The sequence below is a fragment of the Sphaerodactylus townsendi genome, linkage group LG05 (assembly GCF_021028975.2).
Source record: "Sphaerodactylus townsendi isolate TG3544 linkage group LG05, MPM_Stown_v2.3, whole genome shotgun sequence".
Taxonomy (NCBI): Eukaryota; Metazoa; Chordata; class Lepidosauria; order Squamata; family Sphaerodactylidae; genus Sphaerodactylus; species Sphaerodactylus townsendi.
The window spans coordinates 47,422,258-47,556,022 of record NC_059429.1 but is presented as its reverse complement, the minus strand read 5'-3'; the positions used below and the strand labels follow the sequence as shown (position 1 = coordinate 47,556,022).

Sequence of the window (133,765 nt, the reverse complement as noted above, 5' to 3'; positions counted from 1 at the left end):
GTACTAGAGTTGCCAGAATCCCCCTGGGGGAGGGAATAAGATTGCCAGATCCAGGCTGGGAAACACCTGGAGATGTGGGGATGTATAGAGACCTCAGTGGGGTATAATGCCATAAAGTCCACAGTGCTATACAGTATGCCATACAATACCATACAGTCCATATGGCATCCAGTTTCTCCAGGGGAAGTGAATTCTGTAGTCTGAAAATGAAGTGTAATTCTAGAGGATTCCCAGGTCCCCACCTGGGGGCTGGCATCTCTATTTGGTACAGTTTGAAACTGAGGGGAGTTGGCACTGGCCAAGCTTTATCTGCAGCTCTTTCTAGGAACTAAATGTGGATTGGGCTGTGACTATGACTGGGGCAGAGCTGCCAAAAGTCAGAGGGGAAAGAACTGTAGATATTGTGAATGCACAGAATGTGTGCTATTCACAGTAGGGTAGCGGGTTCCAACTATAATAGTGGTGGAAAACTCTGCTCTGGGATCTGGCAAAAAAAAAGTTTGTGAATTTCAGACCTTTAAAAAGTGCACAACATACACTGCTGGCCTGTCAGCTTTCATTCTCTTTTGAGGTTCATACCTTTAAACATTCTAATCATATTCCAATTTTATTTCCTGGTTATTGAGCACCACCAGCTAAACTTTGAGATAAGAGACCATTACTACATAGCACTCTCTTTGCCTTGATGCTGTTGCATACTTGTGTAACAGATGGGTCCCTGTTTGGGCACCTATTTACAGGCCAAAGCCTGCAGGCCTTAAAAGAAAAAATCTTGGAGACAGACTGATATACACAGACATGTGTGTGCGTGCACACACATACATACTGTACAGGCAGCTGTAACCCACAGAGCCTGTTTGGTAGGTTGTCTCTAACTAAGCAGGCAAGTAACTCCAAGGAAGAAAGCTACGTGAATAAAAGCTAAAATAGTAAATGTAACTTTTGAAAACTTAGTTGAGTAATAAAAACACACAACATATTTTAGACAAATTCCTGAAGTGTTTTGAGAGGAAATATTTTGGCTAAATGATCCGAAAAAAGATGATTTGTTAGAAGATGGGAAAAATTCAACTAGGCAATCATGTTTATAATTCATACATTGTATTTGCCAAGAACAGATTGCTCTTGTAAATGATCCCTGTGAAAATACAACATTCTGTGCAAGTTAATAGCTCCCCAACACAAAGCACACATTCTGGAATCAACTGAGCATATGATAGCAAAAACAATATTAGTGTGTATCCAAATATTTACATATAGAGATACAGTGATGGATCATTCACAGGAATGACTCCACACCTGCAAAATGCAATGTATGAGTTGGTGCTTACTGTCAAAAACTCTAAGGCAGGACCCTGTTCACAATAACTCATAGCTGCATCAGATAATGAACTACTTATAGAATCATAGAGTAGAAAGAGACCACAAGGGTTGTCAAGTCCAACCCCCTGCCATGCAGGAATACACAATTAAAGCATTCCTGATAGATGGCCATCCAACCTTTGTTTGAAAACCTCCAAAGGAGGAGACTCCACCACACTCCGAGACAGTGTATTCTGTTGAACAGCCCTTACTGTCAGGAAGTTCTTCCTACTGTTTAGGTTGAATATCATTTCCTGTACTTCTCTTGTTCTTCAGGAGTCCCCAAATATTATTCCAAGTGGTTTTGAGATTACTTCTGCCAGTTTTTTTTAATACCCTGGGATGTAGTTCATCAGCCCCTGGAGATTTGAATTTCATTTAAAGTAGCCAGAATTCCTGTACTACTTCTTTATTTATTCTGTGCTGAATTTCCCCTGAATTATCTTCTGTTCCATTTCCCCCTGGTTGAGCACTGTTTTCCTTTTGGGAAAAGACCAAGGCAAAGAAGATGTTGAGCAGTTTTGTCTTTTCTCTGTCCCGCTAGCATTTTGCCGTCATCTCCATGCAGTGACCCTATCAAATCCTTTTTCTTCCTTTTGCTATGGACATACCAAAAAAGAGCCTTTAAAATAGTTTTTAAATTCTCTGGCAAGCCTGAACTCATTCTGAGCTTTTGCTTTTCTGACTTTCTCTTTACATGTCCTATTTGTTTGAATTCCTTTTTGATTTTCCCCTTTTTCCATTTCTTGTATATGCCCCTTTTAAATCACAGCTCAGTTAAAAGTTCTTTAGACATCCATCCTGGTTTCCTTAGACATCTCCCATTTTTCCTCCTCAGTGGAACTGTTTAAAATTGTATATTCAAGATTTCAATTTTAAGAAATTCCTATCCATCATGCACTCCCTTCTCTTTTAGTATTCTTAAACACGGGATCACACCTAGTAGTTTCCTATGTTTATGAAATCAGCTTTCTTAAAGTCTAGAATGCATACCTAACTACACTTGGCATCCCCGTCCTGCTATATACCAAACTCCAGGAGAACATGGTCACTCCCACCTATGGATCCTACTTCTTCCACTCCATTAATCAGGTCATCATTGTTGGTTAGGAGCAGATCTAAAATAGGCAACCCCCTTGTTGCTTCTTCAACCTTCTGGACTACGAAACTGTCTGTAAGGCAAGCGAGGAATTTGTTTTGATCCTTATAGCCTTGGCAGAATTTGACTCCCAACAAATATAGGGATAATTGAAATCTCCCATTACAACTACTTATCTCCTTTCTGGAAGTTTGGTCATATGTTCCAGGAAGCCATCATCCAATTCTTCAGTCTGGCTTGGAGGTATGTAATAGACTCCTACAATGAGATCACTGTTGTTTCTCTCCCCCTTAATTTTTACCCAAATGCTCTCAACCTGGATTCCAGGAATTAAGTAATGGACCTGCTCACAGGTGTGGTCATCCCTGATATATAATGCTACTCCTCTTTTCCTTGTTGGTCTATTTCTCTAGGTTATCAATTATTACTTTTCAATCCTGAGACTCATTCGGTGATGCATGTTCTATCATATTTGCTTTGCCCTTTTAAGGGTTCAATCTTATTTCCTATGCTGTGTGCATTAGTGTAGAGACATCTAAGGGCATGGTTCATTCCCCCCCCCCCCTTCCTGGCTGCTTATTTGAGTTTTTTCCCTCCCACTATTAGGTTCTTGAACTATTCGCTCAGTTCTCTGTATAATCTTCAGACTATTATCTCTAGCAGTTGATGAACTGCTGCCAGCATGAATACTATATCCCCACCACCACAGAATTCAGTTTAAAACCTTCCTGATCAGGTTTGTGAACATCCTAGTAAAAATGCTCCAACCTACAGCTGTGAGGTGCAACCCATTCATTGCCAGTAGTTCATGTTCTCATGAAATGGCAGACCATATTCCAAGAAGCCAGAACATTCCTGGTAGCACCACCTGCAAAACCAGTTGTTCACCTCCACTATTCTTCTTTCCCTCACTAGGTTGTGTTGTTCAACCAGGAGTAGAGATGAAATAACAACTTATACATTCAGATCCTTCAGCTTCCTTCCCAGAGCTTCAAAATCCCTTGTGATGTTCCAACAGCTATATCTTGCAGTGCCATTTGTTCTCAGGTGGATCAAAGGGAGGGGATAATGATCAGTGGGCTTGACAAGTCTTGCCAGCCTCTCTGTGACATCATGGATTTTAGCCCCAGGAAGACAACACCTCTCAAGATGTCTTGTCAGGCCTGCAAATCACTGTTTATGTTCCCTTCAGCAGGGAGTCCCCTACCACTACCTCTGGGGTTTTGCAGGGGGCATTCTGTTACTTGCACATTCTCCAAGGGCTGATTCTGTTGCTCTTATCCTCACTGACAAGGAAAAGAACTTCAAATCTATTCTGTAACTTCAAACTCACAGAATGCTCCCTGGTCCCTCTATTTCTATGTATCACAATCCTCCCATTGTCCACCTCCTGTGTTTGAGAGCTCCCATTCTCCTCAGAGAGATCCCAGTGTGTTTCCCACCCAGTACTGTCTGCTCCACTCTGTCCAGGGAATCTTTATTCTTCTTAACAGACTAGAGAGTAGATACTTGCCCCTCCAGCTGCTGGACCTTCTCTTCCAAGGGAGCAATCAACGTATACTTTCTGCAAGTATAGCTACCCACATCCTCCAGCAAAAAAACAAACAGACCATAGCTGTTGCAGGTGACAGCAGCAACTCCCTGACCATCTATATTTAGTAGTCTTAAATAAAACAGAAACAGATCTATGGGCCTCCCTTTCAAAAAGTCCCCTACTAAACTCCCCCTGTAAAGTCAAGCCCCTGTCCACTGAGCTTCAGGGATTGAGACTTAGTAGCTGAAGCCTCTGCCTCCAGTAAAGTCTATACTCACCTTCTACACTTTTCCAAATAATTGGTTCTTAGGGATAAAAACTGTGCACCCGCTAGGCGGTGCAGCTGCCTCTAAGGGATTTCTCAAAAGAGCTGGATGGCAATCAAAATAGAGTTGGGAACTCACCAGAAGCCCCACCTCTTAGAAGCCTGAGGCCAAAAACAGAGAAAACACACAAAAACAAGAGCCTTCCCAGTCTCTCAAAAAACAAAGACACAGGCCCTCAAAAAACACACAGTTGACAAGTCTTGCAAATATGGTTTTAAGGCAACCCCTCCCCCCCCAAACAGAGCTCACCTTTTGCTCTCTGTTCAGCTGCCTTCTTCTGCTTCTCAGAGATTATGGCACATGCTACTGCCCATCGGAGATTTCTCAAAAGAAATCTCTATGTGCATAGGCACATAGAGATTTAATTCACCAGGATAAATAGAAAGCAATGTGCCTTAGGGTAAAGAAGCGTGTGCATCATTAAAATAACAATTTTGAGTAGAAAAATAAACCAGATGGCTTAAATCAATGGCACTGTCATATGCTGTAGGGGAAGACTAACGTCATTCAGGGTTGCTACACAATCTAACCAATGGAAAATTCCTTTTTGACCTTCAGTCACGACAACGAATTTAACCAGAATGTGAAGCACTGGGAATGGTGATGAATACAAGTTCAGCTATTTACTCTGTCATGAAGGTAATTGGGTAACTGTGAACCAGATACCCTCACCCAGCCTAATCAACATCATGGGGTATTAAGGGGGGGAAACTATGCACTCTGCCATATATTCATTGTACAAATTTACAACAAATAAACACTGTTTCTTTTTTTAAAATGGCTTGCCATTTAACACTCATCCAAGCCTGTATTTTGATGTTATTTCATACATTCATTTTCATGTCATACATTACAACTGTCATAGTAGGAAATGAGCCTGTGACATTTAACTATCTGACTCAGAAATCCACGATTTTGGAAAAGCATTGATTTCACACAAACCATCCGTCCGGTCACCCACCGCTGGGCCCTGTCCTCCCCGGCCTCCATGAGGAAGGCAGGAGCTGGCATGCAGGGAGGGGCCCCCCACATCGAAGGCTGCACCTGCCTCGCGGGTACGTGGCAAAATCTTTGCCTGCAAAGGTAAGTGGTGGGCGGGGGGGGGGGGCGGAGCAGGTGTTGCCCCGGGCACCATTTCTTCCCAGTACGCCTCTGATTATTCCTATAAGCAATCATATTAACAAAACATAAAAATGTGTTCTATGAATGGTTCCATAGATTAACTCCCTAATTATTTTGTAAACACATTCCCTTCAAACCACAATTCAGGTCAAATGAAAGTAGATTATAAAATTCTTCCACAGCTTTAAGAGTTTAGATGCTTCTGCATGAAACACGGGGTGGGGAAAAAGAATTTACCACTTTCAGCCTTCTGTGTTTTCATTGATCTAAACTCTCTCTTGTTAATCTTTTGGAGACAAATGATAAGAACCCATATCCAGAGGCGCAGCTGGGCCAAACTGCGCCCGGTGTGCAGAGTGTTTCTTCTGCCCCCCTGCCCCCCCACGGTGCCCGCCGTGGCGCACACACACACACACCACCACCCCTTCCCACACTTACCTACGTTCCTTTTCTTTTTATAGTACTTTTTGAGGCTGAAAAACGCAGCCTATTTACAGTTAAAGGAAAAAGCTGCCTGACGAACTATACTTCCCAGGAGACCTTGTGAGCCCCAAGGTCTCCTGGGAACTGTAGTTCCTCAGGCAGTTTTCCCCCTGAACTGTAACTAGGCCGCTTTTTTCAGCCTCAAAAAGTACTACAAATAGAAAAGGAACGTAGGTAAGTGTGGGAAGGAGGTTGGGGTGTGTGTGTGTGCCCCAAGGTCTCCTGGGAACTGTAGTTCCTCAGGCAGTTTTCCCCCTGAACTGTAACTAGGCCGCTTTTTTCAGCCTCAAAAAGTACTACAAATAGAAAAGGAACGTAGGTAAGTGTGGGAAGGAGGTTGGGGTGTGTGTGTGTGCCACGGGGGGCACCGCGGGGGAAAGGGGGAGGGGCCAGGGGGCGATTTTGCGCCCCCCAGTGCACGACGCACCCCCCTGCCCCTCCACCACTGCCCATATCTCTTTCTTTTCAGTATTATTCTGAGAAGAATTACACTTGTTCTGCCCCCCACCCCAAGTGATTCTGTTGGAGGTGCCCTGTTCTCGGCTGGGACAGAAAGGTCGAGACACAAGCCAATCTTAACAGTTCTTAATAATGGCTTTATTTATAAAGAAAGACAAGCCTGTAACTCCTCCCTGGCTCTGACTAAGGGGGTGACTTGCTTGTCTGCTGATGATAGGAGCTGTAGACTGTGTCCTTTTCTGGCTTCTTTTCAGTTGGAACGCTGTCTCTTGCTTCCTCGTGGCTCTGTTGGTCTTGGTCTTTGCTCTGGATGCTGATAGACTTGGCTTGCTCTCTTTAGACCATCACAGGGACACAGGGACTCCTCTTTGGATCACCATATGGACATCGTGAATATTAAGGGAACCCCAGCTTCCCTTAGCACCTCTTTGAGACTGACTGACTAACTGATAACAGGGAAGGCTGGGTAAGGAAAGGGAATTGCCTGCTGGGAAAAGTCTTAAAGGGACAGGGGCTAACTAAAACACCCTCCCAAGGAAGACTTAACAATAAGGCAAGACCATACTGACTGTGGGGAAACTAAATCTTAAAGGGGAAATAACGAAAGGCTATGTGGGGGCATGACAACACTCTTCTAAGCCCAATGGGTGTAAAACAGTATAGCTCTGCTTAGGACTGCACTGAATGTCACCTTTTTTAAGCCTTAAAAATAAGGCATCTTCAGTCAGATGGTCAGTTAAAAATCCCCAAATCTTAAAACTACCCTGTTTCCCAGAATATAAGACATCCCCTGAAAATAAGACATAGTAGAGGTTTTGCTGAAGTGTGAACTATAAGGCCTCCCCCAAAAGTAAGACGTAGCAAAGTTTTTGTTTGGAAGCATGCCCGACGAACAGAACACAGAAAAATAAGACATCCCCTGAAAATAAGACATAGCTCATCTTTGGGAGCAAAAATTAATATAAGACACTGTCTTATTTTCGGGGAAACACGGTATCTAGGATGATGCTATTGAGAACAGTGCACTGAAAAGGGGGTGGCTGTTATGATTAGCAGAATTGTGGGAGGAGCAGTAGAGCGTATCTACAGAAAATGGCACCCAGGGCAAGCTCTCACACTGAACCCCCTCCCCCCCCCTCCACAACTTGTGCAATCTGGATGTTTTGCCTTTATTGAATGGGAGACAGATACACAAAAAAGGACACAAAAAGGAAAGACAGGGGGAAGATACAACCAAGACTATTCAAGTGGTTGCAACAGCTCAATCTAATGCACACTTTGGAGTAAGCCCCATTAAAATAAATGTTAGCTACTTCCCAGTAAGTACACACAGGATCAACCTGCAAGGCTGAAATCCAAGCAGTTACTAAAATGCAGGCTCCATCTTCTATCCCTCTATTGTCCATCATTCCCTGGAGTGGAACACGTAGCCACTCCCTTTCAAACATTTGCATATGAAACGCACAAACCATATGATAAATAAATCAATGTTCCATGAGTGTGGACAAGTATCTGGGGGATAGCTACACTGTCTGTAACAAGGTAGTGCTCTGTGCTCTCCTGTGCTCTGAGTATAGAATAGATAGTGCTAACTACACAAACAATAGTCTGAAGCATTAATGAGATGAGGGGAAAACTCACAAAACTCCCACATAACTGTGATACAGAGGTTATTGAGCTTTTCCTCAGTTAAGTCACTGATTTCACTTATGCTCTCTGAACTAGAACAATAGTTAAACCGAGGGAGTAGGAGTTCTTTCCCATCATGAGCTCCATTTTTGGTTCTTCTCCCAAATTCCTTTCCCTCAGGCCTCCCACTCCAGAAGATGGCTGAACTGCTTCCTGCAAAGTTTATCTTGTTCCAAGATTTCTGAAACAGCAAAACAGTGAATTATTTGGAAGTACTGCAGAAAAGGAAGACAAAAGGGAGCTGGCAATTTGTTTACAAAGATCACCCTCATGAACAGACACAAAGGATCCTCCTTTAACAACAGTTACAGTGAAGTTTAAATGATCTATTCAGGAATGTGAAAATTATGTCTTAATCCAATAGCACATTGCTCTCATATAACTTTATACTGAATTATAAAGTGTCACTACCATCTTCCATTGGTTTTCATTATCATATTGATTCTGTATTTTAGCCCTGACACATTTGTCATTTGTTGGTAGAACTTGTATATTTACGAGCATGTCACTACTCATGAATCAGAAGACTCAAAATGTTTCCAGGCTGACTCTTGTGAGAGAAGGAAATGTCCTTAATTTGGCTATGATTCCAAGCTTACTTTGAAATTGCTTGTGCTTGCTTTGGCAGGGCATATATTAAAATTGGAAGGGTGCATAGACTTTGCTTTGTGAGGTAGGCTGGGAAGTAGGGATGCTAAAATATAGGAAAGTGAATGAAAGATGCTGAGTAGGGAATGGACTGAAGAACAGAAACTGAGAGAAGAGCAGAAGAGACCAGGAATGGAGGCAAGAAGGAAATTAAGACAGGAGCTGCTGAAGAAATTTCACAGTAGTAAGGAATGGTTTGTTAAGAACCTGGGAAGAAATAGAGGGTTAGTGTTTCCAAAAAAGATGGGGAAAAGTTGGCAGTGGCTTGAAAAGCAAGGGGGAAAGGTGGTAGAGATATGGACCTAAAGAAACAAAGGGAAAGCAGGACAGAGGCAAAACCCACAGACAGGCACATCTGTGCACTATAGGTAGGAAAGAAATAGACAGTCAAAGAAGATTGGGAGACCTGTTGCTCTGATAGAAAATGCTCTTCATTCTGGCTTTGGTCGTCGTTGCATTTTTGAAATGTAGCAATACTAACAAAATGAGGGCCAAGAAGAAGGGGAGCAGGTAACATTTCAAGATGAATTTTGAGTTAACCAGCCAAATGCAATATCAACTTTAAATGCAGATTAATTAAATTAGGCTCATGCTAGTCTATTAGCGTACAAATGCTTGCCAATTGGCTTGCAAAGGGAAGTGTGAGGGACAGAACCACTATTTTAATGTCTGAAGAGGAAGAACATCTGACTGGCTACGGTTATATCCTCATTGACACTTTAGGTATGCTTCTGTGTTAAAGGTTTGACTAGCTTCTTGTGACTCTGGTTTTGTCTGTGTCAGGCTCTACACAATGTGTTCCTGAACAATCATAAAGGAATACTGAAACATCTGTGATATCAGGTGTATCAGTATTTACAGCCTAAGGTTGTGGACTTTTCAGGATTAGATTTTTCAGCACTATGCAGGATTCAAGCTTCACAAAACAGATGTCATCAAATGTCTACCAGGATCACTAGAAACTGTTCGCAGCCACACAACATCAGTTCGACATCAATTAAAATTTTATTGCATAAAGAGATCCAATAACATCAACATTTTTAGGAATGGAAAACATTAAATTGTTCACATAAACTGTATAGAAAATTAAGTTAATGTACATAAAATCATGTATATTCAATGTGTGGGTGAAGCCTTACATGTAAAAGCCCATCGGATGGTATTGATATTGGGTCAGTCATATTCTATAAGCCTAATGTACCCTGCCATAGGTACAGCACATAAAAAATAATAGATCAAAAGCTGAAGTAGCTCTTGCCCTACTGTAGTTATTTAATACATTTATACCGTGCCCTTCTCTCTGATGGGGATACAAAGTGGCTTACATCATTCTCCTCTCTTCCATTTGATCTTTACGATAATCCTGTAGAGGTTAGGCTGAGAGAGCGTGACTGGCCCAAGGTCACCTGGCAAACTTCAATGACACAAGTGGGGATTTGAACCCAGGTCTCCCAGATACTAGTCCAACACTCTTAATCACTACCCCATTCTGGTTCTCACACACCGCTGCCCAGGGTTGCTCCAGAGGGTCAGCCATGCTATTATAGCAAAAATAAACACACATTTTGCTGCACCTTAAAGCAAAACAAAATTTTCCTGAACTTCAGCCCACTTCTTCAGAAGCACTGATTCTTTCATGGGAAACCTATCCATGAAAACTTATGCTAGAATAAAATATTTTGATCTTCAACATTCTGAACATCTCCTGTTTGTGGGCGTGGCTTTTATTATTTTTGTGTAGAAGTAGGCTAGAACAAACGAAATGGAACTTAGTAAAGACCATTAAGCAGAAACAAAAGCTCTAGGTCAGATGAAGCAAGTACCCAGGTCAGCGAGTGTCCCTTTGCATAGAAATTCACTGAGGAAAAGGTTATATCCCCCACCCCCCAGACACACACAGTTAGCCAAAACTTGTTCCTTTACTATTGGAAGTTCAACTGAAATTGAGAAACATTAACTTAGCACCATCTATTGGAATATCTACACAAACAAAATTTAAAAAGCATTATAAAATAATTATTTTCCAACCCTAGAACAACCTATTTTAAATAAAGCTCAGCCTTTTCATTTATCCTATTAATTTAGTGACTTGGGTTGCAGTTTACATCATGAGCACTCAAAAGAAGTGATGTGTCAGTATGCATGAAAGGCTGCAGTGCTGTGACTATGGAATGGGCAATTTCCAAGCTCAACAATTATACCATAAAGGTATGTCTTGAGTTGTTTTTCATGCCTGGATGGGTAGAAGTCTGTTTTCCAAGCAGACCATAAACTTGTCACTGCTGACTGAAAGAACACAAAGATCCAGGTTATTTACAGCACCTATTGTTCTCTGGGAATACAGACTGCTCCAGAAGAACATCTGTCACCAGCAAACATGCTGTCCAGAAGCGGTTAGTATTTTTGCATAAACTGACTCTCCCAAGTCAGCTGTTGAAGCAGACCATTTTACATGTTCCATCTTCTACACAAAGCACCTCTTTTACAGACACCAAATTAGCATTTTATACTCAGTCGTGTTTACCAGCCGCAGGTGTGAGAATGACTTGAGTATTCATCCTGACAAACCCATTTGCTACAGCTGACAGGGAACTGCTACTTGAAAGCAGGCTTACATCTGCTGAAGTGTCCAAAAAAACCAATTTCATTTGCTGTTAGAACAAGGTCAAAACTATTTTTGGCAGAGTTCATGAAGACTAACTGCAGTAACTTCCTCCCTCATGAAACCATTGCCACAATAAGTGAAATGGCAGAATCTGATTTCTGTTTAAATCTAATCCTTTCTGCAAGGTAGTTAAGAACTATACAGATATTCACTCCATCTATAGGTGACACATAGTCAACTCTAGAATTTCATCTGTGCTATCAACTGCTTTCAAAAACTTGAATGAACCATATCTCAGTATTGATACAAAAAAGCCACATATTTTCGATTTCCAACATTGGTTTAGTCATGTGGGGGTACCAAGTCGCTTTTCTAACCTAAAGGAGCTATAATTTACTTTACATAATCTGCTCAACCTCCCATTCTGAGAAAAGAATACCAACCTTCACCATGGATACATTATAAAAAACTATTTTATTTTAACCTCGTGTAGCTCTTGTAAGACTCAGACAAGTAGCACAGCGAAATCAGAGCCCAGAGGAACTTTAAGGACTCTATTTTTAGAAGTATATTACATACTGTACAAACATATTCCAATGAAATCCCAATCAAACATATCTGATTTATATTTGCTATGTATTTCAATTGATAATGTTAGCAGATACCCTTTTAAATAGTTTTATTTTAGGAATCTGCATACATACTTTACATACATTTCCAACTAGCATCATTACAACTATAACACAACGTTTAAAACTTTTTCCTCCCTTCTAAAAATGTCATTTGTTCATTAAAAAAAACTTTAACCACAATAGAGGTTCAGTAAATAATTACCACATTTACCTGTTCTGTGGCTGAACAAAATACTGTGAATTTCTACAACCTGCATGAGTATAAATACATATCACAATATTCTAAGAAGTTTTGTTTTAATTAAAATATCCATAGCTGATATATTTTGGGTTTGTAAGTACAAAATCCGTAACAATGCCAACTGATAAACTCTAGATGATAAACATTTCACATAAATTACACAACCCCTAAATACGCTGTGTGCCATATGGTGATGCCATTTTATTTTATTGTGTCAGTAGTGATCTTAATGCCCAACAGATGTCCTCCTAAGTATTCAATAAAAAGTTTTCAGAGTCAAACTTTGTTCAGTTCATCGTTTTTTCTTTTTTGTCTGCTCTTCAGGGTCCAGCTTGCGTTTCTTAGCTGACGCAGGTTCATCTTTTTCATCATCTTCAAATAAAAGACATTGTTTGTCAATGAAAAGGAATGGATATCTGCCAAAGGTTTCAAAAGCAACAGATGCAAGTACAACAGCTTCAACTGTTCTTAGACTGATTGATTAATGTAGTGGAAAAGTAAAGTTTCAAAGTGAAATGAGTCCATTAGTGAAGAATAAGAACTATGACTGTCAATTAAATTTTGTATGAAATTCATTTCCCAGGGTTGCAAGCTTAAATACACTTACTACAAAGTAAGTCCCATTGTCATGGGACATACATACATAGGATTTAATTACAATGAATTACTGAATGCTGAATCAGCTTAAGTATATATCAATGATGACAAACCTATGGCACGGGTTCCTGAGGTGGCACTCGGAGCCCTCTCTGTGGGCACGCGCACACAGAGTTCATCATGTGGGGGGCGGAAAATCACCACCACCACCCCAGACACACATCTAGGCTGGCCTGGGCCACTGAGCATGACGTGTGAGCACCGCAGTGAGCAGGGAGGACTTGGCTGGCAGGCCTGGTGCTTGTGCTCCGGGTGGCTGCTGCCCTAGGGGTGGTGGTGAAGAGGAGGCAGAGATGCTAGAGAGGCACAGAGTGGTGCGCGTGGGACTTGCTGGAGGTTAGAGCAGGCTGGCCCCTGCTCGAACAGGTGGGGCGGAGGAAGAGGGAGCCAACCGTTTTTTTCCAAACTAAAACCTCAGCATTCAGGTTAAATTGCCGGGTTGGCACTTTGCGATAAATAAGTGGGGTTTGGGTTGCAATTTGGGCACTCAGTCTCGAAAAGGTTCGCCATCACTGGTATATATCCTCCATACATATCTAAGACAGGGGTACCCAGTAAGAGTTTTTACAAAATGGGTGGGGCCTGATGGAGCTTTTGTCCAACAGGGCTTCTGACTGGATGTGTAAATTTTGAAAACACTGCATTGGTAGCAGCTGCCCCCACAGCACAAGGATCTTCATTGCATGACTGAAGATAAACTGTGTGTATACAAGGAAATATTTTAAACAATATGCTCATTTTAAAAAGCATCCTGTTAAACAGAGCTTCTGCCTGAAATGTTGGAAAGTTTAATATTTGAATTATAACTTTATTCTCTGACATTTTGTAGTTGGCTCTGCCTCGTTTGGTAGTTGTTCTGTGGTTGAGCCTATCATCCTGTCTCAGAATTCCTAAGGTGCCCACAAGTTCAAAAAAGTTGGGGATACTGATTCAAAATAAAGAAGAGAGGTTTTCTTAAGCATGGCTGTTTCTCTTTATGATCTTTACCTGAAGGTAGGTGAAAGCTTCAGGTCATCATTTAAGGTTCTTTTGCATGAAGACAGGCATAGGGATGCTTTGTGGCCAGGAAGGACCCCAGACCTTGTGCTTCATGTAAACTTTACATATTAATCAGGGGCAGGGATTTGGGGGTGGGGGGGAGATCTTAATTTGTGAATCTTGTCCATGATAATCTCTACTGTGCAAAAGAGGTAGGAAAATGCAAAAGCTGCCTTGCAAATGATACGGAGAACACGAAACAGAAGCACCTTAAGTTTCTCTTTCTTCATACTCTATAACATTTAAAAGTGTTCCAGGGTGTAAAATTAGATTAGACAAAAATAAAGACAGACTACTTTTTCCATATTTGCTATATGGTTTAAGGAGTTATGGGATGTATTGTTAGCTCTTAGCATAACTGAATCCCAAAATCTACCACAATAAATAAAATACCAAAGGGAAGGAATGTTAAAGTTATCAAAGGAAAGAATAACTTCCTTTACATGAATTCACAAACAAATAAAATTCAAAAAGTTTTAATCTTTCTTATCTATAAAATTAAATAGCATTACCTGATTGGAAGGACTCTTGTTCTTTGTCTGGTAAGAAGTTGACATTATTTGAATGTCTTGGAGCATCATCACCATTATCTTCATATATATTAGACCACTTTATTGCCATATCTAATTCAGGTGGTGGTGGGGGCTTTGTTTCTTTAACACTGTAAATCTCAGGAGGTGGTACAGCATTTGTACTCCATGCCTTGAATTCCTTGGGAGGCTGTAGAAGGGAATTCAACAATTAAAACACTGCACTGCTAGAAAACCAAATGGGAGAGATGAGTTTTAGGCCATATTTTAAAGGCAGAGATGCACTCACAGATGGGAGTTGCTCTCATATCTGAAAATATAATCCACATGTAGGGCAAAGTTTATGAAGTGGTGTGTTATCAGCACCAGGTTTGTTTAAAGTACAATCCTAAAGCCTACCTCCACATTAATTAGGATGGCGTAAGTCCCTCTACTCTAGTAATATGGTGGTGATACTGAAATAATGCCCCCCCCCCCCATGGGTCTGAAGAAGCAAGCTCTTACTTTCAAAAGCCCATGGTGGAATAAGCTTTGCTAATCTTTTAAGGAGCCACTACATTCCTATTTAATTCTAGCAAAAACAGATATTTGGCCCAACAAAGGCTACAAGATAAATATTGTAGAGTTAAATCAATCCTGGTAAAAGGCTCAAGCCCCTTTGCTAGTCCTAGCAAATCTTGGTATCTACAAGACAAACAAAAAAGGAGTGAAAGATACCCACAAGCAAGGAATGCTAAAAGCCAGGTGCACTGTATTGGCCATCACACCACACTAATGTTTTCCATTACCCAGTCTCTTTCTGCCAGGGTAGACTGGCAATCTACTTTACCAAGAAAGATCCCAGTGGCAGTAGGACCGAAGGTCGCTCCCTCCCAATGTGAGATGGGGGTGGCGGCGCTCCGCGGGCAAAGGCTGGTTGAGGCCAGAAACTGGCAGCAGCAGGAGACGCGCTCTCCTCTCTGTCTAATATCTAGCGACCCCCATTAGATAATGGGGTGTGGGGTGCTAGTAGGGGGAGGGAGCCCCTTCCAGAGGCCCTTCCACCCCCTCTTTGCCAGTAAAGGAGCAGATTTTCTCTGGAGACTCCCCGGTTTGCCACACACCACGTCCTTGCTAAACACCAACCTCCTCGGGCGCGCGCACGACCCTGCTCTCCCAGTCGATCTCCTTATGCAGCGGGTTATAGAGAAAGGCGGGCCGGTTGACGCTGCTGAAGAGCTCGTCGGGCCCGGGCAGGCGCGCCTTCTCTTCTCTCTTCCCCTGCTGCGAAGCGGCCTGTCGCTGCGAGCCCGAGACCTCCTCGCCGTCGGAGTCGGAGCTGCCGCTCGAACTGTTGTCGCTGCAGTAAGCGGCGAAGAAACCCAGCGGGTCCTTGTCTTCCGCCCCTGCCATGGTGGGGCTGGTGTAACAGGGACACCCGTCCGCGGAAGGCAAGCGACGCGAAGCGGAAGGTTCCGACGCTGAGGAAAGCCTTGGTCCTGCAGCGCCGGACCCATTGGTACCCATCGGGCCCCGCGCATCTGAGAACATAGCCTTCAAAAACTGGCCTCATGTCTTGGACCCATCTCGCTTACTTTGACAGGGATTTCTAAAGGTTCCGGCAAAGTCTTCCCCTAGAGCAGGGGACAGCAAACTTTGGGAGACAGTGGGCACCTTGGAAGTCTGACACATGGCGGTAGACACAGCTGCAACATGGGTGTGGCAAGAGAAACAATCAACCATAAAATGTCAGGAAGCGGGGTTATGTTTAACTCTGATTGTAACTCATTTGCATTTCAGGCTGAAACTAATAGGATACTTTTGAAAAATAGACATTGTTTAAAATGCTTTCTTGCAAACATACAAGCATACATATAAGCTGGGTAAGAAACGTTTTATTTTTATTTATTTATTTATAATCAGATTTATATACCGCCCTTCCCCCGAGGGGCTCTGGGCAGTGCACAACATAATACACACATCTGGCAGTACTTCAGATCTCCAGTGACCAATCAGTCTCTGCTGGCCCCACTCTCTTTCTGAAAATACTTGGCAGGCACCAGAAAAAGTGTCCACAAGCACTAAGTTGGGGGTCCCATGCCCTAGAATCTTTTAAAAGAACCACAAAGGGGATATAGTACCAGCAAGTCCCAGAAGCAGTTGGACAAGCAACAGTTGGTAAGTTCCTATGCTCTCTCCAGAGCGAGCCTAGAAAGGTTAGGGCTAAAAAATTTAATCATTATGAGCCATTCCAGCCCCATGGAACAGTCACCCAGCAGAATTAAGGCATTTAGTCACGTTATCAGAAAAACATTGATCCAATACTGGCCAAAGACACCACTTGACAGGAGTCACAGCATAAGCTGCTTTCAAAAAGTAAGACTCTAGAGCTGTCACCAACTTAAAGTGTTTCTCACTATCCCCTTCTGTCAATGTTTTGACTTTTTTTTTTGGTGGGGGAGGGCAAGGGTTGCATATTATGTACCACCAGCAAGTTGTTCTAAGATACACCATAACTTTTCTTGTTTTGGGGGGGAAAGTACTGTTTTCTTATTTAATGCCAATTATATACCCCTTTAATTGCATTGTCTTGTTTTCAAAGTGTCACTTTGTTCTCCGTTGAATCTAAGGAAAAAGTCATGTTTAAAGAGGATCTGGAAAACATGGGGATTCTCAGATCTGAGTGAGGTGAGTGCCAAAGAGGGGGAAACATTTGTGTAAATGAAAATCAAACCCGAAGGGAATGTATACTTAAAACAATTTTTGGTAATTTCCAACAGAGCTGGCCTACCTGCCCCTTTCCTTTTACCTTGTCTGTTCCCTTGTTCCGTCCCTTCCTCTTCCTAGTTTAGTTATGGTCTGTGCCTAGATTGCATGCCTACTTGGATATTTTAAACTTGTACCTTGTAAGCCGTCCTGAGTCCACACGAGGAAGGGCAGCCTAAAACCCCCAATAAATAAATACTCAAATAGTAAGCCAGACCTTTAATGGCCCCTCTATTAGTCATATACACACAGCAAACACCCCAACTTTGCTGTAACCTTTTCTAAAGGACTATAGTAAAGACAGTTTATGAGATATTGCAGAAAGAGCAGGAGGATGCTGCACAGAAGTTGCAACTCCACCTTGGTGCTTCCATCAGGAGCAAAGCTGGGCCATACATCTGGTATAATGTGTCATTTTCAGATATTCCATTCTTGAGCAATGTGGTTGAAAGGGGGTGGCTGGACCATTCCAAGATTTCCTGGATGAGGCAAATTGTGTAGATCCCTTTAAATCTGGGGTTTAGGCCTGGTTATGGGATTGAAACAGCCTTGATCATCCTGGGGGATTACTTCTACTGGGAGATGAACAGAGCGAATACTAACTGATCAATTCTCCGTTCAGCAGCTTTCAATATTATCAATCATAGTGTCTTTCTGGACCACCTATGTGGACTGGAAGACACATTTCTGAAGTGGTTCCAGCCCTCCTTGGAGGGTAGGGCTTAGGAGGTGGTGCTAAGAGAGACTGCTGCTCAGCCCCTTGGTCTTCAGCATCCCACAAGGTTTCACCTTGTTCCTCATGCTCATTAGTATCTAAATGAAACTGCTGGGGGAAGTCATTCAGAAATGTGAGCTGAGCTCTAACAGTTGTGCAGGTAACACTCAGCTCTATCTCACACTTCCAGCTGATTCCACAGATGCTGTAGAATGCCTGAACCAATGCCTGGAGGCAATTTTGGAGAGGATGTGGGATAATAAACTGAAGCTGCCCTGAGCCTGTAAGGGGGAAGGTGGCCTATAAATCTAAAAATAAATTGTAAAATAAAACTTAATCCCAGTCTTGGCCCACATACCCAGGCTTCCAATTTGTTTCTGGCCAAATTCAAGGTGTTGGCCTTGACCTTCCAAGTCATATATGGTTCTGGAACCAACATACAGAAAGGACTACTAATCCCTTATGAGACCCTGTTCTGGGTGCTCAGAATTTTCTGAGACCGTGTTCTGGGTGCTCCTGCCTTCTGATATCAGGCAGGTGGCAATCCTGGCCCCAAAACTCTGGAACTGTTCTCCCACAGGAAGATTTGCTGCCCCTTTCTGATGCTGTCTTTCAGCAATGAGTGAAGACTTTTTTGTTTTGTTTGGCATTTGCTCAATGATCCCTCCTTCCTAATAAATATTTTTATGTTTTGCTTGTATTTAAATTTTCTAAACATTTAATGAGGCATGTTTGTGAGCAGAGGGTTATTTTAATGGTTTTATAATCATTGATATTTTAAATTGTTAGCAGCCTTGGAAGTTCTTGTAAGGGCAGAAATATGGAACATACATTAGGCATGAGTGCCTTTAATACCGCAGTTTACAGAATTTGAAGAGATGTATGGAAGTAATTGAAAAGAGTTGAACCTGTTAACATAAAAATACCAAACACATTTTCAATTTTTACAATTTAGTTGCATTTTTATAAAAGTATTTGTTTTGTTTTTAAAAAAATGTAAGTTTCAAACATTTAAAAAATATCTACAATAATTCCAAAAATCTACACCAGGGTTCCCAAACTTTTTGAGCCTGCCAGTACCAGTGGAATGTTGAGAGGGAAGAGAGAGCCACCCCACAATGGCTGCCACAGGAGATGCAGCCTAATATCATACCTCCCTCCTCATGCTGCAGCTTTGGGAAACCCATTAATTTGACCAAAGCCAATAACAAGTTTTGCCTCACAATGGCTCCACCTACTTTCTGAAAAGCTAGATAGGTGTGAAGGGAAGTACTGGCATGTGCCATGGCACTCACAGGCAACATGTTGAGGAACCTCTAGTTTACACTGAATATGACAGAGTAGTGCTATGATTGTACAGTATGATTGTATTACATATCAAACTTCAGAAAAGAGCAAAGCAATCATAGAAATATTTAATATTCAGACATATACTTACATCTGCAATGGGAATCACTAGTCCACTCTGATGTGAATGCATGACTTATATAAGCAAATATATCAGACAAAAAATGCCCTGCAAAATGCCACTGTAGAAGCTGGAGTTGCGTAAAACTGTGAGGTCAAGACATCAGATCAAAGGACTCTGGTTTCTGGGCAAGAAGCCTAGAAGTACCTCTCACTGACCAACACAGACAACCAGCTCGCTCTTACTGTAGAAATTATAAGCTGTCTTTTAGACAAGGTATCTCAAAGAAGAGAAAAATTCTTTTTACCAGATAGCTAATTATGCAGTAGCATGTCAGTCACTATCATGGACCAAAGTGGGAGTTACATTCTAATTTATCTTCTGGTATGGATATCCCCCAGTGGCCACTGATTAAACCAGAATTACATCAACTAATTAAACAACTTAAAAGAAACAAATCCCCTGGTCTGGATGGGATGTCTGCAGAATTATCAATTGAACACAGTGACTGGTGGGCCTCCCCAGTGGTTTCACAATTTACAAAAACTGACCATTCTGGTGCATTACCTGACTCCTGGCTGACATCTATTATTACTCCAATTTATAAAAGAGCTCCAAAATCACCTGGAAATGATCTGTAATCGGGACACTCTATGCAAAGCAGTCTGAGAAACTGATTGAGTGGATAACAGAGAAAAAAATATATTGGGATGTGAACAGAACGGATTTCGAACAGAAAGAGCAACAATTGATCACTGCACCATTTTAGCCTTTTTGGCTTAGAAATACACCAATATGGGTTTGAAAAAAGCTATATGTGGGCTACTTAGATCTGAAAAGCATCTTTCATACAATACTGAATGAGATCCTATGGTCTAAGCTAAACAGTTTGAAAACAGACACACGTCTTTTATTTTTAATTTGAAAACTACACACCTCTACAACCTGTCAAATCTATTATTACTCCAATTTATAAAAGACGCCGACCCGACGACGCTGTCGACGCCGACCCGACGACGCTGGGACCGTTTGCATGAACGGTCCCAGAAAGAGCCGGGACGATGGCGCCACAGAGCACCGTCGCCCGACCGACCCGGCATGTCCCCGGGCCTCTGGCACGTCGCCGAGGCCTGAGGACACGCCCCCCCGGCCCTGCGCGCCATCGGGGGGCGTGTTCCCAGGCCTCTGCAATTGGCCGGAGGCCTGGGGACAAGGTAAGTGCAGGGAGGGAGTTGGGAAACGCAGAAGCCGCTGCCGTTAGCATGACGGCAATGCTTCCAAGCCAGCGTTCGGAAAACTGCGCTTCCCACTGCACTCTCGAAACGCCGGCTTCACGCCGATGCGAGGCGACGCAGTAGAGCGGCGTGGCTGCGAAGGCAGCTGGGCGCTCCCTGTCTTGAGGAGAATGGCGGCCTGGGGATGGCGTATTTTGCCATCCCCAGGTCAGCCAAGCATGTCACGGCATCGTGCGGAAACGGCCAAGGTTATTTCACAAGTGTTGCATGGGATCCCCTTGTGGATCCAGTCCTTGAATCCTGAGGTGGAAGGAGTCTAAGTGATGCTTCCTTCGTCAAATCCTGGAGGTGCCTAACTGCATCATGAATAACACCTTCTATAGTACTGAAACCAGCCAACATCTTATTGAATATAAGGCTTGGACACTGATGATAAAATACTGGCTAAGAATAGCCTTTAGGAAACATTCAGGAAACCTCCTAGTTCACATGCTGGAAGATACCTATCTTTCTCGCTGGTGTGAAATGATACTTCAAATAATTAAGAACATATGGACTCCTTGGCAATGGAAAATGAGTCATTTATCTTACAACAGATAAGATCACGAGCATAAACATTTATTGTCCACATATCTGAATATTTGCTCACCCCAAAATTTTGGTATTCAACTATCATATAGATCTGGAGCAAAATACCCACTTAAACTGAAGTCCAAAATCAGAGAGCATTTATGTTGGCACACTAACATCTTTCCCTCTGCAGTCACCGAGGAGAGATATCACCATGTTCCATTTCATAAAAGATTATGCAGTTGCAAGACTGACTTCCCAGAAACATTGCTTCATATTCTTTTAGACGGTCTACTGCATAGCTCACTGTGCTCAGATTCTTCACTCAGTCCCCCAGCAAAATCTCAGTCAGAATAAGTGACCTTATTTTCATAACCCTAAAATTACATCTACAGCTGCATGTTACCTAGCTTAAATTCTTAAAAAGAAAACCCAAACAAACCAAATTGAATTATTAATTTAACTGTATTGTTTTGCTGTTACAACTGATTGCACTGCTTATCACTTATTTTTCTTACCCCATTAAAAGTTTTTATTATTTTATTTGATATCACAGCTGCCAGTTCTTTAGTTGGTTGTTGGCCTTTCATTATAATTCAAGCCTCACCCAGAGGCCTATTATGATTATTATTATTGCTATGAGGTAGAGAAGTTTGTAATGGAAGAAATGATCACCTTTAGGGGAAAAACAGAACAGTTCAAGCTTATGAATGAACTTAAGTATTCCAACTAGCAGTGATCAGCACATTATAAATAACTAAACTTTTGTGATCATTAGGAATTTTATTAGGTTTTATTCCTACTTAACCTGTGAGAAAGTTGCACTGACTTTAGTGAGACTTACTTTTGCATAAACATGCATAGGATCAGGCTTTCAGTGCAATTAAATGTGATTTTTCAAAAGCAATTAAGAACAAAACAACGCAATGATAAATTTACAATCTATTGTATCGCAGAGGCCTATAGGAAGACCGCTTCCTTTGGTAAGTATTCATCCTGAGCAAAAAAGAGGCAATATCTACTTGCGATCCAGATAGGGGGCATACAACTACTATAAGAGAATATCTGAAAAGAAATAGCTGAAATATTACAGTGTTACCCCAATATATGAATGTTTTCTTTAAATAGTACAAATATGACCTCTAAAATAATATATTTTTTCATTGTTATGCATGTTTACATGTAAGACAAGCCTCAAGCATATTGTCACAATAGTTGAAAGATAATTAGGAAAGTTTTCATAAAATAAAGGGGGGCAAATCCTGTGAACTGTTTCACAGCAGTACAACAGAAGTTTTCTCCCCATGCCCTCCATTCCCGTGACCTGGTCACACGGAACTCCTCCAGGTGACTGAGGGAGATCTTTTGCTCCTTGTGATTGTGTGGTGTAGATTATGATCCACTGAACCCCTGTTGCCAAATTCTGATGTAAAGACTCCTTTCCTCTGGAGGAAAATGCAGCAGAAGGGATTCACTGGATCCAACCCACTGTCTGTAGAGCACTTGTCCCACCTTAAAGAAGAATGAAATCTTTTAACTTTGGCAATATATTCCGTTCTATGAAGAAGCAACTCTATCATATTTACGCTATGAAAATGTCAACATTAAATGCCTGGAAAATTTGTTGTTATTCAAATACTTTAACAGGTCTTGTGAAGTACCTCTTGAAGTCTCATGGGAATAAACAACAGAGATCAGTTAATGCTACAAGTAAGAAATTGTGGATCCATACAGATATCACAATATCTACCCCCAAAAACTCACTTCAAGATGTACAGAAATATTTATGCAAACAAAACAATGCATCTCTTGCTTTGTCAAGGATTTCTTTTCTTTACCTATAACCATTTCTAATCAAGAAATATCACTCTCTTGCCTTTTCTGTAATAAAGTCATGTGTGTTTAACAGACTGAATTTAATTTTCATATATGAATAAGGCACAAGTGAAAGCTTACTTCCAATTTAAGCTGGTAGCAGTGAGGTAAGAAATCTAGAGTTCCTTCTGTGCTAGACGTTCCTCCTCATGGCACTTGAATAGTATAAAGAAACACCCAGGAAGTGGTCCGGAGTTAATATGTTTGAACAAGTACTAGAATTATCAGATTAAACAGCTACTGTGGCAGATAAGAGATGTTCTCTTTGTAAGAAACCTGAAAAAACCTGTAAATGTAAATTCTTTTTAAATCATCTGAGCATTATTCTTCCTATCTAAATACAAAAGAAGCCCTTTGTGGCAATAATCAAAGCAGAATAAACAATGACAATATGATGTTACGACAAAATACACAGCTTTACTTCACAACCTCCTAAACTATTCATCAGGTCCAATGAACTATTTTCAAAGAAGATTAAACTCAACATTCTTAAACTATAGTTATTTTACAGTTTAAAAATATCTCTTTTTTTAAAAAACTATATTTTACAAAGAATATAAAACATTCTGTGCATTATTATTACCATTTAAGATACATGAAGGAACCCAGAGTTCACTGTGGAAGAAGTGAGCGGGATCTCAAAGGCAGGAAGTGACTATCAGTGGAGGTGGAACATATTTCCTCTTGTTCATTCTGCAACTGTGGTGGAAGAGGTGGTGCTCCAGGATCTCCAGGTCCAGGAAGGACAGCTGAAAAAATTGAGTTTTCTGCATTTCCAACCTCAGTAATGGGTAAATTCATTGAACAAAGGGAAGCAGCTGAGACAAAAGCAGATGTACTAAACATTTCTGGATGAGGAAGATGGGTACATTCTTTGTCTTTTTGTTTTTCAAAGAAATTAGATTCATTTGACTGTGACCTAGAGAGGTTGTTTGCTTGTTCAAGTAATGAAGGCTTGCAGTTGCTACAGCTCAATTCTGTAAAAGAAACAAATCAGATTAGCATGCAATTAATATAGTATTTAAAGTCATACAAATTGTTAAATGATATGGATCATCTAGCAAGCAATATTCTTCTAAAATTGACTTTTATTTGCAAAACTGCAAGATTAAATGGAAAAATTAAGTTATAGACACATTCTGATCAATTTCATGGTAATTCTTATGCATGCATGTAGACATTCACTTTTTTTGCCCATCATATCTTTTTAAAATTCACTAGCATTCTTCTTGAAGGAACGACTTGTTAAGTGCTTTAAAGAAGAATCTTGAGAAATCTGAAAAACGGTTGGATTTTTAGCTGACCACCCAGCTTAAGACACATGATTTCTGAGGCTCACACAAGCAACTTCAGTGAAATCTTAAGCAGAGTTAAACCATTCTATGTCCTCTGAAGTTAATGGGCTTACACACAATTTATGAGTATATTGAAGGAGAATAGTTTTTCTTGGGCATGAGTTAACAAACTAACAAAGAATTTTATCAGTTCCATCATTGTGGGAATATGATGTATGCAACGTTACCAATTTCACTAGCACACAAAATAGGTTCCAAAACTTAAAATTCAAATTCCATCAGTATTGTGGAAAATCCAACTTTTAATTCAAGTGTGTGACTTAAATTGCTTATTGCTAGGACAGCAACAGTAGTTTCATTTTTGAAATGCAAAATGTGTACTAGCTTTGGATAGAAACTGGAATTTAAGTTGCTATTAAAACTTGAACCTATCAAATCTAATTGTAAGTGTTGGCTGTATGTGTGCAATGGTAAGAAAGAAATTTAGGGTCAGCTTGTTGGGGTGAAAGATGGGGCTAGATCAGGGGTAGGGAACCTGCGGTTCTCCAGATGTTCAGGAACTACAATTCCCATCAGCCCCTTTCAGCATGGCCAATTAGCCCGGCCCAGAGGAGAACTGATGGGAACCAGTTCCTGAATCTCGGGAGAAAACACTGGGATTCCCTGAGGAGCCTAGATGGAAGCCAGTACTGATGCTTACTTTGCACACAGGAAGAAGAAACAAATACATACAGCAGGGGAACTATGACAGCTCCCCATAAGTATTTATTTAGATATTTATACTCTGCTTTTCTCTTCAATAGGGATTCAAAGCAGCATCATTATCACTTTCTCCATTTCATCCACACAATAACCCTGTACAGTAGGTTAGAGTGACTTGCCCAAAACCACCCAGTGAGTTTTGTGGCAGAGTGGGGATTTGAACTCCGGACTCCCATGTTCTAGTTAAACACTAATTTCTACACCACACTTTTGGGGGGAGGAGTACAGAGAATAAATGTAGGTGAAATTACAGAGCAGATACATTTGTCACTAAAATAATTAAATGGAAATCATGGAAGCTTTGAGCATTTATGACCAAGTATAAAATTGATGTGGTGGCTCTTTTAAGTAGTGAATCGTGAATAACACTTTATTTAGGCTTAGCCACTTCAAGAAGAAAGTTCTCTATCTTAATTGTATTAACTAGAAAATGTATTTCTCAAGTGCACGCTCTATTGATTCAAAGAGCTTGAGAACAATCACTTTTTTATAAGTGATAAAAGCATGCAAGGTCACAATCTTATGCAGATTGACCTGGGAGTAAGCAGGCATGAGACCAAGCTATGCACATTAACTTTTGATATGAAAAATGTGGTCTGCATTTCAGAATTCAATCTCATGCTCAACTTATTTTTGTATTTGAGATCTACCGTATATACTCGTGTATAAGTCGAGGCACCTAATTTTACCACCAAAAACTGGGAAAACTTATTGACTTGTGTATAAGTCTAGGGTGGTAACTCCAAAGCAGGCGGGGGCAGGGAAGAGCCAGGGCGCACGCTCCCTACCAGATCCCCCCCCCCCCCCGCCTCCTGGATCCCCACAGCACCCCCAGCCCTTGGCTGCTCTGGTGTTTCCTTGCTTGCAAGCAAAGAAATGCCAGACAGAGCATTTGCATGCTTTTGGGGTTTCCTTGCTTGCAAACAAGGAAACCCAAAAAGAAGATGACTGCTCTGTCTGGCATTCCCTTGCTTGCAAGCAAGGAAATGCCAGAGCAGGCGGGGGCAGGGAAGAGCCAGGGCCACCCATGATGCTGGGCACACGCCTATGGGGTGCCCAGCAGGCTGCTGCCCACCGCCACCCCTCACTTACTCAGTCATCTTTTTTTCTTTCCCCACAGGCTCTGAAGGCTCAGAGCCTGCAGAACCTGCAGGGAAAGAAAAAGATGGCTGTGAGTGAAGGGGATGACGGGCGGCGGCTGCGGGTGGCTCGTGTATACATCGAGGAGGACTTTTTCAGCACAAACAACGTGCTGAAAAAGTCGACTTATATGCGAGTATATATGGTAGTTGTTCTTTAAAAGAATGGAAAAAACTAATGTGAACAAGCTTTTGGCTCAATGGCAATTTAACTGTCTAGTTTCCTGTGTTTTAAACTCAGAAACTTTTGTCTGATCTTCATATATCAGAAAGAAGTATGTACATATTTTTTAAAGTTTATGCACCCTTTCAAGTGCTGACATTGGAAACAAAGACTTTAACTTGCAGATGAAGTACACACATTCATGGGCATAAAGAAATATACATTTTTTTTAAAGTACCTTATTATTGCACCTATGATTTGGAGAATAAATGCATACGGTAAATTTTCTATGTTTTTCCTAAATTGAGATCTTAGGATATACATGCAATGCAAACTACAATGCTATTCCATTGTCAATGCCAAAATTTGTTAAACTGGTAGAATGTAACTTGTGTCAAGATTTCTGTCTTCGCAGACAACTAAATTAAGGTGATTCCAAAAGGTTGTCCAGACATTTGAACAAACATATTTCTTTTCCTAGGAACATACATGCATATCTTCGAAATGGTTTTCAAAGTATCTAGACTTCCAGCTCGGTCACTAGCTAGCATTATCAGGTTTTTAGCCCTATTCATTAAGAATTCTAAAATCATTGGAACAGAAGGCAAATATGGCTGTAATTCTATTCATTTACCTAAATCTAACTCGAGCTTATTTTTGCAAGGAATTCAGCTGCAAGTTTACTAAAGGCTTTTGGAATAAATAAAAAATTCTGATTTATTACCTTTAAGACCTTCAAGTTTTTCATTTTTTGCTTTCAAAACGGCATCAGTTATCTTTTGTAACAGAAAGTTCTGTGTTCTTTCTAATCTAATAGATTCTATCAAAGCATCTAGTCCTTTTGGATGTTCTGCTAAGTAATCCAGCAGCTTCCCAGCCTTTTTCCTGCTTGAGGTTCGGCAAGATATTTCTTCAGTGTCCTCTCGACTGAGGATTTTCTTTGAACGTAGATAATCAAAGTGTCTTTCTGCGATTATTTTATCACACAGATAGCGACGCAACTGTTCTAAGACCTGGAATAAAGATAACAATGTTTACAAAACTTGTATAATATTGCTTTTATGTAAAACTAATATGAATGGAAATACAGTATTCAAAAATATGCAAAACTTGATCAACTGTTCCATTTAGGAATTGCCACCAACAACACTTAGTTCACAAAGCAAATCTACAGTTCAAAATTTAGTTCAACTAGGAATTCACTGCGTGGTCCACCTCATAATTCCATTTAAGAAATGAGAAAATGTAAGTTAAGTATTTTGAGCAGTGAAGAAAAGTACAGTCAATATATAAAGTATTACAATAATGCCACACACTGAAATATTTTATATCCAGGGATGTGGCTTTTCTATAAAAAAATCTCTGGTGCCCTAAATAGAATATAATTCATTTTAACATACTTATTTTGGCATGCTTAATAAACACAATTAATCTACCCTGGGTTATTTTTATATCCCAAGAGCAACAAATACTTGAACTGAAATATTTTAATAGAAAAGAAATAAATCAAGTACAGTTTAAATTTAGTACAATTTAGCAATTTATGTCTAAATGATGTTCGCTGGAATAAAGTTTGTAAAATTTTTAAAAATAATATAGCATATAATTTTCTTTTCACTATTTAAATTAGACAAAAAAGTTTAAGCACTAAGAACTGTTAACACTAATTTCAGCACATTCAAAGCACTGCACTTGATTCACCACGATGTGGCTGTCCACTCATCTCTTTCAATAGAATTTAATTATCTTCCATGGAGGTCACTGGGATATATCAGTTTCACTGTTCTTTTGGATAGCATCACTTACACTATTCATCTCTATTCTACCATGTCAGCAGGGACATATAAATAAAAAATTACATATTGGGCTTTGATTTAACCTGTACACTCAATCAGTTGAATTTATAAATTGATTTTTTAATTGGGATTACTATGAGTATTTGTGGCTTTATCCTGCCCCAAACTATAAATCAACATAAATGTACTCAATTACACAATTAATGGGAATAATTGACTGAAAGACACAATTTTGAAACTGTCAAGATTGCCCAATTTTTTTTTTGCAATGACATCTATTCATTGTTACTAGTTTTTCAAACCGTGGCAAAATTTTCCACAGAAAAATAAAGCGCTGGAAATTTTTCCTACTACACATCTATTTTCTACTACATATCTATATCATTGCTACTTATAGTAAACATATAGTAAACCGTATCACCACCAATTAACTTGCCATTGCTTAATGCCATAAAAGTATTCCACATCAGTTAGACCTTAATTTGCTAAGATGACACCAGGTCTGACAGATAGGTAGAATGGAGTGAGTCAATAGACAGGGGAATATGGAATGTTGTCCCTAAGAGTTAACTGTAAACCAAAGAAACTGCATTTTCTCTAGCATCTATTCTATTTTTAAAATATCCCTCCAAAGCATGTTTTAGTTCTGTGGTGACTGAGATAAATAAAGTTAAAGGTGCCAATAAACCAGTATTTATAATACAAGTTGACATTAACATCCTATTCTCCACTCCCTTGCGTGCCCCCACTGCAATAATCAGCCAGACCTGGGGAGGGGGAGGCTGCTTTGAGGCTGCTCTTTCAAGTCCAAGCTCCCTCCCACAGGCACCCCATTGCAAGCCAAGCGGTTAAAAGGGAAGACCTGGAAAGGAAAGTGTGCAGGATGTACTTTCTGCTCCAAGCCCAGACCCACTTACTCCCCATCACTTCACCAATGCTGAAAGCACACAGGACAGGTTTTCTGCTCTGAGCCATTTTTATCCAGGTAGACTCTAAGCCCATGGTGGCGAACCTATGGCACTCCAGATGTCCATGAACTACAATTCCCATCAGCCCCTGCCAGCTTGGCCAATTGGTTTGCCACCACTGCTCTAAGCTCCTGTGAGGCCCTGTTCCATTTTTCTGATGAAGTTGTAATGTTCGTGCTTCTGCACACACCACTTCTCTATTTCAATTTAACTCCTCCCCCCCTTTAAAATAACATTTTGGAATTTCTCTAAAACCTCAGAAGTTCCAAGACTTTTCAAACCCGCAATATGGGGCAAAATTCAAAATTAGATATATAAATCTAAGTTATGAGACAACTAATTTGATGGAAAAGAAGATGTGGCTTGCCTTCTTTTACACTTTTCACTGCACAGCCTCATTTTATCCAGTTGTCCTTAGAACTAAAATGCTTCTGAAGATGTCTTTCGGTGATCATGATATAATCAGGAAATACTAACAACAGACAGGAACTTAATGCCTCTTGCCATCTACTCCATTCCTGTCAACACACATGCAGCCTGATTCATCTGATGTGTCTTTTGTTTATCAGAGAATTTCCCTTTTCATCGTAACCCTGAAAATTTCCCTTTTCATCGTAGCCCTGAAACAACTATTAATTTGTTGATTACCAAATGATCAAATTTTCAAACTTTCTGATTTACTACAGTAACTTGTTCATTTAAAAGAAAAATCCTAAGTAAATGCCACACAACTTCCAAGAGTCACTGAACATAGTATGGGACAATGGTCAGAATTGATTAGCCTCAACTTCGCCCTGCATAAATAAATATATACCCTAGAACTCTCTCCTATAGACACATTTCAAAGAAAGATCCACAATCATGGATAAGTTCCCTTTCAAAGATTTCAGGGCACCATTAGTGATATTCCAACTGAGGAATTCTGATAAGATTCAGTAACCCTGGAGACATAGCCTGAATTCTATTGAACTAGATCAACAGTATTTCCACTGATAGAATGTATTGTTAATACTGTTGAGCTAAAAGTTGTCATCTTGTTCATGCTGTTCTCTTTTTCTCATTTATTCTTGTCATTTGTTCAATGTGTAACAGTAGTGGATATATCAAGAACTAGAAATTGAAATCCACTAGTGCCATCCCTTCTATCTCTTCTTGAGCGGTCTTGGGCCCATCCTTGCCCCTGGTGGTTGGGGAATGGCTTGAGCCATTGGTGAACCAACGAAACCACAGGGCTGGTCCTTGTGATTTGGTGGGGAGCGTCGCCCACTAGCCAGCAGTCAACATGGAAAAAGGGTGGGGAGAACATGTGTTGTGCTCCCTCCTCCTCTTCTCTCTCTCTGAACTCCTTTCCCCATCTGTTTGTTTCTCACAACTCTTCTTTCCTCCTAGTCTTGCTTTTTCCTTCATTCTCCTCTCCCCATCTGTCCCACTTCTGTTTTTTAAACTGGTAACTAATTCAGTTATGGCAAAAGAAATATTATTCAATATTCAAACTGTGCAATATTCAAATTCTGACACAAAGAGCATACCATTAGATGTTTGTAAAACCTTGCCAACAAAAGAACTAAGCTGAATTGTAACTTCATCCATCATGTGCTAGACCGTTCTTGTTTTAGAATGGTCTGCTTGGTCCAGCATGTGGCGCATGAAGTTACAATTCTACATAGTTCTTTTTGTTGAAAAGAACATAGTCTAAGCTTGTTTGTTTTTTCAACAAATATATATATATATATATATATATACACACACACACACACACACACACACATACACACATATATATATATATATATATGAAATATTGCTGGTCTGCCTTTCCACCCAATTCAACATTTTCAAGGTGGCAAATATCAAAATATTAAAACATTTCAAGCATTTTACTCATTTCAAGCACCATACTCTGAAACCTACCTTTTAGGTAAGACTCAAACCATTGCAAAATGGTGCCTCCCAGTGTCCACCCAGAAATGTGTTCCAAACAACCACCATGAAAAATAGCACTGAAAGTGGCTGAAGACCAAGAGAATTAACAGGGTTGCATTCCATTGTCCATTTTAAATTATTTCTCCTTTAATTAGAACTCCAAGAGAATTACAGCCATTATAAAATTCCATAGAAGTTATACAACTTCCTCCACAGAACAAAAAATGTATTTGGCCATTTTCCTAGAACTTCCCAAAGATGACCTTTGGAGGAAGTTCAATAAGAATAACACCACAGTAGAAAAGGCACTTTCATTATTACCATTAGCCTAATCTGAAAAAGTAGTATACAGAGCAAAGCCTCACTGGACGATCTTGTAAGTAGGCATTCTAGTCTCAGATGCTAGGGTTCAAGAACAACTTTAAGAAGAACTCACCAATTTACAGGTTTGAAGAAAAGATATACATTTAGTCTAAAAATTACAGCTTTGAATACTCCTCCTGGTTTTCAAGTCATACCAAGTTCTATCTATCTTACAGACTTGTGTTATGAACAGAAGTTTGTAAAAACTAAATACATTTACAATTGGAACTCAAACATTTTCAAGTAATGTGAAGAACAAGAGTGCTTAAAATTGGGGAAGTGGAGGAGGAATACAATTTTTCCAGCGGTTGTAACATCAACTCAGTCATTCTCAGAGCAAGATCACAATACAGCCAATGATAACAAACATATAACAACAAATTACTACAGATTCTGATTTATCATTTAATGCCTACGTACAATGTCTGTTCAGTAGCAGGAAGAGGAAGAGGTGACTACTAAAAGCCCAAAACTATTTTCAGTGACTCATGGCTGACAAAAACTCAACTACAAATAGGGGATTTCCTAACAGTGCTCCAGAAGAAACTCCTACATAGACAAGTGTAAGCTGGAGCAGAAATCATGCAATTTGATGGACTTGGAGCAGCGATGCTTGTTGGTAAGCATTAGGAGGTTAAGAGCTTCGATGTATCTAATCTGGAGGAACCCGAGGGTTTGATTTCCCCACGGCTCTTGCCGCCCTGAGCTGAAAATGAGAGGGGCTTATCTGCAGGTTATTCAGATTAGCCTGTACCCCACTCCACACCTGCACGCATCAGCTGGGTGACCCTTGAGCTGAGTCCACCCAGCTTCTCGAGGAGTTCTCTCAGCCCCCCACCACTACCTCACAGGGTGGTGGTTGTGGGGGGGGAAGAGGAAGGAGATTGTAAGCCCCTTTGAGTCTCCTGCAGGAGAGAAAGGGGGGATATAAATCCAAACTCTTCTTCTTCTTCTTCTTCTTCTTCTTCTTCTTCTTCTTCTTCTTCTTCTTCTTCTTCTTCTTCTTCTTCTTCTTCTTCTTCTTCTTCTTCTTCTTCTTCTTCTTCTTCTTCTTCTTCTTCTTCTTCTCCCTCTGATGCTTTCCCAAGCCTAACATGCCTTCAACCCCCACTCTAAGCCTTGCCTGTGCTGTGGGAAAAGGAATTTTCCTAAAATAAATTCCATTCTTTCTCTGCTCTTGACAATATTGTTGGGTACACTGCGGGGTTTGTGTGTGTGTGTATGAGTGTATCTAACTCTCAGTGATCCTAAAACAGCAAGCAGGCAACTCTCCTAATCTCCTTATATGATCCTTTCTTTATTCACCTATTATCTAGAAGAAAAGGTTGAAGGAGAAGAGAAAAAAGGAGCACAGACCATGACAAAGTCCTCCACCAGTAGTACATGCAAGTTGTTTCTTCCCCCACTGCTAAACCAAACATGACCTTATGAGACTATCTGCCCTACGGCAAAACAGGCCACTAGTCATTCTAGCCCAGGACTGTTGCAACTACATCTTTCAACCATAGATGCCAGGGTCAGAGTTCCCAAAACAAACTGAAGTCCAGGGGCCTTTAAGGACCAACAGTATTTGTTCAGGCCTTCGGCCCTTAATGACTTGTGTTTTGCTTTACTACAGCAGGTTGCTACGGAGGTGCCAACCTCTCTCATGATACAAATAAGTAAAACAATGAAGCCGGGTAAACACAACGGGCCAAAAAGCAGCTTCGAATGGCCCTTCCACCAGGCCCCTTCCATAAAAGGTAGAACTTCACCAGATGCAGCTTTCCTCCCCTCCGTCTCCCATTGCAGAGCTGCAACGGCAGGAAAAGCCACATCTGGAGGGATTTCCCCTTTCTACTCTTCAAGGGGCAGAAACTCTCGCGGGGTCTTGACAGTTTTTGCCGTGGCAAAAGCAGAGTTGCACTTTCCTTCCTTCCTTCCTCCTCGTCAGAACACGCTTATTAAAATTCCTTGCTTCTTTCGGTTTATCCTTTCCTCAGTCGGGACCCCGCTCCCCGCGTGCATCGATACGTCGCCATATAGCCCCCCGGGCCGCTCCCCTCTCCCCATCAAGCTTCCTCTCCCCGCCAGCCCGTTGAAGCCTCTCGCTTACTTCCTTTTTCACCTCCGCCATCTCATCATCGGTGAGCGACCTTTCGGCAGTTGCTGCCGCCGCCGCCGCCGCCCCCGCTGACACCCCACAGCCCGCCATGACGGAAGCACCGAGCGCAGCCACCTGCAGCCGCCCCCCGCGGCAAAGTGTCCAGCGCTTCCGGTTCCGGAGCGATCCTGGCCACGCCCCGTTCGGGAAGGGCAAAGGCGCTCCCGGGGGTGAACTGCGCGTGCGCGGTGCTGTAGGTACGATTTGGAGGTTTCACTGATTTGTAAACGGAAAACGAATTCATATAACAATTGCAGCTCGATATAAATATGATGTGCGGAATCCACAAGTTCAGTTCAGAGACAGCACTTGTAAAAGGGCGGGTTTACTAGAGAATGCAAGTTTAGACTGTCCTAATATGGGTTTGAGAAATCCTATATGAAGTTCTTGCAGGAATAGCGGCGCTACAGTTACTCTGTGTAGGATTGCACAGTAGGAAAACTGCCTTGCGGTCTCCCACTGTGTCTGAACCCCACTTCAGCATTGGCCGGGAATAGCAAATACTGGCTGTTGTGGGTTTTCCAGGCTGCAAAGCCGTGGTAGATTTTCTCCGGACGTTTTGCATGAGTCTAGCTGGCGTTAGGAGCAAAAACTACCAGACCACGGCCGCACTGTCTGGGAAACCCATGGCACTGGAAGCTTTCGTCAAGACAACAGTGAATATGTTTGAGTACTTCCGTCTCTGCCTCCTCTTTTATCTCCCTTAGCGTGTGATTTTTCCTAGTGTCTGCTTCAGATTGTAAGCTCATTGAGGGGAGAGGTTTGTTTCCCTTTGGCTTATGAAGCTATAAAGTGCCATATAGGCTGTAGCAATAACAAGTGTAAATGCAAGGGCAGGCTGGGGTGAAAATGTACTAGCTGTTAGTATAATATACACTGATGAATCTTGTACTGGGTGTGGAAGGCAAGAAAAGAGATCTTGGGAGTCATGGTGAACACAGCTCAATGAATGCTGACTCAGCAGTGGACAGAGCAAGTAATTCTATGCTAGGGATCATTAGGAGGTTACTATAATATTGCTCTTATATGGTTCTTTGGTGTAGCTGCATTTGAAATACTATATACAGTTCTGTCTCCATATCTCAGTAACAGCCATCACAAAAGAACTGGTACACTGCTGGAAAAACAGGTGCAGGAAAGGGCAGCCCAAATAAATGATCAAAAAGTGCAGGAAAGGGCAACCCAAATAAATGATCAAGGGTTTTAGGGAAGGCCAATCAACTTGGCACTTTAGTGACAAGGTGACCAAATGGGGATATGATAGGCTTATAACATTATGCATGCCATGGGATGGAGAAAGTGGGAAGAGAAAACTCCCTCCACAACTCACAGCCAGCCAGTGATGGATGGTACGTTCAGAACAGAGAACAAGGAAGTACAGAGAGTACTGGGCAGAGATGGCCAGATTTACTGGGCAGAGATGGCCAGTAAATTCATTGGCTTTCTAAGAGTATCAGATAAATTCATGGAGTTGGGCCCATTTATCAGAAGCTTTTACCTGTCATGGTGGGAAATGCCATTAAGTCACAGGCAATTTATGGCAATCCCACAGAGTTTTCAAGGCAAGAGATGTTCACAGGTGTTTTACCATTGCCTGTTTCTGCATGGGCTGAGAGAGTTCTTGAGAGAGCTGTGACTGGCCCAAGGTCACCCAACAGGCTTCATGTGGACTAGTGGGAAATTAAACCTGGTTCTCCAGATTAGTGTTCACGGCTGGATTCTATTACAAAGTCCGTGGTCCAGGCTGGATTCTGACTACACTGACTAAATGGAATCTCCATGTTCAGTGGCAATAATTATCTGAATACCAGTACTGGTGAGCAAGAATATGTGGAAACTGCCTCCACTTGGTTTGGAGACCTTCCTATGCATCTGGTTGACTACTGTGTAAGACAAGGACTCTGAAATTGATAGGCCATTAATTTGATGCACCACATCTGCACATATTCTTAATAGTAAGGCTACATCAGTGAACAATGGTCTTCTGAAGCTCCTGTTTTAACTCTGGATAATTCTTAGCCTTCTCCAAGGCTGATGGTTGCATACATATTTTGAATGTGGCAGCTGTTTTTGGGAATACCGACAGTTGCACCTGATTAATGGAAAGTGTGTTATGCAGATTTGGTTCATTGCTAATTCTTCAGTATCCGCTAGAGGTCTCTTCTGTTTCATGATTCTGTGCAAGCAATCTTTTCTCATTTAATTTCCCAGCATTGCCTTTAAGTATAATAGCAATGTCTGCTATAAGACTTTGAGAGACAGATACCTAAATGTGGGCTACCAAAGAAAAACTATTTTAATTGTTACACATTGATTCATAATATTTATTAGGAGTCTAGTGGGGTGTTTGCTGAATGTGTAGGAAGAAATTGTTAAAAGCTGCTTGTTTTAATCGCAGTGTGTAGAAATGCTATAATTACATTTCGTTTTATTTCTTGAATTTTCATTAAATGATGCCAAAAAATGCTTGAATTTTTGGTATAATATAATATGGAAATATACCTCTCTGTGCAGATAAAAAGTATGCAAGTGGTCTCCAAAGATAGTTACTTGGTCTTATGTCAGTTCCTCGGGATCTGTTAAATTGAGTGGCTCCTCCTTTTTTCTTTTTTATCAGAAAAAGCTGTACATATATACAAATAAAAGTATAACACCGTTAAGGATATACAGCATTAGGCCTTTAGCCAGGGTGATGAGAAAAGGTGCTGGGGCCCTCAATCATTAGTCATGCCCCTCCAGTCAGCTCTAGGAAACCCATTAAGTCTTTCAAGTGAAAATTCTGTATGTAAAAAAAGGAAGGAGTTGAAGTAAAAAGGTGTGAATCCTAACATAAATCCTCCATGTGAATCCTCTATGCAATAGGCTAGAACTGACTTAGCAGTTAGCAGGGCTGAAAAATCTTAACTTAAAAAGCCTGTTGCATATTTCTGAACCAAGTTCAAACACTAAAAGGAGAGAGGGAGACCCTTTTTATGTCTGTCCTTGGAGTGTCTGGAGTGTCTGTCCTTGGAAGACTTAACAGTCAAATCTGAGGATCTTTTGGAAGCTTCAAAACCCATGTTTTATTGTGGTTAGCCAAATTAGTTGGCATTCAAATAATTGGACCTCAAAAGAAAAGGTGTAACTAGGGTTACCAACCTCCTGGTAGTAGGTGGAGATATCATGAAATTACAACTGATTTCCAGCCAATAGAGATCCATTCACCTGTAGAAAATAGCTGCTTCAGAAGGTGGATTCTATGGCATTTTAACCCATTGAAGTCCCTCCCCAAACCCCACTCTCCTCAGGCTTTGTTCTGAAACTGTCCAGGTATTTTCTAACCCTGAGCTGGCAACCCTTGGTGTAATATTTTTCAATAAATTATTTCTTCTGTTTTTCTATTTTAATCCAAAGTAGCCAGGCCAGAGGAGGGAAGGGAGACACCGGCTACTTAGCTGTTCCCCTCTAGTAATTTTTTTTGTTCCAAATTGCTGTAATCTCACAGCTTTTTTTGCCAAGAGATGTCAGTTCTTGTAGGCGCAACCAACTTGTGAGCCTGTCCTACATCTGTTCCTGTGTGGAAGTGCTGGTTCGGAGAATTCTGAGAGTCTTAAAAGGACCATAAAATGCACAATGTCTGACAAATATTCATTAGTATTCTGTGAGTGGAGCTTGCTGTTCATTATCTTTTAAAAGGCTGATGCTGCTCCCAATCAGCCCTGATTGTTGAAAGCATGAGTACTGAGTTACGATCTTTTACAGTTCTGTGTATATTTCCCATCTGTACCAGTAGTTCTTTTAAAATGATGATTGAATTTTGAGTTCAAGGAACCATTGTCATAGCCTATTCCCAGTGCATGAAGTGTAACTTATGACAGGTCTTTAAGTAAAATGATCAGGTTTTGCACCAGAAAGTAAGGATCAGCTAGAGCTTTATTTTCAACAAAATTTACCTGGAGATAAGACGACTGATTCTGTGTGAATCTCATTTACGTTTGCTGTTTGTCACAGCCTGTTTCATTTGCCTAGCTTTCTGTTTTTAAGCATCTGGCACTGAGTTCAATTGTTTCTCATGAAGCTTTCTGTTCTCTTGGGATCTGACAAAATCCTTTCCAGTGTCTTTTTCTTCCCAGAATGAAGTGCAAAACAAAGCATCAGTCTGCATGATTAATACACAGACTTCCTTGTTGAGTTTTCACCCCATATGAACTGTGAATTCATCCACATCAGAAGTAGTCATATATTTCAAGAAGTTCAAAAGCTTGTCACTGTAGTGTAAAACCTATTAACACTATGCTATAAGAGACACCCAGAGGCGTATCTGTCCGGTGACATGGCACACACCATCTGGTCACGTGGGGGGAGGCAATTTTGCACCCACGTGACCAGTGAGTCAGCCACCCCAGAACTCATGAGGCAGCGAGTCGTGAAGGCTCAGTGTGCACATGGCCATTGACAAGGCAGGAGCTGTGCATCTCACAAGACCGGGGGCAGGGGCTGGCTGGACCAGCACCTCCAACAGTGCTCTCCCTTCCGCTCACGCCACTGCCACCAGCCATGACCCTCCCCTCCACGGGCACCTGGTCCCCCCCCCCCCCGCCTGCCTCCCTTCCCACTCGCCTCCCTTTTGCACTGTATTGGAGATGCAGAAAGTGATGGAGTAATTGTTTCCTCATGAGTACTACCTTCCCCTCAGCCAACAACAGAAAGTAGATGAGATTTTCTCTCTTGCTGAGGTTTAATTAATCTCCCCCCCTTGGAAGATACCCCTCCCCAAACTTTGTGATCCATTTTGTCCTGGTGACTTTTGACTAATAGAGCTAACTACATAGCTGCCATGTCAGTGAAATTCATAATATTGGCAGCCTTTGAATTCCCATCCTGCACACCAGATTGTAGGGAAACTTGCCTTAAAGTGTCACCACCAACATTGGAATAGTGTGATTCCACATACTCTAGTTTACATAGCTTGTATCTTAGGCTGTGGGCATCCTTATAAACGCAGGTGTAGCTGCTAAATCAAAAAACACTCCATCCTGCTCCCTTCCCTTCTTTATTCTCATGTACCATGTAATGGAAATAAAATATAGCTTGACCCCCGGACTTCCCATTTATAATAACACTAATAGTTTTCTCTTTGATGCTTTGATCAACAATCTGTATGACAAGGGCACCATTTTCCATTTCTTCCTCAGCAGTGTTTATGTACTTGCTCCCCACCTCACACCTGGCCCAATATCCTATCCTCCCCAGCCAATATCTCTGCCTGTTCTTACATCTTATGTTATTTTTCACCAAAATGAGTTTATTTCTGTCGCAAAAATTCTGTCAACTTTCTGTTGACTGGACCTGAGAAATTAGAACAATATCACAATAGCCCAATCACTGGCTACAGGAGTGGGGATGGCCTGGACTGAAAAATATTCTAGCAAGGAGTTGGTAATCGTAGGAAGAAGTCATTTTAATATTCAGAACTTTTCCAAGAGAAGAACTGTCAAGTTTTGGCAAATCAAATATTTTCTTGCAAATTCTGAATCTACTCCAGAGCTATCAGCTATCTGGAAGCAAATAAATAGCTGTTTCCTTTTTTCATATCATAATAGAAACAGTGTATATTTGTGTCCATTTCTATTACCATATGATGCAAGGAGATAAGGTTTCCAGGTGGAGCCTGCTGTAATTACAATAGATCTCTTGGCTACAGAGATCAATTCCCCCAGTAGAGTGTCTAAAGGGGCCAGAGTGAGTAGATGACCCGGGTGCCATTTGCCTGGGTAACATGGGGGCACAATTTGGCCTCGCCTCCTCCGGCCCCCAGCCCCTTGCTGAACTCCCCTTGCACTCCATTGTACCTGCCCTCCTCCTATTGGCTTCCAAGAGCCTCCTCCTTGCAGAGGCAGGGCACCTGCAGAACCGGCAGGCCAAAAGGCCAGATGACCACAAGGCTATGCTCCACCGAGAGTTCCACTGGCCCAGGGCAGGCGGCATCATAAGGGAGGCAGAGCGCTGTAGGCCTGCTCAGCATCCTTTGCCCAGCTATGTTGCTAGGGCTCCCAAAAGTGCCCACAGCATCATCTCCAGAGCGTCTGCCTCCCCTCTCTCCCAGTCTCCCTACAGAGCTTATGGTGGCCTCTCCTCTCTCTGAGCAGCTGCAGAAATCGCACAGTTGATGCTGTTGGCATGGGAAGGCATCTGGTGCTCTTGATTGCCAAGGGGAAACCCTGGTGAGGGAGTGCAGTAGGGGGTGGATGGGTGAGCACAGCTCCTGGAGCTTGTCCCAGGTGCCATTTTATAACAGTAGGCCACTGAATTCCCCTGGAGAAAATGGCTGCTTCGGTGGATGGACTCTATGTTGTTTATACCCAGCTGAGGTCCCTGTCTTCCCAAGACTCCATCTCCAAATCTCCAGGCATTTCCCAATCTGCGGCTGAAAACTGTAACTGAGAGCCAGTGTTCTGTAGTAGAGTGCTGGACGAAGATCTAGGAGATTTGGGTTTAAATATCCCCTCTGACATGGAAACAGGCTGGGTGACCTCTGGTCAGTCACACATTCTCAGCCTAACCTACCTCACAGGGTTTTTGTGATGATGAAATGGAGAATTGGAAAGCCATGTAAGCTGCTATGGGTCCCCACCCCACTACACTGAAAGACTGAGTATAAATAGAGTAAATAAATAGATTGCTTAACTCAAAGCTTTCAGTCCCGCCCAACCATAACATTGGAACACACTGCAAATATTTTTTTCAGAATTTTGGGAAAACATACTAATTATTCTCGTTTTGCTATGTAGAAGGGTTGTGCCCAAGTGAGAACAGTACGGCCTGCAAATGCCTGCTGTGTTATGCCCTATTAAAGGAACTGTATAAAAAGCTCTTTCTTCAATGACCCTGCCTATTTCTCTTCTGCTCCTCAGTAAATCAGATAAGTTTAATAAAGAGAATCTTGAGTGAACAGATCCTGTTTCTTTAGAATGTTGCAGGAAATGGGAGACAGAGCGACTCTTGTAACAACTGATCTGAAGAAAAGACTGAAATTTCTTGAACAACCAATTTTCTGTATCTATTGACAATAGCAATGCGCTCTGCTTTGAAAGAAGAAGAGTTTGGATTTATATCCCCCCTTTCTCTCCTGTAGGAGACTCAAAGGGGTTTACAATCTCCTTGCCCCCCTCACAACAAACACCCTGTGAGGTGGGTGGGGCTGAGAGAGCTCAGAAGAGCTGTGACTAGCCTAAAGTCACCCAGCTGGCATGTGTGGGAGTACACAGGCTAATCTGAATTCCCCAGATAAGCCTCCACAACTCAAGCAGCAGACCTGGGAATCAAACCCGGTTCCTCCATATCAGAGTGCACCTGCTCTTATGAAGGATGAAAGAAAGCAAGGATGAAAGAAAGCAATTGAGAAGTGTGACCATGTCATTCTGGTTTCCTGTATGATGTCCAGGCAGCAGACTAAGGAGAGAAAAAGTCATGGCAGATTACAAAAACAAGGCTGAGCAGGCTGAGCAGTTGGCTGGGTATGAAAGTTTTCTCAGTGAGGTCCAGATGCTTGTCCTAAGCATGTTCAATATTGTTAATTTTTGTAGGGCTTGCTAGAAGTGAACAAAGGGAAAATTAAGGAGTATCAGTTCCAGCTGAATCTTCCCCCCTAATGCTAGAGGGATAGATCTGAGAAGTAAATCTCATTAATTCAGTTTCCAGAGCTTTATGATATCCCCCTTTTATGTAGCCCTAGCAGATCTGTCCGTAGAATGCTGTGCTTGACATGACCTCTAATCAAGGACATTCATAAATATGTCTAATTCTCAGTGTAGCCTCATCTGTGGATACTTAAATTTGAAAAACAAAGCTATGAACAAACAAGACAGAACTTTTGACAAATCTGTGAAAAGCCCTAGGTTGGAAGAAAAATCAGAAATTTAAAAAAGAAATTTAAAAAAAGAAAAAAAAGAAAAAATTCATTACAGCCCCCCCCCCCCCAAAGGAGCATTTGTACCTTTAAGAAAGAGATGACCACTCAGTGGCCATGATGGGGATTGCTAGGCAAACAATATTGCCAGTCTTCAACAATATTGCCAGTCTTCAAAAAAGGAAAGGTAGCAAAAGCCCCTCTCCAGGGCTATTTTGGCCTCCAGATCTATCCCTGTTGCCCTGCCCTTGAGGAAAGGCTCATCAAGACATGTCACCAGCAACTTGCTACTGTGCAAATTTGCATGACTCGCTCAAATGTGTTAGCAGCTACCAGACAACCTAATGCAACACAACTCATCTGGGCCCAGGGACAGCTTCAACATATCTTGAGCAGTTTGGCTGCGTGTATCAGTGGCTACCACATAACTCATCTGAATGACTTGTTACCACATTACTACAACTTGGCCAGGTGTTTTCTAGGGAGAGGCTGCCAGAGGGGTGGGAGGAGGGAACACAATGTTTCAGTGTTGTGTAGTGGTTAGAGTGTCAGACTAGGATCTGGGAGACCCACTTTCAAATCCCTATTGTGCCATGGAAGCTTGCTAACTGACCTCGGGCCAGTCATTCTCTCATAGCCTAATATACTTTACAGGGTTGTTATGAGTTTAAAATAGAGGAGAGAGTGATGTTAGTTGCTTTAAGGTCCTCATTGGGGATAAAGGTGGGATATAATCAAAGTTAATAAATAATTTTATATTTCCAGAACCACATTTCATATGGCAACAGGGCCATATGAATAAATTAAGCTGAAGGGGTGCGGGGTGGTAGATGAAAGAAAGGTTGATTGCTGAATGGGAAGGAAAGAAGAAAGTAAAGGATATGGAGTTTGACAGAACAGAGAAAGAAGAAATAGGGGACGGGGATACAAGGAAAAACAATGTGACCCCCACAACTTCTTGCAAGTTCCCTGCTTGTACATTTATAAAATACTTCTGCTTCTTAGTGTTTAAGAGTTGGCTTTTCTTGGCCCTCAGAAACATTAGCAGCTTTTTCATGCAAAATTACCACACTTTCACAGTTACTAAGATCTTTCCAGTAGATGTTAATATGTTGATTACTTCAGGACTAACATTAAGGTAAATTGCTTTGAAACCAGAAAGCAATAATGCTGTTGCAAAGTTTTCTACATGTTGTGAGAATACAAGGAAATAGCAAGAGCGTTTTTTCATAGCCTGTGAAGTACTGGAAGAGCCACAGGCATTTTGATAGCATGATGAAAACTAAAAGGGCTCAGCTTTTATTTTCCCATTTCAGATTTACTTCCATTTCAAAAGGATGTCTAATGCCTTATAGCCCCTCCCCTTTGTGTTTACAAGCCCATGAGCAAGCTCTCAGCTGGCAGTAATTCCGGAATATCAACCCTCTCTGTCAGTTAGGAGCCTTCAGTTTTGGAAACTGCAAAGTAGTCAGTGTATGGAAATACTTTTTACAGGCTCCCAGGGGCCCAAAGTTTAAGTGGTTGTGATAAAATCCCCGGACAATATGGACTGAACTCACTGGAAGAAGAAAGGCAATTCAGTTTATTGTCCTTGTTTTGTTGATAACAATGAACACAGAGACCAGGCTGCTCAGAGTTTGTATGCAGCTCTTCCTTATTTTCTAATGATTTTATGAGTCTTTTCTAGCTCTTTCCCGTTTTCTATCTATGCAAATTATTTCCTTTTCAACACTTTTACAAGACCATTATGCATTTCTATTAAATTTGTTAAAAGTGGCATTTAAACAATGATGTGGCTTTTTAAGATGACATCATTGGCGTTGATATCTTTCAAAATGTAAGCAAAATATGTAACCTTGGGCTGTGCTGCCAAAGATGATTCCTTGGAAATGAGGTTCCAGGTTCCAGCTCTGCTGATGCCACTGCTAATGTCTGTTCTCTTCCACATTAAACATAACTGTAACTCTTCATTACCATTCTGTTTTTGATTTCCTCTCTGATTCACAAGTCATCTTGTCTCCCACCTACATTAATCTGTTTTTGGCATGGGTACTCTAAAAAACAACTATTGTACAAATCTCAAGCACTGGGAAATAGAAATGCAACAGTCTTTTCCTAAACTACTGCAAATTTACTGGGAAGGCAGACTATATGTTGTGCTTCAGAAGAAATAGTCTAGGTAGCATGCAGGATTTTAATAGCAATTATTAAGAATTTGATCTGTCTCACTCCATGGGCCCACTTGTAACTCCTACTTAACAAAGATTATCCATTTATGACCTTTTGGCAAACTAATAGTAACCTTGGATGCTCTGTATGTTTTCTAATCCCTGGTTCCTCCTACCCACCTGCAAGTGTCTGATGTACCGTTGCCTCCAATCCTGCTGGCCAGGAATGAACCTTTGTACTTCTGCAATTTTTCTCTTTACAACTTTTTGTCTACGGTCAGAATAATAACAGATTTATAACAATATACATGTCTTTCCTGGAAAGGGGAGGGGGGCTTTTCTTTCTTTCTGTTATGGTGGGATAAAAATTCTTCAATACAATTAGTGGGACATGATACAGAAGGTGAGAACCACTGACCTAGACCATAGTATACGCCAGAAGCAGAAGGCATCGAACAACTTGCTCCAGATAATTAACATATGAAAGCAAAGCAGGCTAGGAAAGGCAGCCAACCCAGCATTTCTGGTGAAAGACCTGGGGGAGGGAAACACTGCAATGGGTAAATTCCTGGACTCTCACAACAGATAAATAAGTGCATAAGAAATGTGTGTGCGGGTGCTTTGTACCAAACATTTCCCTTCATGGCCTCCTTAGCTCCCTAGGAGGGAAAGTGGACAGAAGATCACATGATGTTAAGAGTGTCTCATTCTTGTCACTCAGGCTGTTTGATAGCATAGCACAGGGGTAGGGAACCTTTAACACTCAAAGAGCCATTTGGACCCATTTTCCACAGGAAAAGAAAACACTTGGAGCCGCAAATAATTTTTGACATTTAAAATAAAGATAACACTGTATATATTGGGTTTTTTTACCTTTTGCTCCACTCATTCTGAGAAGCGCATGGATGCGCCCGTCCTGCTGCCTGCAGGGCGGGCAAGGATGGGGCCAGCGGCTTGGCCTTGCCGGCCGCCGGCGAAAGGCTTACCCGCCTGCCGTTCGAACGGGGTGGGCGAGAGGGGAAGTCTCCGCTGCACTGCCCAGCCGCCAACGGGCAATTGGTGCGCCTGCCCTGCCATGCCTGCAGGGCTGGAGGCAAGGATGAAAAGTCGGCGGTTAGGCCTTGCGCGGGCCACCAGGAAAGTGCCCACCCGGCTCCAATGGGGTGGGCGAGAGAAGAAGCTCAGCGGCGCAGCCCAGATGACCGTGGGCAATTGGTGCGCTTTCTGCCAAAGATGAAGCCGGCAGCTTGGATGAAGTCGGGCGGATGAAGCCGGCAGCTTCCGGCCTCACCATCTGCCGGAAAGCGCCCGCCCCGGGCGAATGGGGTGGGTGAGAGGGGAAGCTCCACGGCACTGCCCAGCCGCCAATGGGCAATTGGTGCGTCTGCCCTGCTGCCTGCAGGGCGGGCAAGGATGAAGTGGGCGGCTCGGCCTTGCCGGCCACCAGGAAAGTGCCCCACCCCGCTCCAATGGGGTGGGCGAGAGGGGAAGCCCGCGGCGCAGCCCAGACGACCGTGGGCAATTGGTGCACCCGCCAAGGATGAAGCCGGCAGCTTGGATGAAGCCGGCGGATGAAGCCGGCAGCTTGGCCTCACCGTCTGCCGGGAAAGCGCCCACCCTGCCCCAACGGGGCGGGCAAGAGGGGAAGCCCGTGGCATGGCCCAGCCGTCCACGGGCAGTTGGTGCACCCGCCCTGCTGCCTGCAGGGCAGGCAAGGATGAAGCCGGCGGCTCGGTTCATGGAGCCGCAGTGCAAGGGCAGAAGAGCCGCATGCGGCTCTCGAGCCGCAGGTTCCCTACCCCTGGCATAGCAGGATATGCACACTAGCTTTATTATCCTAGCTATACTCTAAACATGTATCCTGACACCTTCCAATATATTTAATTTAAAACATGTCCATACACAATTTTCGTCCAAACTGCTAAAACATCCATCACAGCTGAATCCAAACTATAGCAAAATCAGAGAATCAATGTTTTGATTCCCTGCCTCCAATCTAATTCTCTTAGTTGTAGACATTCCATTTCCAGTTTGAATACTGAATAACCAGAAATTTTGCTTCAATACAGTGAACTCTATGGCAAATGAAGCATAAAAGCCCCATTTTCTACAAAGTGATAGTTTCAAAGAAGAAAGGAATACCTTCCTTCCATTGATGCTGCCACAGTCTGTCTCAGGTGTAACTAGCGTGGGGTAAATCTGACATTAGGAGGACACAGCCAAGTATGCTTTAAGGTTATGGGTATCAGTTGTCCAGTCAAACTTAGCTAACTACAGTTCCTCCCCTCTCCATAACCACACCATCTCTCTAGTGCCAGAATTTATCAAGAAACCACAGCCCCCTTTAGAGATGATTGGTTGGGAAAATTAATTCAGATTAGACATCAAGGGACATAGATTGGTCTAAACTGAGCATCAGTAAATTAGCACAGAAGATTTCTGGAACTGCTAGCTGGAACTTTTTGACAAAGCAAGATACACCTTTTTGTTTGTAGGAATTTTCAGGTAAGGTGATGTGTACCTAATTATTTGTTTTTATGATTCCTATACTTAATGAACCCCATTTTTATGGATTGCCCTTTATCATGACAAGAAAAAGGAATTCTTTCAGGACTTAGTTTATTTTGCTTCTAAGCGTACTGAAGAAGCCTTTCCAAAGACAATGGCAATAGCCATTCACAAACTTCTACAATGCATATCAATAATCTTACAGGCCAATGGCTGTCACTAGATGGCAGTATTCTGCTAAGAGAAGCTCCTTGCATGAGTTCTGATCAGCCTCTTTATGGGGGCCATTTCCCATAGGACAAACTAAAGTTCTGGGATATACGTGATCTACACCCAAGAAAATGGCTCTAAAGTTGTCAATAAAATATTAACATTGTATTATTTCTATCATTAAATCATTATTATTTTTCTTGAACTCTGCAATCTAATGCATATTTACATAGGAGAAAGTTCCACTGCAATAGATGGCATCCTTTGAAAAGAAATCCCATGACCCCAGTGCAAACACTGAGAAACCGACCTTGAGTCGTGATAGAGACTTCAGGGTTGCTTCTCACGAAATAGCTGCTATTTACCTATTCTTCTCAATGTCCACTCCTTCAGCTGTCAACAGCCCCATTTGGAGTGCTCAGAGGCTGCTCTGGTGATGTTTCCTGATGGGATAAAGTGGATTTACTCACAGAAGTATTTTTAGAAGAAGAAGAGGAGGAGGAGGAGTTTGGATTTATATCTCCCCTTTCTCTCCTGCAGGAGACTCAAAGGGGCTTACAATCTCCTTGCCCTTCTCCCCTCACAACAAACACCCTGTGAGGTAGGTGGGGCTGAGAGAGCTCCGAGAAGCTGTGACTAGCCCAAGGTCACCCAGCTGGCGTGTGTGGGAGTGTACAGGCTAATCTGAATTTCCAGATAAGCCTCTACAGCTCAGGCGGCAGAGCTGGGAATCAAACCCGGTTCCTCCAGATTAGATACATGAGCTCTTAACCTCTTACACTGCTGCTCCTATTTTTTAAAGGGAACAGGGCATATTAGGGCTCACCACTATCACAGGGCATAGCCAGAAAAGATGGCAAAAGATTTGTGATTGAATCTTTTTTTTTTTTTTTTAAAGATGCTAACAGAAAAATGGGATAATTGATTCAAATGCAGGGTCCAAAACTGGGGCAAGAGGTAATCATTTTCTCTGCATCCACGGAAGTCAGTTTCCCAAAGCAAGTCACTCCCCTCTCTATTGCTGTTTTCTCTTCAGACACAACTTAATAGGTACCTTATGGATACCTGCAATTTCCCTCTGAAGGGCAAGTGCTAGGGTATGTGCAAGGTACACTAAGAAAATGGCTTAGAAGTCAACAATAAAGAATTACTATGTATTTGTGTTTTTTGGTAATAAGTTTGGAATGTATTTTGTGCATACTATTAGGCTAAGTTTCTTCATGTTATTAAAATTAACATTACTATAAAATTACAGGTTTTTTTAAAAAGGGCAATATAAAATTAGAAAAATTGATTGACTTCAACAGATTTAGAAGGGTTTACTTCTACTTATTTACTAAAAGAGCAACAGGTGAAAATTCAGATGAAGCAGATAACATTCACGTAATTTGATTAAATTAAAAACAAACACAGTTCAAGTGTAGCTGACAATTTATTCAATAGTGCTGGGTGTACATGAAGTACTGAAACTGCAAAAGACAAAAACAAACAAAAAAGAAAACCCAGAACAACTTTTTTCCAGTGTTAATAGACTATGAAATGCATTAACATTTTGGCGCACATACACAAAGTGGGCAACAGTATTCTGTATTGTAATTAGAGCCTCCCAAAGGTAAGAGTCTAATGCTGTGGCAATTTTATAGTCATTATTTTGTGTTCAGAAGAGAAACACAATGCATATGATTCACATGTGACTTCATACAAGTTACACCATCAGACATCCACTTGCAGCAGGCTTTTTGGGAGTTCATATGAGGTCCCTGGTATTTTGATCACAGCTACTAAGAGATGAAATAGGCTCTCTTGTTCCCTGTGGATATACACAGGCTCTCTTGTTCCCTGTGGATATACACCAATTCCTGAGTTTTCAACTGTTACTCAGATTAATTTTAAGCAGCTAGTGTGTACCAAAAGGCAGTTTGTTGTAAACTGGGGGAAAGGAAGAGAGGGAGTAAATTTGACCATTCTGTACCAAACTGAACATGGTGTTCTGCATGAGTTATGAGCCCATCTCAAGGGGATTGCTGTCTTGCATGTGTCCTTAAAAAATCCACACTATAATTCTATAACATTGCATCTGTGAAAGATTTAACTGAGCATATAATCTGTGATGTGGGTGGGACTGGAAAAATGCCAAGGGTAGCAAAACTAAGGTACAACATGTATACAAATTTCTCATTGGCACAAGAAGGGAATCTTACTTGACACTGATCACATTCTGTCCAACAAGGAAACCCACATATTGCATCACACTATTCAGCCTGGAATCATGCAAAACAAACCAGGCAGAAAGGCTTCCAACAGGGAAGCCAACATTATGTCCATCAAAGTTCAGGACAAAAAATACCAGCCTATATACAACTACATTAAGAAAATGTCAGGGCACTTAAGTTTTCTCAAGACGGGACGATGTTCACTGATTCTCTTGTCCTTGTACAGACCATAGTTATGCTGTTCCTGAAGTTGCGCTGACCACCCCAGAACAAAATACAGCCCGGGGAGGGGGGTGGTGGTCAACAGGCTGCAGTGGGAGGGGAGTTGATATGTATCAATGCTTCTTTATGGGAAAGCTTAAAGTTGCTTAAGTTTCCTTAACTGTCTGGCTGGATACAGGTCACCAAATTCTGGATACATATTGGACAATTAAAGGGGAAAGTGGGACATTATATGCGCTCTAACAATAGTGTGAGGCTTGCTCCTTTTTCATTCAACCTGTTCAGCACATTTTAACATGGAATTTAATAGTGTGACAGGACTCTAGTTAGATGCCAGAAACACATACAAGGCCAATATATACCATTAACATAGTCAAGTGGTAAATCTTTTCCTGTATTACTTCAAGTGGTAAATCTTTTCCTGACTACTTCAAGCTGCATTTGAAACAGGTATATTTGAATGATCCCACAAAAGATTCTCTGCACATGCTGTCAGTGCAGAAAGCTATGCTGAACACTTCTCTTTGATAGACTACATTTTATGTAAGAGATAATTACAAAAATGCTATCCCCTTTCTGAAACCTAAAATGATGCTTTCCAAGAATGGCTTTGCAATTTAATTTTGCTGACAGTGTAACTGTCTCTGTATGTCAAGGTCAAACAAATGTTTAAGCCACCATTTCTTGTTTAGGCAAATATTCAGTTCTTCAGCCTAAAAAGCCTCCCCACAACCAATAACACTATGGCAGATAGGTGATTGGCTCCAGAAAACAGTAACTCCCTGTGTATTTTCCTTTGTTCTTATCACACACTGACTAACTGTGAAAAAGACAAGTAAGAAAGGGAGGTGCTCCTCAGGAGGAAAGCCCTGAGTCACAAGTGGAAGTAAAAGAAGCCACTGATAACTCCAAGAAAGGTGCTCAGAAAAGGCAAGACAAACCCTAAGTGGAGCTGGGGTGGACTAACAACCCTGGATGCAAGCCAAGCCAGCAGCCATTAGCAGCTGAGAGTAGGTGGGGCAGCAGGTCAGCCAAAGCCGTGTGTTTGTTAAGGCTAGGCTTAAAAACAGCAGTGAGAAGTTTGCTGTGAAGGATGGCAGATAAAATAGCAAGGGGATGTTGGAGCCATGAGACAGGAAGAGAATTGTCAACTACCGTATATACTCGTGTATAAGTCGACCTGCATATAAGTCGAGGTTCCAAATTTTACCACAAAAAACTGGGAAAACTTATTCACTCACGTATAAGTTGAGGGTGGGAAATGCAGCAGCTACTGGTAAATTTCAAAAATAAAAATAGATACCAATAAAATTACATTAATTGAGGCATCAGTAGGTTAAATGTTTTTGAATATTTATTTCAAATAAAAACAGTAAGCTAGCCCTGTAAGCCCTGATTCTCCCTTAAAATCCACTCAGAAGGGGAGGGGGATGATTTAAAGGGAGAATCTAAGGCAGTGGTGGCGAACCTATGGCACAGGTGCCAAATGTGGCACTCAGAGCCCTCTCTGTGGGCATGCACAAACAGAACTAAAGCACAATCCTTTACCTGGGAGTAAGTTCGGTTGCTGGCAATGGGGCTGCTTCTGAGTAAATCCTCCTAGGGTCGTGATTCACCCATTGGAAGAGTTGCAAGGTTGCTTCAAAGCAAAGCCACTGACTACCACCAAGCTTGCTCCTGAGTAATACATGCCTCAGAGCCAACCGTTTTTTCTAAACTAAAACCTCAGTATTCAGGGCACTTTGCGATAAATAAGTGGGCTTTGGGTTGCAATTTGGGCACTTGGTCTCGAAAAGGTTCGCCATCACTGATCTAGGGAAATTTTGAACGTGCCTGTCAGGGGAAGGATGTTTATGTTAGCAGTACCAACATTTCAGAGTATCTTTAGGTGACCCTCCTGATGATACCACCCAGATTTGGTGAAGTTTGGTTCAGGGGGTCCAAAGTTATGGACCCTCAAAAGGGTAGCCCCATCTACCATTAGCTCCCATTGGAAACAATGGGGGATGGGGGCACCCTCTTTGGGAATCCATAACTTTGCATCCCCTGAACCAAACATCACCAAACCTGGCTGGTATCAGCAAGAGATTATCCTGATGATACCACCCAGGTTAGTGAAGTTTGGATCAAGGGGTCCAAAGTTATGGACCCTCAAAATGTAGCCCCATCTATTAGCTCCCATTGGAAACAATGGGGGATGGGGGCACCCCCTTTGGGGGTCCATAACTTTGGACCCCCTAAACCAAACTTCGCCAAACCTGGTTGGTATCATCAGGAGTGTCACCTGATGATACCCTGAAATTTTGGTGCCGCTAGCCTAAAAACTACGCCCCCTGGGGGCCGACAAAGTAAAAACCCTAAAATATTTTTTAAAACATACATCACTCGCGTATAAGTTGAGGGGGGCTTTTTCAGCACAAATAATGTGCTGAAAAATTCGACTTATATGCAAGTATATACGGGTACTTCCTTGTGCTGTGCTGAATAAATGACTTGTTAAACTGACTGGAGAGTTTGAGGGGAATGGGACATATATAGACCCAGACCTAGATGGTTAGAGGCAGCAGTATTCCAGGTCACCTGGAAGATACCCAATCCTGCTACACTAGTTCTAGACATTTAAGATGCAAGGTTGTTATTGCCTCAATTCTGCATCCCTATAAAATCTAGTTCTGGTCAGAATGGGAAACGTTGCTATGTTATGAAACTGATCTGTAGAAAATGACTCTGGAGTGTATACTCCTTGTGTTTATATAAGTATTTAATATTGTGGGGAGGCGAATAGACAGAACAGTCAAACCAATCAGTAGAAATCACAGAATGAGAGTCCAAGGAATATTTCTTTCTGTACATACACACTTTTCAAATCCTTGGCATTGCCCTGTTGTTCACAGAGATGGTTCTTGATTCAGACATGATAATGAATTGTCATGATAAAAGTTGGAAAAACTGGCACCATTGCAGCTGTCAGATGCATTGCAATCAATTAAGTCACCTGACTGAAAAGCTTCTGATAAAAGATTTGGCTCTCAGGCAACCTGTCATAAAAGTTTCTATTCTCATGCAGCATGTCATGGTTTTCCTAGCTGCTTTCCCTATTTTCACTGCTAGCTTCAGTTGCAGACAAGTCATGAGGTATCATAAAAAGTACAGGTTGCCAGATGCCTGCTAAGGGTAGGGAATCCCTTGATCTGGAACTCCTTTCCCAGTTCCATCCAGCTGTGAGGGTCTTAGGCTTAAAACGAGGCTCCAGCCCCATTGGTGCAATTATGTCACTTCTGGATGTAATGTAATCGCATTGGCAATGTCAAGGGAAATATGCTGGTGCTTTGGGCAAAACTGAATGATAAAAAAGTCTCTATCATAGAGTTTTTGTCCAAATGTCAGTGTCTCCCTTGACAATGCTGACATGATGATGTCCCTTCTGAAAGTTTTGTCGGCACTGGCCTACCTCTGCAAATTTCATTTACAATTTCTAGAATTTCCAAAATTGTATTTTGAAATGCACACTATACTGGAAATGAATTAATTACTGAAATGATAGGAAGTGCCAAGAACACTGAATCTTGCACAGGAATATTCAAGCTCTGGCTCCATTTTATAGACAAAACCTCAAGTGGCTTAGCACTCAGTAGTGGCAAGAATTATACCAGTAACAAAGCAGAAGAACTCTTCTCCTTTGTGCTTTGGAGTTTGTGCCAGAGGGTGGTGCTGGGTTCATGTCCCTTCCCCTTTTCTCTTCAGATGGTGAAAGATGAGGCCTTTCCTTGCCCCATGGAAATGCTGTTATGAATTACCCTAGAATTCTTTTATGGTTATTGCCTCTTACCAATATACTTTCATAAAGTGAAACTGCTCTCATTTCCAAATTAAATGCTTTCCATTACAAACCAGCACTGATACTTCTGTAGATGCTTCTCTGTTTCACCATATGAATTTCATGTAAACTCATTTTAAGGTTTCTGGTAAAACATGAATAACAGGCGAATAAAATGTTTTCTACTTTTCTTGAGAGAGAACAGTTTCTAATTAAATGGAATAAAAGATTAATTAGAAAACATTTAAGAATCAGTAGTTTACATTTCTTAGACATTTGTATGGCTACATTAACAGTTTCTGCTTTCCTTTCCTATCATATTTACTTAGGTATTTGAATTTCCCAACAGTATATTTCAACTGCTAGCTAGAAAGAGCTCTGGAAAATGATGAACTTCATCAGGAAATTGCTAAAACAGTCTGCATGTGAGCTCACAGAGTCCCAATTCATATTTTAGTTACACAATCTCTCCATTCTTTATGACATTAGTGGTATAATGAGAATACAGTTGTATTTTATTTTCTTTTGTGTGGTGAAAAACATATGATTAAGGCCATAAGTGTGTGGCAGAATTTGCCACAACAAATATTTGAACTGAATTCCACAGTATAAATTTACACAGTTAAAACAAAATCCTCATAAGATGTCGATTGTTCTAAGCACAACAACTGTGATGCTTAGATATAGAACTCATGCTAGCATGTTGGAAAATAACGCTTTGCCTTGTTTAGAGGACTATACCTCAGTAAAAATAACATGTTGACCCAATCTCCCCTTTTTTTTTTCATTTTCAGACTTTTCCCAGAAGTTTAGCATTAGTTCTTAAGAAAGTTGATTAAATAAAAAATTAAAACTTAAATACCCTCAAAAGCAAAGCACCATAATTTATCAATATCAATAATATGTGTCAGAGCATTATTATGCTCATTATTTTTAAAACATAGCCAGTGTAAAATTAATTTTTGAGTTATAAGAATTTCCAGTGATTTAAAAGGTAAACAAATAGGTCACTGTCTCAGCTTGTAATTTAAACCTTGCTGAAATTAAAGGCGACCAGAATAAAATCCCCTTTGAATCCACATGTGCAATACCTTTTCCCCAGGTGCCACCTGTAGTTTGCAAAGGATTCTGATCACGATTTTCTTCAAATGCAACCCCAGTAAAAAAGCAGCAACATGATACTATGGGATAAGGAGTACCATTAATTTTATACTGCTGCTGGTACTGCAGGGAAGGCTACACAGACTTTCACAAAGAAGCACAGGTTCATAATGCTATTGAATTTCTTTCTTTTAAAATGTTCCTTATAACTTTTATGTCTGGAACAGAGCAAGACAAAAATTATGAACAGCAAAGGACAGAAAAAGGAAGAGAAGAAAAATGTGGCAAAAAGGGAAAAAGAAAAGTTGCAGTGGTTTAAATCAGGGCTGATTCCAACACTACACTTTATTAACCAAGATCTGAAAGACCAATGTCAGTTACATTCATGTTCATTCTGTGGTTTTTATATGCAAGCCCCCACTCTTGCCATTTACGTGAACATCTCATTGTTACTGATGTGGAAAAAGGGGGAAAACAAAATCACTTGTAGCGCAAATCTGATTAAAATAGCTTTCTCACTCATGTTGTAAATAGATTGGATCCCACAGGTACAGGAGAATGGAGGTGGGCTATTCTTGCTGATGTTTTAGAGCAAAGGAATTGAGTAAAGCTGCTTGATCCTTTTGTTCCTAACATCTTCCCCCTCAAAATCATTCCCCGAGCTGGCTGAGAAGTCAGGACCATACGTCTCTCCCCACCCCTGCCCCATCATGGATGGTGATTGTTGAGCAGAATAATGGCCACCGAGGAATGAGGCAAGCAGCCCTTCCCATCCCTGCCACGCCTTTGAAGATCTTCCTGTGACTGTTTTTCACTAATTAAACAAAGATGTAGTTGGTAGCTCTTGCTCGTCAATATTGAACACATAAGATAGGCACATCCATGGCAAAGGAGTGGAGAAAGCCCTCGTGGAAGTGTTATAAAATTTCTGTGACAACATCCTCATCAGCAGAAGAAGCAATTTAAACTTTCTACGATTATTTCCTACCACCGGTGTTATCCTGGGATATCAGGCACAAGGCTGCAAGTCAGCACAGTCCTGTCAGATCCAACACTGGTTTGTCGAAGATGGTCAAGAAAAAAATATTCCTTCCACAAGAGCAGGTCATATGGCCCTGGGAGACTTGCCTACACAAGATTAATATGCACCTAATCAGCAATATGTAAAGCAATATTAAGACATGGGTCCTAAAATCTGGATCAATCAAAAGTAATGCTAGAAGTAGCCCACGCTCCTAGTTCCTAAATAAGTTTCACATCAATTACATAAACCACTATACATCATAATGGTCTTCTGTTAGGCCAGACAAACATGCTGCAGCATCCTTTTACATCAGAAAAAAACCCATATGCACACCTTAAATTACCATCTGAAAGGGCACCATTGTAAACAAAGGTTAGTAGCACAGTGGCACAGTAGATTGTCAAGAAAACCAATAAAAGTGGATACAGATTCATCTACCTTGCATGTACATTATTGCCAGGTACAAGGGAGGGAGTCTGTAAATTCATAATTCTGAAGTTTTGTTAATTAGGACTGAAGTACAAGTGAGTGATCCATCTATTTTTTCTAGCTCTGTACAGGCAATAGGGATCAGCATGTGGTCCTTCAGTTTTTCAAAGACCTATTTAGGGGGGAAAAAAGAGGGAAAAGGAATTACATATGTGAATAAATGTTTTAATAAGAGGTTGCAACTAGTGCAATTTTGGCTGCTGGGTGACCTTGGGCTAGCCGCTAGACAGTTTTCTCAGAACTCCCTCAGCCCCAAATATCTCACAAGATGTCTGTTGTGGAGAGAGGAAGGGAAGGAGTTTGAACCACTTTCTCCAGAAGAGAAAGGTGGGGTATAAATCCCAATGCTTCTTCTTTATCACGTGATTTCTCCATTCCTCATTTGTGCAAAACAGCAGAGTTGTATATTGCTAGCAGTGCTTGAACACCACGCTCATGATAAATTCTGCCCTACTCTGAAATGTGGGCCACACTGTAGGAAATGGACCTCATGATTGTTGTTTTTACCTTTGCACTTTCTGGATACTCCTCCGGGGCTCGGTGCAACAAAATATGGCCTTTGCCAGGAATGTTTAAATATACACAGTTTGCTGCACTGTCATCAGGAACTGTAAGCTTGTCATAGCGATGGTCACTCATCTGCTGCATAGTCTGTAATGGAATTTAAATCAGAGAAGTGAATGGCAGATTATGCACAATGTGCTTGGTGAGCAATGGGGGCAACTGTCTACCACAGGAAGATACCTTGTATGAACTTGTTTCCTGGAGCCCCGCTTTCACTTTCCATTCTCTCCGTGGTACTTTTAGCATGACCTTTAATTTGCTTCACCACCAGAGTGGGCAGATTTGCCAGTGAGCACAGCTTTGCCCCAAACATCTTCCCTCTGCCCACAGCCAGCATTCCCACTTGTTTGCTCACCTTTGCATGCTTTCCCCCTCGCCCCCCACTCCATGTTGCTGGCTCCTTCCTGCTTGTCTAAGTGCTCATATCAAGAGATCGATATCTTAATATAATAGCAACATAGAGGGCTTTTGAAAGGAACAGTACAAGCAGGGTGTGTTTTTGGCTCCACCTCACCTCCTCCATCCTGCTTCCACACATCCCAATCATCCAGAGTGCTTTTAAAACTTTATTTCAGACAAGACTCTGTTTCAAAACAAGCCTCTCTCTTCTCTTCTCTTCCAGCAGTGGCAGCGAGAGGGGGGGGGGGAAGGAGGGGGAGGGAATATTAGCTCTAGTGTTGAGATCCAGGGTGTGATGAGATCTGTGCCTTTAAGGCTGTTGATGGGTGGAGTTAAGAGACCTGGGAGAACCAGAAATCTAGCAGAGATCAGCAGAAAAGCTGCATTGCAGGCTTGGGCTGGATCCTTGCATGTAAACAGAGAAATGCAAGAAGACCCCACTGTAAACCCAGTGTGCAGCTAAGAGGCCTGAGCCTGAGGTAATTGTTCCATGTATAATGGGCCAACATAGTTTTAAAAAATAAAAACTACACAAAAGGAATAATTACTCGATAGAGAGTGTTAATTTATACCAAGAAGTCTCCCACCTTGTGGCAAGCATTTGAAATGCGGGACATCCAAGCACACAGGGAAGTAACAATCAGTAATACAATTTAGGACAACACTTAAGATGTCTATATAAAAGTGGATGCTAAAAGTTACATGTACAACTGTGTGTTCGCATGCTCAGTATCACTGAAAATCAAGCTTGTCAGCATCTGGAACAAGTTTATCCTCATTCACAAAGTTTAAAAAACAAACACCTGAATTTTAGAAGCAAGTAGGCTGCTTTAAATCTAAACCCCTTTAGATTTAACTGAGCAATTAAAGTACATACCACTAATTTCACTCTGCAATTTAAAAAACACCCTGTGGATGCTTGCTTGAAATGCAAAATTTTGGAGTGCTTTTTTTAATCTTTCCCAGCTGGTGGAAGAGGAGAAATACTGAATGAAGAAGCACAAAGAGGACATGTCTGGGTGCTTGAACCAGGATTTTATAGGGTAGTATGTTCATATCTTATTTCAGCGGTGATACTGAGATTCAATCTTTTTATATCACATTTGTTTTTACCTTGAATGTACATCTTGAATTACTCTAGCATATTTGTATGCAAATGTATGTACTGTAAGACATATCTAACATACTGTTTACTTTGCTATCATTGATGAGGTTCATTACAAATATATTGTAGGGTGATGACTTTTCTATTGCATCCTTGACCGAAAGAAGAAATCTTTCTTAGAATTAAAATCATAATCACCAGACACAGGTTGTGGCTGGTTAGTTTGTGTTGGTTATTAAAAATAAATAAATAATGGCTACTGCTTTGTTTGTTGGAATAGCAGCTGTACAACAATAAGAACAATTATAGCTATTTTGAGGGTCCACATTCTAGAGTTTTAAAAATGGAAAATATCAGTTTATTAACACAAGTGGTTTAGTCATTGTTTTTTCCCCCACAAATAGCAAAAGATTGGAACCAATACCTCTTATCCTTCTGCAGGTAACTTCTGTTTGTACCAAAAGTATAATACTTATAGAATAGAATAGAATAGAATCTTTATTGGCCAAGTGTGATTGGACACACAAGGAATTTGTCTCCGGTGCATATGCTCTCAGTGTACATAAAAGAAAATACATTTGTCAAGAATCATTAAAGAAAATCATTAAAGAAAATCATAAAAGAATCATAAAAGAAAATACATTTGTCAAGAATCATTATGCAACTGCAAGTAACTTCTGCTCCTCCAAACACACTTCCACAAGCTACATTCCACACCATTCACAAGGACTGTGAGGGGAATGCAGAGGACTGCAACAGGAAGATGTTCTGCAAGTGAAACTCCACTTTGTTTCTCCAGGTCCTACCTAACACCAGCATACTTCTTCCTACTAATCTCTTTGATAATGAGTATTGCATGTTACATGGTGCTGCCTTATACTGAACCAGACTATTCATCTACCCACATCAGTTTTGTCTACACTGACTGTCAGTGGATCTCCAAGATTTCAAATCTAAGTCTTTCATATCACTTACCTGACCCTTTTACCTGGAGATGACAAGGACTGAACCTGGGATTTTCTGCATACAAAGCAGATGTTCTACCATTGAGCCATGCCTCCCCTGAGTTCTTTTGTTTGTCTACTTGAACATTTGTTGCCCCTGATCAAAAAAATAAACATACTCAGCTTAATCTCTTCATTTACAGAATGCCTAGTTTAGGGGTCAGCAGCGGAATGCATTCTCTTTTCACATTGACTTGTCTCTAAACATACAGATTAAACATTTGGACAGTCCTCTGATAAATTTTTCAAGAAGACCATTCCAATTTGCCAGCAAAATGGAGCACTGAAAATAAATCTGACTCACACCAGTGTCTCTCCCCCCACCCCCAAAAGTAGGGCACACTTCTTTCAACTATTGTTTGGCATGCCTGGCTACCAGTGCCTCAGTACTGCTGACTCATAAATATGAGTATGAATGTAAAAGTGAGCAAGGAACGTCATGCCTTCCAGAGGAAATGTCATCATTGTCCTCAAAACTTCTTGATCTTCTACCATCTTGAAAGAAATCATTATGGCTGTCTAGAGTCATTTTTGTTTCCTTAGTACAACAAATGGATGTTGATAGAGTACTTAGTTGAAGAGCATGTTAAAACAAAAAAACAAAATTAAACATCCCTATTTATTTGATTTATAATTCCCTCCTCCCAATCTTTGTTCAAAGGTTATAACAACACATCAGTACTTAGACAAAAGTACACATTCTAAAAGTAAAAGTTTCAGAGCAATGAATAGATAATACAAATGTTAAAATACTGCTGTAAATACATATACTATGGTAATTTCAATGCTAAAGAACTGAAAAGTAATAAACATTATACAAGTTTTTAAAAAGGAACCCAGAAGTGATGCCTATTTGGGGTACAGTAGAAATTGTTATTAAACTCATTAAACAGAATTATTAAACTCCTAGAGGAACAAAGCCTGTTGAAGAAAAATAAACATGGCTTCTGCATCCTACCTTATTATTATCCAGAATACCTGTCTCTATTAATACTTACCTATGAACTGTCTGAAAAAAATATTTTTGTGATCTTCCAGCTCTACAGATTGTTAGTGTGCAGTCTTTCAAATGCAGATAATGAACATGTAATTTTTGTGAGTCAGAGTACCCGATATTGTTTACTCTTTATATTCCATTTATTTTGCATCTTACACTACATCAATATTTACTAACAGTTAATTGGTACATTATTTATGTGTGTGGGGTATAGTGTGTCTTGGCATAATGCTTCTTCTCACTATACCTCATTCGTGTTTTACTTTTGGTTTTACACCTTGGCTTATATAGAATGCAGGTTATCTTGGTGAAGAGCTATTCCAAAATATACTAGCTCTATTCACAATGAGCTATTTAGCTTCCAACTTCATGTATATCATTTATTATCATGTATAGTAGTATAAAATTACTGGTACTAGCACAAAAAGGACTTATTTAGTCTGATGTGGTAGGGTGTCTCAATCTTGTTGGAAAAAAGTAAATCAAAACCTGTTATTGTAATTTTTATGGAAGCAGTTGCTCAGCTCTCAGGAATGTATTTTGATTCAGCTGAAAAAGATCATTTAAACAGAAAGCACAGAAACCAAACACCTTTTGCTTTTGTTTACAGAATTCAGTGCTTCTTTGGAAAATATAACCCTGTACTGAGCAATACCTTCCATGGTACGTAAGGCTCCAAGTGCAATAGCAATTTAAACCAAGACCAAGGGACAAAGGATGGTAATATTTTAAAAAAGCAAATCAAATACATAAAATGCAGAGATTATGATCATGTTAATCCAAACAAAAAGACAGAAGAGAACATCTTGTATTGAATGCAAGTGGCAAGAAGGCAGATCTATGTGCACTGCGTATCTCTGGAACAATATTAAGCCACCAAGTTTAAGGTCACTTGAAAAACTATCTGAGTAACTACATTAAATGAAGAGGAGGAGAGACAAATCAAAATGTGCCTGCAATAGATCTTGGAATAAGTGATCTAAAGAATATCTGACATGGGACGTAATCTGTGTACAGCACTCAATTATGGCCCAAAAGGTGAAATTCAGAGAATAAACCTCATCTTCCTTATGCTCGTAAATCCAAACAGATTGGGTGTTACCAACTGTACTTAGAAGCAGAGGCGTAGCAAGGGGGAAAAGCACCCAGTGCACGGTGCATCCTCTGCCCCTGCCCCACCCTGGAACGCGCGCACCTTGTCCGGCCTTCGCCCCGCCCCACAGGGGCACACGCCTAGTGCGTTGCACCCCCGCCCCTTGGAGCTACGCCTCTGTTTAGAAGTCTGCAAGCAGTAAAGAAACCTGCTCTAATTGTATTCAGACTTGCCTTTGTTTCTTACTTGACTGTACATGAACTAGATATAACAGAAAGAAAATTTTTGCAAACGATCTATGGAAACATCCACATTATACCACATGATACATTGTAGGCTGCTGAAAAAATGAAGGACTCACAATCCCCAGCCATGTCAGCAAAGGGATCACTTCAGATGATTATACAAATCATGTTTAAGCCTGAAGGCAAAACACTCCAGCTGAGCCTTTCTAAAATATAATTTTCATAATGTTTTGCTCAAATCTGCCACATCAAAATATAGAACTGGGCTGTAACTCAGTGAGTGAGCCTCAGCTTTGCATGCAGGTGGCTCCAGTTTCGATCCTTGGCATTCCAATTAAAAGAATTAATTGGTGATGTGGAAGATCACTACCTGAGGTTCTGCAGAGCCGCATCTAGTCAGAATAGACAATATTGCCTTTGACAGACCAATTCAGTATAAGGCAGCTTTATGCATTTATGTTCCTTGTATACAGATCTCTTAATACTTCATCCACTATGAAACAACCTATTTCTAAAATATGTGCTAGTTTTAGAATAAAGAATAGCTACACACACACACACGCACACGCACACGCACGCACACACACACACACACAAAAACCCTACTCAGAATTTTTTATCCATGTGAATGGATTTCGGTGACAGTCATCTAAAAATCAAAACAGTGCTACTATTCAAATAGCATTTTTGAGTACATAGTTAATCTTATCCAAGCTTGTGACAGAACAAGAGTTACCACAAGATAGGAAGACAATATAATAGTCTGTTTCATCCACACTTTTAACTATCTTGAGCCTTCAAAATAGAGAAGAATATACACTATATATAGAATATATACTAAATATAGAAAAACGCTGATTTTGAAGTTACTAATGGTCCAAAGGAAGGTATCCTCCTCTATTTAGAAGAAAAAGAAGAAAATAATCCCCCTCTCCTGGCGAACAGGGCTGAGGGTGGCTTACATCAGTATAATATATAATACTAGCAGGGTGCCCGCGCTTCGCTATGGGGAGTTGAGAAAAGCAAAATGCAGAAATGCAAAGAACTCCACCCATAAGACGGTTGTGGCCAGTAATATGTTGGAGCGTCCTACTTAGGGCCTCGATACCTCCTGTGTGAGCCATGGTGCAGTCATGGTGCTGGAGTCCTGGTTTGAGGCTTCCTGTCCTGTGGTAGACCTGTCCGTGCACTTTGAATGTTGGCATGAAATTGCTCTTTCACTTGTCTGTTGTCCTGAGGGTGACATTCAGCATGCTCCCGCACAGGCTGTGTGTGAATGTCAGGGTGACAGTGCGCATGCTTCAGAACAGCCTATGTGTTGAGGAGTGCTGTGTTAGAAGGCAGGTGGCACAGCAGTGGAGCATGTTCTCCCTTTAGCAGTTTCAGCAGAAGGAACAGGTTCCTACGTGCTGAGAAGCGCGGTGTAAGACAGGGCCCCTGTGAATCGCTACATGTTGGTGATCACAGCATCTGCATGAATTTGTTGAGTCCCCCTGTAGCGGTTGCAGTAGAAGGAACAGATTGCTGTTGGATAGCAGGGGACCCATGGTTCGCTATGTGTTGGTGAGAGCGGTGACTCTGTGAATCTCAGGGTGATAGTCAGCATAGTTCTGTACAGTGTGTTTGTGAATTGAGGGGTGACACGTAGCTTGTTTCCTCACAGCGTGCCTGTGGAGTGGCGGGGTGGGTTTTGCATAATTTGCAGCAGCTTTCTGGCGCTGTCTGTGTATAATGCAATGTGTAAGTTGCTGTGTGTATTTAAGGCATCGCACCAGTGGATCAAGCGTGCCTGTTGTTTGGTGGGCAGTACCACAGCTGGTCGATGGGGATAGTGGAGTTAGAGCAGCAACGTGGCCGTCACTGAGAAGTCCTGTGACAGGAAGCTGTAGATGTAAATGCGGAGTACCAATCACTGTTAGAGTGAGTGACTCATCAGAGGAACTGGGAAGCCAGCGGAAGTGCCTTGGTGCTCAACTGTCATCCACGGAATGTTCAGGCAGATAGGCAGAGATGAATAGGAAAAACAGTAAATAGCTAATATCTCGAGTTGAATTCAATATTTTCGGAAATCCTTTCTTATTGAGCGCCTTGGGCACATGAGGAGCCAGAGTGCCAAATTTCAAGTGCGTAGGTTCGGCGGTTTCTGTGTTCCGTTGGCAAGTGAGTCAGTGAGTGGAATTCGCTTATATATATATATAGATAAACATATATGAAATTCAAATTTAAAATAATAGATTTAAATAAAATTCTATTAAAATATACAGTTCTTATAGTTGGCACACATATCATAAGCCTATCTGGTTTAAGCTGGCAGCTGTATCAAAACTAGGGATCCAACAGTAGGAGGAGGTGAAAAAGGGAGGTCAGCTTGAAATTTTCTGATCGTCACTGTCCTCAATCATATGCCCAACAGACATTTCTTTCTTACAGGCCCTGTGGAACTGAATTAAATCTTGGCATTCCAATTGTATTCACTAGATTCACTAGATTTAGACCCCTTCTGCATGTGCAGAATAATGCACTTTCAATCCACTTTCAATGCACTTTGCAGTTGGATTTTACTTTGCGGAATAGTAAAACTCACTTGCAAACAATTGGGAAAAGTGGATTGAAAGTGCATGATTATGCATGTGGGGAAGAGGCCATACATGTGGGGAAGAGGCCATGGAGTTCTACCAGGTTGGAGCCAGGACCAAAAAAGTCCTACTTTGGCTGAGGGAAGAAGCTCTTTTTTCTGCTTTGAATGCAATCCAATTTTCCCCCAAAACTGTACCCACAGCAAAGATTGTACAATAGTCCTCCTGTCTACCCATCCTGCCTGATACCTCCCTTTAAATGGAAAAAAAACTTTTTTTTATTGGAATCGTCCTCTTCCACTTCTTGCAGAAGGATTTTGAAGTCAGATGATGGTCCAGTACCACTAATTAACTCAGTTCTGTAGAACAGAAACAATGAACATTCATTTTGCCAGATTACATTATGTATATTATGTAATATGTGCTATTGGGAAAACTTCCTTGTTTATGAAGATTATAACAATTACAAATTCAATTTGTCTGAGTCTGGTTTCCTGCCCAGAAAATCTTTGTATGACCAACTATACTAGCAACCTGGCATTTCCTGTATTCTGAAAATTTTGTCTCCCCTTGACAGGGTAATTTTTGCTTGACATTCTTTTTGTCCTTAGTCATGCTTTTCTGATGTCAAACAAAATAATTTCCATAAGCCATAACCTTTCCTCCACAATTGTTTCACAAAAAATATTTGGCCAAATGCTGTCTACGGTAACACGTAATACGTTAAAAACTGATTAGCAAAGGTTGAATATTCTTTATCCTTGAGAAGTTTCCTTTGCTGTGATTTGCACTGTTATGTCATGATCCTGCACTTAGTCCAATTAATTGTGAAAATGTAGTTGAATTATCAGATATTTAGGAGTTTGTTTTAAATATCAATGAAAGCTGTATGATATGGTGAACAGAGTGTTGGATCAGGATCTGAAGATGAAGGTTCAAATCCACACCATGGCTCAAATTCTGCTGGTTAAACTTGGTCAGTTTCTCTTAGCCTAATCTACCTCACAGGATTGTTGTGATGAATAACCATGTATACCACCTTGAGCTCTTGGAGAAAAGGTGGGATAGAAATGTACAGGTGGCCCAATCCACAACCTGAAGTGGCTGAGGACAGCCCCGCTGTCATGTCTCACTGTCATGCCTCACTGTTACCTCCAGAGGGCCTTCCGGCAGCACAGGGAGGCAGAAAAAACAAAAAAGAACCTACCACCTGAAAGTCGTCCATAGGGCTAAATGTACTTCAAGTTGTGGCATACCTGACTGTAAAACCTGGGTGGAAACCAACTAACGTCAGCTCCACCCCAGAAACGCCCCGGCCCACTTTCCCCTTGTGCCGACATTCAATGAGATGCTAGCATTGTTCCATGGTGGTTCCGGCTTTTGGGTTTCACTGCTGCAGAGCTGAGGTTCAGCTGGCTGCTAGTGCCTTTCCCCTCTCCATTGGCGAGGGTGCCCCCTGTACCAGCAGAGGGGGCAAATGCCTTGGCACAGCCCTGCACCAGCTTCACTAGTCAATCCCCCCCACCCCAATAGGATTGTGATCTAAATAACTAAGGTCTTACTTTAAACGGAATATTAGAACTTGATTTGAATAATTTAAGAACTCTATTAAAATGAACAGTGCTTCAGTGCATTTGAAAATATATCCACAAAAATCTGTAGGTACTCATTCATATAACTATGCATGAACCAGTTTGGGTTTGCTAAATACCTCCTTCCAATATGAACTGTTCTCCAGAATGAACAATTTTCATGTTGTTTTAGTAAAAGCACATTTGCAGCAAGGATGTCCACATACACACAACCTACCATAAGTGTTTCTTCTTCATGTGCTGTACATACATGTGCACAATTTGTACAGTGCCTACTTTTAACATATGCCTGTTCTGCACAGTTTCATCAAAAATAACTTTGTACCATAACTGTAGTAATGATTCAGCATCACCCTTTGCTCAGGAACTTTTGCAGAATGCAAAATATGTGCTAAAAAGCACTCAAGGAAATGGCTCAAATTGTTGCCACATTAAATACATTTCTGACAATTAACATTCTGTCCTGTGAGACAGGAATATGGGAAGGAAAGCTGGTCCTCTGTAAAGCAAAGGAAAGCAAACAAGAGCAACAGTTGGGAAGCAAAATTCTTATTTACATAAGTCAGAATGACAGCCTCTTCAGTCACAAGATCTAACTTCTGGAAGTGGACTAAGACTGGGTAGTCAAGTGCATAATTACAGATGAATCCAGATTTCATGTATCTCACATTATTCTTAATTAATTTCTTTTAACTTCAATGTGCTATCTTCATTATTATAGTTAAGTACTTTGGAGTTAACGAATATGTAGCCCAACTACAGTCTTCCCATTTAAAATGCAGCAGCAAACTTTTAAAATTTCAAAAATCTTTCTAAGCAAAATGCCCCCCTCCCCCTTTGATCCAGTAAATGGCAAATTAAGAAGGACGATTCCAAAACAATATAGCAAAACATGATTCAAGGCGGAAGGATGTTGTACGCAAAGGTGCTAAAATAGGAGCTAATGTAAATTAACTAGCCCCCTAAATTCTGTTGTTCTTAACAAAAACTTAACATGTTGGTCAGGCACAGGAAGGAATATACAGTATATCGCTGCCATTAGAGAGCACCATCAGAGAGAGGAGAGGAAGCAAGCACCCAAGCATTTTGCTACTTTATGATGGTCCAGCTCAAGTTGAGAGGTTCCACTGCTCCTATCTGAATCAGAGGAAGAACCGCCCCCCTTTTGTCTGGATCAACTTCAGATGAGAACTATTCACCCCCACCACAAAATATGTATACTGAACTTTGATCGCATTTAAACTATTTTTCATTCCTGTAAGTCATGTTGGGAAGCAAACATATCTGAAAAAGTAGGATAAAAAATGATAACTACAATTAAATACACCTAACTTTTAATTTTTTGTACTAGCAAGTGAATTACTATTACTTGGAAATAAATTCTGAAAACATTAAGCATTACAGATTCCAGTGATAATTCCATTCCTGCCAAAGATATCAGAATGGGCTAATAAGAGAACAGTATATTAAAGAGTAGTCACAGAAGACAAATGACTAATACTGTAATTTTTCATAGTTTTAATCTTATAGAAGCAAATTTAATTAGTGGGGTCTGAAATTCAGTAGCTTACATGGTTTATTTCTGAAGCAATTTTAGCTATGGTGGGTTAACTGTGATAAGAAGTACACATTTCTCTTTCATTGATCGCTGCTTGATGTGCAACTTGTGCCATTGATTAATCACTACAGATAGCACTTTTATATTAATATAATATGTCACTTAAAGCACAATACTTTCCAATCAAGACAGAGGGCACACTTGGCTGAATGAAATGTGAACCTACACATTTACACAAATGTCCTTGTTTTTAGTTAGACTTATAAGTGCACTTAAATGTCCATATGGAACAATGGGTTGCTGCAAACAGCATTTAAAACATTAGATTGCACACATCACATTTTATACAAAGTGCTGGGAAAAAGGCATACAGCTTTATGGAAATCTCCCATTAAAAAGCCGTATCCTTTGGATTTTTTTTCATTCTTTGTAGTTTGGCTTAAAAACTAATCAGCAGTTGTCATTTCTATCTGCTGATTATCTGCCTGAAATAATTCTCTTGCTAGCTTGTCAATAAATGTGTATGTAATCATTACCACAGTAACCCACTGTAGTATCATAAATTGAGAAATTATGACCTCTCACAGAGTAAGTTATTGGGGATTATAAATTCCTGACATCTAGTCATGCAAAGGCATTTTGAACAGTGAGGCTGCCTAAAGCAGGGGTCACTAGGGGAATGGAGGGGAGGAAGCTGTGAATTTCCTGTGTTGTGCAAGGGGTTAAACAAGATGACCCTTGAGGTTTGGTGTCAGCTTTTAAAAAAAACATTGGTAGTCAGGATATCATTGTAGTGTCATAACAGTGTCACAATGTACTTATTGCCAACTTTTGAAAAGCCATACAATTAGTTGTGTGCGTGGTGGTGGTTGGGGGCAGATATAAAGGGACATCACATGAAACATGCCACTCCATTCACTGCAGCAATGAAAATCAACAGAAAATCAACACCATGTGGAAGCAGCCTAGGAGACCAATATGCTGGTCATAGTATCTATTAACTGAATGGTTAACATCCATTCAGTATCTTAGGCCCTTTCTGCATGGGCCCAATACAAGCGCCCGGGTGATGGGAAAAACGCCGTCCCCAGGGAGCTGTTCGCATTTTCCCCAGCAGCACGAAGCCGCCATTTTCCCACCTCGCTCGGGGAGCAAGGTTTTCGGAAAACAGCGGCTTCCCTCCCCCCTTTGCCCGATTGACCTACCTTCTCTGCAACCGTCCGGCGTGTCGCCGAGGCCTCAGATTTCTCTTCCTGCCCCAGCGACTCTGGAGCGGTCAAGCAAGAGGGCGGGTGTCCTCTGGTTCTCGGCGATGCGCCAGACGGTCGCAGAGAAGGTAGGTCGATCGATCGCACGGAGCTCCGCTGGGCTCGCTCTTCTCCTTGCTTGATACCTGGACCGCTCATGCTAACGGTCCTCGGGTTGGGTTGGTGTCATGTAATTTAATTCAACCCCCAGCGTGGCCGTGCAGAAATGGCCTTAGAGAAGCTGCCCACTTTTCCAAAATTAATAAAACAACATGTTAACAAAATATCTGGCATAGACCCAGATTTAAAAGCATTTGCAAATGACAAACATTCCAATGCCTCCTTTGCCTAAGACCATGTTTAAATCTCTATGTAGCAGTTGTCTCCTAATCTACCCAGGAGATATTTCTAGCTCTAAATATCCTTCTCCATACTGCCCCTATTTGTCTCACTCTTTTATTCTCAAATGACTTATCGTGCTGGAGAAACTTGCAACTACAATTTCACTAAACCTTTCAATCATCAGTATCCACTCAAAGCTCTCTTCAGTCCTTTTCCACTTCCTCCCTGTAAGCAAATACAGATATGACCAGTATTCCCTTTGTGTAACACAAGCATCTACTGCTCAATATTGGCAAAAAGACTGTTGTGTGAAGGATGTCACTTCTTTATTTTTCTATACAAACAGCATCTAATGAACTGGAAAATATTTACTAAGAATAGGCATCAATATATTTTTTTTCATGGAATTTATGCAAAAGTACTTAACGATTAAAATAAATTCAGACATTTGGAAATTTAGATCTTTGTATATGGGACTATGGGAAAACTCTGAAGTGCTTGAAAATGATAGATGGCTTGAACCACAAGAGATACTATTTGGCTACTGGATTCAATATTGAATAAGCCACGGTCTCTGGAACCTACAACAGAGAACACTACAAGATGCTGCCTGGTAATGCTGATACAAACTTATACAAACTCTACAGGATTGCACCCATCCTAGTAGCTGAGCACTTATATTTGCCCAGCCAGCTAAGTAAACAAGCAGACTCTGTAGATCTACATTTCAAGGAAAGGATGAGGAGGACTGCATAATAAGAATAAAATAAGGTTTTGTTCCTTCGGTAATTCTTGGTGGTGATTTTGTCTAGCCTGTATCCCCAAGGCTAATGAAACATTAACTGAATTACATCAGAAATAGGCATCATTTCAACTATTGCCTCAGCAGGACTCCAAGGGCTGCTAAAAATGACTCTGAAAACAAAACACAGGGTAGGGAGGTCATTTTAAAGTGTAATTTGGAGATACACATCTATTGGCTGAGATAAAATCTAAGTTACCGCCCAAAGAGGGGAGGAAGCAGTCCGAGGGTACAGAAGAAGACACAGAAAACCCATTGTGTGGGCAAAATTTGGCCACAGTGATTTTATTGGTGTGCTGGCAAAAGGAAGCAGAGGCGCAGCATAGGGAACAGATCCAGCACTGGGCAGCAACGTCTGCTGTCCCCCAGTAACAATTTCCCCCCAACCCCATGTATGGGGGAAAACACCAATGCCCAGAGCAGCAAGATAGTGGGAGCTATCTGGGCTCTGGCCTCTGAATGAACTCCCCTTGCTGCCATGGGATGTGAGCCACTAGCAGCCCCTGCCTGGGCATGTGTTTCACAGGCTCACTCCACCCCCTAGGCCTCTCGTGGAGGCCCGGCATGCAGGCTCCTCCTTGCCTGTGTAACCTGCCAGGCTGTGACAGATGAAATGCAAATAACAACAACAATCACCGTAATCAGAATGCCAACAACAAAAAACTCAGACCCACGGGGGAAGGAGGGTTAGAGAAGCTGTTGGTACTCAGGCGAGAAGAGACGCAGGATGGCCCGATCTGCCCATATAAGGCCATGGCCCTGCCTCCTCCAGGCACGTCACTCACTCACGCCAGAAGCTGGGTGGCCTACCCCCACACTAGGATGGATGCTGGCACTGAGCCTGCCCCACGCCCGGGCAGCAACAGCGGCCAAGGTAAATTTCAGCTGCTCTTTACATTGAACACGCTCAAAATTTCACAGTGCTCAAATTCCTGATTTAACTCAGGAGTACTATTAGCCTACTGGAATAATATCCAGGAAGACAGTGTGAATTATTGTTATTTTTTCCAGATTAGGTCAATAAAAAGTGAAACAGTATCAGCCACCAGAATGGAGCTGGAATCAAAGACCCAGTTAAAGACTCTGTAGAGATGAGAAGACACACAGTGCAATCATAAGAACACTCTGCTGAAGGAAACCCAATTGAATAGACTTGAGTAGGATTCCAAGTAGATCGACTTAGAATTGCTCTGATAGACACCTGTCTCTTATATCTCTTCCATTTTCCTACTATAAGTAAGGGAGAATGATCATATTGGTTATCTAAGTTGTAGTGTTGGCGATCTATTCGTTCCATGAGGTAGCAGTATTCTGAAAGTGTAATATTAATATCAAGGCTAAGAAATCTTAAATCAATCTGCACAATATACGGTATATATGTTGAGTTGGTAGATTAGGCACTGGAATCCTGAACTGTACCAATTCAGACTGCAAAGTTTGGTCAATTGTTTTGAATGCTTCTCCCTGTCCGCACTCCCACATAAAAACCATTTTCTTATGCAGTAAGTTGGTAACATATCCAAAACAAAAACACAACAATTTGAATAACAGAAAGTCTAAGTAATTAGAAACAGTAGTAAAATGCAGGAACAAAGTAAAAAATCAAGCAAATAACTTTTGTCAGCATTCACAATAAACTTATTTAATCTTATGTGGCTAAGAACATCTGTTCTCCTTAATAGAAACTATTTTCTTTTCTGTTCTCAGAGAGATCAAGATAAAAATTCTTATATATTTCTCCTGGGAAGTCACTAGCTGTAAGTAGTAATTCTGGGTTCAGTAAAGTGGCTAATGTGCAACTTTTTCATCCTGAGAGTAAAGGGCCATTATTCAAGCCCTTGGGTCAGAGTTTTGGCCAAACATCAAATGAAGAAAAGCAGCAAAGAATGTACCATGCCTCACAGGAAGTGAGATTTCTCAGCCTACATTCTTTCAGGCATATTATGGCCCATTACTCATGGAACACTTACCTCAAGCCTTTTAGCTGCATGGTGAGGCTGAAGTGTGGTCTCCCCTTGTTTCTCTGTTTACATGTGAGGAGGCAGCCCAGTCCTCCCTCGCAGCTAATCTCAACAGGCCTCTGTTTCCAGGTTTTCTTAACGCTGCCCCTCTTAAAGGCACAGATCTCATAACACTCAGGAGTCCCAATACCATAGAGCAGATATTCTCCTCCCTCCCTCCCTCCCTCCCTCCCAGCTCTCTCTTGCTGCTGCCACAGAAGAGACACTTGTTTTTAAAAAGAGGCTTGTCTGAAAAATGTTTTTAAAAGCCCTCCCGATCAGCAGAAGCAGAGTGCGGGAGGTGGAGTGGAGCCAGAAACAGACCTTGCTTGTGCTGTTCCTTGCAAATGACATATCAATACTTTGTTATATGGAAATGAGCATTACAGAAGCACAAAGGAGGAAGCAACAATGTGGCAAGGGGAAAGGCATGGATGGCAGTGTGAGGAGTGGGAAAGGTGGAGCTGGGCAGGCTGGCAGTGGGCAAAGGGAAGAGGTCTGGGGCAAAGCTGACTGGAAAATCTCCCCACTCTGGCTAGGAAGCAAAATTAATTAGTGCTATTACTGCTACAAATGGTCTTGCTTGCTGCGGGGAGACTAGAAATTGAAAGTAGGGCATGAGGAAATACGTCCATACAAGAAATCTTGCTGCAACAGACATTTGCCCCCATCACGTTGCAATATATTCAATTTAGTCGAAGCTGAGAAGCCAAGAGACAACATATTAATATAGTTAAACAGAGAAAACAAATTGAGTTCCATCTATTTTGATGCCCCGTAAAGCATGGTATGTTTCAGCTATATGGTTAGGTTGGCCCTTTTTTAGGGCTATATTTGAGACATGGTGTGTAAAACCAGCTAACCAAAATGCATTTTAACCATTATCTTCTCCCCTCTCATATTGGACTGAGCTCAACACTCCCCAAATATCAGAAACAGCCAATTTAACTTTCATCTTGCTTTACAAGGATGCAGTACACTTCACTAGAAAATCAGTAGTCATTTCTTGTTATTAAGCAAGGCTGTTTTTAAAAAGAAGGACCGTTCATATTGTTCAACCCACCAGTTAAGATTTGGCTTACAAGCTCTGCTTTCTGAATCCCCACCTTCAGAGATGATGTGGGTGGCACCTGGGTTGCCAGGTTTCTTCTAGCTACCGGTGAGAGACGCAGGGAGGGACTTGTACAGGGGGTGGTGATTGATGCTTGTGAGTGCAATGATGTCACTTTTAGTGTGATGTGGAGGCACCAGCATCACACAAGGGAGACATTCTAGCATTTGCACATATTGCACCGTAAGTGGCGTCAGCACACACATGCCCATTACTCCCCGCTTTTGGCTGGTCTGCTTTCACGTGCTCATCAGGTGAGTGTTGATGGGCAGCAGAAGAAATCAGTGAGTGATTGCCCACCATTAGCAGGCACCTAGGAACTCTAGTGGCACCAGAGACAGGCACCTCTCCAAGATTCTCTTCCCCTTGAGGATTGCTTGGCATCTACATTAGTCTCTTTTACTTCTCAGGCCAAAAAGTTTCAGTTCACCCAGAGCACCCCTTTTGCCACTTCAACCCCTTCAAGGGGTTGGTGTTTTATCACCATTTTAATAGTGTGCTTTAATCTGGAAACTGGTATTAATTTTATGTAGCTTAATTATCCATGTTTTATGGGTTTTTTTTAAAAAAGCTGGCTTTTAATTAAGAATTTTAATGTATCATTATACTTCACTTTGTAAAATGCCTTGTGTGGGTTCCAGGGAGAAGCAGCATAAAACTTCTTTAAATAAAAAAATAAGAAGGGTTCCAAGTTATTATTGTCCATTCAATTTGATCTCTCTGCACGGTGACTGAAAAAGAAATAGTTTTTCTCTGAACTCTCCGTTTCCTCTCCAAAAGATTGTGAATGTCAAAAGGGAGCAAGAGAGAGACCTCAAAAGGGCACTTTAGCTTGCTTTTTATCTCAAGTAAATTCAGATTCAAATAATCAAATTGTGGAAGCAAACACATAAAGTTCAACACCAGAGTCATCGTCTGACACAGTGAGTAAAATGCATTTCCTGAACACTGGAAATTGCTTGAAATTACAGCCATGTAGGGGTGAGAGTGTCAGATGAGGACTGGGGAGAACTGAATTCAGATTCCCCCTCAGACCTAAAAATAACCACTCTGCAAGTCTTGGAGGAAGGATGGGACAAAAATGTCGTTGATACAGTACATAGTGATAGATGACATCAGTCATGGATATCACCTTCAAGAATTAATCTAGTTCAGCATTCTGTTTTTTACAGTAAGAACATAAGAAAGAGCCTGCTGGATCAGACCAGTCCATCTAGTTCAGGACTCTGCTACTCACAGTGGTCCACCAGATGTCTTTGGGAGCTCACATGCAGGATGTGAAAGCAATGGCCTTCTGCTGCTGCTGCTCCCGAGCACCTGGTCCAGAGGTGGGATCCAACCAGTTCTCACCACTTCTCTAGAAGTGGTTACTAATTTTTTCTGAGTGCCGAGAAGGGGTTACTAAAGCAACCTCCCTGCCCGATAGGGACTGGAGGTGCATATGTGCAGTGGTGCCACTGTTTGAATCCCACCACCATCGGAACCTGTTATTAAAATTTTTGGATCCCACCACTGACCTGGTCTGCTAAGGCATTTGCAATCTCAGATCAAGGAGGATCAAGATTGGTAGCTATACATCGACTTCTCCTCCATAAATCTGTCCAAGCCCCTTTTAAAGCTTTTAAAGGTCATCACCACCTCCCGTGGCAGCATATTCCAAACACCAATCACACTTTGCATGAATAAATGTTTCCTTTTATTAGTCCTAATTCTTTCCCCCAGCATTTTCAATGTATGCCCCCTGGTTCTAGTATTGTGAGAAAGAAAGAAAAATTTCTCTCTGTCAACATTTTCTACCCCATGCATAATTTTATAGACTTCAATCATATCTCCCCTCAGACGTCTCCTCTCCAAACTAAAGAGTCCCAAACGCTGCAGCTTCTCCTCATAGGAAAGGTGCTCCAGTCCCTCAATCATCCTTGTTGCCCTTCTCTGCACTTTTTCTATCTCCTTAATATCCTTTTTGAGATGCGGCGACCAGAACTGGACACAGTACTCCAAGTGCAGTCGCACCACTGCTTTATATAAGGGCATGACAATCTTTGCAGTTTTATTATCAATTCCTTTCCTTATGATCCCCAGCATAGAGCTTGCCTTTTTCACAGCTGCCATGCATTGAGTTGACATTCCCATGGAACTATCAACTAAGACGCCCAAATCCATTTCCTTGTCTGTGACTGACAGCACTGACCCCCTGTAAGGTGTATGTGAAGTTTGGATTTTTTGCCCCTATGTGCATCACTTTACATTTTGCTACATTGAACTGCATTTGTCATTTCTTAGCCCACTTGCCTAATTCATAAAGGTCCGCTGGGAGCTCTTCGCAATCCTTTGTGGTTCTCACCACCCTACATAATTTGGTATCATCCGCAAACTTGGCCACAACGCTACCCATTCCTACTTCCAGGTCATCTATGAATAGCTTAAAGAGCACTGGTCCCAAAACGGATCCTTGGGGGACACCACTTCCTATATCTCTCCGCTGTGAGAACTTCCCATTTACACCCACCTTTTGCTTCCTGGTTTCTCAAGCAGTTTTTAATCCATAGGAGGACTTCCCCTCTTATTCCTTGATTGCTAAATTTTCTCAACAGTCTCTGGTGAGAAACTTTGTCAAAAGCCTTTTGGAAATCCAAGTAGACAATGTCCACTGGTTCCCCCTTATCCATATGCCTGTTTACACCCTCAAAGAACTCTAGTAAGTTTGTAAGGCAGGACTTGCCTCTGCAAAAGCCATGCTGACTCTTTTATTTATAATTTATAATTTTATCTTTAATGATAGATTCTACTAATTTACCAGGGACAGATGTCAAACTGACTGGCCTGTAATTTCCTGCACCCCCCTAGATCCTTTCTTAAAGTTTGGTGTGACATTGGCCATCTTCCAGTCTTCAAGGATGGAGGCTGATTTCAGGGAGCCCCTCGGGGATAGGGCGGTTTAAAAATCGAAATAATAAATAAATAAATAAATAAATAAATAAATAAATAAATAAATGCGTGTTAAAGTGAAAGATCAGCAATTTCATGCTTGAGCTCCTTAAGAACTCTTGGGTGAATGCAATCTGGGCCAGGGGATTTGGTAGCATTTAGTTTATCAATGGCTGCCAGAACTTCTCCCTTGTCTACCGCTATCTTCGCTAGTTCCTCAGATTTGCCTCCTAAAATTCCTCAGGTGCAGGAATTTTCCTTGCCTCCTCTTGGGTGAAAGACTGATGCAAAGAATTCATTCAGCTTCTCTGCAATCTGCATGTCATCTTTTAGCACACCTTTTGTTCCTTCATCATCTAACAGGCCTACTGCTTCCCTAGTTGGCTTCCTACTTTTGATGTACTTGAAGAACTATTTGTTGCTGGTCTTGATGTTTGCAGCCATGTGTTCCTCATAATCCTTTTTTGCCTCCCTTACAGCTAACTTGCTTCTCTTTTGCCACCATTTGTGTTCCTTCTCATATTTTTCATCAGTTGAACTGGACTTCCATTTTCTAAAAGACATTTTCTTTTTTCTGATAGTTTCCTCAACCTCCCTTATTAACCATGATGGCTTTCTTTTGGACTGGGTGCTGCCTTTCCTAACCTGCGGAACACATTCCAGCTGAGCTTTTATTGCTGTGTTTTTAAATAACCTCCAAGCATCTTGGACAGTTTTGACTCTCTTGATTTTCCCTTTCAGCTTCCTGCGCACTATCCTTCTCATCTCTTTGAGAAATTTCCCCTTCTGAAGTCGAATGTAACTACATTAGTAGTTGTCACTTGCTCGCATGCAGAGATACTGAATCTGACAGCATTGTGGTAACTGTTTCCTATCGGCTCAACAACACTGACTTCCCATACCAGGTCCTGGGTCCCTCATAGAATTAGATCTAGGATCACCTCTCCCCTGGTTGGTTTGCCTATCAACTAAGATGCCCAAATCCCTTGCAAACCAGAAGGCTTTAGGAAGCCTATGAGCAGGCATAAAAGGCAATAAACTTTAAAACATGAATGGTAGAATTAAAAGACAAATGTTGCAACGATCATCATGAATTTATCAAGTACTATATGACTAGTACAAAGATCTTGACTTTAGCTCTTAGAAGACACCAATACAATTCCCACTTTAAAAAAATGCTGTTTATTTGGTGAGGATGGTTTGTCCCCACAGAAAGCCCTTGTTTATATGTACAAGTTTCACTGTTGCAGATTAACAGTTTTAACAATTCTATAGATCGTTGTCCTGTTACATTGAGAGGAATTTGTCATTAACAGCAAATAGGCAATACTAACATTTGTTTTGCTATACACATATAGCCACTGTCCTCTAGACAATGTAGAGGACAATGTTAAAAGCTATCCTGGACAGAAGAAACCCTCATTGATAAGAGTATAACCAACAAATTAATGATCCTGATGATATTTCATAGCCTTTCAGAGCAATTTCATAAGCAGTGCCATTCAATTCACAGGGCAAAATGCTTTTATAGGTACATTTCACTCATGCCTAATTAAATTTTCTGTTTTCCAGTCTGAAACATATTCTGCTCCAACTTCCTAGCACACTGAATTTAAGCATGTAAACTGAACATCAAGAAAAGAGGTAAAATTGAAAGAAAAAAAATACCTACTAGGTAGTTTCTGCAGAGAAGTATGGGAAATCCAGGATTAGGATCCCCTGTATTTTTTGTTTTTTTCTCTTTCAAAGCAGCTAACTGGGGTTATTAATCTGACTGTAGAAACAACAGTGGGAGAGAAAGTATGTACAGTTCTCTAGTGTAATTTCCTCTGTGCAATCTAAGTTTGCCCTCCTAGGCTACGATAACCTTCAGGTAAGAGGAGAGTAGTGCTTTCTGAAATGATTAACGATGATTTACTTGATGGTTTAAAACATATGTTTAAACCACTCTGAGTCACAAGGAAAGGTGGGATGTAAATGTTTAAATAAATAATAACATAAATAATGTGATAGCTGGAGATACGTTTGGAGTGGGAAGGACAGGGGGGTTGCCAGTCAGTAGCTTGGAACCAGAAAAAACGGGGGGGGGGGGGGGTTTGCCATCAGTAAATGGCATTACATTACTTCTGGAAGTGACATCATCTGATTTAGAACTTGCTAGAAATTCTATGGTAAAAAAGAATCCCTGGCAATTCTCGCATCCCAATCAGTATATGGCATCTGCACAAGTACATGCTTCAACAGCATTTTGAACACTTTGCTATTCCTTTTCCCATTCAAACACATTCTGAACCCTAGGGAAACTATTTCTTCCACAATATGGCCCAAAGTGGCTTAAGCCTGATCAGCTTACATAGGTTCTATACATGTGCTCAAGACTCTGTTGTTGCAGGGTACATAAATAGGGTTCTCAGCTGACATTCAGCTGAATGGCACATATATTGAAAACTTAGTTTGATCTCAACAACCTAAAACAAATAGTGTTAAGAGAACATATCTTGTGACATCCAACCCTTCTGGGGAGTACATTTATTCAATGCATTTGTGATTTGTTTCATTTACTTCATCCTACATAAAAACATATTAAAATTGCCATCTCTGGACATTGTTATTTTTATTTAAGAAAACACTGGGGTAATGCCCTGCTGTCAGGAATGTGTGGGCCTTTCTGGTAACTCATGATAATTAGCTAGTCTTCTGTTACACAATCCTGAGGACGTTTCATAAGGCAGTGTAAAACTACAATGTGTCTTAGACTACAGTACAGCCAGAATTGTCCAGTTATCATCCAAAAGAGAGAGCTGAGTTGCTAGGATGTAGTTTCCTTAGCAGTACCTTGTCGAAAAGAGTTGGGTGTTATTAATGGCACTTCATTCCAAACTCTGTGCAGTCTTGTCGAACGTTTTCAGGGCCGGAATCACTGGGGTGCTGTGTAGTTTCTGGGCTGTATGGCCGTGTTCTGCTAGAACACGGCCATACAGCCCGGAAACCACACAGCACCTCTGTGCAGTCTTGCTTAAGAAAACCAGTTGAGTACAGATAAGAGGGGCCCAAATGGGTACCACAAGCAGATCCAACCAACATGGTAGCTATATCTTTCCCAGCACATTGCTGTTCAATCCTGTCTTGGGCTCCATGAATATTAGAGTCATGATGGGGGTACTGAAGAGAAATCAGGACAACAGATTGAAGGAGAATACAACTTGCTCATTCGCAGTTTATGCAGCCATCATTGGAATCTAGTCACTCCCAAGACTTCCCAGAGACCTGCCAATTCAGTATGGTTCAGTATGACACAAAGACATTCTCAGTCCTGCAGTTCTGAGGATGAGAGGAAGACTGAGATGTAAGTAGAAGTCAGTCACTTTAATGTCTAACCTGTCTTTGAAAATGCCAGGCTTCAAATATTCCCTTTGACAAAGCATATCTTGATCATTACTAGTCTCTTTACTGATCTGCTACTTAGCACCTCCAATAAAAAGATTGTGCGTATTTTTAAAAGTCGATATTTTAAAATCATGACCATCACCTGCGAAAGATCTATTTCTGATGGAAATGTAGGTTATATATTTATATTTTAAACTTCAAAAATGCTCTTTAAAGCAAGGGGGGAGGGAATGAAAATGGCCATAATTGCAACCACCAAGGTAGATCAGGTCAGAACACTGCAGGGTTGGGCTCAGTGGTATTTGGGCAGGGGCTCTGATTCATATGTAGAACGTCTGTTTTGCATGTAGAAGGCCCAAGTTCTATCCCTGGCATCTTTAGTTGAAAGGACCAGATAATGGGGGATGTGAAAAAACTTGTGAAGAGCTGTTTCTAATCAGAGGCTCATTCCGCACATGCAGAATAATGCAATTTCAAACTGCTTTCAGTGCTCTTTGAAGCTGTGCGGAATAGCAAAATCCACTTGCAAACAGTTGTGAAAGTGGTTTGAAAACGCATTATTTTGCGTGTGCGGAAGGGGCCAGAGTATGTAACTGAAGATCTTGACAGATCAACAGGTCCTATTAAATATAAGGCAACTTCATGTGAATATAGAGTGTTTCCCTTACATAGATTCTATAAGAAAACAACAGGGTTTGAAAGCAACATTTTTCAGCACAAAAGATTTTCAGCATGCTTTACCTTGAGGGCTTTCTGTGCAGCTTCACTTGAACCAATAGCAATGAGATTTGGCCCAGCCATGCTACAAAAACTCTTCAGATGCAAAGCACCAACAACGGGCACTGTGGAGACGGCATAATCCTGTATAGAATTTAGGCATTTGCAAGGGAAGTACATTAGACTAGCAATTTCAGATGACTACATTGATAAACTGTAGTTTCTTTGTAAAGATCAACCCTAAGACTATAGCATGTTTTTCTCTACCCTTAAGTCAATAATACAAATTTCAGAATTATTCTACAAGTAAAAGAGCAGCAATAAATTAACAATATTTATGGAAAACAAACCTGAGAATATTGGTAGTTTGAGTTTATATGGTTTCCCCTACTTTAATCTTCACATCAATCCTGTAAGTTATGTTAGTTTGAGAGACAGTGATAAACACTGGGTCTGGATCTGAACTAATGTATTTCCGATCTAAATCCAGCATTTTAGCCACTAAACTGTAGCACTGCAAGGTTCCCAAGAATTTTACTTTACAGTATGTTCAGCATGCATGTAAAGTAGTAATCCAGAACAAAATCCACATACATCCCATTTCTCGTGTTGTCCAGAAGTAAGATGTGACTCTTGATCTAATAGGCGCTTGAAATAAGAAATTGATCCAATGGACTGAAAGTGCTGAAACCATACAGAATTGTACTAATTTTATTCATGACAGTCAGTTGCGGGCCAGTTCCCTTAAGACTGTTATGAAACATGGCACATAGCTACTTCTTATTTTTGGCTCCTCCTAATGAACACCATATATACCTGCTGTAAGAACACCAATCTAAAAGTCTACTAACCTTAAAGGTATCTGCCAGAATTTCTGCACCACGACGATTGGTCCGATTTGAAAGACCCACAAAAAATTCCCTTCCTAAGAACAGAAAAGATGATCAAATTTATGTTCTACTGATTTATTCACACACACACACACACACACACACACACACACACACACACACACACACACACACACACACACACACACACACACACACACTTTATATTGGAGTTTACTTAAATCTAGACAATTAAATCAGCTATAGAGATTACCATCAAAATACACATGATTGTCCAACACTGAGTTTAACCATAATTTTAAAATGTTAGAAGTAGTACTTTGCAAGAAAAACAAGATCATTGAAGGCTTTCACAGCCAGAATCAACAGGCTGTTGTGGGTTGTCTGAACTGTGTGACCATGGCATGGTAGTTTTAGCTCCTAATATTTTGCCTGCATCTATGGCTGGCATCTTCGGTGTCTTTAAATATATACACAAATTGAGTGCAACGCCAGTCTGCCACAGAGAAAAACACATCTTAGTGTGACATGACATACTTAGAGTAGAATGGTTGTTGCGTCCTCTGTGGTTTCTCCTACAGTGCTCAAAGCAATGCTAATACCTGCTGATGTGGTAAGAGCAGTTTATAGGTTGGATCCAACCAATTTCTCTCCTGGCCACCAAAATGTTATGCCAGAAGTCTCGGACCTGTACATTAAAAAAAGGAGCGGGGGGGGAGGGGGGGATGAAGCCTGCAGCAAGGAGGGGAATTAGGTGAGATTGAGTGAAGGTGCTGGTTGGTTCCAACCCTACATGATAACTTTCCAAATGTACAGGCATTTTGAAAAAAATATCTGTGGAAACATGGCTGTTAGTAATTATAATATTATACAATTATAGCAAGGTTTGTTTACCTATCCAAAAAGTAATTTCTCCTTGAAAAGTATATCACACTTCAGTACATTTCCACTATGGCAAATGATGAGAACTAAACCAAGGTAATAGGCGCTTTGTTTATTTCTTTTACTTCACTTGCAATTCTGGCATTAAGGAATTTTTGCATTAGAGCAATACTTCCCATGCTCAAAGGCTGTTTGGCAAACAAGTAAGATCATAAAGTGTTAGATCAATCAAAACTGCAGACAGAGGTTAAACAGTTCACAAAGTTTTTGCACAACCAAACACTAAATGGCAGAGGTTTTTTATTACCTGTAAATAAAACATCTCCTCCATCTAAGGTTGCATTTCCATCTGTCATCTCTACAATATTTAGATTAAGGCTTTCAAGGGCTCTCTTCATTGCGTCAACCTGTATAAAAAAATATACAGTTTAGACTTCCACATAAGGATGGTTACTTATGAGCAAATCACATTATACAGAGTTGGATTATTGGGTTGCTTCACTGGTCCTTATGATCATAAATCAACTGCCTCCTCTGCTGATATTTATGGAATTTGTGAAAACTGCAATTTATGGGTAGTGAGAATTGACTAGAGCTATTTTTTTATATTGTAAGCTGCCTTAACTGCTGCAAGATTAATAAGTGTTTAAATCAATAACATAAGTATTATATCACGCAGCCATGATAGAAATAGTGAGTAATCTGTCAGAAGAGGTGTCAGAAGAAGGTGCTGATGGTTCCAGTTTTACCCCATTAGCTCCTACCTCCAGTAATACTTCTGACCTCCAGAAATTTAATGCTTGGAGCAATGGCATAAGGGATCAGTGGACCGCAGGAAGGAAGAAAAAATCATTCCTCCCTCATCCATTCCATTCTTGCCTCTTCCATTACCAATCCACTATAATGGAATAATAGCAATAATTTAATTTTAAAAAAGAATTAGGATTGCAGTTGAATTGCAAGAGCCAAAGAAGCAATGACCTCCTGTAGAATAAGTAGCTGTTTCACAGGCTCAAAGTTTCTCAACCTCACCTTGCCTCTGTCCAAATTCCTTGGGTCCTGATATCCTGCAAGGTCATTCCATTCAGGAAATGAAAATCTGTTGGTGATCCCTGGCCCTAAAATCCAGCTGGTTTCAAGCTTTCTGGCCTTGGCCCCTACCTGGTGGAACACTTTGTCTGAGGAGACCAGAGCCCTGGAAGATTTAATGCAATTCTGAAGGCTTGTAAGACAGAGCTGTTTTTGAGGCAGCTACGGCTGTTTTTGAGGCAGCTGTGATTGAGGCAGCTACGGTGTTACATCAACTGACCCCTTCCTTCTTCCTCACTGTCCTCTCTTCTCCTTCCCTTCCCTTCCCTTCCTGTTTCCCTTCCTTTTCTTCTCCCCCTCCCCTCTTTCCTGTTCTTTCCCCCCTACTCTATTCACTATATTGTTTAGTGACCCTGCTGCTGAAGTGCCATAGGTCTGAGGTCACAAATGCTGGTAGAATGAGGGACCCATGTATAGACCTGCACTAGTTTCTATTGTTAGTTTTTAAGTATTGTATTTGTTTTAAAATGTAAGTTTTAAATTATTTATAAATTGTTTTACGGGACGTTATAAATGGCCGAGCCTGAAAAGGGAAGGGCAGTATACAAATCTACATAATAAGTAAATAAATAAATAACTTTGGGGATTTGAAACAGCCACTGAAATGGAGTCCTACAACTTCTACATAGAGGCACAGGATAATGCACACTATCAATGCAATCCACAGGGGGAAAGTATTATGAAAGTGGTGCAAGAATACACCAGTGTGAGTGTCCCTTATGCCAGCACAAGGTGCAAATGTGCTGGTGGCTAGGGGAGATAAGCTAGCGGTGGGCGCTGCACAGCTCCATAGTTCCCAAACATGGAAGCTGTTGAGTACCAGCATTCCTCTGTCACAGAAACCTGTAGGTGAAAGCATTATAGGGGTGTTCCCAGGGGTGGAGCCAACTTCAGTCAGCTTCCACAGAGCTTTTAGCCTGGGGATGCCCCCTATGCCAGCCAGTGACTTACACCATCCCAAGGTGTGGTGAAGCTCTTTGGGCCGCGTAGGGGATTTTTAGGTTGGCCCGGGGGACTTGCCAGTTTTGTTGTCCCACATGCCCCCTGAAACTCCTTAGAAGGCAAAGTGGCTGCGCAGTGGGACACCATTTCCAGCTGCCACAAAAGTCTCCCCACTGAGGTTTGCACTGCCCACAGTACCCCATATCTTTTTAGTACAGAAAAAGTTTTTGCTGCAGATTTTTCAAAAGGGAATTTTTCACATTTCACGAAATGTGCCTGATTTTTGCTTCTGTAAAATCTTATGAGCATTTGAATAAAATCTTTTGAGTATCTTTATGTTACTATACCATTACATCAACCTAAAAAGATTCAGTGATAAAGCAGTCAATTTTTTGTCTTTTTGTTAACTAGTATAACAGTTATACTAGTTCAAGGGTACATAAAATATACAATACATGCAATTAACCATTTCACTATTCCAAACTGCCCTCTCCCTGATAAGCAAGGAACTGTTCTAATACAATTTTTGTACCATATGAAAACACTTATTCCTTAATAAACATGAAATACTGAATTTGGTCAGCTTTATGCAGTTGTTTTGTAAAAAAAAAAAAGAGTGACTGTCCAAAGACAATAAAATAACTATTATGTGCTTAGGAAGGATTAGGTGCTTTCTAAAGGCAAACCATCTTACAAACTTCAGTAAGTATTTATGATCACAGACATTGTTGCAGCTACACCCTGCACATTTAAGGTTCTTTGCCACGTAAGTCAATCAGTTCTGTGAAAGGACCAGGAAGAAGAAACAAGTGACAAAAGGTTCCACAAATTTCTTCATATTATATCCATTACTAGCAATAAAGCCTGTGGTTTGAAAAAATACAACAGGCTCTATAAAACTGTGAGTCACTGCCAATATGCCTTGCATGCACTCATGTCAGCACAGCCTACCCTCTCCACTCACACATCTGTGTAGCTCTTTAAAAAGTAAGTTGTTACCTTGTATTTTATATATAGAGATAAAAGATTTTAAACTCACTGCCATGGGATGTGGTAATGGCAATACAACAAGCAGTTGCAAGAGAAGTAAAAGGAAAGCTTCTGGAAATTTGAGATTTCTATCAGTTCAAAGAGAGCAGTGTCTTCTCTGCATGTGCTGGAAGAGTAATGCCCAATGAATGAGCTGAGGCTAAAAACAGGTTAATTTATCTTCCTGGTACAGAAAAGATAGGAAAAGTTTAACAACCATACTGATTCAAAGAAAACATTTACCAAACAAATATGGGACTTCAATTTAGGAGCAGCAGTGGCGTAGGAGGTTAAGAGCTCATGTATCTAATCTGGAAGAACCGGGTTTGATTCCCAGCTCTGCCGCCTGAGCTGTGGAGGCTTATCTGGGGAATTCAGATTAACCTGTACACTCCCACACATGCCGGCTGGGTGACCTTGGGCTAGTCACAGCTTCTCGGAGCTCTCTCAGCCCCACCTACCTCACAGGGTGTTTGTTGTGAGGGGGGAAGGGAAAGAAGATTGTAAGCCCCTTTGAGTCTCCTGCAGGAGAGAAAGGAGGGATATAAATCCAAACTCTTCTTCCTCTTCTTAATATTATTATTGCTTTAGCAGAATTCAGGCCAGAAATTAGAAGTGAGGAGGCATCACTATTTTGTAATGTAATATAATGTTGTAAATTGAGCGCTGTATTTTAACGGGGATTGGTACTAAGTTGTAGGGAGTTTATTTATATATTTAATTGTATTTGTATATTTGTGTTGTGAACTGCCCTGAGCCCTCTGGGGAAGGGCAGTATACAAGTTTAATAAATGATGATGATGATGATAATTATTATTGTTATTGTTGTTATTATTATTATTACTACTATTACTATTATTTGAAAATCGAGCTTCACCGTCTATGGCACAAACCAGCTGAGGTCGTCCCAGTGGTAATCGGCACGCTGGGCGCCATCCCAAAAACACTAGGGCAGCACTTGAAACATCTTCGAATTGACAAAATTAACATCTGTCAAATTCAGAAGGCAGCCCTGCTGGGATCCGCACGAATACTAGGCCCGTGGTGGAGAACCTTTGGCACTCCAGATGTTATGGACTACAATTCCCATCAGCCCCTGCCAGCATGGCCAATTGTCCATGCTGGCAGGGGCTGATGGGAATTATAGTCCATAACATCTGGAGTGCCAAAGGTTTGCCACCACTGTACTAGGCCGATGCATTACAACTTCCTATGCCTCTGGGTGAGGCTTGAATTGTAATGAAGGCCAACAACCAGCTAAAGATCTGGCAGCCGTGAAATCCACAGTAGTAGTAGTAGTAGTAGTAGTAGTAGTAGTAGTAGTAGTAGTAGTAGTAGTAGTAATAATAATAATAATAATAATAATAATAATAATAATAATGATGATGATGATGATGATGATGATGATGAAGATGATGATGACGATGATGATGATGATGATGCACCATGCCTTACACCCACGCAGTGATACTGATAGATTATACCTTCCCCAGAGATCTGAAGGCAGGGGCTTACCGCAAGTACAGCAAACAGTGGAAGAAGAGAAGCATGCACTGGCCGATTATGTGAAGGAAAGTCAAGAACAGGCATTGATGTGAAGAACAGACATTTGCTGCAAACCCAGAAAACCAAACAAGAATACAGAAAAAATGTGATTAAAATGAGGACTGAAAGCTGGCACAACAAAGCACTGCACGGCCAATTTCTGGAGAAAATCAAAGACAAAGGTGGATAAATCTTGAAAAGACCTGGCTGTGGTTAACAATTGGAACTCTGAAAAAGGAAACTGAATCCCTGATTTTGTAGCAAAGAGCAAGCTTGCCATCAAGAACAAATTCGGATCAAGGCCAAAATCGAGAAAAAATCCTCAGATGATGCAAAATGCAGATTGTGCAAGCAAGCTGATGAAACTGTAGATCATGTCCTCAGCCAAGCTGCAAAGATTGCCCAGGCTGAGTACAAACAGAGACACTTACTCAGTGGCCAAGATGCGCCACTGGAATTAATGGAAGAACTAAAACATAAGAACAGCTAAGAACTGGTGGGAACATTGTCCAGAGAAAGTAATGGAAATGAGAAGGTCAAGATCCTGTGGGACTTTCGAATCCAAACAGACAAAGTGTTGAAACACAATACACCAGACATCACCGTGATCGAGGACAAGAAAGTGAGCATCATCAACATAGCAGTCCCCGGTGACAGCAGGGTCATTGAAAAAGAACACGAGAAGGTCACTAGATACCGTGATTTGAAAATCGAGCTTCAGCGTCTATTGCACAAACCAGTTGAGGTCGTCCCAGTGGTAATCAGCACGCTGGGCGCCATCCCAAAAACACTAGGGCAGCACTTGAAACATCTTCGAATTGACAAAATAACATCTGTCAAATTCAGAAGGCAGCCCTGCTGGGATCCACACGAATACTACGCCGATACATTACAACTTCCTAGGCCTCTGGGTGAGGCTCAAATTGTAATGAAGGCCAACAACCAGCTAAAGATCTGGCAGCTGTGAAATCTACAACAACAACAACAACAATAATAATTAAACATTTTGTCTTAACATCCAGATGTCAAAATCGGGCCATCCGGACCTTTTTAAAAATTATTACGCTGTTTAAGATGTTGGTGTAGCATGTTAAACTAAAATGCTTTAGTACAGGGGTCCCCAAACTACGGCCTGGGGGCCAAATAAGGCCCCCGGAAGACATTTATCCGGCCCGCTGGGCAGAAGCGGATCTCCCCCTTCTCTATCTCCTTTTCCCCAGGTTTACAAACAGCATTAAAATGAGGCTACACTCGGCTGCTCATTCCAAAGCGGCCGAAGGGGACCGTCACACCAATCACGGCAAAGGGGGGAGAAAGAAAGGTGGCAGAGCTTCAGGGCCGGATTGGAAGGGGACCACGTGAGGGGTGGGGGGCTCGGTCAGGGGCGGGCCGAGGCATGGATGGATGGCGCCCCCCCCCCGCGGGCGGCACTTGGTCCGGCCCCCAGCTGGGCTCTGGCCATGCGTGAACTGGCCCCCTGTTAAAAAAGTTTGGGGACCCCTGCTTTAGTATATTGAATTAAAGTGGGCTACTTTGGGGTGGTGGTTATTGACAATATGGTAGACTCACAGAAACAATCTGTCAGATAGTTTTGTACAAAAACTAACTGTTACATTTCAGATCAGAATTTTACTTTCATTTTCTTTCTACATTTTCCACAAGGTATGTGTTTTCCTGAAATGATTTAAATGGACTCAGAAGGGTGACTCTGCTCAGGCTTCAACTATTGGTCTATAAATGCTCCTTGATCTTCTTCACAATTTATTTTTCTCAGGAAATGGCTGAATAAGGTTAAGGGGGAGGGTTAGACAGCCAAAAGCTTTCTAATCTGCAAAATGCCACACAAAGCAAATACAGCACAAAATATGCTGATTTAACCAGTTATCAAGGGATTCAATGCTTACTTCCATATGATGAACTTTACACTGCATCGTAAGCACTCAGGAGCAAAAGTATCAGCTTTTCCTTTTGCTGGCATTGTGTTATGTCCCGTTTTTAAAAGCCTTAATGTGCATACATTTATTTCACTACCTTGCTAATCCTTTCACTTCCAAAAAATGACCCAACGAACTATTTAAAGAAAACTGCAAACCTGCTCCGGTTGAAGGCTGCAGAAAGAGAGAGGTTCTAATCAACAGGGGCTCTTTATAGGCCTTCATTAAGTTTTTTGTTTGTTAAAGGACTGATATTGTTTGTTAAAGGCCTATATATATCAGTTTACAAAAACACATAAATTGCCTCTGCCACACTTATAGTGGTACGTTTTTATGTACAAGCAGAGGTGGGATCCAACCAGTTCTCACCACTTCTCTAGAAGTGGTTACTAATTTTTTCTGAGTGCTGAGAAGGGGTTACTAAAGCAACCTCCCTGCCCAATAGGGACTGGAGGTGCGTGTGTGTGGCAGCGCCACTGTTTGAATCCCACCACCATCGGAACCTGTTATTAAAATTTTTGGATCCCACCACTGTACAAGTCATCTTCATCAAGAATTCTAGTTCCCTCCCTAAATATTCCCTCCCTCAAATTTAGGTCTGAGAACATACAAGACGTTTATAATAACTTGTAACCACTAATATATCAAGTGGCTGAGTTTTTAAGCCTTCATTGTATTGTGCAGTGATTTTTCCCCCTAATAAGCACATTCCTGTTGTGAGATGGAATGTATCTAATCCATAATAAATCTGTTTGAAAGACACTGGGTTTAAGCCAGCTGAGCCACGTTTGAAGGAAAAGGACATTAAATATGTTTGATTGCATTTATAAAAATCTAGTTTCCTCAGCCCCTGAACTTTAAAAATGGAACTCATTAGCACCGAAGATATAGCTCATCAATTATCACTGTGGCTATATGCAAAATAGCCATCCATATTCATACCAATGTGCTTTAAATTAAAGCAATTGCTTAAAAAGTTATTTATCGGCACTAAGTTGTCTCAGCTCTGGCAAGAAAACAAATGTTTTTGAAATTAGAATAAGAATGACAGATTTATGAGCTGAAGGAAGGAGGGGAAAGAGACAGAGAAATGGATACTTTGTTTTCTTATCTATCCAGAGCAAATAGCATCTCACAAAACAGGCCTGAAGCTGAAATGTTGAATAAATGTCTTTGTGAAAATATGGATCCATACCAAGATGCTACAGTTCTGTTTGCCTTTGTGTGCACTCTTGAAGACGGCCAGGACTACAGCTATATGTAGTTTAAAGCCACACTAGAGCTAAAATGTCATTCAGTGGGGGATGAATTTCTCCCTTCATGAATATTCAGAACTTGCTGCTGTGTAACTGTTAGGGGCAAGTATGTAAATTTACCCCCCCCCCCAAAGCCTCCTCTTCTATAGAAACAAATAGTAACGTAAGCAAGCATATTAGAATTCCCTCTGAACAAATATATCAGATGATTACCGGAGCACATAAACAGGGCGGAATAACACATGTCTTTTCAGTATTAAGTTTTGTGGTCTCTAGTCATGACTTTTGACAATTATGCTTGTTCTGATGGACTTCTTTAGTATTCTTGGTCAAAACGGCTGTTAGAGAAATTATGTGGGTTACAGTGCTGACCTCTACAATCAAGATGTACATATCCAAACAGTAAAACAGGAGTCCAGTGTCCCTTACAGAGTAACATTTTTTCCAGGATAAGTTGTAACTCTCTAAGGTGCCAACAGACCAGTGGTGGGATTTAGCCTATTCACACCAGTTTGGTAGAACCAATAGCTATTTTTTTGTCTAGTTCGGAGAACTGATGGTAATCCCACCACTGAATCCTTTCGGAACCGATTGTTAAATTATTTAAATCCCACCACTGTAATAGACTCCAGTTGTTGCTGCTACAAACTAATATAACTATCTGAAGTTATTATCCAAACTTGTATCTCTGTCTTATTAGCAACAGAAAGCTTACCTTAGTCTTGTTAGGAATGGAAAGCTTACCTGACAGTACAAATGCATGTTTACCTCTCTGTATACAAACATCACCCATTATTATAATTTTCTTCATGTATACCACACTTTTCTCCCAAATGGAGATCCAAAGTGACTTATTACATTCTCCCCTTTCTCAATTTAACTATTACAACAACCCTGTGAAGTAGGTTAGGTTGAGAGGGTCACGCAGCAAGCATCCATGGCAGAGTGGGTATTTGAACCTTTGTTTCCCAGACTGTAACCCAACACTGTAACCAGTACCCCATGCTGAATCTCCCAGGGGCTAAGCAATGACCACATATTCTTCCTTTAACCAGATAATAAGTATGAAAGCAAAGATGCACTTTCTATCAGGTTCAATTTCAGCAGATTTCCCCACTCTTCACAAATTAGTTTTGAAACTCCTCCAATTTATAAAGCACTTGACACAAGAGATATGAATTTAAAAATAGCTTTTGATTTTAAAAAAATTATCTTGGTTATATGTATGTTATCATTAATTGTGCATATTAAAATAATGGGTTAAAATGCATACGTTAGTTGTATGCTTGTAATTTTTTAAAAAATTCCTAAACGTGCTGGTTGATGAAGAGGGAGATTTCCTCAGAATGCAAAATCTTGCCAAAGAACGCTAAGATGAGACATGGAAATAGGTTGTAAAGCTATGGAAAACTTTTGCTGGCATTTGTTAGCTTGCTACAAAATACCAGTAAAGATTTTGTTGGATAGAGATGATGGTAGAGAATTTAAATCTTATACAAGTATGCTGAAAGAACTGCATTATAAATACTTCTGTGCTCACAACTATAAAATAGCCAATTGTTAGATGCTGGACACAGAGAGGCACAGTCTATTCTGCCCGGACATGCACGGTGGGCCAAGAATGCACCTGCATAAGCCAAGCATTCATTATCTCTGAGACACCTAATATCCCATAATACCAAGAGTGCCTGCTAGCTCCAAGTCCACCATTGACCATACGCTATGTACCTCTTCTCTTTTTTTGCAATGAAAAGTATTTAAAATTCATGAAGCTCGCTGAAAGCTCAGCTGTCACATTCTACTCATTCCAGAGTGTATGGGAAAGAGAGAGCATAATGGACATTTCAACTGGAGCCATTGTTGTTCCTGAATATCCAATATTCCATTAAATTGCTAATAAACCTGCTTTAAGATGCTGATAACAATAAAGCCATACAGGAACATTTCTTCCCCTAACACCGAGATGTCAGATTTCACTTTGTACAGTAATACTGTTTCTGTCTTGCTTGTTTAAATTTTGACACAAGGTGTTTGGAACATTTATTCCATTTCAAAGAATGCTAGCTGCTCAGTTTTAAACAGTGCAATCCTACACACTTGGAGAAATCAATTGCCTTAACTCTGCATAGGATTGCACTAAAACTAGCTGAAATACCTCTTAGGTAGGAAGTGCTATTAAGTATCCCCTTTTAATGATTATGATGATAATTATACTTTTTATTAAGCACCAAAAGTTAACAAGCTACTATACAGAAATAACTAAAAGCACAAATGGCTTTAGTCAAAAGTTTCAATTTAATCAATCAATGAAATAAATATATGCTTGCCATTCTTAGCAACAACCATGCATTTAGTGAATCATCTTGCTTGGATCTAAGATAATCCTGACAACCTCCTGAATGATTTACTGCATCATACCTTGAATTGCAGGAAAATGCATAATTTTCTGAAGGAATTTAGCACACACATGTAATAGCCAAAACAGAAATATTTGCCTGAACTAAAAAATATCCTGTATTAATCCAGTGTGTACTCTGCAGAGGAAGGAAATGGCAAATTGCCTCTGCTTAATCAATTGACCTGAAAGCCCCTTAATGGGGTCACTATAAGTGGGCTGCAATTTGACAGCACTTTACACAAAAACACAATCCTGCGTGTAGGACTGAAAACCCCGAAGTCAGTCACAGAAATAAAAAAACAACCCCACCCCAACCTTGGAGATTCAATTAAGAATGACACCAATGGCAAAACAAAACAAAAAAACTTCAATTTATGAAGCATTTGGTTTTGTCTGTACAGCAACAAAAGCACCAAAGAGAAACTATAAAAACAACATTTTGTCAATTTCATCCTACATGCTCATTTCATTTTCCCATTCAACCTATTTGGGGTAAGCATGACCCTAACACCATCAACATACGAATTGCCATGTGTAAAAAGAAAAAAAGAAAAAAACCAACAAAAACAAAACAAAAAACTAGAGAGGGGCATCATATTCAAGGCTCCTGAACTCAATAAAACAGGAAATGCTGATAGTAGAGAATTACAAAAGATTGAAAACGAAAGTTTTGTTAATCTCCACCCCCATACATATCTCTGGATCAGTTAGATGCTGCTTTTTGGTTAAGGAATTCACATAGTGAAGGACAATTATAACATTTTCCAGTCACATATATTCTGCTAATGAAATTCAATGACCTACATTTCTTAATTGTGTGTACTACATCAAGATGCCAAATGTCAACCTTTCCTTGCATGTAAATTAGAGCTTTAAAGAAGCTGACTGTTCCCTACTAGCTTACATTTTACACCAATCTGATGTACATTTCCTGGGACTGGATGCTACCAAACATTCATCAAATAAATCTGCTTCCAAGGAGCTATTCCTTTGCAAACCTTTCAACAAATTTCAGTTTTCAATATGAACTTTAGTGGTTCTTGATCTGTTCCTGTTTGGGGTAGAGGGAGAAAAAATTAGACTTTTTAAAAACAGTTCAACCAGGTTTCACTCCCTACAACAGATATGTAGCCTGACTTTTCCCAGCTGCATGAAGAAAATAGTGTTACTGGTAACAGACAGAAATTAATATGTTTTGAGAGTTATGTGGGAATAGGAGAAATGTCTACTGAAATACAATCAAGAGATGCAAGCCACAAAACAAAAGCTTCCATGGAATTAAGAAGTACTTTGTAAGTGACCTAAAAGTACGTTTTTTCTTTCTTGGCCTTTATTATTTCCAGTATGCATCATGATGCTGAATAAAAAAAAGAAAATGAATTAATTTTAAAAATCACAGAAAATGGAAAATGATATCATTAAATCTTAAAATATCAGCTGAGGACATTTACCTAACCCAACACAGTCATTTCAAGGGCTTCTTACCTCCATCTCCAGCAGCCTACATCTTTTGGAAAACAATGTTTTCTGCTTGGAACATTAACATAATAAGAAACTGAGAAGAGCAGTTTTCTGAATTCCTAATGAATGAATACTGAAGAAAACAATCATTGGAAACTTACTGTGAATGGTCCTTCTCCTCTGAGCCTAGGAGGACATCTTGTGGGTGTTTTGTATTGTCCAAACAGGAAGGCAGGAAATGATCTTTTTCTCCTTCCTAGTTGTATTGAGGCCACCCTTCCAGCTTCAGTTTGGTAACTCCACACAGCAGTCTTTAAAATTATTAATTTAATATTATAACTACACTAAGCTGGAGAACTAGACAAACATAAAATAACATCAACAACAGAAGGAGAAGTTAACAGAACAGGCAATAACAGACAGTAATGAATAAGATTACTTAAGTACCAACAATGATGTGGGAGGGGCAAGATGTCCTCCTAGGCTGAGAGGAGGACTATTCAGAGTAAGTTTCTAACAGTAGTTCTCCCTCTCAGCGGAGAATGTCTCGTGTGACCTCCCAGAGCAATGTCCCCAATTGTGGGTCTGTCATCATTGGGTATCTTCATGTATGTGTTGTAGGACTCTTTGGCTGATGGCTGTATCCACTGAGCTGTAGCTCGCAATTTTATAATGCTTCATAAAGGTCAATATCAAAGCCCATGGGTGGCTTTACAGATTTCTTCAATCGAAGCATTCATGCTCAGGGCCACATTGGTAGCTGTGCTGCACACTGAGTGGGCTGTAATTCTAGTGGGTAGGACAAGATTCTGAGCCCTACAGGCTTCCAGGATGCATGACTTAAGACACCTGCTGATGGTGTTGCTTAAGATACCCTTATCCAAGTTTGGTGGAGAGATGGCAATGAACATCGAATCAATTTTCCTGATAGATTGTGTCCTGAGCATGTATACTTTCAAGGCTCTCCTCACATGTAGGGTTTGCCATACCACCTCTTTAGGATGTTTGAGCCATGGGCAGAAAGAGAGTAAACATATCTCCTGCTGTCTATGAAACTTGAAATCAACATTGGGATGAAACAATAGAACTGTGCAAAGAATCAGTTTGACCCTATGGAATACACACAGGTCTGGTTGGGCCAATAGTACACTGAGTTCTGAGACCTGCACTGCTGAAGCTATTGCCACTAAAATATAGTTTCTAATCTCAGGAATTTCACTGGGCAATGATGATCACATTCAATCTCCAAGTGAGGAAGCGGTGACTCTAAAGAATTTAAGAACATGTGGATGTTAAGATGTTGGCCAACCATCTACTCATGGAATGACTGCAGCAATTGCGGCTATTTGTCTCCTAATAGTGGTGGATCAAAGACCTGATTGCAAGCCTTCTTGAAAAAAATTCAGAATGGTGGGTACCTCTGGTAAGAGAGGATTCAACTTTTTTCTTCTGGCCACAGAACATAAGCTTTCCATGTTACGTTATAAATCCTAATAGTGGACTTCTTGCTATACCCTATCCCACATGAAGACCTAAGTAAAACTAACTTTATCTACCATTTCCTGCTGCCTCTTCCCTCCACATGCTTGATGTCCCCCACTTGTCACAGTCTGGTCTGGACTGGTCTGGACTACACAACAAGTGGGGTCATGGAGCAGGTCAAGTGGGGGCAGGAGGAAATGGCAGATGAAGTTACAATTTTATAGAGGTCTTTATATGGAACAGGGTATAGAGTCTAGAATAGTGTGATGACTGCCTCACTCAGACCATCTTGGAAAAAAGCCCTCCTTTTAATCTCCACATGGTTAAGTTCAATTTCCCCAATTCAGGTACAAGATGAGGTCCAGTTGTAGCACGTCCCTGCTCAGCGCAAGTTGCATAGGTGGCTGTGTGCCTGGACCAGGTTCCCCTCCATCGCAACTCCCCAGCTGGAGATAATGGCATCCATGAACATTTTGATGGAATTCTGAATCCAGCAAGATTTGCCCTGCAAGACATTTGAGGATTTGGCCCAACAAGTTAAGCTATGCTTTACTGGATGTGGAACTAATATAGAGGAATTGTGTTTCTGTGAGATTTCCTCCTCTTAAGTTGTTGGAGGGGTCTGCAATGTAGTCTCTTCCAAAAAATAACATCTACGTTGGATACCAAGAGACCCAGAAGTGATTATAAGAGTCATGAACAGGGATGATCTTCACCGGATTGATTGTTCCTTGATCTTTTTGACCTTTTGTTTTATGATGAACCAGTTCACCCTGGTATTGATTATGACCCTCAGGTGTTCCAATCTTTGAAATGGGCTCAGGGAGCTTTTCTTGATGTTCACCAGGAATCTGCGTTCTTGAAGACTATACAGACCTCTCTGGGCACCCATCTTGAATTGTTAAAGAGATAATGATCTTATAAGAAGATCGTTTAGACACTGGTGTAGATGGATATTCTCTTCCCTGAGTTTCACTACAAGGTTAACTGTTTGGAGAAGTCCCTCAGGGCTGAGGAGAGTCCAAACAGTAAGGCTTTTGAACTGATAGTAGGATTGGTTTATGCAGAAGCATAGAAACTTGAAAGATGGGGATTTGGAGGTACGCCTCTGTTAAATCTATTGAGGTCAAGTACTCGCACAAATGAAGACATTCCATGATGGATCTTACAGTCTCCATGTGGAAGTGACAAAACCTCACAAAGTGATTTAGGAATTTTAAATTGAGAATGGTCCTCCAATTCCCATTTTTCTTGGGCACAGTGAAGAATATAAAGTAGATCCTTTGCCTTTTTTGCAGTCTGGCACCACTTTGATCATCTAGATGTCCAGCAAGTGAAGAATCCCTGTCAGGGCTCTGGATCTTTTGTCCTAGTTTGGGACAGGGGTGAGATTACCAGGTATTTTGGAGAAAGATGAGTGAATTCAATGGTATACCCTGTGGATACAACTTCTATTGCCTACTGATTGGCTTGTGATAGAATCCAGGCCTCCTTGAAGTGGCTTAGCTGGCCTACCACAGGGATTGTAATCTTCTCCAGGTTGAAGGTAAGGTAGTCATGCCTTTTTAGATTTGTTGTCTTGGTCAGTTTTTTCAATGTGAGCATTCTTCCATATTGTCCCTGTCTGAACTGGCTTTTGTTATTTTTCCATTTGCCTCTAATTGGTCTTGTCCTTGTCCTGGCTTGGGTTTCTTCTCATACCCACTCATGCAGCCCTGTCTCCAAGGTACTGCCAATGTTTGGAGCTAGACAGGCTTGGCGATAACAGCAGACATAAGCCATGCCTTTGGCTTCATTCTCTGTGGTGCCCTAAGCAACTGCTTGGGTTGCTTGGGCAGTGGGAGTGACCCTGGGTGAGAACTCCCAAGAAGTTCTCACCCAGGTAGAATGTATAAGAGGTAGTGGACAGTCCACAGCAGAGAGTCACAGATGCAGGACAATGCCAAGACCAGGACATGGAACCTAGTGTGCAATGAAATTTCCGTATTAGGCAAAAAATCTACCCCTTCCCAGACTCAGTGACTACTGAGATGATTGGTAAAGGAGCCAGAAAAACAATCGAATTGAAATAGCAAAACTACAGAAATGTCATGAAGTTCCTACTATGCATTCCAAGAAATGACTGAGCTAATCCATATCCATTCACCAAAGTAAAACATGATTCCAAATAAGCACATAGTGGACATCAAGCATTTGGGAAGTGCTTCAGTACTGTCAGTTTAAATCCTACCCTAGCTTATTCTGCCTCATGCAGAATGAAAGGCAATCCTCACATCTCAAATAACTCTTTAGGATCATCCATAACACTAATGCAAAATCTTCTGGGCTGCATTTAAAATGCAGAATGCAAAATACATCCTTAATACTTTAGAATAAAGAGGTTAAAGGCCAGTGTTAAATACAGCACATGATATGTATATTTCCTATCTATATATTCCAGCTGATTTTTTGTCTGAAAGCAGAAAAACTGGAATTTGTGCATGTATATATATTTTAAAACTTGACATTAGAGAGCAACTTTTGCTACCTTATGTAAATCTTTAACCGCAAGCTCAATAGACTTTTCACTGTGACTCCAGTAAACCTTTTGGTTTCAATCAATGGAAGCCAAGATTAAACTCAAAATAACTTATTGCTAGTTTAAATACACAAGTGCAGTAAGGCTGCCAAAACATGGCTCAAGGAAGGAAGGAAGGAAGCAGAGAAGGCAGGAAGCCTAACAGCACACTGTAATACTTTTATTTCCTAACGTACGCTGTAATATTAACAAGCTCAAACCAGGATATTTATTCAAACCTTGATTAAAGAAAATACAGCATATTGTAAAGAATAAACATAGCCCTCTTCAAGGAAAGACTTTTTCAGACATAGTTTGGTGAAAGGGAGCCTATTCTGCTACTAAGTATAAGTTTGCATTTGCATATGTTGTTGTGGAGTACTGCACAGGTTGAGGATACATTCTTATCTGCTTTTCAATAACAAGTTTATTTATAAAGGGGCTGAAAGTCACAAGGTTGGAATAGGTCACAATAAAAACTGGATTTGGTGAGGGCTCAGAAAGAAAGAAAGAAATTGTTCATGCCACATTAAGGAAACCAATACATTAAATTATTCAGAGGATGTTTAGAAGCATGATAAAGAAAAGGTTTTCAGTGAAAAAAAAATCAGATTATGATTTAGGAACAGGCTGGTGGGGTGGGGCCAAGGGGTGCCTGACAGAGCAGGCTTGAGGGGAGGGGCGTGGAGGGCGGAAATCTCCGCCCCCGCCCCCAAGTGACCAGCTGGCATGTGCCCAGGGACATGTGACCCTAGGGCTGCAGGGCTCAGATATCACTCAACAGAGTGTTCCACCAGGTCAGGGCCAAGGCTAAAAAAGCCCTACCCCTGGTTGAAGCCAGAAATTTCTTGGACCAGGAATCACCAGATTATTTCCAGATCAGCACAATGCTCTCATGTGTGTGTGTGTGTGTGTGTGTGTGTGTGTGTGTGTGTGTGTGTGTGTGTGTGAGTGAGTGAGTGAGTGAGTGAGAGAGAGAGAGAGAGAGAGAGAGAGAGAGAGAGAGAGATATGGAAGAAATAGTTCCACAAAAGGACATTCATCTCCAGGACTGTGTAGGCAAGCTAATAAACGTGAGATAATGAGATATTTCGTAGTTCCTAGAAAGGTTCCAATCCAGGTTAACTACAGTGGAAAGAACAAGGTATGAATGAGAAATATACTCAAAAAGATGAACTCTCAACCAATTTCTTACTCTTTTCACTATATGAGTCAGCCAGGATTGTTTCAAAAGACAATGACTGGAATTGTAGGGTGTCGTTTTATCTACCAGTAGAACAAACGTTTACAGAAGAATTTAATCTTCTTTCCACATAGGAGGACATTCAGCAGACATCAAAATCAGTATATCTCAGGGTGATCTGAAGTGCATCCTAAACAGAGTCACACCCTTCTAAGTCCATCCAAGTTACTGAACTTATAATGTACACTATTCAGGACTGCAATCATGGACGTAGGTAAGGGGGGGTTCTCGGGTTTGAACCCTCCCCCCCATTCATGTCCGAAGCTCCACCCCTCCGTTTGTGGGTTTTCAAAACATTTTAGTTCTTTTTCGGTTTTTGGCCTGCAGGGGGTGCATTGTTTGGGCTAGCAGCACCAAACTTTCAGGGATTATTTGGGAGACTCTCCTGATGATACTACCTGGGTTTGGTGAGGTTTGGTTCAGGGGGTCCAAAGTTATGGACTCCCAAATGGGGTGCCCCCATCCTCCATTGTTTCCAATGGGAGCTAATAGAAGATGGGGGCTACACCTTTGAGGGTCCATAACTTTGGACACCCTGAACCAAACTTCACCAAACCTGGTAGGTATTATCAGGAGAGTTTTTTATTGATACCACCCAGGTTTTGTGAAGTTTGGTCTAGGGAGCCCAAAGCTATGGACTCCCAAAGGGGGTGCCCCCATCCTCCATTGTTTTAAATGGGAGCTAATAGGAGATGGGGGCTACACCTTTGAGGGTCCATAACTTTGGACCCCCTGAACCAAACTTCACAAAACCTGGGTGGTATCATTAGGAGAGACTCCTAAAGATACCCTGAAAGTTTGGTACTTCTAGCTTAACCATTGCACCCCTGACAGCAGGCACCCCCCAAATTTCCCCAGATTCTCCTTTTAAATCCACCCCCTTCGGCATGGATTTAAAGGGAGAATCTGAGGTCCTCAGTTTAGAAGAAGAAGAAGGAGTTTGGATTTATATCACTCCCTTTCTCTCCTGTAGGAGACTCCAAAGGGACCCTTACAATCTTCCTTGCCCTTGCTCCCTCACCAACAAACACCCTGTGAGGTGGGTGGGAGCTGAGAGAGCCTCAAAAAAGCTGTGAGCTAGGCCCAAAGGTCACCCAGCTGGCGTGTGTGGGAGTGCACAGGCTAATATGAGAATTCCCCAGATAAGCCTCCATAGCTCGTAAGTGGCAGAACAGGGGAATCCCAAACCCGGTTCCTCCAGAGATTAGGAATGCACTGCTCTTAACCACTCACACATTAGAAAGTGATGCTGTTTCAGGTGTGGGGATGCAATCCACCCCAAACAGCCTATCACTTCTCTAATGTTGTTTAACTAAGGAACCCCAGATTTCTCCCTTTTAAAGGTGGATTTTAAAAGGAGAATTTGGGCTCTCTAGTTTAAATCTTAATTCATTGAAAGTGATGCTGTTTGGGGGTGGATTCCAGCATCACAGCGGCTGCCCGGGGTGTGTGTGTGCGAAACTCAGATTTTGCACCAGGCTCCATTTTCCCTCTATGCCTCTGCCCAGAGTGGAGGGGCAGGGCAGGGCAGGGCAGGGCAGTCTGCCATCCCCAACCTCGGAGAGCTGCTTTTATAAGCGCTAGGTGAGGGGCGGGGCTTGGGGAGGCATGGCCATGCCCTAGGGGCAGGTGGGGGTGTGGCCCCCCGAACCCCCCCTCATGAAAAATCTATACCTACGTCCTTGACTGCAATGTACATGTACCACACAACCCAGTTATTCCACAAGCAGGATCCCAAAGAATTCCAGTTGGAGCCATCTGTCCAACGCTAAAAGCAATGTTTAATGCTGCATGAAGAATGCACAGTGACCCAAGGAAATAGTAAGACATTGACACAAAGGTAAAAGAGTTGAGAATGGTTTAGATTCCTGATAAGTGATGCACAAATTTACCCTGTCATCCTGGAAGAGGCAATTCTAAGTAGAGTCCACTAGAATAACAGTCCTTGTCTATAAGTTGTTGCTGTTTAAAGATATTGTCTTTAGGTGGTGAGTTCCTTAAGGATGCAGCACTCAATAATTTCTCAGTCAGAGATGAGACTATAGCAGGCACTATGAATGCACTGTAATAGCGCTGTCTGGCAGGTTTCTTGGTGCAGCACCATTAGAGGCTTGATGGCTTGATATGGGGAGTTGCCATAATATATTGACCTTCCATCACTCGCTTCTCCAACAGTTGTTCCAGTTTTCATGTACACTTGATGGTGAGGACACCATTCAATTGATAGATTCTGATGGTGTACTTCCCATAGTGAAATGCCAATGAAGTACCAGGCAATAAAGTATGTTGTACGGAGTGGGAGATTAATTTCACCTTTTAAGGGCATCAGAGAATAGTTCTACGAACCTGTCTCTTTGCATATATTTTTTGCAGCTGCTGAAATGACTTCATAGCCAAACTGAGTCTGGATTCCTACACGCTGTGATAATCAGCTGGGGTTTGGAAAATCCTTCAAAAATCAAAATGGTCTGGCAACTTAACAAGGCTTCTGAAAAAAAGAACAGTTTAACATCTGGAACTAACATACTTCATGGAAGTGGATATTTACCCAGCACAGAACATTTTCTCCTACAATTAAACTATCGACCTAATGGATCTTAAAGTTAAAAAAACCAAACAGGACTGGTTGTATGCAGATGCTGAAATATTTCAATTAAAGTAAAATATGAAACTTAGGAACTCAAGAGGCATTACATAATTTTGGAGGGCAGAGATAATGAAGGAAAGCTTATTTCCTGCATGTTTAGTTCTGCCTCGTGATTTTTTTCAGGCAGTTCCTTAATATTAGAACCTGCAGCCAAAGAAATTGTGTTTAGTTCAAATCAATTGCAAAATACAACCATACTTCCTGCATCTTTTATGAGCCTCATTTCCTTTGTTATTATTTTCACGTGTCCTAAACTTCTCTCTCTTCTGAGATTTCTTTCAAGTTCTCAGTCACATTTCCTATCCTAATCTTTCTATCCCTAAGGCCAATCTAAGGATACAATCCCAGCTAAACTGATAACTTTCCCTAGCCTTTGAGTTTATCAATGTCAACCATTTCCCTGAGAACCTGGACTGTTCCTAAGGTTCTGTGCCATTACACCATCTCAGCTAACTGATGTGAGAAACTTTGCTGCCATAAGAACAGTATGTTTAGAAGGTTGATTTTGTAGCATCCCATCTTTGCTGAGCGTCCTCACCTCTCCACAATATGCCTTCCCCAAGATCAACCCTAAATCTTTAGGGATTTCCAAACCTGGAGTTGGGAACCCTATTGAGGCGCCACCAAAGGCTGGCAAGTAGCTCTAGGTCGGTTGTACTGAAAATCTGAATAGCAGGATAATGAAGAAAGTTAGGTGCTGGTCCTTAAAATGCTTCATGTAGGTAATTTTTATTTATTTATTTTATTAGGTTTGTATACTACCCCTTCCTATACAGGCTCAGGGTGATTTCTAACATCAACAAATCCTTATAACAGTTAAAATATAATTTAATTTAAATTCACAACTATTAAAACTTTAAAACTTAATCCAACCATTCCATCTCAAGATGGCATTTTAAATGGCATTCAGATGGCACTTCCCCTTAATTCCAATTGAGGGAGAAAAGAGGAAAGGAAAACGAGGGAAGAAAAAAAAGAAAAGGGGGGGAAACAAAAAAAGGGGGGGAAAAGGGGAACAAAGAGGGTAGGCGAAAGGGAAGGGAGAGGGAAGCCTAGATGTAACAACCATAGCTGCCTCAACCATATGCCTGGTGGAACAGCTCTGTCTTGCAGGCCCTGCAAAACTGTACTATTTCCCACAGGGCCCGGATCTCACTAGTCAGACTGTTCTACCAGGTTGGAGCCAGAGCCAAAAAGGCCCTGGCTTTGGCTAAAGCTAGCTGGATCTCTTCAGAGTTGATGTTAAGAGGTGTGGCACTACAAAGTACTTCATAGTTAAGCATGTGAAGTGGGTGCATAATGGTGGCATCCCCTTGCCAAATGATCAGACCTACAAAGTTTCTTTCCACTTTGTTTCTACCCCTGTTTCTCTATCCTGTTCATAACTCATAGCTTGGCTCTTCTGATCTGGGGGAGGCTTGCGATGAAATGTTCAGAAATGATAAATTTGAATTTCCCACTGGGCAATTCTATCATTACTGTGCTTCTAGCACAATTTTAAATCCTTCTGCTAATGTAACTGTTTTCAGGCCAGAAATACAAATTGAATCCCTTTTGCTGTCTACCCCAGGAGGGCTCTAGGTTAACTGCAGGATGAGCAGCAAAGCTTAGCAAAATAAAGCCAGATGGCTCAGCACAAGCAAATTGTACCACATGTTAGAAGAGAAAGTAAAAACCCAAGGGCCATTTCCTTAACAATGCAAAAAAGATGTCTAGCTACCCATTACATTTTACATTTTCAGAGATGCTGCATTCAGCTACATTCCTAGCTCTCTAGTAACTAGCAACAGGCAAGCCTCAGAGCTGGCTGACAATCTCAGGAGACAGGATCTTACAAGAATTTCCTGCTTCTGGTTGGGCCAGACAACAGCAGACACTCTTGTGGTATTTTGGCACTTTCATTTCATTTCTTGTTTATCCAAGTCAAAACCCAGTTTCAGTGGAAAATTAAATAATTTAATATTTAGGATATTATTTACTTTATTCTGTTCTGTGTCTTATTGGCTTAAAATATTATTAAAGGCTACTCCAATATTAAATTCATCATTTCTGTTTATTGTTAAAGGTCAAGGAGAATGTGTCACCCACAATGCTCTTCAAGTAAACTAAGTAGATGTTTCATATGCACATGATGAACCCTCTTAACAGAAAGCACAGGGATGAATGTTGGCAAATGCACCAAGAAAGGGAAGACAGCTCAGTCCTGGTATTGGAAGGAAGGTTCCAGTGTCAGGCCTTCTACTGCTGCTCAAGGAGACAGGTGAGTGGGCAAGTTGAAGTAGTTGCTCCTCTTGGCTGCCATTGCTACTCACTTGTCTGGGCAAATGAATGTGTGAACAGCAATGGTGCTCAGAAGTCACTGCTCACCTGCTTGCCTGCCTTTTTCCTTCCTGGAAATAGCAATAGCACAGTTATTGCCTAAATAGCAATAGCAATAACACAGATGTACTGGATAATGTGTACCAGAAAAATGAGTTGCAGATAGAGACTCTGGCCAGTTATACACTTGTGGTCTCCTCTGCATTGACCATTCATTCCCTTTGGATTAGATTCTCAGATACACATACGTTATCTCCTCTCCAGAACTCACCACGCATCAGTTCAGATAATCTCCATGGTTTCTGAACCTCTGAAACTGTGGCTTTTCCTTTCCATTTGCAGGAAGAGGGAAGAGAATCAACATGTGTTTTGCTTTCTTCAGGTTTTCTCGGTCCTCCTGGCTTTCCTTGCCACGCACCAACAATTCTTCCTGTTCTTCTGGGACCACTTCAGAAGGATCAAAAGGGTGGGTTTTTGGTGTTTGTGAGTTTTCCGGGTTGTGTATTGTGGTCTGTTAGTTTTTGCTCCTATGGCTGGCACCTTCAGAGCTTTGTCACAGCGACATTTGTTTTTATTACTATTATTATGTTCACACTGAGGGTCTATTGCTTGAGCAACAGACCTTTGAAATTGACCTAGAACTTACATGGTCTAGCAAATCAATGCTAAACCAAAGACAACCCCCCCCCCCAAAAAAAGGGGCAGCAGGCAACCTCCCAGCTGGAGGTTGCACGGATAGAACAAGGAAGTGGGGACGGCCAAAATGGAGGATCAGCTTGACTGGGGACACTTCAAAGCAGAATTTCTTGTTTAAACAAAAAACTGCAGAAAAAACCCACTGTGAAGCAAACAGGTATGATGTAAGCCCTGCATGCATAAATGGCCACCAAGGCCCTTCGCAGATATACTGCAAGCAGTGGCCAAGTGGAATCTGACTGGCTGTCTCCCTCAGTTCTCCGGGCTGCTCATAGAGCTTCTCATGGCGAGGAGGAAAACAGTCAGCAAAGACAGTGAGGTGAAGCTGCACTGGTTCTCCTTTGGCTCCTTCAAATCATCTGCCCCCACCAAAGCCCAGCAGTGGCTTCAGCCAGCCATGCTGCTCCCACACGATCCTTCTGGCTGCTAGCCAAGGCCACTTGCTGTGCTCACTGACCATCCTGGTGTCAGGGATGAAGGAAGCAGTAGAGGAAGAGTGTGCTGCAGATGTCAGGCACAGAGCCAAGTCAGCTATCAGCAGCAGAAGGTAAGAAACGAGCAGAAGCAGCATTCAAGTAAGGGGGGGGGGGGGAACAGTGTCCAAGGGAGAGAGTGTATGGGTGTGTAAGCATGAGAAAGAATGTGCCTTTATTTTGTGCATGGGTTTGAGAGAGTGAGAATGCACTTATACATTATAAAGAGGCAGGGACGAAGGTATAGATTTTTTATGGGGGTGTTCAGGGGCATGGCCATACCCCCACCTGCCCCTGGGGTGTGTGGCTACGCCTCCCCAGGCCCACCCCGGCCTCAGTGCTTATAAAAGCAGCTCTCTGAGGCCAGGGACGGCTCCCCTGCCCTGCCCCGCCCCCCCACCCTCCACCACTGGCTGGGCTCCCAGCCAGCAGTCTCTTCTACCCTCTCCTATGGGCAGAGGTATAGTTAGGGAAAATGGAGCCCAGTGCAAAATCTGAGTTTTGCGCACCCCCTCCCCCACATGGGCGGCCACTGTGATGCTGGAATCCATCCCCAAACATCATCACTTTCAATGGAGTTTAAACTAGGGAGTCCAGATTCTCCTTTTAAATCCACCGTAAAGGGAGCATCTGGGGTTCCCAGTTAAAACAACATTGAAAGTTATGCTGTTTTGGGGTGGATTATCCCCCACCCTTAAACAGCATCATTTTAAATGTTTAAACTGGGGACCTCACATTCTCCCTTTAAATCCATGCCGAAGGAGGTGGATTTAAAAGGAGAATCTGGGGGAATTTGGGGGGTGCCTGCTGTCAGGGGTGCAATTGTTAAGCTAGCAGCACCAAACTTTTAGGGTATCATTAGGGGACTCTCCTGATGATACCACCCAGGTTTGGTGAAGTTTGATTCATGGGGGCCAAAGTTATGGATCTCAAATGTGTAGCCCCCATCTCCTATTAGCTCCCACCCTTTGGGAGTCCATAGCTTTGGACCCCCTAGACCAATTTTACAAAACCTGGGTGGTATCAGTAGGAGACTCTCCTGATGATACCACCCAGGTTTGGAGAAGTTTGGTTCATGGGAGCCAAAGTTATGCACCCTCAAATGTGTAGCCCCCATCTCCTATTAGCTTCCATTGGAAACAATGGGGGATGGGGGCACCCCCTTTGGGAGTCCATAACTTTGGACCCCCTGAACCAAACCTCACCAAACCTGGGTGTTATCATCATGTGTGTCTCCCAACAAATCCCTGAAATTGTGGTGCTGCTAGCTTTAAAACTGCGCTCCCTGCAGGCCAAAAATAGAAAAAAACACTTTAAAAATACAAAAACCCCACAAACGGGGCACGGAGCTTTGGACATGTAATGGGGGCGTTAAACCCAAGAACCCCCCCTTACCTACGTCCTTGTAAAGAGAAGATAAAATGTTTCTTTGAGTTTGTGTGTGTGTGTGTGGGGGGGGATGTGCAATGGGTAAATATTTTCTGTATACTGAATTCCTTGCTTAAAACTTACCATTTTATCCCAAACTAGGACAAAACTTACTTTGAGTGAGCTGCTGCACCAGCATTTTGAGATCTGTGCCACTGATTCACTGACTATCCTTGGGATTGGTTCAGCCTTGGTTTTGTGTGTGTTAAGTTCTGTCAAGTTGCTTTCAACTCACAACGACACTATTAATCAATGTCCTTCAAAATGTCCAATTGTTAATAGCCCTGCTCAGATCTTGAAAATTGTTGTTTCCTTTATAGAGTCAATCTACATCATGCTGTGACTTTCTCTTTTCCTAATGCCTTCAACTTTTCCAAGCGTTATTATCTTTTCTAATGACTCTCTTCTTCTCATGATGTGACCAAAGTACAATACCCTCAGTTTAGTCATCATTGCTTCTAGGAGAGTTTAAGCTTGATTTGATCTAGAACTCATCTATTTGTCTCTTTGGTGGTCCACAGTATCTATAAAACTCTCCTCTATCACCACATTTCAAAAGAATCCTTCTTTGTATCAATTTTCTTCATTGCCCAATTTCCACATGCATACATATTAATGGGGAATTTTGTCCATCTATAATAGATGAGTAAAGATTTCTAGAAAGCATTCTAATGCTTAGAACAGCCCAGAAACCCCACAGCCCAGAATCCAATTCTAATGCTTAATTTCTGAATAATATACCATATGTCATCATCTGACATGATCTGAATTGTTTAATTGGATTCACTTGATTGAGTTATCTGCTATTTATGAATTTCTTGCTTTCATGTGACAATTGCTGAACGGTCTGCATTAGACATTGTGTGTAGGTGGTTCTGCTTGATATGAAGGAACTGTGTAAATTCATGCAATAATTATAGTTGAATATATAATTCTCTATGGTTCCTCTGCTGGGACCTGAACAAATTGGTTTTATCAAGGGCCATTCCACATACAATCATTGCATGGTCCTGAGACATCTTGCCAAGAAATACGGCAAAGTTAAGAATACTGGGGTACATGTTGCATTCCTCGACCTAAAGAGCACCTTCAATTCTATCCCTAGGCAACTTCTTTGGAACAAGCTGAGAGACCTGAGCATAGAGAACCGCCTACTTTATGTCATCCAAAAACTTTATATTTCAACCACATGCAGCATCCACTGCAACTCTTCTGGCCTTTGCTCCCCTGAAATAATTTCCAATAAAGGGGTCAAACAAGGTTGTATCCTTGCCCCCTTGCTTTTCAATCTGTTTTTGCATAACCTTCCAAACTCCCTTCCAACTATTGGAGTTCATTCTCCTATCCTAGGCAACACCCCCTTAGCCATACTATTGTATGCTGATGACACAGTCCTACTCTCTCGCACCAAGGTAGGATTGAAACGTCTACTCCATGCCTTCGCTGCCTATTGCGAATATAACCAACTCACAATTAACTATGATAAGGCCAAAATTATGGTGTTCTCTAAAACGTGGAAGCCAACACCATGGTCTATCAATGGGAACCAAATTGATCTGTTAAAAATTTCAACTACCTGGGCATTTGCTTCCAATACAACCTGAACTAGACTGCTCAGTATAATCACATCTTTTCTTCTGCCAACCAGTGTGCAGCAGCAATAAGGCTTTTTTTTACACCCAAGGTGGCCAATGCATTCCAGCAGCAAGAGCCTTTGGTGGCAGATTGATCTCACAAGCCTTGTATGGTGCCTCTATTTGGCTAAATAACAAGTTAAAGCCCCTTGAGAGAATACAATAAAGCTTTCTACGCAAACTTCTCGGCATTTCCAATAGCGTATCATATTTTCTTTGTGTTCTGAAATGGGCTTAAATCTACTTGAGACACGAATATGGCTATACTTGTTTTGATACTGGCTGCACCTGCATAATTGATCTAAACAGGATAGTCTAACCAAGAGAATGTTTTCTGATTCATTCCTTTCCTCCTGGAGTGTCCATATAATGACTAAAGTAAACTTGATGGCTTCGCATTGGATTTTTTTAACAAAATGGATGAAGCACAAATGGTCAGCCTATTGTCGCAAAGGCTAATTGATGCAGAAATTCAATTATTATCCCCCCATTACATGAAAGACATTCTACCCGAGGGTCTTAATCCTCCCCCTCTCAATAGGGGCCTACCGAGGTATTCTATTAACCTATCTTTGCCTTATCTCAGACATATTTTAATGCTGGCACGACTGAATGGGCTTCCCTCAGCGGTCCTAAAAGGCAGGTTTCATAGGACCCCCTATCATCAAAGAAGATCTCCCTGCCCACAGAAGGTCATTGAAACAGTTGAACATGTCCTTTTAGACTGTGATCTATACTCTCAGCTCAGAAGACAGTATATTGATCTTCATATTGAGAACTGTGTCTTATCATCGGACAAGGCCAAGACTTTCACACTTGCTCTGTGACCGACATCCACAGAGATCTTTGGACGTAGCAAAATATCTGGCACTGGCTCAGCAGATTCGATCCAGGTTCTATCCAACTATCTTTTAACTAATTATGATGTCTGAACACTTTTTATCTTAATTAATTTTATTTCTTTTAACCCTTGTATTTCTTCTATTCATGCCAATAAAAGGTGGATGAATGAATGAATAATTCTCTATGGGCTCCTCCTCAACTTCCTCACTGTTATCGCCAGAAAGTACTGCAAATGTGTCTTCCAAGAGACAGTAACCCTATTCCAATCCAAACCCAACTATTAAGACTGAGAAAAGTTGACAGCAGAGAAAAGGAAGAAGGAAGAGTTTGTATGCATTCCCAGGCTGGTCAATAGCTTGCAAACAACCATTTCCATAGAGGAACAATTTTTTCTGCACCACCAAATGATTAGTAGACTCCAAATAAACAACAGAACATACTGGCAGATGTTTACTACAGAAAGTCAGAATTCATATGTGTGTGTCAAAGGAGGAAACAACAAGCTTGCCAACTGCCTAGAGCCGTGGTGGCGAACCTTTGGCACTCCAGATGTTATGGACTACAATTCCCATCAGCCCCTGCCAATCGGCCATGCTGTTAGGGGCTGATGGGAATTGTAGTCCATAACATATGTAGTGCCAAAGGTTCGCCACCAATGGCCTAGAGGAAAGTGTTCACAGAGGTTTAGTAGGATGTTATTTACCAGGTGATGATAATTACCTCCATGTCATGAAAAGGTTTAGTTGCCCATTTCCACACATTAAGCATCTGTTTAAAAGGACAACAACTCTAGGATCAAGAGATCACAGTATGGCAATCTACCCAACATAAAGGAAAGTGTTCTGTGTGGAACTAGTCTTTAGAAAACAAACTGTTTACATGAAATTAACTTCTCAATTGTTTCATGTTAGCATGTTCCTTGGGTTTTGAGTATTTTTTTACTTGATGTGGGACAAGGGGGATTCCAAAGTGAGTGAGAAGCAAAAGGAGGCAGAGGTTGAGCAGTGCAAAGTTCTTGCTATCATATTGTGGCAGTAATGCACTTGGCAGACTCATAATTGGGACTAAATGCCTAAAGATGCGTTGTATTTTGCAGCTTTTGAAAGTACTTTAAAATACTGAGTTCTGACAGTGTTGTTTGTTTAATAATCCAAACAAACTACTATTGCAATTACTTCCTTTTAATCTAGGGAAGAGGTAGGCAATATTTTGGCCCAAGAACTGGGGAAAAAAACTGCACTGTCTGCTGATAAAGATGTCACTATGCTAGCAAATAAAGGGAAGGGGAATGATAAAGGTTGTACTATGCCCCTGCAGCATTGCCAGCAAGCACCTCAGAGGGTCACCTCAAATACAGCTGATGGATACATGGATTTGGGAGGCAACGGTGAGCATAAACTACACATTTTGCTTCCTACCACAACGCTATCCCTAGTAGCATTGCCAGCACCTTAGGGTGGAGAACTAGTCATGTATACCAAAGTAAAAGGGTGTCATGGCCAGGGGATTTTGCAACGGTTTTAAACACAGTGTTTAAAAGCAGTCACTCATCTGTCAGAGAAAAAGTTGTTCAAGATTGTTGAATAAATATTGCATTAAATATTCCTTTCTTTACATTTCAAATACTAGAACAAAACATTTTTAAAAATCTATTTCCCCAGATCTTTTCTGATCCTTCTCATTCGTTGTTCCTCTGTGTTTTTTAAGAGAGTGCTATTACTTAAGAGTTTTATAATTTATTTCTCCATAGACTCATTCAGCTGTCTTAGGACACCCACTCAAATGTTCCATGACTCTATTCACAATTTTCTTAAATCAAGGATTTATAGCGAAAACCCTCAAATATCTAAACTTTATGCCAGACGACATACCTAACTCAGTTACTATTACATATTATTTTCCTTTTTTCTGCACCAGACTGACTGACATGATCTCATTGCTTGGTCAGTTTTTAAAAGAAGGTTCTGGCTCAGGCACCTACAGCACTGGCATGATCAATTGTTCTCTTGCATGTTGGTCTTTTGCTCCACACCAAAGTGCCAAGTGACACCATAAACTACGCCTGGTATCTGATGACACTTTTTTTTTTATGCAAACAACTTTGAGTGCCCTTAGTACCAATAATTTTGATTGTTCTATTCACAGCACTCTATCGGAATGTCTTGCTAGCATCTGTACTTTGTGGATGAATAAATGTAGCTTATCTCACAGAGTGAAACTGCTGTTATAGAGATACAGAAATAATGTTCTATTAACAATGTTCTTTTTACTTGCAGCTATTTCTTTTTTTCTGCAAGATTCTTAAAATGCATTTTAACACACAATAATAAGTTATTTTTTATTTACTTTCTGCCAAGGAGCCTAGACATTTCAATACAAAATTCAGCACATACTCTTGTTTTTTCACGCCACCTGTTCACAACGTGAACTACACAAGGTTAACCAAGGTCAACCAGCAAGCTTCCATGGTAGAGAAGGTATTTGAACTGGGGTCTTCCAGATTCCAATCGGACTATCTAACCACTATACTGGCACATCAAATTTAATGAGAAGAATCTCAAAGATGACACATCCTTTGGCTCTGGATCCCAAACTGTCATATTAAGGTATTTCACACTTAAGAAGGGAAAATTTTGTCTTCCTCCTTTTAGATCCTTTCAAATACATCTATACTTTTATGGTTTTAAAATAGTAGTAAAAGAGTTTGAATTTATACTTCCTTTCTCTTCTATAAGGAGACTAAAAGTTAGATGCCACACAGCATATTTGTAAGTTACATTTGCTATAAATAAACCTATTTTCCTTTTTTTCCATTCACATGTGTGCCCTTTATGTGTTCAGGAAGCAACTGGATCCCATTGAAACAATTCAGGTTGCTTTCGTGCCTTCCCATGGAAACACCTTTTTGTGTGTGCAATGCATGTGTAGCTGTGAAGGCATACAGAAATGAACCCCTACAGCCATGTTGATTGTCCTGCACTCTGATTGGCTGCCACTGCATAGGTTTGCATGGTCAACACACAACATAAAAAAGAGAAAAAAGGACTTCTGTGCAATGGCCAGGCAATAATGAATGTGTTGCTGTAGATCTATAAGTGCAGTGGTGGTAATACCCACTGCCATGGGAATAAAACATGCTTGGAAGACTTGTGAAATGGTGGGTGCTCAAAGAATCTGCCCACAATGTGCTGAGTGAACTGCACAGAATGGCGAGTGGGCAGATTCTTCCTGAAATGGTCCACGGATAGGGACCTGAAGTGAACAGGTGGAAGGGACCAAAAGAAAGCATCTCCTGCCTGTTATGTTCACGTGGGAGCATCTCCCACCTGGGATTGTGCAAAAGGATCACTAGTTTAGTTATTTTTTTAAAACCCGGATTAAGAGAAATATGACGGGCCTGAGTCATTTTGGGGAAGAGATCTGTGCAAAGTTCTTCCCCAAATGCTACATAATGCCTGAGGATATTATATTTGTACCATGTGGAATCCACAGAAGGGGCTTACAAACTCCTTTCCTTCCTCTCCCCACAACAGATACCTTGTGAGGTAGGTGGGGCAGAGTGAGTAACTGAGACTAGCCCAAGAACACCTAGCAAAATGTAGGAGTGGGAAACCAAATCTGGTTCACCACATAAGACTGCACTGCTCATGTGGAGCAGCAAGGAATCAAATCTGGTTCTCCAGATTAGAGACCACCTGCTCTTAATCACTACACCACGCTGGCTCTCCAAGTAATCAGCACCAGGTAATCAGCACCCCATGCAGTCAGATTTATCATGTGTAACAACCCATTTTCCTTGGTGGTCTCCAATCCAAGTACTAACCAACTCTGCCTGCTTCCAATGCAGTTTCCTACTAGGGATGGATAGGCTCAGTGGTTACACAATGTCCCCCAAGAGCTGCAGGATCTTTCAAGGGAGGGGAGGGAGCCCCACATGGAGACTTTTGGAGTCTCTCCTCCCTTAGGTCAAATATAATTGAGGGTGAGTCTAGTGGAGGATGAGCTAAGGCAGATAAATTGTTATACACTTACTCCCTAGTGTGTTTAAGATTACAATCTAATTTTATGAAAGAGTGACCAAAGTCAGGCTCAGGGTGGCACACAAACGTTTTAAAACAATTCCACCGATATATAAAATATAACTATAATTAAAACTCAGGATAACATCAGATTTAAGCCTATTAAAACCTGCCCAGCCCAGATAACACACAAGCCCTTGTAGAGCTATTCAAGCATGGACAATGTCGTGAGAGGGCGATGCTAAAGTTAGCATGTTGTAGAGAGTCCAGTAGATGGTATTGGGACATTTGATTGCTCTCAAGCAAAAGCCTGGTGGAACATTCCTGTCTTGCAGGCCCTGCAGAACTGTTTAAGATCCCACAGGGGCCTGGTGTCAGCTGACAGAGAGTTCCACCAGGCTGGAGGCTGATCGCATGTCCCTGAAGCCAGGGACTACCAGAAGAGTCCTTTGTGGGCTGTATGTGGTGAGACGGTTCCATAGACACTATGGTCCCAGATCACGCAAGGCCTTAGAGTATAACCAAAACTTTGAACCTGACTTGGAATTCCACAGGTGTTATATGATCTTTCACAAATGAACCTATGAGAAGTTTGGCTGCTGCATTCAGTACCAGCTTCTGAGTCAGTCTCAAGGGCAGGTAGAGTGAGTTACAGTAGTCTAGCCTGGATGTGACCATCACATGGATCACAGTGGCTAGGTCAGGTGGGAGAAGTAGGGGGCCAGCTGCCTAATCTGCTGAAGATGGTAAAAGGTGATCCTCATTATATTGGAGACCTAGGCCTCCACAGAAATGGAGGACTCCAAGGTCACATCCAGGCTTTTTATGGGTGGATGCCAGTCAAGTGGATGCCTCTAGGATGTCTCCCGGCCATGTATCACCTGCTTTCCCTGGGGAAACAAGGCCAACTATTTCAAGGCTGTGCCCCAAATTCCAACATTGGTGAGGAGGTGGACAAAAATATTGTAATCAACCATGTCAAATACTGCGGTGAAGTCTAATCACACCCAGTAGAGCTGACCCACCTCGGTCAAGCTGCATTCAAAGCTTGATTGTGATGGCAACCAGCACAGTCGCCATCCCATGGCCAGGCCAGAAGTCAAACTGGAAGGGATCTAAAACTAATGCATCCTCCAGAAATAGCTGCAGCTGTTCCGCAACCACCCTCTCAACTACCTTGCCCAGAAACAATAAATTTGAGACTGGGCAGTAGATGGCCAAATCCATAGGATCTAATGATAGCCTCTTCAAGAACAGAGGAAAACTAGGAAAGAAGTCTAAAAACAGGTTAGCTTTGCCAAACAGCATTTTCCTTCTCAGGAAATAAGGGAACGAAAACAGAAAGCTTGCTTGGTTTCATGAAAAATGAATAGTTCCCATCTCTCCAAGAATTTTAGGGTTCTTTTGCAAACAAATAAATCTGCTAACACAATGCCTAGAATGGAGTGGTACTAGGGCTGTCAACCTCCAGATGGTGGCTGGAGTTATCCTAGGATTGCAAATGATCTCCAGGAAACAGAGATCAGTTCATCTAGAGCAGGGGTAGGGAACCTGCGGCTCTCCAGATGTTCAGGAACTACAATTCCCATCAGCCTCTGTCAGCATGGGCTGATAGAGGCTGATGGGAATTGTAGTTCCTGAACATCTGGAGAGCCGCAGGTTCCCTACCCCTGCTCTAGATGAACTGATCTCTGTTTCCTGGAGATCATTTGCAATCCTAGGATAACTCCAGCCACCATCTGGAGGTTGACAGCCCTAGTACCACTCCACTCTAGGCATTGTGTTAGCAGATTTATTTGTTTGCAAAAGAACCCTAAAATTCTTGGCCATGGCCAATTGGCCATGCTGGTAGGGGCTGATGGGAATTGTAATTCCTGAACATCTGGAGAGCCGCAGGTTCCCTACCCCTGATCTAGAGAAAATGGCCAATTTGGAAGGTGAACTCAATGGTGTTATACCCTCTAGATGCCAATAAAGCCTTTGATTGGATTGGCATTATACCCTATTCCCTTCCTTCCCCAAACCCTGCCCTCCTCAGTCTCCACTCCTGAAAGCTCCAGGTATTTCCCAACCCAAACCTGGCAACTCTAAGTGGTTCCTAAAATTAACAGGAAGAAAAGGAGAAGAACACAATTTATTGTGTGCATAGATTGCTACATACTAATGTTTTGTATGCAATGTATAAGCATCACATGGAAAAAATTAGTAGTATGGACTGGTATTGTGTAAATAAAGCAGAACAATGATAAAATAATTCCATCATTTAAAAATGTGCATCTGCATTTCTCACTAGCTAGGGCTAATCCCCCAAGGTAATGTAAATGGATCACTGCCAAACCTGCAAAGGAACTATCTTAAATGATCACTCAGTAACTAGAGATATTACCCGTATTAATGTGCAATGTAAAGAAATCAATTAACCTAATTAATGGCAGGGAGGCAGTATATGACATTCATTAACTTTACTTATTAAAAACTGGACTATTTATCATCTTTTGGCACTGAGATTTCCACTCACGTGATATTCTATTTTTAAAAAAACACAGCCTCACAGCTATAGTCTTGGTAGTATTACAGCCTCTTCATTGGTCCTACCACATGGGTAGCAAAGTATGGGAAGCAAAGTCTAGGCACGAAACCCCTGAAATATATGGAATTTTTACTTTGAGGAAAATGTCCTGTGTCTTTGGCAGTTTCTGCACGGGCGGAATATGGTGGCCTGGGGACGGCAAAAACGCCGTCCCCAGGCCGCCATTCGCACAGGGGGCACAGCTGCATCGCAGCCGCGCCGCCCTCGTGCCGCCCGACCGGCACCAAGCCGGCATTTCCGGAGTGCGCTGGGAAGTGCACTTTCCCAGGAACGCCGGCTTGAAGCCGCTGCCGTGCGAACGGCAGCGGCTTCAAGGCGCCTCCCCCCCTCCCTCCCTGCACTTACCTTGTCCCCGGGCCTCCGGCGCGTCACCGAGGCCTGGGGACACGCTTCCCCTTCCCTCGCGGCGCTTTGGAGGGAGGCTGGCGCAGGGCTGAGGGCGTGTCCTCAGGCCTCGGCTGACGCGTCGTGAGGCCCAGGGACATACCCGGCTCGGCCGGGCTTAGACGGCGGCTCTAATGGCACCGTGGCCGCCGCTCTTTCTGGAAGGACTGTCCATCGCGAGACGGTCCCAAAGCGTCATCGGGTAGGCGAGAATGCACCCGACCTGCAGCCGCTTAGCCTCCGTCGCGAAAAAAAACGGTGGCAGCTTTTGGATAGAGTCATACTTTCCCATCCAAAGCGGAGGCAGGAGGGGGAGCCAATCCTCTGCTGGAGGATTCACCCTCCCTAGGGCACTTGCCCCAGCGGAGGGGTAAATCTACCAGAAGGTACCATTGTAGCCTGCCAAAACAGCTGGATGTGGTGGCGAATGCCATGCCAGTGCTCCTGACCCTCACTGCCTATGCTAGCATAATATGGGGTGTTCTGGAGGTATGGCCGCTTCACTGCCAGAAATGCTGGTGCCTGGCTCATGGACTTGCACCACCTTTTTGGTGGTGTAAGTCCATGGGAGTTGTATGGAGGGTTTTCTGGAGGCAGGGATTTTTGTTTGCCTGTTTGGCTTCCCATGCTGCTGGAAAGCCCTCCTGGCAACAGCAGGGCAGGGTGACTCCGGTGCCATATCCTGGCCATTTGGGGGTAAATATCATACCATTAGATTCTACTGAAGGAACATAGCTTTTTTTTTTCAGGCAGTTGCAACTCTGGACTACTTCCCCTTTAGTTGCCGAGCTTTGGGCAGCCTGCTCTCACTCAAAACACTAAACAAAAAACTGTCAGATCATACAGGTTATCTATTTGTTTCCAAACCTAATTCAAAGTGCTGGTTATTATTTTTAAGTGCTTCATGGTCTTGACCCTTTGCCTGCACCTCTCTGTATACAACTCTCACTCATTCACTAGCTACACTCTTCAGACAGCCATCTTCTGGTTCAACAGTTATATCAGGGGCTGTGGGGAATACTTTTGCTCAAGAAGGAACATAAGATGGTTTATTTCAAATGGCATTTAGTGGAGAGGATCCAGGTAAGTTGCATTAGAATCCTGACTGCAGGAAGAAAACAAAATGCAATGCCTAACACCCACATTTGGACATCTCATCTAGAGACCTTTTCTGCACAAGTCACTTACAACACATATTGCTACTTTTTTCTTTGAATTCCACATGTTTGTTCCTCCATTTGGTTCCATAAACATTTTCCCTTCATTTTTCTTCCTTGTTTTTTATTTATTTCTGAGCCAGTTTCCATTGAAACTGCTATCATGTTGAAACAGTCTTTATTTCTCCACCCCTCCAAATACCTAGTCCTTATTCCTGCCCCTTGTAGTTGCCCAACCTCCTCTTCACCCATTTTCTCTTTGTCATATGGAACTAGTGATGTAATGTTGAGGCCAAATATAAAGATATAAGGAAGCAGATATAAAGAAGCAGGGTCAATTGGGCAGCTTTGAAAATTTCACAGAGAATTTGGGATGTAATGTTAGAGCAGAGAGCAGTTTTGAAGCTGGACACTTGGCTGATCGGAAAGAGTACTACGAGTAATTGCTCGTAACAGCAATTGTGTGTTACTGAAGATTGAATTTGGCCAGAAAATGTGATTCTTCATATGGGTTTGTGTTTCTGTTTCCTCAGATAATGGTGCCTGCTCCAGAAGCCATTTTGTCTTCCATTTGGAGTTGGTAGTTCTCAATAGGACAAATGAAGGCTGAGACATTTTTAATAGCTGCTTCAAAATGTAACACTAGAGCTCCTGAACAAGAGAAAAAAAGGTAGGAATGTTCTTCTGTGTCACAGATGACATCCCACCGCCATCAGGAATAACATGTTTTCTGCAATAACAATGATGCTTTATGGCAGCAGTCTCTTGTCAATTTCCTCCTGCAAAAGCAACTTCCTTTGACAATTAAAAACTTGCTCCTAACTGCGGACACAGCCTTATCTCATTGGCTCATTCCACACATGCAGAATAATGCACTTTCAAACTGCTTTCAGTGCTCTTTGAAGCTGTGCGGAATGGCAAAATCCACTTGCAAACAGTTGTGAAAGTGGTTTGAAAATGCATTATTTTGCGTGTGTGGAAGGGCCATTCAGTGTGAAACTGACAAAACTGATAAAATCTACTTAGCTTGTGTCTATGTCCTTACATTACATTGCTAATGTGATGGAGAAAAAATAATAATAAATTCGTTTTGAAATGGAGTTAAGGGGGAGGATAAAATGGCTGAATAGGAGGGTTACTCTTCTTTGTCATGGATGACACTACCATTAGAAGTAATATGTTTTCAGCAGTAGTGTGTGGAATAAATACAACTGAAGAGACAAGGGAAAAACAACAGGGGGGATGGAGCTGTGTGGAATGATTTCACAGAAAACATTTTCAAGATCTGATCCCTGGGAAAATCTGTAGGAAGCTGTGCATGAGGAAAAAGCCTCCACTGCTGTATATAGCTTTTAACAGAAAGTGGAACCCTGAGAGATAGAATACAGGGAAAACAATAACCTGGAACTTCATATTTTAAGTATTTCTCAACCTTAATGAGGTCACTGTGGTCATGAGGTCAATATGGTGTTTTATGCCCCCACCTGTATTATTTTGTAAATGTATATACTGCATAGTATTAGATCATTCCCCCCACCAAAAAACCCACAAAAAGGGAAATGAACATATTTTCTTAATTATCTGATATTCTCTCCATAGTAACTTTGCTGCTACATAGTAACTTTCTCTACAACCATAGGATAATACCAAATGAAGTTTAGATCCCCTCAACTTTGCAGCTCATGCCAAAATTACTGAAAACCCACCATTTAAAAAAATTACTTGCTTTGAGTTCTGTTCAGCCCTCACGCTCATTCTTGTGGATTCAGACAAATGTCTTTCCTCTTCCAGTGAGCACTGACCAATATCTTGTTCAAAAGGTTATGGCTAAGGGTTTCCCAGATCTTTTGACTGTTTAGACAACTTGGTCTCATTTGTTTAAACATTAACACCACCGATATACTCAGTTGCTCAGGTCAATTGCATCCTTTGATCATTTGACTGTGTGCATATCTGGATAGGTTGCAACGTGCACATGGGGGAATTATTTGAGTGTTCCATCAAAAACGAATGCAATTTTCGTGTCCATCTAACTTATTTTGTATTGCAAATTATGATCACTTCAATGCAGAGAAAGTGAAATATTTATCATGATCTTTAATGATTTTCCCTGACCCAAGATAATAACTGAATTGATATTTTACAATGTCTTTTACATGCAAATTCACAATTACATCCAAGTCTTGCTAGGAGCATTCAGACAACAGCTTATTCCTTAAATATTTTACATACCAGTTAGGCATGTACTCTACAGTAACTAATGTTGTTCCACTCTGAATTCTGTTTATGCAACTAAGTAATTTTGTGTTTTTCCTTAACCAATAGCCTCCCCCTATCTCATATATAGAACTGAAGATGGAAAGTTTTGGGTGAGATCTAAAAACTTGGGGAGAAGTGTACTGCCAGATAGTTTTAGTGAAAGCTCTGGCATGATTTTAAGCTTCACCAATAAATCAGCATGTTCTAAACATAAGGATCCCATATTTAATAAACCAATCATCTGTACCTGTTTATAAAATACCAGTCTAGATTCCTTAAGCTAGATCTTGTTGTTTATGAAGTTAGGTCCACAAGAAATGGATAAGACATTTGATTTTGCATTTAATCCTCAAGTTAGCAGACCAAAATTTTGTGTTTGTTTTGATCAGAATAACTAAGGTATTTTAATGTAAACCTCTAGTTATACTGTACTATATACAATTAATATTCATATCACCCCCGCAAATTTCCAGTTTATTTGAACATACAAGATACCCACTATAGCATTAGGTCAAATGTACTATCTTGCAAGATTAAGAAAAGAGGAGTACTAAAATGTAACTTGCTCAGGGCGTAGCCATCTTTGAATTCTTGTCTGAAGAAGAAAAATGGACCACAGATTTAAGAGTAAATAAATAAATAATTCAAAATACAAATTCAGTTTCTTTTAGATGCCTCAATGAAAACAAAAGAACTAGACTATAACATATATTTTATACTTTCAGCAGTCTTTCACAGTTGAGAAGAAAATAGGTTAACAGATCACTCTAAGGAGGTGCATCCTTCACATGTACTCCAACTATCTAGCCCTGCTTCTTTTCACTCCAGTCTCTCACTTTCTCTCCCTTCCTTTTTCACTTTTTCTCAATCCTCCTCTTTTCCTGTTGATGGCAATATGAAGTAAAAAGATATGTGAATTGTTTCTCTGAAATAACCATGCATGCTTTTTATGGCATCTGAATAGCCTACTCCTTGACTTACTCAGCTACATGTATCATCCCCAGTGATCCTTGAGATGTCTGTTTTCTGGCAAAAAAGAAAAGAAAAGGAGAAAGAGTTGTAACAAGCAAAGGCATTTTGTACCCTTAAGGTACCTTATTTGGATTAGGGACCAAAAGGCTACTACATCTAACACAGTGTCTAACCCAACTCTTCCCAGGACACACTTTTCTACTTGTAATTTAAGGACTGGAGTTATGTACGTTAAAAGGTTTACATTTAGCATATGTGTACAACTGTGAGGCATACATAGACCCCAGCTCTATATATCTGCATGAGTTTCTGTTCTGGGTGTGCCCTTTCACTAGAAAAAAGCAAAACAAGAGGTTGACTAATGCAAAGTGCTGTAGAAAACCTGTAAGTTTCGCTAATTCTGCCATATTTCCTCCCCAGTAGTAACTGAATAATCCAAGCACACTGACATTTAGTGTTGACACAGGTGAAATTACTGGGTCTTGGCAGAGGTTATCTGGAAGGATGCATAGCAGTGAACTAAGCAAAAATGAAGCACTTTGTGGTACACTTTGTGGGTATATTGAATTAACAAGAAATTTCAGAGTCTTCCTCCGTTTACTGACAATTATCTAGCTGCACATAATTCTATAATTTCTGATGTAATTACAAGATACATGGCACATTTTTCAAATATGTGAAATGCTATATAATTAAATGGGACTGTCTCTGGATAGCACCCAAACAGATATAGATATATGCTGATTTTTAGGAGCTGGTACTGTATGGACAATGTTTGCTGTACTTTGCTGTTGTATTATTAAACAGCCTAGTTTTTCTTAGCCGCTAATCTGTTTCAGCCATTTCCCAAATCAGACTCTGCTGACTGCTTTTATTTCATTTTCTGGCTGGCTGATCTCCTCTCTGCCTGTCTGAACCGATTGCCTAGGTGGTTCCTGACATGACTGTCTTATGCCCTGGAAACCAATTACAGCTCATGGGGCACACCAGCAAACTGAAACTGAACGATGCAAAATGTACTTGGACTTATACATGTACTTCAACTTATATATGGGAACATTAATAAAAATTGCACCAAACTACACATGAAAAAAAAATAGCTCTCATGTTCCCACAGAGCCATCTACTTCAGTGATTTTCCTATCTGGAGTCTAAAGATGATCCAAGAATTATTGATTCAGTGCAATCCTAAGCACCCCCTTCCCCCCAAAAAAAACTGCTCATGAAATGGTGTGACCCCCGTGCTGGTGTAAATGCCACTTCAGCCAGCAAAAGGGGGCATTTATGCCAGCAAAGAGGCATTTACACTAATGCCAGGAAGCCATGTAGAAGCACAGCGACTAGGCACTAGTGCCACTGCAGCACCATGCTCCTTTGGCGCAAAAGCCCATGCCAGCGCAGAAGGAATGTCCCCAGTTGTGGGACTGGTTTTAATCAGCTTCCCAAGCCCTTTTGGGCTGGGAATGTCCCCATTTGTTGGCACAGATTTATGCCAGCAAAACCCACTGAAACGCATAGGCCACTTCCCGGGGACAGGGACAGCGTGGTGTTCCACTTACTGTCTGCAGTTTAGCAAGCCTCTTCGGACGTGGCATGCAAGTCCCATCCCTGGCTAAGGCATGATTCCCCCCTGGGATTACACTGCCCATCATTCAACATCTCAACAGATGTTTTTTGACCTAACAAATTAGTAAGTGAAGTCTGTATTTATGTAAGATACATAAATATTGTAAGACATTTATGTTATCTTACATACAAGTTGTAAGATTTAAAAATTACCATTTCTCAAATTGAGTCTTTACAATGCGTGATTATGCAAAGAATCTTATGATAATATGGTAAATACACCTACCTGAAGCATGTTCAGTTAAGATTATAACTCAAATCACTGGCGTAATGCCCATTGGGCAAGGTGGGCAGCTGCCCAGGGCATCACCTTGTGGGGGGCATCAAAATGCTGGGTTCGTTTTTGGGTATTTTACTGGTTTTCCATTTTTGGCCTGCAGGGGGTGCAGTTTTTAGGCTAGCGGCACCAAAATTTCAGAGTATCATCAGGAGACTGTCCTTATGCTACCCCCCAAGTTTGGTGAGGTTTGGTTTAGGGAGTCCAAAGTTATGGACTCCCAAAGGGGGTGCCCCTATCCCCCATTGTTTCCAATGGGAGCTAATAGGAGATGGGGGCTACAGTTTTGAGGGTCCATAACTTTGGCCCCCCTGAACCAAATTGCACCAAATGGAGGGTGGGTGTCATTAGGGGGGTGTCATTAGGGCAGTCTCCTGATGAGACCCTGAAAGTTTTATTTTATTTATTTATTTATATTTTAGATTTATAGGCCGCCTCTTCCCCGAAGACTGTGCCTTCAGAAATGTGCCCCCCACAGCCTGCAACCCCCACTCACAGCAATGCAGAAAACTCAATGCAGAACAAAGATTCTTGGGCAAATTTCTAGGATGTTCCTGCAGGAGGTGCATTTTTGGATGTATCGGCACCAAAATTTCAGGGTATCATCTGGAGATGATGGCACCCCCCAAGTTTGGTGCAGTTTGGTTCAGGGGGCCAAAGTTATGGACCCTCAAACTGTAGCCCCCATCTCCTATTAGCTCCCATTGGAAACAATGGGGAATGGGGCACCCCCTTTGGGAGTCCATAACTTTGGACTCCTTGAACCAAACCTCACCAAACTTGGGGAGTAGCATAAGGACAGTCTCCTGATGATATGCTGAAATTTTGGTGCTGATATGTCTAAACACGCACCCCCTGTAGGCACCAATGTCCTGGTGCAAAAATAAATTCGGTCGTGGTGGAGTGGCCGTCCGGGGTGGGGGTGGGGCATCCAACTCAGGTTTTGCCCAGGGCTACAGTTTGGCCAGGGCTGCCTCGTTACGCCCCTGACTCAAATTAAAGAAAACATGGATTACTAATTGTGTATGAATTTGGGATGCAAGGGTTTCATATCTGCAGCTGAAGAGTCTTTTTTTTGCAGAAAAATGTAAGAACCTATGCCTCATTTAAAGATAGCACAGCTGAGAATATTAACTTTCATTTCAAGTTACCAGAGGACTAAAAGCAGTTATGGACTTGAACAAGCCACAGATTCTGGTAAAACCAATCAGAAATCCATACTGGGTTGGCTGATAAAGCATCTTTAAACTTTTTGCAGTTGTGTGCAGAAATACAATATGACTGCAATGAGCTGTCATGCTAATAAAGTGAATGTATGCACTTTTTCAATGACAGTTCTTGCACTTCCAAAGGCATATTCACCCGTGATTTAAAGAACCTTGCTCAGATTTTACAGAAAACATGCCCCTTCAGTAATATCCATGCCCAACTTTCCTACTGTTTATGCAAGCATACAATCTTAAAAATCTTGTGAAGATAACGGGGTTCTAATTATTCGTGGTAAATCTGATGCTCTTCCTTAAAAAGTGATAAATGTGATGGCTTCATTAAAAAGAAATCTACTGTTATTTACTCTGAAACAAAAGCCATGGGTATTCCTAAAAGCATATGTGCAAGATCTTGTTCTCTTTTGCTTGTTTAAAAAACAAAACACCTGGTCCCTTCTAAACAAGGAGGGAGAAAGATGCAAAGAAAAGAGCCAACTTATCTTTTCAGATCAGTTGAACTGCAGTCAATTCTAAAACAAACCATCCCAATGCATCTGGTCTCAGTGTCTTCCTGCCCGCCCCGCCCCCCCGAAAACTGATTGTGATTCACAGTAAGACAACGCCAGCTAGCTTCAGAAATATTTTTCCCCAACCTGCTCAGCCCAATTTGCAGATATGGTGGAAGCCCGGTGAAAGAGAGTTCACCATGCACACGAAGGAGGCTATATTTGCCTTCAGCATCTTCTGTCTCTGGTCTGCCGTTCTCTCTTCCGCCTCCCCTCCTCCCCGCCTGCCACGCCTTACAGTACCGCACTCCCCACCGACGCCCTCAGAGAAGTCTGTCTCCAGGAGCGAGCCGCTCAGGTCTCCTCGCACCGCCCCCTCCCCGCTTGAAGCCCCTGCCCTGCAGCCTCCACAAGCCTGCCTTTCGGGTCCTATCAATGTCACCGCCTGCTTCGCTGTCCTCGGCAATTAACCGACCCATCCTAAGCTGCAGAAGCTGGTGCTGCTGCCCAAGCGGCTCCCCCACGCCACCTCACCGGCCCTCCCGGTCTCCACCCCTTTCGCTGGGATGCGAAGTTGCCACGCTTATCGCAGAGGAGGCCGTTCTTGCCCCTTCTGCGCCCCGCTCCACGGTACCTCTTTCCTCCTGCTGGGCGCCCCGGGGCGCGTGAGGAGGGCTGTTTCCTCGCACACGACCGCCACGTCCTCCACAAAGACACAGTCGGGCAGGCTCTCGTCGGCGGGCAGCTCCAGCACCTGCAGCCCCAGCTTGGTCTTCAGCACGCCGACCAGGAGCTGATACTCCCGCTCGGCGCGCGCGAAGTCCACCTCCCGGCCCTTCTCGCGCCTCAGCGCGTGCTGGCACAGGGACTCGGGCAGAGCCCGCACCACGGCGTGGCTGCACCGCCCAAAGCTCGAGATGCTGCTGCTCAGCCCGGCCATGTTGCCAGAGAGGGACAGTGCGAGGGAGAAGGAGAGCGGGAGGCACCACAAGCCGCCTTCTGGTCTAGTTCCGCGCGCCCAGCGGCACACTCCCAAGCGCAGCAGCTGCCAAGGGCCCTCCGCCCCTCTGAATAGGAGGAGGTGGGCGCACGCCAGAGGCTGGACTGGAACTGCTTGGGATTGGCCAAGTGACACCAACATTGCCAATAGTCCGCGTTTAAGGAAGCCCCCATTGGCTAGCTGTTTGGATACAAGCGCCTGATTGGCTCGAACTGGCAAAGAAAAAAATACTACCTGTGCTCTGGTCCGCAACCTTGCAGAACTGTGAGGAACCTGCCAACTGCACTCTGCTCAATAGGTCAGTTTAACCCAATTGCTGGTGAAGGTTGAATTTGTACTTAATGTTAGATAACCAATAAAGACCTCTTCAATGAATCTGTTAGTTCAGTAACCACTTCTATTTTTGAAAGCTTTTGGACCCACACAGGTTCTTCATTAGAATGCCATTTTGACACTGGTAAATTTTAGAGGGTCCCTCCTGTTCTTAGTCCTGTTATTTTTAATTATAATTAATTTTATTGAATTGTTATCATTTTTAATTATTGTTTTGCAAAACTGCAAGAAATAAAAAGTGCTAAGATTACATTATGCCAGAAATGAGATCATAGTTATCATAGATAGCACCAGTCTTCTTATTTTGGCCTCAACCACTTGATCATCATCCAATTTAATATAAGCCATAATCATAATGTCAGAAGTGCTCTTCTGCACTCTATATTGGAAACTGTTGCTTCCAAGACACCATATATACAAAGCACGTATCTGCACATTTGCAGGGTAACTAACCATTCAGGAAAGATCCATTGTCATTTCAGAGCATTAAAGTTTGAGACAAATCTCTGATTCCTATTAAGAATAACTTCAGGCAAACCACAGTGACATAGAAAGCTCGGGGTATTTATTTATTTATCTGACTTTTATCCCACCCTACCCTGCAGGACTCAGGGCAGGTCACAACATAATTTATAATACAATCATAAAACCTTTTAAAATCCAGAATTACCAATACAAACCTATTCTTTTCAGTCTTTGCAAGAATTGTATGAATTCTGGCCTGCAGTTCTTTATGTGAAATAAGATCAGATCATCAAAGAAGCTGAAAACCTTAGGACGACTCCTTTAAACTGTTGCCAAGTAACATCTGTTAAGATTTTGCCAAGCAAGCACTTTGAAGATGCACCTCAAAAATAACGCCATCTGTTCCTCTGGCCTTTTCGTATTATGACCCAGAGTTTCACAGTTGCTTCTGAATTACTTTTTCTTACCTTTCTAGTATTGTTTATACTTGGCACTCTTGCTTGGATGAGTAGAAAAGGAAAAGAACAGGAAGGGACAATCTCCTTGAATTCACTGTCAGATCTCTATGGTTGAGTCTATATTTGCAGCACAATGAGGTGATGTGGAGTGGACTGTACCATGTCAGAATGCAGATTGAGAATAACATTTTGAATACTTCTTATTTATTTTTTTAAATCCTGTAAGTAGAAAACAAATGTAGCACAAGGAATACCTTTCAATGCTTTTCCAGATTTTATTTGCTGGGAATCTTCTTTAAAACATGGCAAAGCATTTAAAAATGTGATCCTTCCACCTGTGTTGTAAAATAGTACAATTCTCTCTATTACCTTGTTCTGTTTCAGGTGTACTTGGCCAAATTCTTGTCCTGGGCACACAGTATTTTGCTTTAAGGTATGTGCAGCTAGTACAAGGAATTCCCAATGTTTATGCTACATTTAATGGTATAGGTTATGGTTCTATAATTGCTAAGCATTCACAGCAATTTACAATGTGTCCATTCCCTCTAGTTTGACTGTACACATACAGCAGTGGTGTCAAAAAGCTGATTTCTAAAGAATATTTTTCCAGCAGGGTTTTCCCCTTCCCGTCCAACACCTGCCTTGTCAGTTTTGCAGAAATTGATGTTCTTTCTGAATGTGAGAAATAGCAGCTGGAAAAATGTCAGATTCATCATAGCACATTAAATGAAATAAATACCTGGACTTCAAAGGGCAATTCCAACTGGCAGCTTCTCCAGCATCAGAAGGCACAAAGAAAGAAGACAAACGAGCAGGAAGCCAAGGTGATGGAGTTGATGATATTGAAAGCTATCACCCCTTTAATACTGCTTCTTCATTTTGACTAGCAGCAGTCAGAATGAAGATTAACTGAGTTTGAATGTGTTAAGCATGCCAATCCAGTTTGCATGACACTTGCAATTTATTTCTGTCTGGAAGTACCCTACAAATGACAGCAAAATGACTTCAGCATATAATTATGGCACTGCTAAGTGACAATCTAACATCTAAGGAAATGTTTGAAACATTTATGCTTTCTGAAGGGTCATCCAGCTAAGTCTTTTTAATTTGCAGCATCAGTGGGCTGGCTCATGCCATCCAGGATCTGTCCACATGACCAGTGTGAACTGTCTGTGGGTATTTATTCATGGGTGCAGCCATCATGTGATGACTGTGCTGTTGCACTATAGCACATAACTTGAAACAGCACTGGGTTATGACTGACCCATGGGGTGATGTCACATCACAGTGTTTATTAGGCAGATTATGTTTATGGGGTAGTTTGCCATTGCCTTCTCCAGTCATCTACACTTTACCCCTAGCAAGCTGGTTACTCATTTTACTGACCTTGGAAGTATGGAAGGCTGAGTCATCCTTGAGCCAGCTACCTGAAACTGACTTCTATAAAGATCAAACTTAGGTTGTGAGCAGAGATTGAACTGCACTACTGCAGCTTACCACTCTGTGCCATGAGGCTGGTACATAACTTGAAAGTGAAGTCCCTTAGCAAAACTGTGTACTTCTTTTGATCAAGGTAAAGGCACCAGACCTCCTGATGTTTAGGATATTCTGGAATATAAATGCATTCATTATTATCTGTGGATGATGAACATTATAACAAACTTTCAGCCCTGCCTCATTTGGAAGGGGATTCAAATGTGATTGGACTAATTAAGATTCCAACTAATTTCTGGGCAGAATCCAAAGAAATTAGATTTTCAGAATTTGTGCGATCTCATACATGATGTAATTTCAGAAAATGTGAGATCTCATACATGAGAAAATAGATATGGAGGAGCCAAGGATCACTTGAACAGGAAAATCTGTAAGAAAAATGTGTTACCACCAAGGTCACCTTCCAATTTTGGAGGGAAACTTCTTGTTTGGGCTGAGGGGGGACAGACAGATGGTATATTTAACAACAAACATGAAGACGAACTGTAAATGTACAATAACCCCTCTTGTATTCTGATGCTTCCTTGCAAGTACCCCCCAAGTCCCTACAGTAGGATTATGAAAGAATCTTGGATATGGGAGTCACGCATGTATCTCATGCCCATTTTAATTAGAGGAAGAATAGCGTTTTGGTGTAGTCAGGATTCATCTTAATTTAAGAGCAATCATATTCCCACAATGGTGCCCCCTAACTTTTGCTTCAGAATTGGACAGTTGAGGTAATTCCATCATAGATACATCCTTAGAGTTCATTTTTCACTGAAAACGGTTGTCCGGAATCTCCAGAGCTTTGCTAGTCCTTGTACCGAGGCATCTTTTGGTATATTTAAACTCTTCTTGACAGAATTATAAGCATTTCTAACATCTCTCTTTGGTTTTAAAAAATCAGAAAAGGAGAGATTTCATAATAAAACACTTAATTTGTTCCATTCCTTTTCTGTATAGTTATTTGGCATTCCCATCACAGTGATTACAATATTTAGAGTTTGGTCAAATTGATTTTGGTTTCTATGGATTCTGGATTTGGGTTTATCACACTTCTTTCTTTGGGCCTGTAGCACAATGGCCAGATATATTCTGCCCAGGAAAGGTCACAGCTTTGATAAAAAACGTAGACAATTTTCTCTTTGGTGTAAGAAACAAATAGATACTTATTTTAGTAATTCAATACAGAACTGATGAAAACTATGACGATGGAGTATTGAGATGCTGAAATTAGGTGATTGTAAAATCACAGGCTCATTCCGCACATGAAGAATAATGCACTTTCAAACTGCTTTCAGTGCTCTTTGAAGCTGTGCGGAATGGCAAAATTCACTTGCAAACAGTTGTGAAAGTGGTTTGAAAACGCATTATTTTGCGTGTGCGGAAGGGGCCACAGATACTTTTTTTGAAAAGAGAGAAAACCATCAAGCTCAGAAAGAGATTTAAGAAAGCCAATATTATTAGTCTTAAATCAGTATTAAATAATATGAGATTTCCCATATGGTTAGTAGTGTACCTGTTGTATCATCTACATTAAAATACAAAACATACATACAAAGTTCAAGAAGACATTAATGTATTTCTTTCTGAAATACTCTTTAGCAACAAATATTGAGAGTAAGAAAGCTGTACCTACAAAACACACACACTTTAAAATTACAATCTACAACCACTTACTTCATGCTGTCAGAGACTACCACAATGGTGATAGTAGTAAGAAGGGTTCCACTGTGCTTCTCCTAGTAAATATCTTACATCCAGGTAGGAAGTTTAAATAAAAATAGCCAGGAATATTTTTTACAATTCTGAGAGGGAATTAACACATTCCTTTAAGATAATAAAGCACCTATAAAAAGTCAGTCACGGATTACCTTTGTGGCATGGCAGCAGACACAAAGCTACTCTGTGTCTAGTTCCTACAACACACTAATAACACTAGTAACTAGTTGCTTTGGGTCCCCACTGGAGAGAAAGACAAGGAATAAATATAGTACTGAAAAATAGGCCCTTTCTGCACGGGTGTTTTATGGCGCCCTGGGGACGGCAAAAACGCTGTCCCCAGGGAGCCATTCGCACAGGGGGCGCAGCTGCTTCGCAGCCGCGCCACCCTCACGTCGCCCAACCGGCGCGAAGCCGGCATTTCCAAGCGAGGTTGTTGGGAAATGCTGGCTTGGACCACGCCTCCAAGGCGCCTTCCCCCCCCCCACTCCCACCCGTCCCTTACCTGGTCCCTGGCCCTCCGGCGCATCGCCGAGGCCTGGGAACACGCCCCCTGCCCTGCAATGCTCAAGCAGGCGCGCAGGGCCAGGGGGCGTGTCTCCAGGCCTCGGTGACGTGCCGGAGGGCCAGGGACAAGCCAGGTCGGCCAGGCGACGGCACTCCGCAGCGCCGTTGTCCCAGCCGGTTCTGGGACCGTCCATGCAGACAGTCCCAGCATCGTCGGCTCAGCGTGGATTACGCCGACCCAACCCCTTCCGCCTCCGTGCGGAAGGGGCCATAGAGACGGTCAAACATGAAGCCTCCTCATAATGAGTCAAATAATTGGTCATGAACACATAAATACATGATGTTGTACTATCCCCTTGGCCCATTTAGGTCAGTCAGTGCCGTCTATTCTGACTGCCAGTGGCTCTCCAGGGTCTTTTACATAACCCACTGCTTGATCCTTTTAACTGGAGATGCCGGGCAGTGACGTAGATATAGATTTTTTATGGGAGGGCGTTCAGGGGCAAGACCACATCCCTGCCCCTGGGGGCATGGCCATGCCTCCCCAAGCCCCGCCCCCCCACCCCATCGGCTGGGCTACCATCTGGCATCTGGCTGTCCCTTCTCCCTCCCCTCCAGGCAGAGGGGTAGTTAGGGAAAATGGAGCCCAGTGCAAAATCTGAGGTTTGCGCCCCCCCCCCCCCATGGGTGGCTGCTGTGATGCAGGAATCTACCTCCAAACAGCATCACTTGCAATGGTGTTTAAATTAGATTCTCCTTTTAAATCCACCTTAAAGGGAGAATCTGCGGTCCCCAGTTAAAACAACATTGAAAGTGATGCTGTTTTGGGGTGGATTTTCCCCCCACCTTGAAACAGCATCACTTTCAGTGTTTAAACTGGGGACCTCAGATTCTCCCTTTAAATCCATTCTGAAGGGGATGGATTTAAAAAGAGAATGTGGGAAAATTTGGGGGGGGTGCCTGCTGTCAGGGGTACAATTGTTAAGCAAGCAGCACCAAACTTTCAGGGTAGGGGGTCCAAAGTTATGGACCTTCAAAGGTGTAGCCCCCATCTTCTACTAGCTCCCATTGGAAACAATGGGGGATGGGGCATCCCCTTTGGGAGTCCATAACTTTGGACCCCCTAAAGATACCCTGAAAGTTTGGTGCTGTTGCTTGACTGGTTGGTATCAGCAGGAAACTATCCTGATGATAACACCTAGGTTTAGTGAAGTTTTATTCATGGACCCTCAAAAGGGTAGCCCCATCTACTATTAGCTCCCATTGGAAACAGTGGGGGATGGGGGCACCCCTTTTGAGGGTCCATAAGTTTGGACCCCCTGAACCAAACTTCACCAAACTTGGCAGGTATCATCGGGAGTGTCACCTGACGATAGCCTGAAATTATGGTGCCGCTAGCCTAAAAATGCGCTCCCTGCAGGCCAAAAACATAAAAAACTTTAAAATACAAAAACCCCAAAAGTGGCGGGGGCAGAGCTTCGGACATGCAATGGGGGAGTTTGAACCCGAGAACCCCTCCCTTACCTACGTCCTTGCCGGGAGATGTTCACTCAGCCATGGTTTCTTCCCAGTCCACCCACTTCAGTTATTTTCTACTCTGACAAATCAATTGCACTGGATAACCTGAATTATAAAGCAAGAAAATACTAAATCCTTATTCACTCTAAATTGTTCATAATTTCATTTACAAATCTGATGTCCCTCTGCATTTTCATTTTTCTAAACTAAAAACCCCATACTCAGAACCTTTTTCGTTCTAAGAACGGTACTCCACACCCCGGATTATTTTAGATTCCCTTTTCTGTCCCAGTGCCAACTTTACTTTTGAGATGGAAGGACCAGAACTAAACACAATATTCTAGAAGCCAAACAGATTCCCCCTCCTAACGATTTTGAAAACATTTCCACAAATTTATATAACTGCTTGTTTTATTTTCAGTCCCTTTCTTAAATATTCCCAAGAGAGACTTTACCATTTGCCTTGCAGCAGCAAACTGAATAGACAGTGTCTTTAGGCTGTCCACAATGATGACTCTCTTTTTTTTATTATTTACAGACTTCATCTGATACTTGAGGGAAAAGTACTATTTACTCTTCTTAACAGTCCACCAAGGAAAAATGTTGATTTATTTCCTGAACATTTTAGATGACTAATTCCAACAAAACACCCTCCTACAGTAAATTCAACCTTTTCTGGGGGGAAAGTAGTTAGGAAAAACTTTGTTAACAGCATGATTCTGGCCAACTTTGAAACACTACTTTGCTTGTATTTGTTTGCCACAACAAATACTAATGTCTAATGGGCAGTATGAGCTGGGTTTGGCTACTTGGTAAAACACAGAATCAGAATCAAGCTGTTATTTGTTTACTTAAAATACTTATAGCCCATGTACAGCTCAAAATAGCTTACAATCACAGTTAATATAAAACAATTTAAAACAGTTAAAAACAGATGGAAGAAAGCAGGAAATAAGTATGCAGTCAACCGACACCAACTCCCAAACAATTTTCTGAATTGTGAAGGCCATCATCTGGAACCACCACTAAAAAGCTCTTCTCATTAAGGTCAATTTGACAAGAAAGCAAATTCAAATTATTTTCATGTATATTTCATCCTTCCTCCAAGAGGGTCTGGCATGAGAGATGAATGTGTGTATCTTGTTTTTTTTCCCATCAAAACAACTCTATGTAATTTGTCAGGCTGAAAAAAGGATGATTTTCCTAGGACAACAGTAAGCTTTTTGGCACAGCAGGATTTCAACCCAGTTCCCCCATGTCAAATACTCTAAATGTCCTATACCTATACTATTGCTGATGAGCTATAAGCATCCATTTCCAACTCAGAGCTGGTCATCAATGAATGTCCTATCTGATGTATGTAATCCATTTATCAGTAAATACCAATGACATGTACACAAGTCATAGTCTCATACAACATTCCTCTTCTCCCTGTAAAAACCATTCTTAGATTAAATGTACAACTTAGAAGAAGGCAGTGTGAAAGTTTACACAGAGGTAAATCCCACTGAGTTCAATTGGATTTACACATTCATAAATGTGTTTGGGATTGAAAGCCCAGGGTTCTATTCAGTGAAAATAATTATTTTCAAGCTAAGGTGTCTGACTGAATTTGCTTGCTTTTAAGTCCAGTGAAATCCAAGTAAAATATTTTTTATGACAGAGGAGTAACTCCATGGGTTTCCTAGAAGAAAGTTTACTTTTCAAATATTTCATGCCACATTTTTCTACTAACCTGTTTTACACAAACTAGTACTGTAGCTGGGCATTTGCCTACGGTAACATAAATGGTTCAGATATGCTTATACCAGCTAGTTTTGCATAAATAATTCTGATTTTGTTTTTGGACTCTTGCAATTTGGCCCCCACCCTTGTCCTGGTATTCCAAAGCCACTGGGGAACTCCTGATTTAACCAACTGTGATACAGCAGCTTCAATGGATGTGGCATTCTGTTGCAAGGGTGGTCATCTCACAGCACTAGAACAGGATGACAAGGTCTCTTGAGACATTGCCAGGAACAGAGCAGCTAAACACACACAAACGCTAAAGTAAATAAAACAATGTTATCAGCTTCTGCTTACCATTTCAGAAAGGACAATTATGTAATTTCTTAGAATGAACACAGTTTCAGTTTTGATTTATGCAGGGAAGACAAATAGGGAGCCACTATATGTGTGAGTATCACTTGTTGATTTTAAAACTGTACCTAAAATATTCATCACAGTCTGAAATATAAGGATCAACGAGGGCACTCTTTTCTCTGTTAATCTGACTGTGCTCTAAATAATAATATAATTATTTATAATTTCTATGAACGTTCAAAAGGAGTTAGGAGTTAGTATAGTACGTAGATCAGGTATAACTGTCTCCCTCTTTTGCTGCAGCAAGGATCTCTAGCCTTTTTGAACAAGTGGGCTCCTTTGATTTGATTTGATTTGAATTGGAGTGCTCAGGGTGGTGTACAACATAGTAAGTAACAACAACATCAATACAACAACCAAGCATAATGGTAATATTGTTTACCCTGACAATAATCCAACATCATCTTAATATACATTAATTGTAACATTTCTATCTCAGATTAACCACTAACAACATAATCAGCATAGCAAATAATAACAATTTGCAATAGCATAACAAAATACAAAATACACAGCATACAAAATAACAACAAAGCATCAATTATCACACACCTTAGCACCTGCAATAACAATTTGCAATAGCATAACAACATAATACATAGCATACAAATAATAGCATTTGGAGCTTCAAGGCCATTGATGTATGCAGTACTTGCTGTGCAGCTGTTTGCTTTGCAGTAAGGTTTTCCCACATTTTTCTGTGTAATCTGCAAAGTGTAGGGACAGCCGACCTGAGTCACCATTTTGCTCCCCCCCCCCCCATTTCCTTGTTCTTTCTGAAATTTCAATTGGGGGAGACTGCCTGCTGCCTTTTTCTTTTTAAAACAAGGTTTTACGTGGTCTATCACTCCAGTGGTAGACCTTCAGTGGTAAAATAATTTTAGAAAGAAGCCTCTTCAATCCTCCTGAAAAGCTGAACCATGGGCAGAACTGCTGTTATGTGGGCAGGGGAAAGCAGGGAGGATGCTGGCCAATCCTTCCCTTCAATGCTACTGCTACAAGTCAGATTCTACACTGCAAGTTTCATTTTCTAGTCCTTCACATTTCTGGATCTCCTGACTAAATCCTTTGAATGATCTCTCTAGATTGAAAATGCTGTATTTATCTGACGATAACAACAACAATTGAACTTTTGGCAGAGATCTGCAATTTGGTTTTATATGTTCTGCAAGAAAACAGTACTCTTTGTGAGACAGAAGGAAAATAAATTATGTCTGTGTCAGATAAATGGCTTCCAGTAACGCACGCATAATGACATTGGTCAAGGAGATAGTTTTCAATAGGCCTTGAATCTCTTATGAATTAATTAGAGCACTGTTTTCTGAAGATGGAATTCACTAAAAGTCAAGAATTATTATAGAGATTATAGACATATGAGAAATTAAAGGTGCACACTCAAGGAAAAGAAGAAAAGAAAAGCTAGCATCTGTGTTCAGAGAATTATGTTTTGATACCATATTGCCTATAATATATGAAGATGCCTAACTAACAGCAAGTCAAACCATTGGTCCATCTAACTCACTATCATTTATTCTGATTGGCAGCAGCTCCCCAAGTCTCAGGCAGAGAACTGTCTTTCACAACTGATGTCTGAGACCCTTTTAT

General features: G+C 41.5%; 3 protein-coding genes across 4 annotated transcripts; all 3 read right to left on the bottom strand.

Moving 5' to 3' along the window:
• Positions 1–11,782: 11,782 nt before the first annotated feature.
• LG05H1orf52 (linkage group 05 C1orf52 homolog) lies at positions 11,783–15,847 on the bottom strand. Its single transcript, XM_048498366.1, has 3 exons — positions 15,551–15,847; positions 14,408–14,615; positions 11,783–12,572 (listed from the first exon to the last, which is right to left on the bottom strand). The coding sequence occupies exons 1-3, from the start codon at positions 15,815–15,817 to the stop codon at positions 12,493–12,495; spliced, it is 555 nt and encodes a 184-aa protein (XP_048354323.1). The 5' UTR covers positions 15,818–15,847; the 3' UTR covers positions 11,783–12,492.
• Positions 15,848–23,370: 7,523 nt separating this feature from the next.
• Positions 23,371–33,610, bottom strand: BCL10 (BCL10 immune signaling adaptor). Its single transcript, XM_048498662.1, has 3 exons — positions 33,478–33,610; positions 27,057–27,345; positions 23,371–23,950 (listed from the first exon to the last, which is right to left on the bottom strand). Exons 1-3 carry the CDS (start codon positions 33,574–33,576, stop codon positions 23,586–23,588), a joined length of 753 nt encoding a protein of 250 aa, XP_048354619.1. The 5' UTR covers positions 33,577–33,610; the 3' UTR covers positions 23,371–23,585.
• Positions 33,611–53,740: 20,130 nt separating this feature from the next.
• Positions 53,741–123,618, bottom strand: DDAH1 (dimethylarginine dimethylaminohydrolase 1). Of its 2 annotated transcripts, XM_048496567.1 has the most exons (6): positions 123,174–123,618; positions 80,873–80,972; positions 79,684–79,757; positions 78,857–78,976; positions 55,673–55,816; positions 53,741–55,277 (listed from the first exon to the last, which is right to left on the bottom strand). In XM_048496567.1, the coding sequence occupies exons 1-6, from the start codon at positions 123,477–123,479 to the stop codon at positions 55,161–55,163; spliced, it is 861 nt and encodes a 286-aa protein (XP_048352524.1). In that variant the 5' UTR covers positions 123,480–123,618; the 3' UTR covers positions 53,741–55,160. The 2 variants fall into 2 exon arrangements, with proteins under 2 accessions (XP_048352524.1, XP_048352523.1); XM_048496566.1 differs by lacking the exons at positions 53,741–55,277; positions 55,673–55,816 and adding an exon at positions 75,888–77,890.
• Positions 123,619–133,765: the final 10,147 nt, after the last annotated feature.

Coding starts and splice junctions, on each gene's coding strand:
- DDAH1 (XM_048496566.1), bottom strand. CDS start 123,479: ATGGCCGGGCTGAGCAGCAGCATCTCGAGCTTTGGGCGGTGCAGCCAC. Junction 80,973..123,173: donor CGCCCAGCAGGAGGAAAGAG/GTACCGTGGAGC, acceptor TTTTTTATACAG/GTTGACGCAATGAAGAGAGC. Junction 78,977..79,683: donor TTCTGGCAGATACCTTTAAG/GTTAGTAGACTT, acceptor AATTCTATACAG/GATTATGCCGTCTCCACAGT.
- LG05H1orf52 (XM_048498366.1), bottom strand. CDS start 15,817: ATGGCAGGGGCGGAAGACAAGGACCCGCTGGGTTTCTTCGCCGCTTAC. Junction 14,616..15,550: donor TCGTGCGCGCGCCCGAGGAG/GTTGGTGTTTAG, acceptor TCCCTTCTACAG/CCTCCCAAGGAATTCAAGGC. Junction 12,573..14,407: donor ACAAGAGTCCTTCCAATCAG/GTAATGCTATTT, acceptor TTTTATTTGAAG/ATGATGAAAAAGATGAACCT.
- BCL10 (XM_048498662.1), bottom strand. CDS start 33,576: ATGGCGGGCTGTGGGGTGTCAGCGGGGGCGGCGGCGGCGGCGGCAGCA. Junction 27,346..33,477: donor TGGCGGAGGTGAAAAAGGAA/GTAAGCGAGAGG, acceptor TCTTTATTCCAG/GTCTTAGAACAGTTGCGTCG. Junction 23,951..27,056: donor AAAACTTGAAGGTCTTAAAG/GTAATAAATCAG, acceptor TTTCTTTTACAG/AATTGAGCTGTAGCAACTGC.